Source organism: Uloborus diversus, chromosome 10 (assembly GCF_026930045.1).
Source record: "Uloborus diversus isolate 005 chromosome 10, Udiv.v.3.1, whole genome shotgun sequence".
NCBI lineage: Eukaryota > Metazoa > Arthropoda > Arachnida > Araneae > Uloboridae > Uloborus > Uloborus diversus.
Genome location: NC_072740.1, coordinates 16,386,739 through 16,530,917, shown reverse-complemented (window position 1 = coordinate 16,530,917; position 144,179 = coordinate 16,386,739). Strand labels below are relative to the sequence as shown.

General features: G+C 34.1%; 3 protein-coding genes across 3 annotated transcripts; 1 reads left to right on the top strand and 2 right to left on the bottom strand.

Annotated features, from left to right (window-relative positions):
- Positions 1-8,572: 8,572 nt before the first annotated feature.
- Positions 8,573-33,920, top strand: LOC129231676 (phospholipase A2-like). The gene is made up of 4 exons (XM_054866038.1): positions 8,573-8,630; positions 10,699-11,029; positions 30,140-30,249; positions 33,754-33,920. Exons 1-4 carry the CDS (start codon positions 8,573-8,575, stop codon positions 33,918-33,920), a joined length of 666 nt encoding a protein of 221 aa, XP_054722013.1.
- Positions 33,921-55,856: 21,936 nt separating this feature from the next.
- Positions 55,857-69,518, bottom strand: LOC129231580 (nucleolin-like). Its single transcript, XM_054865938.1, has 4 exons — positions 69,386-69,518; positions 63,836-63,904; positions 62,489-62,579; positions 55,857-56,285 (listed from the first exon to the last, which is right to left on the bottom strand). The coding sequence occupies exons 1-4, from the start codon at positions 69,492-69,494 to the stop codon at positions 55,988-55,990; spliced, it is 567 nt and encodes a 188-aa protein (XP_054721913.1). The 5' UTR covers positions 69,495-69,518; the 3' UTR covers positions 55,857-55,987.
- Positions 69,519-76,184: 6,666 nt separating this feature from the next.
- LOC129231675 (uncharacterized) lies at positions 76,185-140,678 on the bottom strand. The gene is made up of 9 exons (XM_054866037.1): positions 140,641-140,678; positions 112,959-113,113; positions 112,846-112,876; positions 107,120-107,257; positions 99,857-99,994; positions 90,655-90,780; positions 86,637-86,743; positions 80,331-80,373; positions 76,185-76,238 (listed from the first exon to the last, which is right to left on the bottom strand). Exons 2-9 carry the CDS (start codon positions 113,087-113,089, stop codon positions 76,185-76,187), a joined length of 768 nt encoding a protein of 255 aa, XP_054722012.1. The 5' UTR covers positions 113,090-113,113; positions 140,641-140,678.
- Between the last annotated feature and the right edge of the window lie 3,501 nt (positions 140,679-144,179).

Sequence of the window (144,179 nt, the reverse complement as noted above, 5' to 3'; positions counted from 1 at the left end):
ATGAGCATACTGACGTTTTTCGTGGGGAGATTGGTTTCGATTTTCCCTGCATTTCAAAGACTTAAAAATAATGGAGTTAAAACACGCTATTACTTATGAATCAGTATACAAATAGCACCTTTTATGTAGATGATATTGATCTTATTCATTGAGAAGAGATAAAATGGCGGGAGTGAAGATTTTCATTCGTGAAGGAAAGACCATAGGTCATGTGATAGATTTTAATGCGAAGCATGGGATGAAATCAGCTAGCCTCACGCAAAGCGTGTCAACCATTCGTCTTTGTTGAGTCCCGAAACTTGGGGGTCTTTAGCCTCAGCTTTTGCGAAGTCAATGATTGGACTTGCTCCCGCCATTTACTAATTCCTGCTCTAAGGTCTTATTCCTACTTGTATTTCGCTTCATATATAGGGGAACTTGGGGCAAAGTGAAATGGTGAAATATTTACTTTGCTTTCAGCTCCACCTATCTGGTATTATCTTAACTATGTAGTACCATGTGTAGTCTATTCTAATCAGGAAAAAAATACCGCCGAAGATTAATAAAGCATTTGGTTCGATAGGCAATTTCAAAAAAAAGATACTCATATTGTAATATTTTGTTGTAAGTCAAAAATTATTATATAATATTATCAAACGATAAAAACCTTGTTATTAACATTGTAAATATTAGTTGAGACCTTCCAATATTCGGTGCAGTTTTAATTTAGTTATTATTAAGCGTATTTGTGTTTTAAATAAATTGTACAATTAGTCAAGTACATACGGGGGCAAAGTAGATGGGGTGAAGTGAAATAGTTTGTTTCATTTACTCACTCAATCATTTAATATAAGAGACACTTACATTTTCATGTATTAATGAAGTCATTTACATTCCTTCATTAAGTAATTCACTTATATTTATTCATTCATTCACTTATTTTCTTATTCATTCATTCTTTTACTCGCTCATTTACTTTTCTTCATATACGTATTAATTGATTTATTCATTTAATTAGTCCTTTATTTGTTTCATTATCTTTTCATTTATTCATTCAACCTAATATTTAGTTATTATTTTGATCAAAAATATGTTTTATAATCGAATAGAAAATATTTCATTAGAAAAATATTTTATTTTTCACTTTGCCCCACGAAAAAAAAGTGATTTTTTTTTTTTTTTTTTTTTTGAAGACTCAAATTTACTGCCAAAAATAAAATATACTGTTTCAACGCAAGTTTGATTTTTAAATACAGTGTTAATTTTTTATATACTGTAATTTTCAAAACAAATTTCCGATTTGTTCATTTCGAAAAAACTCAGTCACCTTAACCATTTCACTTTGCCCCACATTCACCTATTTTTTGACTTTCTCTGAAGCTATTGATACGTAAACAAATCGTTATAAAGCAGATGATGATGATGATTTATCTTTGTTAAAGAATTTGAAGTTATTATACAGATGAAGTAATTTACTACCTAAATTGAATATTTCAACACAGGTAGACAAGACAGTCTAGCAAATTTGAGTATCATATAGATGTTCTAAAATTCCTCATGGGACAAACTGTCAAATGAAGAAATTAAAGTATTCCAAAATAACTATCCCCATTACGCAATCTACAAATCACCTACAGAAGATGGAATTTTTTTTTTAAACCGTAATGTCATGTTTGGAGAAAAATGAGCAACTGGATGTTAAATGCTTTGAATTTTTGGACACATCTCTGAAACTACTTCAAATAACAGCGAAAAATAAATAAATGAATAAGAAATTTCAAGAAGAGAATTGAATACGACTCATTTAGCTCTCTCTCTCTCTCTCTCTCTCTCTCACGCTCTCACACACATTTCATGTACAATGTTGTAACCACACATTAAAATAAATGAATAAGAAATTTCAAGAAAAAAATTGAATACGATTCATTTAGCTCTCTCTCACACACACACACATTTCATGTACAATGTTGTAACCACACATTAAATTTTATGTAATGTGTTTTATTTATTTTTTTATAAATATTTACATTTCATGTACGTGGTTTTTTCATAAGCGATAATTTGTATTATGGATTTTGCTGATGGTGCGCTTCAGAACTTAGAACCAATTAGTAAGTTCACTCAAAATGTCCCTTTTTTTTATCGTTCACATTACTCCATACGTGACGTAGAAAACAATATCTTGCTAAAATTGTCATCAGAGGAATGGGTTAAAAGAGTTGCGCTTTCAAATATGAGGCAGTGAGAAGCAAAGGGATGTAAGTCGACAGTTTCAAGTTTTTAGTAAAACGCGTTTAAAGATAAGATCCTAGGTAAGCTTTCATTGAAAAGTTTTTCATGCCGTATAACAAATATTCCAGGGCTACTAGTACTAACTCTTGCCCCAAGACAGAGGGGAGGTTCACTTACCATTTGTACTGGTAGTCTCCAAATTTTTAAATTTTCCACTTACATCCCTTTGCTTCTCACTACTTCATATAAGTCATTTATTTTTAAAGTGGAGCAGGTCCATTCTTAGAGAAAAAAAATGATAAGGAAATTTACAGATAAAACCCAATATGATGCTTCTAAACAATTTCAAGGGAAAAAAATCAGAATTCTGACATTTGAAAGATAGAAATTTTAGGTGTTAACAGTATTTTAAATAGGTTTAATTTGAAAGTGGTGCAAATCCATATTAAATGAAATTGTTTAACCGTACGGGAAAATGTAATGTTGGTTAAAGTATGGTTAAAGTAAATAGATGGACTTAACATCATGTTTGAATTGAAGGGTATTTTAATCTGTCTATATGTTTGATATTACTACTCGATAACTACTTTCATAAATAATTATACTTACATCTCATTTTTTAAATTGTATTAAAAAATTTAGTTCTATTCTACCGTGATTGCCTAATATGTTTTCTGCCCGTTCACTGTAAATATTTTAAAATGTTAAAAAATGAGTTACATTCAATGTTCGAATGAAAAAAATTGTTGTTATTACTTGGCAAGTAAAATTTCAATTTTTTGCAAGTGTTTACGAACTTTTAGGACACCCCTAGTGGTATGTAGAGAATTCGCTTTGCCGATAAAACTTAAGAACGTAGCAGCATTAACGCGAAGTTATTCGCTTGCATATTAAATTGTGGAGTGCATACAATTTGTAGTTTAAAAAAAAAAATGTGGCGCAAATAAAAATACAAGGTGCGAACATAGTGGGAAAAGGTGTGTTTTCTTTTTGTTGCAAGAAAGACCGGGACTTGTATGCAAGTCCCGGGACTTGTATGCAAAGGGTTAAACATGCGAATGTGCGATAATTTTGGTATTTTTGGTTTGACAGCTCTGAATCTGTCACATGACCATGTTGTTGACGGGGTACTGTGAGGATGTTTTCTGTGGAATTGACAGCATCGGTTATGAGTGAAACAATTAGTTTTTCGCTTGTGTACATTTATATACCTCTAGGTATTTTCTTCTACGACTAATAATAGAGGAGAAAATTCCCGCAGTTCATTAATATTCAACACCGCTTATCTTTTATCGCAACAAATAAAGTCTTACTCACTGTGGCTGCTCAAATCATATGGAAACTCTACGGTAAAAATTTTGAGGCCATCGGCTCAAATTTAAGTTTGAAGTAGAAGTTGCAAGAAAATAATGAACTATAAAAAAATGAAAGTTATATATTGATTAAAGTGCTTATCAAGGGCGTATCCCGTTTAGATTAGAACGGGGCAGGCCCATCCTTTGCTAGATCAGGGCCCAATTGCCCCCCTCCCCCCTTGGGTTCTGGAAACATAATACAATTATGCATTTGCACATATATTTTGCTTTTCCTTGTAAAATGCATTGAGTTTTTGCACTCCTCCCCCCACACGAAAATATGTAAATGACAGGCATGAGGGGGGCTTTTTTCTGAATTTAAACTTTTTCAGGTTGTATGTATGGGGGAAGGAGGGGGGGGGCACGTGTAATGACACACTTTTGTAAAAGAAGAGCACTTTTTTGTGAGAAATTTGAAAAAGAAAGGTGTTTTTGGCGATGTTATTACCTTGGGTTACGTTAACTGAATAGTAGTACTGAGAAGGTAACTCAACTTAACAATGATAACTTTCCCTTTTCAATGAGCTTCCAAAGAACATACACTTTCTAAATCCAGCACCGAGTTATCAGAGCAGAACTCATCGATAGTTTAGAAATTGAAGAAATTATCCGTTGATCGTTTTTTGAGGCAAGTTTTTTGGTTTTATTTGAATTTTTTTTTCTGTTTTTTGGCAGGTAAGTAGTTGCCTTTCTCCGGATAAGCCCAGTGGGAGATCCATGGGGGGCAGGAGGAGGGATAAGGGAGCTATAACCCCCTCCCTCCCCTACTACAAAACATCGAAACTTCAGAGAATTTTAATGTCGCAATACTTTTGCGAATTTAAGTTTGTATTATATATAAATAAGTATATGCACTATATATAGTGGAGTATTACTGAGAGGGGGCTAGGGGCTGTAGCCCTATCTCTCATTTTGTCAAGCCTTACAACAGATTAAATTATGGTCTACTATGGTATGGAAAATCTTGAAGGAATTAGTTTCGTTCTGCGATCCAGGCTTTTTTACCTGAACTACTTTTTTATTCAATTTCTTCATTTATTATTACTATTTTTTTTTTTAAAGACTGCGAAGGCCTTCTTTTTTTGTGTATTGCTAAAATGTAATTTGAATAGAAGGGTAACACCCTCTGGTGCCCCTTTGAAGACGGCCCTGCAGTACACTCACGGCCGACGAGAGGCCATGTCAGCCTAGTCGGAGACAAGGGTCCCGCCTGGAAATCGCAGTCGTATAAGTTTTAATGAGGATAGGGGACCGGAAAACCAACAGACGGGGAGGAGGGCTTGACTCTCGGCGGCCCTGAGTACACTCAAAAAATGCCTCGTGGGCACTCCTGAGATTAAACTTATATCCCGTGTCTGATTGACTCCCAAGCCTCTATTAAGCATAGGCCTGTCACAGGCGCCACCAAATTTGACAGTCCTTCAAATTTGCATTCATTAAGAGAGTGTTGCGAGTATTAAAAAAAAGGAGTTAAAAGTTTAACTACCAATCGCAACCGACCCCACGACTCACCGGCCCTTCGGGCGATCGCTGGATTGCCCACTCCGGCCATGCAGATGTGTGCTCTTACCAATCAAAAAATGCTTCTAGAATAAAATATTAAAATCCTAAGTTTACTAAACCTTAAAACCATATATGCGCATCGCAGCTCATATTTCAAGAATAAAAATTTGTAGTAATAATTATGTACATATTTGTTATGTTTACAGCTGATAAAAGTGCATTGAACGGAGATGAGTTGATTATCCTGTTTTCTTCCTATCAATTCATTCTTCTAATTTCTTTCTCTTTTCCACTTTCACAGATTGATCTTTTGTTCATGGAAAAAAGCGAAGAGCGTTTCGTACGCTTAAGTATTCCGACGTTTTCGTAATATCACATTGTTGCGAATGATAAATAATGAAGCAGTGATAAAACAAAATTCCAGTATTGGATAAAATGCTTGTAATGAAAAAAAGCGATGAAAATAAAAAATACATTTATCTCATACTTGTTTTTTGTACAATTGTTTTATTTCGAAGAATTTTTCTGATTGAATACAAATCTGTCAAGTTTTATGGAACACCATTCGCAATTTTAGAGAGCTATGTATTAATAATGTACTACAAATAAACAACTAACATGAATAAGAACATAAAGGAAAAATAAAAGTTTTCGGTTCAGGTTTCAAGTGTTTAAAATACATAAACGAAAAATAGGTAGCGGAACTATAGTATAAAAACTACTATCTACTAATGTTAGGAATTTAATGCTAGTCAAGGCTTTAACTCGCGTGGGTAGCTCAGTTCCTGCCCTTTTTCTCAGGTTTTTGTAAATTTTTACATGCTATACGGTTATCAGACTATTTAAGCATGAAAATACGTTCTGAAGTTGTAATTGAAGTCATATAGGAACGTATCAACTAGTCCAGCAATTCTCAACCGGTAGTCCGCGCGGCGGACCGGCACTGGTCCACAGAAAAACTTGATCGGTCCTCAGGTTTTCGTGGTTCGTCCACGTTAAAACTTAGTCTTTAGTCAAACAGAAAACACCATAATCATAAAAATATCCTATAAGACATCTTTTACGTGAATATTGTGATTAACTTTCGTCATTTTTTATGATTTTTCAGAAATGTTTATTACTTCTGTATAATTACAATAATTACTAATCTTATTCTTAACATTTAAATATTTTTTGTAACAATTCTTTAATGTAAAGAAAAGTTTTATTTAAATATTTACTTATTCATTCAGTAATATATTTTGTAAAAAAAAGAAAAAAACCTCAGTCGTTCGCAAATTTTTTTCACGAGTATTTAACGGTCCTCGAATTTTGTTTTGAAAAAAAAAGGAAAAAAAAAGAGGAAAGCCTCACCGGTCTGTAAAAAACATGCTCATATTTTTAACGGTCCGCTAATGCAAATGTTTTTACGCAAAAAAGAAAAACCAGCACCAGTCCGCGAATTTTATTCAAAACCTCTTGCCGGTTCGCTGGGTCAAGAAAGGTTGAGAAACGCTGAACTAGTCTCTCGTAGTGAGTGGTTATTAGTAAGAAATAAATAAAATATAGTAATTCAGTGCCCGTCGTTCAAAATTTCCATAAACAGCTAGGTTGCCTGTAAAATTATACGGGTTCTGGTCAAACCGAATCTTACTCTTTTAAACCTCGTTTGATCAAAATTCATTAACAAGAAGTTCCACAATATCCAGAATCATTTGTAAAAGAAGAGTGTCTTTAAGTTGAAACAGATATTTAATCCAATTGCAATCGTGGAGTGCTTCTTTCTTTTTCTTTCATCATCAGTCAGAAAACTGCTTAAACACTAAGCAATACAAGACCCTATATCCATTCGAGTTTTAAAAATGAAAATAGCCTCTGCCGGGTTTATATAAGTTTCTAGATTAGTATACTGTTAAACATTTTCCGGAAAATTTACGGTAATTGTTACTGGCATCCATGTTGCCAGTAACTATAAACCGTAAAAAATCAAATGCTACAGTAAAATTTTACGGTTTTCTCGGAAGGCTACAGCAACCAATTGGAGCTGGGATCGCTTATTTATCACGTATAAATTGCCGTAAAAATCAGTGATGCTGTAAGTCTACCATTTTACAGTAACAATTACCAGAAAATCTTCTTGAATTTTTAACTGTATGAGTTATGAGAGGTAACAAAGTGTCTCATTTTGTTTAAAGACATCGTCTTATCAAAATGATATGATACTGAAACATTTTCAAGCGCAATCTCATAACTTCCAATTATCTTGGCCATTCAACGGAAACTATTCGTTTACATCAAAAACAAAACATAAGGAAGATCAGATGAAAAAATCTTCACAGTCCTCTCTCTCTCTCTCTTCGTCCTCTCCCAAACGAACGCTCTAATAGTTTTTCAATTGCACATGGACTACTTGTTCCTTACAGGAATAATTGTGGCTGACAGGCTAATAGTTCCTTCGCAGTGGTTGACACGGGTTGAGAGATATTACTTGTTTTTACGCAATGCAATTTTCTGCTTGCCCGTGAAATTCTCTGCGAATCTTCATTGAAGCGGCAATTTTCTAGCTCACGGCGGAATTTCAGAAGGTTATTATGGACGCTCTTGTCGAAAACACCGATATTACCTACTAAGTTGATGAATAGGATATCTGATAATGCATGAAAGTGTTTGAAGTGTTGTCAAAAAAAAAAAAGTGATTTTCAAAGCAAAATTTATTTTCCGCTTTAGTGAGAAGAAAAAATTAGATTTCTAGTGGAATTAAAGCAATAGAGGTGATACTGGAGAAGATTAAGGATGATAGTGGGTGAAGATAGAGGGTAATAGTGGAGGATTATTTCCGTGGTAAAAATTTCAGGGGGAGTAGAGATAGTGAAAGTGAAGAAGATAATAGGTGAAAGAAGATAGGGGGGGAATTAAGGATGATGGAGGAATATTGCCGTGTGCAGATAATGAGCAGCAACTACAAATTTCTTTCTTTTTTTTTTTTTTTTGGTCATCTATTGCACATTGACTTTACTGTACAAGCCTGCTTATTTGGTTTCTGCAATAAAAAAAAATCTCAAAGAAAGCGTCTAACTCCAACATTTCCCAATTTTTAGTATTGGATCCAAAGCGTTTTTCTTCAAATGTCTCGAAAACTCATGTCTGCAGATAGTGCCGTTTACCTGCATACGGCGGAATATAAGTCTGATAACATATTTAAGTGCTTGGGAGTGTTCTCAAAATGATTAGATGGCAAAAATTGTTTTGATTTTACTGAGAAGACAATAGGTTGCACCGATGAAATGTAATATACACATAGGAGATTATTACTTATTGTAATTTGTGTTATTGTATAACAGTTTTTCTACTTTATGTATTCTAATGAATGTAAAAAGTGCATGAAGGAATAAAATTCAGAAGGAATACAAATAATGGAGGAAATGATTTCCGATAGCGAGTGAGAATGGAGGACGGAAGTGCGTGATGGTGCTAGATGATGATGTATAATAATTATAATAATAGATTTTGGATATAGACAGAAGATGGTTGTGAAGGATATCATCCTGGTGGCTCCCACTATTTCAAGTGGAATTTCAATTTGTAAGGGGATGGGATGATAATTGTAGAGGGTGAAAGTTGGTGGATGGTTGTGGGTGGAGAGGGGAGAGATGATTGAGAAAATAGTCCAATAATGCATTAAAAAAAAAATTGCATGATATATTAATTTTAAAAAAAAACTGATTTTCTGCTTTGTTGAAGGGATGTCTGATTGACCTGAATGTAGGGTACATATTGAAGGGGGTTGTCTCACGCAAATGTAATTTTCGTGTTGATATTGTGTATTACAGTAAGCAGTACAATATTCTCATAATAACCATTAAAAAAACAACAAAGTTAAAATATGAGAAGGAGTACGAATAGTAGGGTTTATGAAAATGCTTCCTAGTGCTTTTACTTAATAATTTTTCAGAGTTGTGTAACAAATCTTTGTGTCGGCATTGTTTTAAAACTGACTGTATAAGAATATTAGATGAAGAAACAAAAAACTACAATTCAATTTTGAAAAAAAAATATATATTTTGAATGTTAGTTTTTTTATTCGTACCATTTAGTTACCGGCGTCTAATTCCGTGAATATTTAGTTATAGTAGAGAACAATCATTATAGTTAAGTATGTTACACGCGTGAGCTGAACACAGAAAGCAAAATATAGACATCACTTTAGCACAAATTTTAGATATTACATGTGCTGCATATTAAGTTCCGAATTGAACAGGGTTGTCCCACAAAGTAACAATAAAAATATAGCGCACGATTAAGGGGTTTTGTTTTTGGCTGTGAATACGAAAGTGATTTTGACCTGATCACTACTGTTTGGCGAGCGTAACCCTCTTGCTATCGGCCAAGCGCACAAACTAAGTCAAACGCGTACTTGAAATTTCCCCTCTATTATTTGACCACCACTTTCTCCTCATGTTGACAGCCAGCTTTTTTCCGTGCGGATAAAGGAACACGCACGCCAGTTCATATAAGCTCTATGGGTTATGCTTTGAGGTGCATCTCATGAAAACAAATTCAAAGAACGAAGTATGCCAAAAATGATATTTCATACTTTCGCTTCTGAATGAAAAATATTTTTATTTAGTAGACCTCATAGAATGTTTTGTTATTATTATTCTCATTTTAGTGTTACAGTTACTACAAAATCCTCTGAAAATAAAATTATAATTCATATGACCGATGTTTTGGAAAATATTTTTTGCTGTGTGTTTATCAAGATTATATTACGGATGCAAAACCAGTCTTTTCCAAATGGATTCTTAAAACTTCATTCGGAAAAAAGGGTGGAGTTCCAAAAATTAAAATGTTTCTCGCAGGTTTCTTTCAACGTACATTATCATTTTCAAAGTAGCTTTTCGAACAAGTTTGCTTGAAGGGAAAATCCATATTTAATACATATGCAGGCATTCCACAATATTCGGTTTGACGTACAAAACATTTCACAGCAATTTTTTTTTCCCACTGTAAAAATGCAAACAACGAAATTTTCAATTATTTTAAACTCTTATTTGTGTTTTTACAGTAAAAAAAAAAACGAATTTGACTGTGAAATATCCCGTATGTAACACTGAATGATGGGGAATAACCCCATTGCGTACAGTCAGGGGTATCCCGCTCACAGAGATCACAATGACCTTCTGCAAGTCCCCCATTCGGTAAATATTGCTGACGATTGGCCAAATTTGAAGACAATAATGCAACAAAGAGACTTTTTTTTATTTTTAAAAGTTTTAAAATAGTTTTTAATGATGCCTAATTTCCTTCTCATTAGATGTTATGTATGTTTGATAACGTATTTAAACTGCTTTGATTTCAAAACACATTACTCATGTCCAGCGAGAAATTTTTCTTGAGGGCGGATGCTCCGAAGTCAAAGTTAATGGCCGAAATGCGCAATTTTAGGCCCTTGCATGTATGTTCATACATAAAATTTTGTTCTCTCATTGGGGGAGGGAGGTATGACTCCTTATTCCCCCCTCCTCCTCTTGGCTATGCCACTACTTATGTCATTTGCTTACCAACATTGTTTTTTTTTTTTTTTTTTAACACGATGTCTTGATCGGCAAAGAATTTTTTCAATGAATAATTTCATATTTTTCTTCCACAGGTGTCAGCTCCATCACTTCAGAAGACACAAACCAACAAGACTATGACATGGAGCAAAAAGAGCTTTCTAATTTGAGACACAGTGATACCCAAAGTGCATACTATGCAATTGTAACCAATGTTCCAATCTATTACATAACTCTCATTAGTCAATACAAACATTCAAACAAGACAGAAGTTCCTATTAAAAGGACGCGAAGAACTAAACGACATGTAATGCAAATGGCAAGAATGCTAAAGTGCACGTCAGGATGTAATCCTTTGAGTTACCGTGGATATGGATGTTACTGTGGATACAAGGGCTCTGGTCAGCCGGTTGATGACATTGATCAGTAAGTTGACTTTTAAGTTACTATATGAACTTGATCGTTAAGTAACAAGATGCATTAATTCGTCTCTTGATGAACCTTTTTACAATACAATAAGTTCATGTAATAGACATGCATTAATTAGGAGAGAGAGATGAAAGATACGTAACTTGTTGTACATTGAATGTTACATACCATTTTTTAAAATATATATTTATTTTTTTTTCTTTTAAAAGGCATTTTGAGCCTTAATGACTGAACATTTCTTGAAATTGGAAAATTTTGACCAAATCAGTTGTATCTCTTTCAGTCACTGATAATCTGAGAATGGCTTAAAAATCCCTAATAAGAATAATAACTCATGTTTAAGTATATAAAACAGTAAATTAATCTAAATACTAGTAGTAAAACGGTTGTTAGTTTATTTATTTATTTATTTAACCGTAAACAGTTTGCTTATGCCATTGAAAGTCATAAGAAAAAAGCAGAAAGTAAGGTCCAACTATGACGTTTGAGGACACTGAGTACGAACTTTTTGGTACGTCTCCCCTGACTTATACTATAATTGAAGTAATCAAATATTTTAATACTTGCATATTACCACAACCAAGCCAAATTGGGCAATACCTAATTATTACAATTTTATATGTTTTTATATATTATATTGAAATCTATACGAAAAGTAACAATTATATAAGGGTAATATATAATGATAAATATGCATTAAAATATTAAGAGGTCGCAGTGGCGTACTCTGGCGACCGTTAGGGATGGCGCCTTTAAGGATTTCATTGTAGTTCAATAAAACAAATAACATAAAATAAATAACATTAGCAATTCATTATGAAACATAAATAATCTTCAATCATAAACAAGAGAAAGGGTACATTTTTCCGTTCTGTTTGCAAGAATGGTTTTTTTTGTTTTGTTTTTCAAAAGGTCATTGATTTTCAAAAATTTGTTCACAAATATTAAAAGAATATGTGGAAAAAAAAAAAAAAAAAAAAAAAAAACAATTTACTCACTTGCTAAAAGAAAAAAAATGTAAAGTAAAAATTAAGACACTACAAAGATTCGTTAGGAATTAGAAAACTGAGTATTAAAAGTAAAACTTAGAGTCCTATTCCAGAGCCGTCACGAGAGTAAAACTCTCTGGTGTGGAGGGGGGCCGGGGGGGGGGGGAGCTTGACTGTCCCTTCATCTTTTCAAACACATGTGTACTACGTACTACTATACATAGAGAGATAGAGAGTGGATTTAGCTTTTAGTTTAGGAGAGAGAAGTGAGTTATTTTCCTAGAACTACATCTAAGTAAGCGGGATGATCCTAATCGCAAGTAAAATATTAGAATTAAGGGATCCGGGGGTTTCTCTTTCGGAACATTTCCTAAATTGTAATTATAGAAAAGCAGTATTAGACGATCTTTTATAAAGATAGGGGTTGAGGAAGAAGAGGTTCGTAGGCCGTCCCCCGGAAATTTTTTGAAATGAAACTCTAAAATTGCATTTATAGATTACCTTCGATCATTTTAGGAAAACGGGGCTACGGGTTCTCCCCCAGAAATTTTGCTAAATAATAGTTCGAAAAACAGTTTTAGGCGATTTTAGGTGATGATATGGGAATTAGAAATTCAAGGTCCTCTCCGGAAACCTTTCGAAATTGAAGGTAAAAAACTGTTAACCAAACTTCGACGATGTTTGGCTTAACTGTTTGAAGAAAACGCAGTTTTAGAAAGTCTTTGGTAATGTTTGTGGGAAAAGTTTTCTTCTCTTTTAAAGAGTATATATATATATATATATATATATATATATATATATATATATATATATATATATATATATATATATATATATATATATATATATATATATATATATATATAGCGCCACCCCATTCCCTAAAAAAAAGAGGATCACCCTCCCAGATAGGCCATTGCTTGGAAGAAGTATTAAGCAGACCCAGAAATCGCGCCGTTCTCTGGTTCTGCTAATTTCTTTTCCCCCGAGCCATTGGATTGTGGCTTTCTCTCTTGTAGCTCTATTCTGACTAGTTTTGTACGAAAAAAAATTATTTAAATTTATAACATTTTTTAGAAATGAATTTGGCAAAATTGCGCCTCTCCTGCTATCACGTCACTGGCGGGAGCGACTATTGGTGGTGGGAGCTCAACCCCTAAGCCATTCTATCTATAACTTGCTCGAGACTCTTTCACCCTTACAGTTGAAAACAATGTTTCCATTGTGTTTTTATTTCCTTTTAATATTGCTAAAGATTACACTCGTTTCGGCAAGTTATTCTCCACTGTTTCATTTACGCGTGCTATGTAATCTTACTTACTTTTCTCCGCAGAATTGTTAGACGGAAGTGACTAAACAAATGAAGCATCTAAACTAAACAGTACGTTAGAGCAGTAAGTTACCGTCCCTACGCCAGGGCTAAAGCAGAACTAAATGCAGTATGCCGACAGTCCGGTTATCCAGAGACTGCAGTTTCGTCCTTGTTATGGACTGTAGTCTCTGGATGGGATAACCTGGCAACTGCAGTCTCTGGGTGGGAAAACCGGGCAACTACAGTCTCGGGGTGGGGTAAACGGGTTGTCGGTACATTGTAATACTTTAGAGGTTAAACAACACATCAAAAAACAAAAAAACACGGTGTACAGCGACACTTTTCTTTTTTAATCCTTCAACTACATAAATTTGGCTTTCTAGAATAATTAGCAAATTGTTTATATTAGTAAACTACAGTGAAGTGAGCCATGAATAAACAAAATTTAATGTAAATTGAGATGAGGCCATTTTGTTAAAACTCTTTTGTTATTCAGTGGAGCACGGGTCTATTGAATCAGTGGTTAATTGAATTCGTCGCTTTAATGAATCAAATGTATGTGACTTACCCTTTCCCACAAACACGTGGTGCATCAGAGCAGACCTTTCTCTTTGCCTTCTTTTTATGTTATATTATATATATATATATATATATATATATATATATATATATATATATATATATGTGTGTGTGTGTGTGTGTGTGTAAATAATGGTAAGACGGGAACGAGGAGCCAGGTTCTTGCACACGCACGCAGTTAGTTCGAATTCTGAGAACTATAGATAGTTTTACGAATCAAAAGCAGATACATTTTTTGAAGTAGATACGTTAAATTTAGAATTTTGTTATTGCTTTTTCATATTGTTTTACAATATTTTTTTCCAAATAATCAAAAAATGAATATTATCTGTAAATGGCATAATTTAATGACACTTTAAATTGTTAGATGGGGCCTCCGTGGCTCTGTGGTAGAAGCTTCGTCTTCTAAGCCGGAGTTCGTGGGTTCGATTCTCGCTGGTGCCCTGGGTGTCATTTCCTTCTCTTGTGTATTGCGAGGCTCTGAGAAGTTGAGCTCCGACTCTGACAATGTTTACCTCTGTTTCGGAAAATAGGGAGGGTAATTGCCGCTAAGTTGAGTTGAGAAACTTTCTTAGTAGCTTTTCAAAAACATTCCAACTGAAATCCGAGCCAATAACTCGTCTATTCCTATTCCGAGTCACAACTGACTACAACTGTATTTATGTCGAGGACTGCATACTAAGTGCCTTGCCTCCATTAATTTATATACCGATAGATGGCAGCACCATCACCGGATCGAACAGTTAATGAGAATTTAGAACTAGCCCAGGAGCTAATAGCTACCTGGTGCTAGCACCCCCAGAGGTATTGTTTCACTTGGAGGACATTGAGACCACGAGCATATTTAACGTCGCCCAGTCCCCTTTAATGACGACGGTGGGTCTTCGACCATCGAGGTTCGAACCCAGGACCCTCCGGCCCCGAATCCGACACTCTACCGATCGGGCTACCACGGCCCCAATAACTCGTCTATTGTTCACTAAGCTCCCCTAAAAGAGGTAAACTTAGTCAAGGTCACAGCTCAACTAACCAGAGCTGCACTATAGTAAATCTTTTCTTCATGTGTCCGGAGGCAAGGCGCATGGCACGCAGTTCCCTATGTATGTGAAGCTGTATAGCTTCTAAATAAATAAATAAATTGTTAGACTTAAAATAAACTTAAGTTCTTTTAAATTGTTCGGAGAATTTCACATTTAAAAAGTAATCACACATTTTTTCTTTGTTGAATCAAAATTGCATAAAATCGGATCCATCGGATAGTTAATTAAAAAAAAAAAATCTCTTGTGTTGACTACATTAAATTGCCATGAATTGGAAAATGTGCCCCACCTTTCTCTGTTATTTCGCCCAATTTCCAGATCTTGTTATTCAAGGTCTCGTGACGGGTCAGTTGCGTCTGAAAGCATCTGAAAAAGCCTTTGGGCTATCTGAAGAAAGGGGTTCGCTGTCCTCAAAAACTGCAGAAAAGTGAGGTGAGGTCGGCGAGCTGTCAGTAGAGGCCAGCTATGACGCCCCCTGTGCATCCCCCTGGCCTCTTTTTAGAAAAGGGCAAGGACGTTTGGCGGCACAACGTCGGCCTTCACATTACACACCTCCGGTGAAGGCCAAGGTCGATGACACACTTCCTACCGTGATTCTTCTGTGAGTTTCGATGAAGTTTATTTACGATTTCTTTTGTTTGTCTGTTTAAAAGGTAGAAAGTGGAGCTTACTTAAGGGAATTCTCAGAAGACACTGGTTAGCTTATTTTGACCAGAGAGAAGGGTAAGATATTTCTTTTAAAATATTATCGTCTTTTAACGATAATTTTTGGAATATCTTCAATTTCAAATACTCTTAATATCACTTTCTATTCCGTATTGTTTTGAGTGTTTCGTATCTGGGGCTTTGAAAACTGCACAGTTAAACCTGCTAATTTTCAAAAAGAACTGGTTGACTCACCACTCACTTTAAGAAATCAACAGAAGATGCTCGATTGATAACAACATCGTCTAAGAATTTTTCCATCTTCCAGTTCCTTATTGTGATTTGTTATTTCATCCTCCCCCTCCCCCCGTAGCGCACTCTCATTGTGCTATAAAAACTGAAAACTAAAACTTATTAAATCGGTTTCGAAAAATTCTAGAAATGTTCTGAAACTACTTCACTTCCCCCTAACCCCAACTAAAGCTCACTAAGATGGTTTCGGGAAATTCTTGAAATGCTCTATCCCCGTCCTTATTTCGGGCACAATAGAAGGGTAATAGGTAATAAAACAGACACCCTCGTCTTTTTAGAACAAGATTTTCTTCAATTTTTGATTCTTGATCTTTTTACGCTGATTGTAAGGTTGTAAAAAGCTTCTCTTCCCTACTCTTTCTCTGCGTTTCCTTAAATCGTCTCTTGTTATGCATAATAGCAGGGCACTTTTCCAACTCTCATTCTAATTTCGCCTTTCGCCTCGACTACTGTAAACAATGATTTACTTTTTTTTTTTTAAATACTTTCTGATAAAAGAGCCCATTACTTCTTTAGACTTACAAAAGGGTTTTAATTCTAAACGTTTGTAAGAAATGTAATGCTCGTGCTTAGGTCCTCTTTTCATGACACCTTAACATGATGCGTTGTTTTCAGATCATCGGAGTGGCTGTTGGCGGTCGAAAACTTTAAACCATTATTTTGCTTTAATAAAATTGTAGTGCCCTCGTTACTGTAACGTGTTTTTTTTTTTTTTTTTTTGACTTTTAAACCGGCTCTTTTCGGATAAATACCGGTCTTGTTCTATTTCATGTCACATGCATTCACGACTAGGCTGTTGAGTACTGAGCGCTGGGCGCCACGAACTTAAACTTTTCGCAGAGCGTTAAGTCTGAACTTGCTGAATGGAACGCCAAATTTTGCCAAATGAAGATAGTTTTGCCGAATTTAACTCCAACTTTTGCCGAATAATGATAATTTTGCCGAATAAGGAAATTTTCGGGAGGTCACAGTAACCTCCTGTGACTTCCCATCTCGACACCCTGCCCTGATCACCTCCTGCATCGGTGAAAGGACTCCACTATAACGCTGAAACAGCTACTACTTGCAGCACTTTTTTCACGATTTAGATTTTACTTGCGTTCATTACTAGTGATATTTGATTTTAAAATCACCAAAAGCTGTTTTTGTTTTAGTTAGCAGGAACTTAAACGTAGCTCAGCTCTGTATAACTTCATATTCACAAATAAAATTTTTGATTTTGCATCCAGTGAAGCATTCAACTAGTGAAGATAAACACGTTTGCGCTTTTCCATGTTTTTCTTAGACACTGTCGACGCATTAGATTTTTATTTTATTTTTTCATAGGAATTTTAATGGTGAACGAAACCCTCTAACGCGTGTAAAGTTATATGTTTGGATGTCTCGATAAAAGCCATTTATTGATCATGACGTCATATACCTACGTCTAGGTCACGTGCTATTGCTCAAAGCGGCAAAATATGACGTCACAATCTGTATCAATGTTTAACAGCTACTGACTCTAAGCAATGCATGTTCAAGCTTCCATTTAATATGCAGTACCAAGTCCAGAATCCTAAGGATTTCATCAATTCTGGATTTTGATCCATTTCAAATTTTAGACCATTAACATTTTGCTAGTCAGATATTTATTCTACCCACATCCTGCAAATTTCCTTAACGTGTTATTCACAACTTTCAGTGCTCAAAAGTAAATAGATTATCTTAAATATGTTTAAGTTATCAAAAAAATATATATATTGCAAACCAAACAATTTTTAGTACAAACTGTAATGTGTTTGCACAGACAACTTACAAAGAACATATCCATTACATTGCATCAATTTAGATTTTTCGGCAATACCCCCCCCCCCCCCGGGTTTCTTTATTTTACAACTACCACGGCGTTGTACGGTCTACCTCGAAAATGTAAGCTGTGCCAAGTGACGCATGTTCAACAATTAGGCTTAAATAAAAGGCAAAAATAGTGTATAATTTGCAGTCAACGTGTAGAAAAGAGCAATTTTATGACTCAAAACTTAAATTTAGACCTCTTTGGGTTTTTTCTTTAATTCCAAAAATTCTGTTATTGTTATTAATAGGCGTAAACATTCCGTCTCATGGATTTTCCAGCAAAAATCCCCTTATGTGAATAACTGAGCATCGAAGAACCTTTGTGTCAAATTTGGCAAAGATCCGACGTAAACTTCAGATTTATAAAAGGAACACATGCACACAGCCATTTTCATACGTATATGTAGACTAACTGCGTTGTCCAGCGTTGCACGGTGTACCTCGAAAATAAAAGTTGCGTCAAGTGACACATGTTAAACTATCAAGCTTAGATAAAAGGGGAGGGGGAAATGTAAAATTTCTCGTCAACGTGTAGAAAAGAGCGATTTTATGACCAAAATTTAGATGTCCCACGCTTGAGGTTTTCCGCCTAGATCTGGATTTGATCATCTGGGTTCATATGGAGGGGGGGATGTTTATTTTTCTGGTTTTTATGATTTTTTTTTTTAACTTTAGGGTGAAACTTACTTTTATTCATTGAAATTAAGTACTTTATTAAAGTACTACAATTTATATATATATACATCAGTCTCGCTAAAAACTCCGCGCGAATCGAAATAATGATACAGCAACAGAATGCTAAATACAGTTATCGCTTACAATGGCGAGTCACTGGGGAAAGAAATCTTGCATCCCCATGAAATAAATTGATTATTCCACATTTTTTTCCTCTCGCCTTTTCTTTTTTTTTCGAATTTAAAAAAAGGTAAAATCAAAATTAAAAAAATTGAAATTTGGTATTATTTCTAACTGATGAACAGTTTACCTATTTTTCTGCTCTTCCACCGAGAGATAATTTAAAAAAAATCTTCTCCCAACTCAACAGTATCAAAATAAATCTACCAGTTCACTTAAACCAAAAGCTATACTAGACCGAGTGCCCAGCAGACAATTTAGACTTTAACAAAAACTGCTTTAGAGGAGAAGAGGCACAGTGGGATAGTTTGCATTTGGTTAATTGTAATTGTTTTCAGTTTCGTTTAATGGAAAATTTAAGTACAGGACTTACTTTAAATGGGAAATGTTTGAGGTATTGTGCATTATCCCGTTGTACCCCAAACAACATGCCTCACAACATTTCTGTGCTCGAGTGGTTAATTAATAATGCCTTGTGGTCAATTACTGGCGGAATACTCTATTTGAAACATAAGAAAATTTCCTTTGCCAACCGTTATCCTACGTGAAAACCTAAATCAGAGCATGTGAAAGAAACCATTCAAGAAACATTTATAATATTTATGAAAACTAATTTGAAAAAAAAAAAAAGAAGTCGAAAAATAAATATCAAGGAATGGAATGAACAATCTGGTTGCTATTGATTGGCTGAAAATCCTGCTCGTTAATAATACAATTGCATTGTACAATAAGGAAAAATAACAGAAAGTCTTCAGAAATGATTTTTTCTATAAACTACTACCTAACGTAACTGACAACCCACGTGAGTTGAAAACTAATTTAACTAAACGCGAAATTGGTCTTTAAATCTAAACCTACTCAGTTACGTTAGGAGGCCTCGACTTCAAAAGGTTATTAAAAATTAAGAGATCGTATATAAATAGTTAGGTATTAAAATAATTCATCGTACGGTAATAAAAATCAGTGTTTAATTTATAATTGGGTGTTTAGTTTAGTTGATTTTTGTACAGGAATTGTAAAATAAATTTGATTTATACGTTTGGGTAAAAAATCGTAGTAAGTATGATCCATTATTTTTTACTTTTCAGTTCCTTTTTGTTTTTCGAAGTCGGTTCTTTTTTTATTTGAAAATAATTTATTTTTTGCTTTTTAGTGGTGTAAATATAAAATAAGTACGTAGGGTAGAGTATGTGGTTCACTCTTTACGTACATCTCGAGTGAGAAAGCACAGGAGTCTGAAAACAGCTAAGATGAACAAAATAAAGAAAGAAAAAGAGCACAGCGTCTCAGAGACTTCCGAAGACTGTGAAGAAATGCTTTTTCAAATGAGCAATTATTTACAAAGAAAATTGTCTTCATCATCAGTTTAACTTTATTAAAGTATGCTTTCCGAAAACGATTCACAAGTCACTAAAAGACAACCTAAATCGCTTTGACTTTGCCCACAGAATTTGAAGAGTTTTCTTGATTTTTCAAGGATTCCAGCTTCAGATACTGATTTGATGACCATGGGATCACCTGGGAAGTATATATCTTTTCAAACGAGAGAGAAAAAAAAAGAATTTTCCAAATTGGTCTATGCGTGTTTGAGTTTAAAGGGGACGTACATAAAAAGATTCTGACGAATTGAGAACGTCCTTTTTGAAATCGGTTAAAAAAAGAAAAATTCTTAATAGAGCCATTTAAATGTCAATGATTTTCCTAACTATTTTATATTTCACAATAATACGTGTCACGTAACTCGTGAAAAAAATCACATTTCTCTTTACTAGGCCCCGTTATTGATCAATACCACACTAGAACAATGTGTTCAACAAATATGGTGAAGCAATGGTTTGGGTCTTAAGTTAGATCCCTTCTATGCATTAAACAAAACAAAACAAAAAAAAAACCCATAAAAATCGTTTCTTTAAGTGAGACGCTATGAGTTTACAAACAACAAAGCGCGAGTATGAAATTTATTTTATAATTCCAGTACAAAAATCAACTAAACTAAACACCCAGTTATAAAATAAACACTGATTTTAATTACTATACGATGAATTATTTTAATACCTAACTAATTGTATACGATATCTTAATTTTTTATAACCTTTTGAAGTCGGGGCCTTCTATAAACTACTACATAACGTAACTGACAACCCACCTGAGTTGAACACTAATTCAACTAACGCGAAATTAGTCTTTAAATCTATCCTCTCCCTCGATTTCTCCAGGATCCCTTATACCCGGACTTGAAGACCATTAGACGACAGGGAGAAGTATACCATTTCAAACAGAAAAAGAATTTTCCTAATCTGTACAGGCGTCTTCTAGTAATCGGGGAGCATAATACATAAAAAAATTCCAACTAAGTCTGTAAACTAATATTACTCTAACTGTAAATTAACCTGACCGCGTCATGAAATATTAAATCTGGAATACTAGTCAAACTTCAGAAATCGGACGCCAGTTACGATATATTTATTAAGGAACATAAATTTAATCTTCGGAGGGAGCGACGGAAGGATTTTTGTCTTAAATTCCCCTTGAATTTATCACTAAATATATTTCAAAACTGAAATATTAAAAAAAAAAAGAAAAGACATTGATGACTAAATGAAGTTATTTATTAAAATATAATAAATTAATTAATTCAACTATTTTCGTAGCAAAATGCATTTAATTTACTGATTCGCTACATGAGTAAGAAATACATTAGTAAGACAAAATTAAAATTAGCAGGTGGTGCCGTGAAAATCAAACCCCGATGCGAGAGAATTATATATGTATTGTTCAAAACAAGATACCTCCTTCGAAAAAATGCGCCGTTCACGCCAAAACCACGTGACCTCCTGTGACGTATCGCGCAGTGACGAAGGCTGGTCTACGTAGCCACAACGTGTGAAATTTGAAGTTTCTTAGATTTCTCCGAAACCCCTCAACAGATCCAGACAAAATTAACATGGGACCATCTGGGAAGCATACCATTCCAAACAAAAAAAGAATTTTTCAAATCGGTCCATTATTCTTGAAGTAATGCGAAAACACACATAAAAAGCCGCAAGCCGAAATCATAACCTCCTTTTTTGAAGTCGGTTAAAAATATTATAATCAAGTATAAGAAATATTTCAGTACTTAATATTTTGATCAGTTTATCCCATGTATGGGGCAAAGTAATAATATTCCGCTTTTATTTGAAAGTTCAAATGGGGCAGTGAGAAGCAAAGGGGTGTAAGTGGACATTTTCAAGTTTCGAGTAAAACGCGTTTAAAGATAACGTTCAAGGTAGACTTTCATGGAATTGTTTTTTCTAAATCATGCTGTCCAGCAGCACCTACCAGCAGGGACGTAACTAGGTCATTTTCAAGCAGGGGCAAGACCTCGTTGCGGCGCCCCCCCCCCCCCCCACATCCCATAAAAAATAAATATCAAAAAACATATTATTTTTAAAATATAAATTTAAATTAGGCAGTGATAAGGAGATCGCATGTGTTGATAAGACTATAAATGCGACTTTCATGTAGTTATAAGTTTTTATGCAGTTTTATCACTGGATTGCATTTTGTAAAATTTCGATAGTGGGTAAAAAAATTAAATGATTTATTTATTATTTCACATACGAAGTTTTTCAAGGAAAACTATTTTGTATTTCTACTAGGGAGTAATTAACAACTTGTTGCATTATTTTTTTATCAGGTGACTCTGCCCCCTGCTCGCTGACGCATACCAACCCCCGAAGAATGCTTCGCAACCTTATTTGATTCGCGAAGATTTAAATCATCTGTCAGAAAGAAGCAGATTGAAAAACACGTTACGAGTTCCGTTTCGAACAAATTGAAAATTCCCCTTTCCCACCCATAGAAAATAGAGTTTAAATGAGGAGATAATTTTTTGAACATAATCCCACTCCTACCTGAAAATATAAAAATAATTTGATAGAAATATGCATAAATGAGATGATCTTTCAAAAAAAAAAAAAAATCGCTTTGAACAGCATTTTCCCTCGTTCCAAACCAACTTGAACCAACTTGCACAACTATAGGTGCTGGTGCTAAAGGGGCTCCTGAGCATTGCCACATTTTGCTATTTAGCTCCGGACTGGGAATAGGACTTTTTGCTTAAATAGAAATCCTTATACCTGCTGTTTTAATTTATTGATAAAATTGTTACAAGCTTTATTTGATGCAGAAAAAATCTTTTTGGAACAACATGAAATATTAAGGGATGTGAGAAATCGTTCATCCCTTTAAAGGCAATTTATGTGAAATTTTAGCTTAAAAAATACAATAAAAAAACTAATTAGAAATTTAAAGTAAACAACCCCAGGTTGAAATCCTTGGGGCACGAAGTAATTTTGTACAAAATTTTAAGACTGTAGGTGCTCTGAGGTCTCCTGGACGCAGGCCCACCACAGGCATCTTTTCAGAATTTCTTTGACTTTACTTTTTTAATAAATGTATTGAGATGCGAATTTAAAATTACCACTTCAAATGAAAACAATAAAACAGAAATGTTTTCAATTATTTATTTTTAAGTATTTATATTATACTACTATGAAGAAATTTGTAAGGAAAACAACAGTATTCAACAATATGTCGCAAAAACGTGTGAAATAATTTCAACTCCGATGAAAAATTTAGTGGGCTCTTTGTTTTTGTTTCTCACGTGAAATTAATTGAATATTGCTACTACTTAGTATATAAACTATAATCCGACAACTTACAATAGCTCTAATCGAATAGATTATCTTATTTAAATATTATCTTGAAAATTTTATGTTCATTTTAAATTGTCGCAATCTGTATAGTAAGAATTAATTATTAAAAAAGCTAATTTTTATAAAGGACGCACGTTCCCCAACTCTGGTATTTAGTATACATCTGAAAAACATTTTTTAGAAAAACAGATACCTAATGTGCTTGAAATCAAAACTCTTTCTACTAACCTCTTTTTAAAAACACAAATCTTAAACATATTAACATTACATGTTTTCAGACACAGTAAGTTTCTTTTCAGGTTATTTCCATTTAAAGTACAACCTTATTTATCTGGACTAGCTTGGACCGAAGGCAATTTGAATAAACAGAAATCCGGATAGAACGGATAATAAGCAGTAATTAATTCGCAATCTTTTATTAGCAGCGAAAAACGATCTTTCGCAGCAAAATTACATAAGATTCTAATTCGCAAATACTTGGTCATTAATAGTTCAGCTGCAGTGGTGTCAGGCTGACACTCCAAATACATCACGTAATTCATTAGATGCCTATAATTTATTGCACGACTTATAGCAGTTGTGTATTTAATCAAAATAAGCGAATATTTGGCACATTTATAGTTTTGTTCTTACTGCAATCAATTTAGGAATTATCCTTTTAGTGAATATATTTTTTAACTCTACAAATTTGATCCGGATAAGCCGGAAGTCTGGATAAAAGGGAGCCAGATAAACGAGTTTCTACTGTAAATATAAATATGCATCAAAAGTACCAAAGTAAAATTTGAGAGGTGTAAAAAATAGTTGATTTCTAACACATTAATTGAAGTAAATGATTTAAGCATATTTAAAATATTGTGTGGGTGGCAAAAACATGTCGAAACTAAGTCTAAAATTTATCATTTTAGCTAAATTTATCTCTAAATACCGTAGTATTTTCTAAAGAAAAATGGACAGTCTCTCGCACTTTAAATTGAATCTCCATTATTATAGTACGAGATTTTTCACCAAGAATGAGAAAAATTGTAAACTAAACTAGGCCAATAAAACAGTGTAACGATTTTCCCTTAGGCCAGTGGGGTAGACAAGCTCTCGTCATTGTAAATGAGAGGAAGACATCATGTTGGCAGAGCTTTATGACGTTTAATTGTAGAAAAATGACATTTGAGCATTTCCGCTGTTTTGTACTTCGCATAGCTTTGTTCCTATATTCCTCCTCCGAGAGGCAGGTTCTTTAAATAAGATATAACCAAAGAACAGGTACTAGTCACTCTAAGAAAATACTTTCATGCTGTTTACTGCGCCCTCCTCACTCTTTTTCAGTCTATCTTTACCACCAGTGGCGCACACAGAAATTTTGCAAGGGGAGGGTCCAAATCGAAAGCCTTATTCTCTCATCATACTCCAATACGCCATCAAACATATCGACTTGATTTTATCGATTCCCGAGAACGAAATAAATAACGGGAAAGCAAAATAATTTATGCCTTACTTTTTTCATAATTAAAAAATGGATTCAAAATCATAGAATCCCATTTTAATCTGAAATTACAAAACTATAAACATGGTTAGTACAGAGCATTTATAATACCTTATAGGTAATTCGTTATAGGAAAAGTGTACAATATTTTTAAAAATCTTTTAGCATGATGATTTTATTTTTTTCTCCCATTAGATCTTAAATTATTGTTACCGTTGTTTGAAATTAATCCACGTACAAAATATATAGAATCTTAATCAATCGGGGGAAAAGCAAGACTTATGAGAGGGGTCCGGACCCCCTGGACCCCTGCCTTGTGAGCGCCACTGTTTACCACTCTTTATCCACATTAAACCATGCAAGCTTTCTGCCTCGCTCGCATTGAGTTTTTTTTTTTTTTTTTTACTTCTAATAATTTCTTTTTTTTTTAAATTAATTTGAGCATTTACTTTGTCAGTTTAGCGCCCCTAAAATCTTGCGCCCGGGGCACAAGCCCCGTCTGCCCCTCTCTAGTTACGTCCCTGCCTACCAGGGCTATTAGTACTATCTCTTGCCCCAAGACAGATGAGAGGTTCACCTACCATTTGTACTGGTTATTTCCAAATTTTTAATTTTGCCACTTACATTCCTTTGCTTCTCACTGCCTCAAATTTACTGCCAAAAACGGAGAAGTACAATTGACTAGAAGTAATAATATAATTTTAATTTTTCTCTTTTTATGTGCTGCCATTTTAAAAGTTAAAATATATCCCCTTTTTTTTTTTTTTTTTTTTAATTCGAAGATTATGTCTTCAAGTCAAGCTTGGTTCTCGCTAAAAATTATAAAATAAAAAGTGTATGATTTCTGGGTTTCCCCACCCAATAATTATAGTTAATCTTAAAATTGTCCGATAAAGGTTGATTCAAAAACAGCCAATAAAATTAATACTAAATATTGAGCGAAGAAGAAATATAGATATAGTAAAGCTATTCGCAAAAAGCCGTATTTATATTTTTTTAAAACTCTGAAATTAACTTGGGATGTCACGTGTCAACCAAGTTACAACTTTCAAAAATTGCAAACACACAATTTGATCAACATTTATTTGTCAAACATTGAAAGGGAGCAAACTAATCCTTTTCAATTTCTTAAACATTTGGTTTTTAAGTAATCTTACTTTTAAAATCGTAACTATTGTAAAATTTGATTTTAAAATTGAATTTCTAACGCTATATGCATCTTAAGTTGGCAATATTTCAATCACGGTTCAGAGGTTTTTACTCCTTCTTATGAAGGGGGAAGGAATAGGAAAAATAAAATATAATACACTAATAAATAAAAGCCGGATTTGACGTTGGAGTCTGAGTCGAACGTTTAAAAATTCAGGAATCGGAGTCGGCTATTTTTCTACCGACTCCGCAGCCCTGCTTTGAACTTAATACGGTAACATCCCGTTACAACGAACTTGAACGCACCGTATTTTTCCGTTGTATTGGGGTTCAAGCAATGCAAGGAAAAGTAAATAGAGACTGAAAATTTATTTTGTTGTATAGGTATTTTGTATTGTAGCACCCTCATTTTTCAAGATATTTCAACAATTCTTGAATCAAACGATAGCTTAACATCTCAGCTTTAAATTGCCGTTTGAAATTCTTCGATATATTGAATAGGGAGGGAGGGGGGTCAATTTTTTTTTATAATGTTACCCCATCATCCGGGGTTACTTTGTAACAACGTGTTTTCTCCATCTAAAAAGACTGTTACGGTGGTTTGTAATAAAGTTACCCCATCCAAAATATAGCCTGAGTTTTTTTTAATAACAAAATTCAATTTTTCCACTTTTTTCGGGTTTAAAAAGCTGGCTTTAAATGAAAAATGGTTCTTAAGTCACGTAGAGTGGTTCCTACCACTCTAAGCATGCTCATCTAGCATGAATCAGGTTTGAATCAAACTAAAAAGAGAGAAATTCATAGGAAACTTCTTTTATTAAAAAACATCAGTTGAAAAAAGCTTGAAATCACATCAAGCGTGTTTTTTAAATGTAAAACCACAGCCATCGTAATGTTTTTCTTCATTTCGACAATAAAAAAATATCAAGGTAACTTCACTTGATTAGAATAAAATAGAAATTGAACTAGAACTTGAAAAGAATAGATTCAAAAATTATAAACGCTCGAAAAGAAATTAAGAATAAGGCACAGAAATCACAAACTTTTTAAAATAAATGAGGCACATGAGATCTTTCTCTTATCGTGAAAATTATCCAAGGTGCACTCACAGCAGTCTTTGATCTATGGCTTCAAGTCAACTGAAAACAGTGCATTCTCAGTGTAACCCCATGGCCATGTTCAGAATTCCCCATGTATCAAAGTTACCCCTTCAACTTGTGTTGTTTTATGTTTTAATTCATAGTAAATCGTATAGAATTGAGTTACAGAAATAATAAAAAGACAAAATCATCTTAAATAGTTGTGTAATCAGAAAATAACTCACCCGAATTCAAAAGGTTGCTCAGTTGGTGGCACCAGAAGAGGTTAGGACAACAAACTGAAAACAGCTGATATCACGGATAACACATAAATCAGTATTGCCAAAACCATTTTACTGTTTCAATCAATTGGTGATGTCAGCGCACTCTGAAAAGTGATTCCTGAAACCCTGAGACCACCAGGGGGTCGCCAGTTGTAAAATTAAGCCCTCCAGAACGGTTCAAAAATAAAAAACAGGTTTTTATAAAGTTACCCCGCCAGTCTAAAGTAACTCCGGTTTACGGTACTGCTTTCTGAATAAGAAATTTCATTGAATTCTTGACATTTTAGAGAAATGTTTTCAAAGCGACAGTCTAATATTTGCAGCTATATCCTGTTTGCCTTTTAAGGTGTTCTATTTGGATGCCATCGTTATTTATGCATTTTTTAGTTGTACGTGTACAGTACATATATAGGATCGTGTGTTGTATATTCTTCAATCCATACGCCATTTTTTAGGCATCTGCACTTTATGACTGCAATTTTAAGTTTGGCTTTTAGTTTTTATGTATTTGAATATAAGGAGCCAATAATGGTTGTAAGGAACCAGATTGAGATATAAAGATATGGTTCCGGGGATATAAGGATATGGTTCCTTGTATTCCCGTATTTGGATATAAGGAACCAAATTTGTTCTTTTTACTTTCTTCTATATCTAATATATAGAAGAAAGTATTGGATTCGTGCAAATTTTCGAATTTCGAAGGATTCGAACGTTTTGAGGTGTACTGAGTCCATTTCGACTATTTTTGGAAAATGTCTGTCTGTCTGTGTGTATGTGTGTGTGTCACGTCTGTGTGTGACCAGTTTTTTGTGGCCGCTCTACAGCAAAAACTACCGCATGAAATCGAACGAAATTTGGTACACATATGTGCCGCTATGCGAACTTGTGCCCATTGGTTTTTGGCGCGAATTCCTCCAAGAGGGATGGAGCAATGGTACGTTTTTAGAGTTGCGCGTGCTTGCTATTCCTCACGAAGTAACTGACGGAATCAAACAAAATTTGGTCCATATGTTGCCATTAACAGGAACAAGTGCTGATTCAATTTTGGTGTCAATAACTCAAACGGGGGTTGAGCTATAGAACGTTTTTTGTCCTCAATTGTGACTGCTGTATCTCAAGAAATAATGAACGGAATGAAAGAAAAATTTATCGGCAAGTAGCCCTTAGTGGGTATAAGAGCTGATTTTATTTTGGTGTCAACAGCTAAAAAGGGGGTAGCGCAATCAACCCGTTCTTTTTTTTCATTGTGAGTGCCCGATCTCAAGAAGTAATGCTACGTTCTGGTTGAAATTTGGAATATATGTGAATCCATATGTAAACAGGCTTCGGTTCAATTTTGACGCCAATCGCTCCAAGAGGTGTTGATTTTCCTTTTTTTTTTTTTTTTTGCGAATAAAAATAGCTTTATTAATGCAACAATAAGAAAGATAAATCGTAATAGATTGTCGTCTGCGTATTTCTCGTGATTTTAATTGTATGGAAATGATCGGAAATATTATCTCAATGATTTAAAGTTTTTAACTGTTGCCATCTTATGTTTGTTAACAAATAAAATATTTGTAATTAATTCAAGCAAGGCTTTCAAAATAACTTTCAATTTTCGCTCTTTGCTTTGCTTTTGCAATAATTCAGACATTGGGATGGTCGTCAAGTTTTTGAATGTGTAATTTTGTTTTTGTTGGGAATATTACTTCCTCATCAAGCATGGGGAGGGATCAGAAGAAAAAAAAATATATATATATATAGAAGAAAGTTTCGTGATGGCCACAACATACTAGTTTTGAAAGTGACCGTACTGTCACACCCGCAACACGCACAAATTCTCATTTTTTAAATAAAACTTTTTAGTTAGTTGATATTTCATATTGAGATACATAATGCCTAATTATATTCGAATTATATTACAATTAAAAGGCATTTTGGAAGTCAAGTGCAAATCTATGGGTAAAAGTGTCTCATTTGTGGAAATGGATTGAGCTATATTTGCTATAAAATGGCGGGGGGGGGGGGAATCCTCAGTGTAAAAAAGTTTTAAGATCATTCCGAATGAGGTTGCCTATGGACTCGGACTGCCAATGTCAGCGTTCTCTCTTTATTTTGAACTGCATTCAGTTGTGTTAAATCAAATTTGCAGATGGATTTTTGATTGAGATTAAAATTCCAGAATAATGTATCAGATTGAATATGTAAATTGGATTGGCAATGTTGACTTTAAATATACCATTCAACTCTCGACAGCTCGAAGTCCCAAGGGACCGGCAAAAACCTTCGAATTATTGATAGTTCGAGTTATGGGGGAAGTTTTCGCAGGCTTCTCAGGAATGTACGGTCCAGGAACACTTTGAGATTAAGTATTATTCGAGTTTTTGTTAGTTAATTATATATTACTTTGCATCCGTAGAATACCCAGTTTTCTACTACTCTTAACCATTGAGAAGGAATAAAAGGTGAAGATTGAAGCATTCAAGTCTTGAAGCAAGGATCTCAAGTCATGAGACATAATTTTTAGGGAAAGTATTGGAAGAAATCAGGTTTCTTCATTCGATTCAAGCAAAACGTGTCTCCTATTCGTAGTAGTTGATTCACGTGACTTGAGATCGTTACCTCAGCGTTTCCTAAGATAATGATTAGACTTGCTGCCTCCAGTTACTAACTCCTGCTTTAACCTTGAAGCACTAATTTCCACCTATTGATATTTTGAACATCCTTCAAATGATTTAAAATACATGAATGTAACAAAGAGCTTTTATTCACATGTTTTATTGTGTTAATATTTTTTGCATCATTATCTTGCTATGAAACTATTTTACATATTCAAAGTATGGCTTTAAAAATTCATTTATTTTCTAGGTGCTGTTTGCAACATGACTATTGTTATTCTTTCATTAATTGTCCATCAGTCCTAATTTACTTTGTTCCTTATACATGGCAGTGCATGATTCCTGGAGCTGCACACTGCCGTAAGTACATTTGCATATTGTTTCCTCATATTTTTTTTATTTTCCATCTCTTATTACTCAAGTTCTTCCTTTTTTTTTCTTTTTTGGAGGTGAAAAAGCACACAGCGTTGTACAAAAAGTGCAACTAAACATCCCCTGTATCACGAGAGTATATTTCGACACTATACAACGAGAGAGCATACATTTTAAAAGTAGAACTAGACGGAATCACGACTTTAAATGTTGTTCGTTGGGGGAAAATATTGCTTCTTTAATGTTTTTTATTAAAAAATTAAATTAGTTAATTAATTAATTGATTAAAATTTAAAAAAACAATAAAAGAAGGAAAAACCCACTGTAGTTAATATTTTGTTTCTCACTGTGTCACTGCTAATTATAATTATGAATTAATAAATATCACAGGTTCATATTATAATAATAATCATTTTTACTAGTCATTATTATTGTTATTATCTTTATTATAATTGTTATTATTTTAGCTGGTCAAAATTTAATGACAAGTTGTTCAAAGCAAAAAATTAAATTAGAAATAAAGAAATGTTGAGCAAGAACTTACATAAAAAATTTGTTTGTGCGAATCGGACTATGCTCTATGGGGGGGGGGGGGGCTGAGACCAACGGATAGACCCATATTTCCTCGTCTCAATACTATCCCGATTTTTTTCTTTTTTTTAATTTCAATTTATTACTAAATTTACTTTTGACTTCTTTTCAGCCATAATTTTAAAATGCATTTCAAACATTTATTATTATTATAACTTGTAGTGGGAAAGTAGACTGAAAAACAGAAAGTAAAAAAACAAAAATGATACACGCACTTGAACTGAAGAACTTGCTGTCTAAATATTGGTTATCAATACTTTAAAGAAATCGAAAGTCATATTCGACCAATACTAAGGGTTTCGAATATTATTTAAAATTAAAGAAACAGCAATCGATAAATAAAAGGAAAAATAGCATTGACAAAAAATTAAGAGAAAAACAAAACAAATGAGAAGAATATCAAGTTATTTTAAACTTGCTATTTGTTAAATCGAAACCACTATTGTTAATGCATAAGGGGGGGGGGGGATGGCGAAGTTATATGTCATTTGGTTGCTTGACGCTGAAATAATTGGAAAGAACACCATTTTGGAGGACATTTTTGGGCTTTCTTCGGGAAAAAAAAAACTTTATTTGCAATTCTCTTCAAAACTCATATTTAAATATAAATATATCGAGGAAAAATAACGATCGTAAATTTATCTCCTAAAAGGAAAAAAATCCTGTGTTTTTTCGTTTCGAATAATTTTACGTTTGTGGCAGCTTTGGCGAAAGAGCAATTGTAGTTTAAGCGGGAAAAGCCTTGGCCAACGAGAAAACCATCCCGAGAAAATGTCGGCGATAAAGCAGCGAAACTTTATATGCATGGCATTTGGATGGAAATGTCAACATTGCTTCAATTCATAGCACTAAAAATAACTCTTTCCCCTGTGTTTGATGCTCTGTTCCAATTTGTATTTCACATTTCGCTCTATTTTACACCAGTTAGAAGCTTGACTTATAAATGTACCTTGAAATTAAATGTTCACCACATAAAAGTAAATTTTAACAAGTAAATTATGTAAAAAGTCCTTTAAACTATTTTTCCGTTCTTAGAATATTGCTGTCCCAAAAATCAAAACAATTCTTTTTAGTTTCATTAATACTAGTAAAAGGGGAGATAATAATTTTTAAATATTTACTCTTCCTAAAATCATCTTTCTTACTAGCGAAAGAAAGATGACAAAGTGAAGGATTGAAAAGTGTTGATACAATCATACGGTTACACATTATGTCTGTTTGAATATCAATAAGTTTAATTCACATATGAAGACCACGGTGCAAGCTGGAACCAGCTCCACGCTTTAAAAATTCTCAGGAATCACAAAAAAAAAAAAGACATTTTAAAAACTCGTTTTTTAAGATTTTGACTTCGTACTTAATCTTCCTTTGCAATTTGACCCGATAAAAATCAATTTCATTGACATTTTAATAAAACAACTTATTGCCGATGTGTCACTAACTATTACGTATTGGAGTCGCCCCGTTCTTGCTCCAAATCTGGGACACTCCAATTGGAGGTCACTGTGACCTCCCCAAAAACACTCCTTATTCGCAAATTTTGCTTGCCGACTCGGGAAAATTGGAGTTCTATTCGGCAAAATTATCATCATTTTGGGGAAATTCGGAGTTCCAATCGGAAAAATTTAGAGTGCCATTCGGCAAATTGAGAATTTCGAAACTCCCGAAAATTTAAGTTCGGGGCGCCTCTTCTCCAACTAAAATTTTGATTTTTATCAATCATTCAAATAATATTTAGTTCTAATAAGAAAACAATTCGATTCTTATTACAAAACCACTTTAATTATAAAATAATATAAAAAATAGGCAACGCTTTTTATCACTTTCCGCTGCAATGTAGCCAGTTTACAGCTTCTTTTGTTTGCGTTCCGGGTCACTTTTGAGGTCCTCCGACCTCCCCGCGCAGGTGTTCCTCCTAGGTAGTGGCGCCTATTCGACTTTATTAATACCCGACCCTCTCGACTTCACACAATCCTCTTTTAAGAGGATTTGAGAAAAACAGTATCCTGAGCACAACATCGAGCGTCCAGCCCCTGGCATTAATTTGAATTTGGGCATCTTAAGTTCAAATTAAGTTTTTCGTAATTATGATTGCCACAGGAGCCTTTGCCGCCTGCCTTGTCTAGTGGTCAGAGAAGTCTGACTGCGACAGGAAGGTTCGGGTTTGACTCCTGGCTCGGGCATGGACGTACTTTCTCTCTCATATCCTTGTCCTTTATTTGTGTGAATGTGTTGTTATGCTGTGAATGTGTTGTTATGCTGTGAATGGTTGCCTACCCTATAAACGGGTCCTTATGGCATGTGTGCACTGTAGAAGTTGGACTTCACACCAAATTACGGTACAGTTGGAAAAGTGAAGCAGCGCATCCCAAATTGCCAGCCTAGCTGGCACTCAACAACAACAACATAGGAGCCCCTTGTAGAAACAAGAAACCCAACAAGTAGAGCCCTACCGTAATTCGTGATTACGAAAGACATAATTTGAATTCAAAGCGTCGAAATTCAAACTAATGCCTGGGGCTGGATGCTAGATGTTGTGTACTGAATGCTGTTTTGTTTTTCTTTCCTTCTTTTTCGTTTAACATCTTACAGAATCCTGTCTTAAGGTGTCACGTTCTTGTTTAGAAAGAAAGCTAAAAAATTTCTGCTTATATTTCTATGTAAAACACAAAAGAGACAAAAAGTGGAACTGTCCTTACAACGAGGTCTTCATATGAAATCAGTTATAGAGTTTTATTTCAGCATGTTGAATCATTAAATCAAACACCTTTAAAAAAAACGACTTTTAAAACTCAACAAAAAATCCTTAGTGTTTTAACTTATGTTTCCTTCATCATGAGTTTTAAACAATGTAAAATATAAATAAAATTTCATGTATACTTATATTATGCTTAATTTTAGGTGTGGCATCAACATCCGGGTTATCTCAACAATGTGCTACTCAGCTCTGTGAATGTGATAGAGAATTTGCCAGATGCATCAGTAACTATCCCTGTCCACAAGAAAAGCCTGGTTGTGAAGAAAGTAATTTTATACTGCTCCAAGCAATGAACGATGATAGGTTATAGAGACATTTAAATTATTGAATAAATTATAAAAGTGATAGAGAATTGGCCAGATATGTGAGTAACTATCCATGTTAAAGACAAAAGCCTGGCTGTGAAGAAAGTAATTTTATACTGCTCCCCAAGCAATGAACGATGATAGGTTATGCAGACACTTAAATTATTGAATAAATTATAAAAGTGATAGAGAATTGGCCAGATATGTGAGTAACTATCCATGTTGAAGAGAAAAGCCTGTCTGTGAAGAAAGTAATTTTATATTACTCCCAGCAATAAACGATGATATATTATAGGAAAAGTTTAATTATTTAGATAAACGATAAATAACAATAAATAATATATATCCAGTGATAGGAACGTATGGGGACGCTGTTCCCAGAAATATTTGTTTTTTATTTTTCTGAAAAAATAATGTAAATGAAATGTAAATTGGTTTCAAAAAGGCCCGTTATCTAAACGTTTTCCAGGAGGGGGGCGGTGCAAAGGGCGTGTACTCTATGTAAATGCTGTCGGAAAACACTAAAAATCACGCACACTTTTTGTAAAAACATTAATTTTTCAGCACCAGGGGGTTCAATTGATTCCCCCCCCCCCAATGATGGGCCTGGTTTCAAACTACCTTTTCTTATGGCGAGTCCACCGAGCACCATCGTTTGGCGCAGTATAGCCTATTAAGGCTCTTGTGATATATATATATATATATATATATATATATATATACATATATATATATATATATATATATATATATATATATATATATATATATATATATACATATATATATATATATATATATATATATATATATATATATATATATATATATATATATAACCCAATACAACCAACCAACCAAGGCAAAAAAAAAAAAAAAAACTACAAATTTTCCCAACTACAACACTGTATGTATCCCATTATTTATGAATGCTAATTGTTTTGAGACACCTATTGTTGTACTATTGTTTGATGAACTGGACTATATATACATCACTAATTATGTAATACTTATACGTCTTTAATTAACTATTTCAAAATATCATCAAGTGAACTTTCCAGCATAAATAATGCATGAAATAATTAGCTATAGATGACTTAGACTGCTAACCCGCTAACCCCTGTTATTGTCAAAAACAAAAGTTTTCTTAACTTGGTTATTGTTTCAAGCTGTATCAGTGAAAAAACGAGTAACTCCAAATGTTGCTGCCAAATTTAAAAAATCGTTGTACTACTAAAAACCCCGCTAAACCCACAACCAGGCCCTTCATTTCAAACTTTTCTGGAGGGGGGGGCAGAAGATGTATACTCAATGTAAATTGCACTAAAAAACAGCAGAAGACACTCCTAATTACATGTAAATACATTGATTTCCCAAAGTCCAGGAGGTCAGCAATTGCCATCTCCTGACTCCCCTGAATGACGTGCCTGCCCACAACGTGCCATAAGCCAAACATGTTTTTACTGCCTCCTGCTTACGTATTAGAGGTGCGGCATCGATGGCAAAACATCGATGGCATTGATACATCGACCAAAAAACATTGATGTTAAAACATCAATGTTTCCAAAACATCGACATCGATTTCGCACCCCTATTACGTATCATGGAGTTAGCAGGTTGACAGTCTAAAACCCTTACAAGTTTATATGTACTATTCGTTAAAACTATTAAGAATATTAAGCATAATAAAGCAGCTTTGCGTAACTGCTTAATACATCACTATGCTGTCGCCGATTATAAACCATTAGACATTGAATGTGTCAATAGCATACAGTCTTAGCATTGATTGCTACGACTGTATGCTTTGTTGAAATGCGCAGAAACTGATATGAAGTTGCAAAGCCAGTCAAAAACTTGTCATTGTGGTTTCAGTGTATATGTAAATGCCAAAATGATTTAGTGTAAAATGACGGAAGGATTTGATCATGTTTCCTGGAGAAAATGTTTTAATGAATCCTACTTTTATGTGATATTACCAAAAGAATGCATCAGAAGTCGCAGGCAGAATGCATAAGCGTGTATTAAGAATTAACACAGTGAAGCACCGTTTATACGTTTCTCATAATTTATACTTTTTTAAAATTCTTTGCATGTTTTTTCCCCCTTTGAATTTTCTTGGCTGATCTCAATGGATAGTTACGTTAATTAATGTCATTCATATGGTTTAATTTAATCGTAACTTTCAGTTATACATTTTTCTTCAAGTCAAGAAAAGAGGAAATGCGAACTTCAATCTCACCTCTCGATTATCCAGTCTTTAAAAATGCGCATGGCCGTGTGAAAAGGTTAGTATAAATATGTTAATTTTCAAACAAATGGATGAAAACCAACGCTTAAAGAGAGTGGATTATACCAAAGAATCACTGTTCCCATCTTCTAAGTTAAACACGCTGATTTATAAGCATAAGATCATGGAAAACAGTTACAATTTAAGTAAATTTAATGCTTAAAAAAAGAAACTTCACAGATCAAACTAATCGCTAATTTAGAAAAGTTACTTTTCCAACGGTTTAAACGCTGCAGTAGTGCAAATCTTTTCATCTTGCATTTCATTTTCATGCAATATACTAATTTCTCTGATTTTTTGTTGTTGGTTACAAAAAATTAAAATGTTCGCACTTTTGAAATTTTCATTTATATGCTTCTTCATTTACGCATTTTTTTTCTTCTTCAGCTATTCAAAAAAAAAAAAAAAAAAAAAACGGTGCTTCACTCTATCTTCATTTCATCTGTTATGCCCCAAAAACGTTAGCCGTAGGAAAGTTGTTTATCATTAATTTTACTAAAGATTGTAATTCAGTTTTTAGAAATTCTAGCTCTAATTCATTTTTTACCATAAATCCAACGTTAAACATGAACATGAAATAATCTAAACCAATATTAACCAAAAGTTAATAAATTAAATAAATATAAATAACACTAACATAGAAGATGTAATGAATAAGTTAAAACAAGTGGTTGGAAGTAGCGCACCACAAGTAGAGACGCTACTGTAGTAGCTACATTTTTTTGTAGTTTTTAGTGTAGTGCACTATCTTTTAAAAAAAAGTAGTGTAGTGAGTAGTTCGATACAAAAAAAAAATAGTAGTTTGTAGCGTTAAATAAAAATTTTTGCTCTCCTGCAATATTTAAGTCCCCCACAAAGTACTTAAAGATATGGATTTTTTTTAAGGCTGAATTAAATTTTTCATTTTGTTTATTTGTTTATTTATTTTTTATTCATTTACAAACGTTGATCTGAAAATGTGTTCGCTAATAAATTTTGAACTTGATATTTTCCTTAAAATTATGTAAGTTTTTTAAAAGATAAATAGAAAAAAAATCATTTTTTTTTTTGAAGAAAGTTATAAATTTTACGCCAAGTGTGGGACATCTAAGTGTTTTTTTAATTTGAATAAGTGACTTTGTAGTGTACCTGGGGTGTGCGGCATAGGGGGGGCAACGTTTTATCAACAGAAATTTCGAGTTACCAATAAAAGATCTTTTTTTTTTCCGATTTGGCCTAGCATACAAGTGCTGGCTTACACTTTCTGACGCAAGTCGGCACGGGTTGCCGTAATTCAAATTGAATGGAACTTTTTTTTTTTTCACAATCGTTTTGACCTAAGATGAAAAATATAAGAGGGTATTTGACTTGAAAAATTGATTTTCATTTTTTGTGGGGCACCCTAGTGTGTATGCTTTTTCATTTACTTATTTTTTGAAAAGTAGCGAAGTAGCGACTTAATTTCAAAAATAGTTTGTAGTTGCTACATTTTTAAAAAAGTAGTTGTAGTTGTAGTTAACTACATTTGTAACAAAGTAGTTGTAGTTCGCTACAAAAATAATGTAGTTTTTCCAACCACTGGTTAAAACTTTCAATTATAGCATGCAAAGTACTTCAATAACATATATTTTTATTTTGTAAGTGCATTAAATCACGTTAGTTACATTAGATATGATATTTTTCTTTCATAAAATGTCTGCATATTCATGTTTCATAAATATAAATTATGATATTTCGTGGTGAACAGCTTCATATTATTTCATGTGACGTAAACTTATTGTGAACCATTTAACAATGTATAATAAATTATGTATTATGTTTTGCATTTCACTGTTCAATAATTCTTTACCAACACAAAGAAGAGTCACTCAAATGTTTATAGCATTTTTAAAAACACACGAGCTAAAATTTTTCTTAATTAGGGGAGAGTCAGACGTGTTGGAACATTTTTACTCTTTAGTCTGTAACTCAGTTAATTAAAGAAATTGGTTCCCCCACTTAGACTTATATTATAGCTACAACAGCAAATGTGAGCAAAAACTTAGAATCAAATTTTTTTTTCAAGTTTATATGCAAGCAAATAATGAATGTTAATGTAGCAGTTGACAAAATGACCATGTTGACCATGTTGAAACATTGTGTGGGGCAAATCAGGACACAACTGAACAAGCAATCTTCTTCAACAATAGTTTGATTATTTAAATATATGTAAATGTCTTATATCAATTAAAATTCAGAGAATATGACTACATAACTTCAGATATGGTTAAAATTGTACTTCAAAAGTAAATTAATGTTTCAAGGAACATAAAAAAATTACTTACTTTGCTTTAAATTATAAATATCTATCTTTTCAAAAAGATCAGAGACTTAGTTCCCGCAAAACAACATGGATAAATATCTGCACTTAAGACAGACCAAATAAGCATAAATAGAACTTTCTGCTTTGTTTCACTCAAGTGTTAAAACATTTGTTAGCTTAAATGTTTTATCGTACTCCATGTTACAAAATGCCCCACTATCCTCTACTTTGTCATGATTGTGTAAAGTATGACTATGTAAAAGAAATTCCTTACATCAGTTGTAATGAAAATTATTTCGATATTTTCTCCCGAAAAAAAACCTGTATCTTACTGTCCGACCATCACGAGAAAAGCCACCGCCGAAATGTCTGCGCCTGTCTACTGCTAAAGCAACGAGACGCGTCTTATTTTTCCAAGGGAAGCTTAATGTTGGAAAAACCTGTACGACTGTGCACAAAGGCGAGCAGACGAGTGGCGAAATGGCGCTAAAAAGCCTTCCTGCTAACCCTTACAGAAAATGAACGAAGTCCATTTCTATGGAAGTAGACGGGCTCTGACTTGACGGCGGGAGATTTTCTAGTGACAGTACTAAGATATTCATAAAGAAAGGTTACAATAGACTTATGTGAAAAAATCACATTTAGTACCATCAAAGACACTAAAAACAATCAAAACAAAGAAGTTGAAATATACTATATAAGACATACTAAGTACACACACACATATATACGAGATTTGTAATTTTAGTAATAGCAACATAGGTATAAATCTTTTTTAATTCAACTTACTTGTACAATTGCATTACATTCCTTCATTGTAATCACCAGCAATACTGATTAACTTTTACCAAATGTCGGGAAGTCGTTGGATACAACTTGCAAGATATTGGTGGTTGATGTCAGCGACGGAGCGTCCTATTGCTCGAGGCATATGATGAACAAGACCGATTTCAAAGTATCACTCACCTATGGAAAACATACGGCTCAGGATGTCAATCTGATCTTGAAGAATGGAGAGCCGACTTGCAAGTCGCAAATCTGCAATCTCATTCAAACCCTAAAACTCATCATGTAAGCGTGCTATAAGACTATGCATTTTTGACACAGACTTTCAGTAATCCTTGATACCATTATGATGCTTTCTTGTCTCAGGCAACCTTTATTTTAAGCCACGACCGGAGATTTTTTTTTTATTTATTTATTTATACAGAAGTTAAATAGCTTTACATAAAGGACTGCGTAAAAAGCACCTTGCCTCCGGACAGGTACAGGAAACATTTACAACACAAGAGAAGGAAATAACACCCAGGGCACCGAAGAGAATCGAGCCCATGATCTCCGAAGCTTCAACCACAGAGCCACGGAGGCCCCAATCCCCTTTTAAAAACACGCTTTGGAGCGATGAAAATAAAATTCTTCATTTTAAGGCCACGCAACAACTACTGTTCTAACCAGATGCACTGTTTTTTTTTTTTTTTTTTGCATTATATACATAAAAAACAACTCCCCCTTACCTCTCTTATACCCTTTTCGCACATTTACGCTCTTTTGCGATTTTCTACGTTGGGTTCAACTATTTAATTTAGCCCCTCTCTCTCTCTCTCTCTCTCTCTCTCTCTCTATATATATATATATATATATATATATATATATATATATATATAATATATATATAGGTCATTGGTCAAATGGAACAAGCATTCTCATAAATGCTAACTGTTGAATTTTTGAAGGCTTGTATTCTATCGACTATTTAATGTAAACACAAAAATTATATACTGTTGTAATCTATGACGTAGGGCAATTCATCTGCTTTCAGTAACTTTTTCTAAAAAAGTTATTATATTTAACTTTTAAACGAGTTTTTAAAATTGAAAATAGTTCAGTTTTTTCATAATCAAGCATTTTATTTTTTAATCTCAAGATTTCAGGAATGCATTATCTAGCCTGAAATTAATACTCAATAACGTGCTAGGTGTCATAAAAGAAATACCTTACTTTTGAATTCGTATTTTAATTCCTTTGTCTTCAAAACCAGTTTTAAACTTAGTAACACTTTGTAAAATGATAATTTTTCCCTTCACATAGCACAAAAATTAAATGAGGGAAACTTTAAATAACTTTCAAATTTTGCAAGAATATAGATCAGTATTTCTACTATTTGCTTGAAGAAGCTCGAAATTGGTTTTCGAGTTCCAAGCTTAAAAAAACATTCAGGACAATAGCTTTTTTTTTTTTTTTTTTTGCTCTCCACAAAAGTTCTTTCGATCTGGCTAAAAAATTGTGGCTCAAGTTTTGTAGGAAAATCCAGTTGAAGACATAAAACGTACTTTCATAAATATATTTCAAGTAGTTCCAGACGAGCATTATCTTTAATAGGTCATGTGTACTACAATGACGGTCCATGACGGGATTCACTCATTTAATAAGAAAATCACTTATTTGAAAAAATATAGATGCACAAAATGAATTTGAAAAAAAAAACATTACCTAGCCACAAGTCGTTGCTATATGTGTAACAAACAAATGAAATTATTGATGTTGGATTTAGGCCTGATTTCTAAACTCTATTTCTTCAAACATACAGGTATGCAGGGGTGATTGTGTTCCGGTATTTTACCGAATTTCCGGTATTTTCGGACGTATTTCCGGTATTTTTATGTCCGAAAATACCGGAATTATGTTTTTTTTTTTTTTTTTTTTTTGTTTTTGTTATGCTTTTATCTCCCTACCTCCGCAATCTTTTTAAATTAATATAAATACTCATCAAATATACCTGCAAGAGCCTTAAGATGGACACCCATCCCTTAAGATGGACAAATGTCAAGATACTTGGTATGGTATAACACCAGCTCAAAAGTAACTTTGTAACCCATTAAAAATTTAACCAAATATACACACAATATTTTGACTCAGAACTATTTAATACATTTAATACTATGGCAATGGTGCACTTAAGTAATAGGGGTCAAAGATTACCCCCCCCCCCCCCCCCGTTCTCGCTTTAAAACTTTCAGGTATTTTTTGATGAACTCACAATCACCCCTGAGGTATGCTCCTGTCACTGATGACTGAGATATATGTGAAAGAAGGAAAGTAGGTGTTCAATAGTTAATTGAGATGAAATGATGATAATTTCATATCTCCAGAATAGGTATTGGCACTTCATTAAATTGTTATTGAGTCTAACTTTCAAGATTGATAAGTTTTACTCATGAGACAAAAAATACCCGATATTTGTGATTGTAGCAGGCAGAAGGAGAAACTGTCTTGCAGTTGTAAGTGGATTATTGTATGTCTTATGCAAACTTGTTCTGACTGAGAATAGTTTGATAGTTTCATCTTCATCAATGCCATACTATGCTCTTTTGCCATTGATAGTAGAATAAAAGCCACCTGCTTCTCATTGAAAATTAGATTCATTGTGGCAAATGTTGTTTAACTGGAAAGTTTTATTCTGGAAAGAAAAGCTATAACTAAAATACAGTTGACTTTCGCTACCAAAGGGATCTTTTTCATTTAAAGAACGTCACAGCAGGACGGTTGAAATAAATGGGTGTATTTCGTCAAATATACTTATTCATGGATAAAATATTCTCAAATTCATAGCCCAATCTCAAATGCTATTGAGAATCAGACGAGATGGTCCTTTGTCCTCATCTTTAAACGCAGTATATTCTTTTCGTCCTACTAACATGATAGGTTTTACGGAAACTTTCTTGTTTATTTTTTCTTACATTACGGGGTGGAGAGGAAAATTCAACTTTCAGTAGGGCAATTAAATATAATCATTTATACTGGAACATACTTCACTATAATTAAGTAAACATTTCAGCAAGCACTTCATAAACGAGCTGATGTGTGCATCACATGACTTCCTTTTACTCCAATTTAATGTCATTTCCCCATTGTTGGCAATTTTAATGTGATTCAATTGTTTGCTCTCTAAATATCACCAACAGTGGCCAAACTGAAACCAAATTTTTAAAAAAATCTCCAAATTTGTCGCCAAGTTGGCGACAAAACTTGACTGGCGATATATCGACAAGTGTCCGACAAATTATAACACAACATGAGTTTACATCGAAATTAACAATGATTTCCCCCCAAAAAGGGGTAAAAGACCCCCTTAGGAACATCCGAATGCAACCGAAATTCAAGGTGCACAACTAGACCCCACTAGGAGTCCACGTACCAAATTTCAACTTCCTAGGACATACCGTTTTCGAGTTATGCGAGATACATACACACATACGCACATACGCACATACATACGTACATACGGACGTCACGAGAAAATTCGTTGTAATTAACTCTGGGGTCAACAAAATGGATATTACTTGTGTCTGTACGTTCCTAGGCATATATCCACGTGTGGTCGGGTCGGAAAAAAAAAAACTCAACATTCATTCGGGGGTGAGAAAAATGGAAATTCAGGCCGATTTTTGAGTGAAAATTTTTTCGCGAATACAATACTTCCATTTTTGTAAAAGGAAGTAAAAACACACTTTTGAGAAAATGAAACACGAAAGAAATGGTTAAGCATTGCTAAACTTCAATAAATAGTCATAACTAATGCAATTTCACCTCAGTTCAAGTTACTCTAATGACAAAATCCGCTGAATGCAAGAATTAAAAATTTGTATTATCTAAAGGACATTTCAATATGTTACTTTAAAACGAGCTGATGTGTGCATCACATGACTTCCTTTTACTTCAATTTAATGTCATTTCCCCATTATTGGCAATTTTAATGTGATTCAATTGTTTATTCTCCAAATATCACCAAAAGTGGCCAAATTGAAATCAAATTTATTAAAAAAAAAAAAAAAAATTGCCAAGTTGGCGACAAAACTTGGCGACCAAAAGACTGGCGATATATCGCTAAGTGTCAGTCAAATTATAACACCACTTGAATTTACATCGAAATTAACGATGATTTCCCCCCAAAAAGGGACAAAAGACCCCTTTAGAAACACCCGAATGCAACCAAAAAGGAAGGTGCACAACTAGAACTCACTAGGAGTCTACGTACCAAATTTCAACTTTCTAGGATATACCGTTCTTGAGTTATGCGACATACATACACACATACGCACATACATACGTACATACGGACGTCACGAGAAAATTCGTTGTAATTAACTCGGGGGTGAGAAAAATGGAAATTAATTCTGATTTTTGAGTGAAAATTTTTTCGCGAATACAATACTTCCTTTTCTGTAAAAGGAAGTAAAAATTGAGTAAATTAAGTTGGTTCCCTCATGTGCAAACATCTGAAATCAAGAAAAAAAATAATAAAATTTGAAATCTGAAGTAAATTGACAAGTTTTCAATCATTGTCAATTTCTCAGATTCAAAAAAGCTCCGAATAAATTTTACTCTCCTCTTTTCTAATAGAAATTTGTTTAAAGCATGTGGAAGTATGTATTTTTAAATGTATGTTTATAAATTACGGAGTTTTTGAGTCACAAGCTGGCAGCCATTGGCTCGGAAAATTAAGGCTCAGCGCAAGCATCAACCTCTAATTTCAGTAACAAAGCAACAGGTAGTTTTTACTCAATCATACTTTGCATTCCTTCATAGATATGCAAGACTTACCTAAGGCCCCTATACAGCGTGTTACGTTTTAGCCTGCAAGAACTTTATTTTCGCAACCGTTAGTCCTAGATGTATACTTCCAATTTCAAAAATATTCAAAATCAGATGCAGAGTTAAGATAAGGAAAGTTTGAAGCAAAAATAAAAATGAGTCAAAAAATACAAGATCTAACTTTTTATACGGGCCCTAGGTCCCCTAACTAATATTTAGAGAAATAGTCTCCATTGAAAACTATTACTGACGCAAAAAAAGTGATATTTGTTAGGACTCGACCGATGCATCGGCCTGGCCGATGCATCGACGCCGATGGTTCAACAATTTAGCCATCGGCATCGGCATCGGCGGCCGATGCTAACTTGCAGGAAACATCGGCCCATCGGCCTTAAAAACATCGAAAAGCCGATGGAATTGGCCGATGTTTTTGAAAAAAAAAAGACCTTCGTTTTACTTTTTAATGCAAAGTAAAGGGAGTTATTGTTTTCAAACAAAATTGTTTACTTAAATTTCAATCTGAATTTAAATTTTAGTCACCCCTGAAAGAGAGAGTTTTTAATACTGCATTCAGATACCAAACACGTTAATTATTGCATTGTTTCTTGCGACTGGATGTACGTATGTATCTCTCATAAGTCATAACTAAAAAAGGGTAAGCTGTAGAAGGCTAAATTTTCGCCTGTGGGAAGTGCGCACGTTCCAGTTGTGACTTTCCCTTTTTGTTTTCGATCGGGTGTTCTAAAAAGCCTATTAACTGATTTTTTGTGGCTATTAATTACTTATTTCAATGCAAAACTAATATATCGTCTCAGACTGACGATCATTTGGTGATATATTGCAGAATTGGAGACCATGGAAACAAATATGAGATGGCGAAACCGGTTTTGTTTCATTTTGTTCGATTCCCGTTGAACCGACGGTAATTTTTAATTTTTCGATGTTTGTAATATGAATCACAGTAATGCAGTCTTTTCTGTATCGCTTCGGCGGAGCTACAAGTTTGGGGCCCGTCGAAATACATTTTGGCGCCGTATTTCTCTATCACAAAAGTTGTAAAACATTTATCGAAAGCATTTTTGTAACTCCTACGGCGCCCCTATGGTTATGGGGCCTTCTCGCGCAAATGCAACATTTGCTACATTTTAAATCCGCCACTGCACGTCAAAACAAACTCGGGTGCAAGTTTTAAAAGGGTTTTTCTGCTCAATGTTTATGATTATTTTGAACTCTATTTTTTACGACTATTTTTTGTATTTCCGAGAACACTTGCGTACTCCTCCTCTCACTCCCTCAATTTCTGAAATTAAACTAAAGTTGTACTTCCGAGTTGTTTAAAACTAACACCATTCATAAAATTAGAGATTTTTTTTTTCAAGTTTTATCTATTGTTTAGGAAGAATTTAGAGCATTAATTAGAAATTGATTAAAGACGTTTTGAATGGTGACATAATTCGGAAAACAAAGGGATTTTGAATTTTTTCTTCGGAAGTGCTGAAGTAGATTCAGAAACTCTTCCGAGGCGTTGGTGGTAGCGGTTTTGAACTAAAAAAATTAAGCCGAAGTTGGGGCCGAAGTTTAACATTGTGAGTTACTCCAAAATCAGAGGGTGACCCCCTAATCCACCCTCGTCGTTTCAAGCATTTCTTAAATATTTAGCGATTATTTATTTTGGTCAAGAAATGTCATTTTGCGTATTTTTTATACTTGTTTCACCTATATTTTGTAATGCGCCACCTTTTCTGCATCATTAATAGCGATCGATTTTTTTTCTGTTGTAACTATTTTTATGTATTATATAAAATCAATGAATAAGTTATTTTCGTTTTCATCATATGTTTAATAATATGTTATAGAAAAGTTTCAAGGATTTTCTACAATGCAATTTTTTAAATTTCAGAAAATTATTGTTAAATTGAAAAATTTAATTCGAACGTGATTGTAGTGCTTCATAAAAGATTAATCAATCAAATTGTTCAATATTACGTGTGCAAACATCAAATCAAGTAGTATATATATGTATTCAGTTATTAACTTGGTGTAAATATTGACTTTGTTTATTGTAGCTGCGTTTTAAGAACCTCGCTCATTTCATGGCTATTTCCTTTTTCCGCAAAATTTATGTCACTGTTATACATTTTATGAAAAATGCCAACTTTTCTACTCATAAATTTTAAATAAGTATAAAAATCTTCCTATTATGATTTAATATTATAATTTATCTGTTACCTTTTTTGTTTAACTTGATGACTAAAAATGTCTACGTGCAATCTTTCCACTTTAATAGCGTACTTTGTTGACGGATTCATATTTTTTTTTTTTGAATGATTAAACAACATAATTTAATGCTTTTTAACTATGTTTAGTTTACCTAAATCCAAACATTATTACAATAATACTGAAATCTTAGTTATATGTTCAATTTAAAAAAAAAAAAAAAAATCAATTGGTTAAGACTGTCTCTTTGTTTCCCTTCCATTTTTTTTTTTTTTTTTTTTTTTTGACTGTTGTTCTTTGTCTTCCATCATACAGCAGTCAAAAAAGGAGAAGCATAATTACACCCTATACAGATTGTACGTAGTACGATCCAAAAGTTCGAGGGACAAGCTGTATAAAACCTTACCTAGAATAGTTCACATTACCGAAGCACATCCACCTACAAAAGGTCATCTTGAGGGACTATGTACTTCTGCCAGTGTTCATATAACTTTTGGAAAAACTCCTGGAAGCCATTTTTCGCTACATTCTGTGATGCAGCTTTATCTTCTCCTGACTGAAGAAAGCGGCGTCCATGCAAATGTTTTTTTTTTTTTTTTTTGCTGGGAACAGGTAAAAATCACACGGAGCTAAGTCCGACGAAACGTGATGTTATTGGTTTGTCATATCAGAGTATTGACCAATCGAACCGTGCATCCTCAACATGATAGTCGCCTTCTTCCCCACGATGAAGTCAAAACAGCAGCGAAAGAGGCCTTACAGGAGGTAGCGATAAATGTCTTCCAGGAGTCCTTCTAAAAGCTATACGAGCGGTTTCAGAAGTGCATAGTCGTTCAAGGTGACTATTTTGTAGATAGATTCACGGTAAATTTTTATACAACTTGTCCTCGAACTTTTAGATCATACTACCTACGTATGAGTTTTCAACTTACTATTTCATAACGTTTTTGAGTGACGTAAGTTTACGCGCATGAAAACATCACAAGAGAATTTGCGATAATTAACTAAGGAGACTTTCAAAATGGATATTTCGATCATCTATATGTTCTTAGGTACATATGCATGTACATATGTGCAGAAAAAACTTCTGAAGTTTAAATTGGATGATCGTAAAATAAAAATTTAGGTCGGAATCTGATTTTTTTGGGGGGGGGATTACAATTCCTTATTCGTAGAAAGGAAGTAAAGTGAAATGAATTAATAATCCTTTAAATCCCTGACAATTTTATCAATTTATTTCTGTTAGATTTTATCATTTTTTTTTTTGCCATCGGCCAACAGCATCGGCCATCGGCCATCGGCAATCGGCCATTTGGAGGAAAACAATCGGCCATCGGCCATCGGCCATCTTTGAACAATCGGCCAACAATCGGCATCGGCCAAAAAATGCCATCGGTCGAGCCCTAATATTTGTGAGACAAAACTCAAGGAGATATTCCAGTTTAAAGTTTTAAGGGACCACGGAAGATGAGATTGGAACTTATCGCCCTTTCAGAAGAATGACAGGTCGTCAAAGAAAGAAAAAGTATTTATATTTTTCATTGCTATTCAGAAATAAATGCAAATGTTATGCCTTGATACGCAAAAACACACTACAAAACCTCAAACAATTTGAAAAACCACACTCTATGCACACATATGACTTAAACACTTGTTAACCGCTATATTTCCCCCCAAAAGGTGTTATTGACGGCTAGTGAAAAGTGGTGTAAGTCACAAAACGCTGCGTTTCATATCTCGGTGAATATTGGTCGTACTAATTTCAAACTTTTTGTGTTGGAATCATTTTTTAATGGAAATTATTTCCCTAAATATGAGTTAGGGGACCTAAGGCCGGTATAAAAAGTTAAATTTTGTATTTTTTGACTTATTTTTATTTTCGCTTCGAACTTTCAATATCTTAACTCTCCATCTGATTTTGAACATTTTTGCAATTGGAAGTATACATCTAGGACTAACGGTTGCGAAAATAAAGGTATTGCAGGTTAAAACGAAACACCCTGTATATAACTTATTAAATAGGCTCATTAAATGCATGATTAATGCCCACTGCTTCGAAAAAAATAACAGTTTTGTCATCAAATTATGATAAAAAGTGTACTTTTTAGGGGCTTGTTTTTCAGTGCACTGAGGGTCAGTGTAGAACTTACTGCCTGCATTTCAAACTAGAGTATGTGTATTTTCGCAATCAAGTGTCAGAACTATGGGCAAATTCTTTTCAAGAACACAATACGTATTTCAAAACAGTAAAATGAACTATTTAGTTTTCAATTCAATCAACACATCCGGGTTTAAACTTTCCTCCAGGGACTCCCAAATACTATTTAAAAAACTAGTATGATCAAAAACTTACTATAAAAGAGTTATACACCTGCAAATAGACTGATTATGCTTACTCGCATATATGATAACTGAAAGCAATGTGAAAAAAAAAAACGGTTATTATTGCGGTAGAAACGTAAGTTTTTTGTAACACATTTTGAAGGTGTTTCAGATATATTTTTAAATATTTTAATTAAGATAGCTTTTTTACGTTTGTGCTGTACATTATAGTTCGTTGCCATTCGTTTAGGCTGTACATTATAGTGACGAAGAAAACTTCTTGGATAATAAAATACTATATTTTAAATTATATTGTTTTCGAGTATTTCACAACTTCACAATAAATTCTATTACAGTTTCTTTATTTGATGGATTATTCAATATTTTCATGAAGGGTTTTTTTAAATGTTTTACAGCTTGAGGGCTATTTTAATCTAGCTTTTCACTTTTTATTTAATGACTTTTTTTTCTTAAATCGTGGATTATTTTACGTTTTATGGGATAATTTTAATTGTTTGGTGATTTATCTTTCGTTTGATGAAAGTCTTTGTCTTGTTTAATACCTACTTTTGTTTAAAAGTTCAACAAAAAGGACGAAATAACGCATGTTATCACCAAGCGAAAAAAAAAAAAAAAAAAACCCTAAGCCATTAAATATTTTAAATTTGAATGTGTCAGGTGATTTATACTGTACTCGACGCCAAATCACGGATAGAACAAATTTGCCACAAGCGATTGCGCATGATGCGCGCGGATTTAGCTCATTAAAAGTCTAGCTATAATTAATTGCAAAAAATTCGTCTGTTATGCAAAACACGAATATCCACACGCTTATTTCACATATTTTAAATTCATAATGTGTTAGGTTTGTAAAAAATGCATTAATTTAGAAAATAAGCAAACCAATAAAAAAAAGTGCTATTTTTCGCTTTCAATTATGAAGTTAGATGTATCATACTCATATGCGTATAGTTTCATACATGTCACGCAAAATATTCTAATGGTTTAACCCCAGTTCCGCGCCGACACACACACATATTTAAAATTCCTTTCCCCTTAAATATATCAAAACTGAAAAACAGGGGAATTTGTGACATCCGCGATTTAACGTCTATTGCAACTGTTGGATATGTTTTAGTCTTGATCGAATTTCATTTCCTAAGACAACTTTTGAATAACTGTTAGATCTTAGATCCGTTCTAGCCTTGCAATTGCAGTCAGAGATTAACAAACCCTATGAGCTAAGAGTAACTACATAAGAACTTAGGGGAATACCAAAAATAAACTCCGAGGGTCTTTATGAGGCTGAGATATAGAGAGGTGAAAAACCCAGAAAACCCCAATTCGTTCTGTCGTGTAAACTGTACTTAGTCGCGTTTATTTTCTTTCGTCTTTCTTGGCGGAGGATTTGCTTTTGTTGGCTGCTAACGTTTGGTTTTCTTAGCGGCCGGGACGCTCCCGCGTTCCGTGATAGCTGTTGTGTACTAGAAAAACAGTAGAGCCTTCATTCTTATATCTCACAGGTAGAATGAAAGTTGCGCTACTATAATGGTATTCAAATTCAAAAAATACTCCTTTCATTCTACTTGTGCAATATATATTGCACACTTATCCTTGTACAAATTGAGAGCTCATTGTATATAAGCTAAGAAAAAGCTTCACACGGAAAATTAGTGCAAAGTAATATTTATCTAGGCAGTCCTCTTTTCTACCGGTACCTTTGTAGAGTTTTTAAAAGAGAGTTAAGAGTTTTTTGTGTTTATAAGGCAACTTTAGAGAAGAAGAGATAATCATTTTAAATTAAAATATGAAAATTAAGAGTATTCTGTAACACAGCTAGATCTATCATATCTTGTCAACATATGGGATAAATGCAGCTGCTTTACTTAAAAAAAAGAACTTATTCAGTTGAAGTATAGAATTTGGAAGTATATTATTTTATTTTCTGTGCCTGCATTTAGAGTCAGGATCACTGCACGAATGAACTTATTTCTTCATCTCGTTGTTTTAACATGTATTCAAATATGCTCCTCTAAAAGAACAGACAAAAAAAAAAATGATTGCTTCAAATATTCGGTGGATCATGTTGTCAGTTGTTGAAAAAATTAAAATGATTTAGACTGAAAATGCGTTTTTCCCATTTTGATTTAATGCTCTTAAGCTGCGTGGCAACATGCAAATTGTAAACAGCAGTTTCACGGCAGCTGAAGATAACGTGATCCGTGAGTATGACATCACATGAATAGTACCCCATTGCCAGAGAATCGTTTTCAACGGTTGTAGTTGCCGAGTAAGGGAGGAGAGTTGCAAATCTGCGGCGTGTTACACTTGCATTGGATAGTGGCCGCAGCTCATTCGCAATCCACAACTGCAGGGGGCGTTTCACTTGCATGCCCCTGCAAAACAGCAATGAGATGGCTTGTCAGATGCAGATGTGAATTCGCTCCGTACATTCCATTTTTCAACGAAACTCGCTAAATTTGGCGACTTTCCTTGAAACTTTGGTAGACGTTAAGATCCAATATTTTGATAACGGGGTAACGATGGCACACACACTGGTGTGCAAAAATGAAGGACAAGACGGTTTTTTCAATATAACTTTGTACAAAAGCTTCCCAAATCAACATATTTAATACCGTAAGATCCTCAATACGTAAGGACATGTGTAATGTAAGCAACACTTACTAAAAGAGAAATCAGAGGGATAAAAAGAAGCTTTATTGAAAAAGTAGCAGGGAGCGCAATGCGACTGAAGGCCGAAACATCCCTGTGATGGCAGAGTCCAGATCCAGGCCCTGTCCAGCGACTGCTAGGCAGGTTTCACAGCGTCTGCCCATGCTGAGAATGAGGGTGTCAATGAGTTGTTGAGGCATTGCTGCCCATTTGTCTTGCAGCGCCAATCGAAGCTCCGGAATCGTTACTGGTGATAAGGTACGAGCTGCCAAGCGTCTGCCTAGAAAATCCCATACATGCTCGATGGGATTGAGATCCGGAGATCGTGCCGGCCAATCCATACGTTCAATATTCTCACTCTCTAAGAGCTGTTCGCCAGCTACTGTGCGATGACATGGTGCATTGTCGTCCATGAAAAGGAACTGCGGACCCATAGCGCCTCTAAAAAGACGAACATATGGAAGAAGAATCTCGTTACAATAATGGCTCCCGTTGACTGAACCTGCGTCAAAGATGTGAAGGTCTGTACTACTACCAAGCATGATGCCTCCCCAAACGAGAACACCGCGACCTTAATACCTGTCCCTTTCAATGATGTTCGAGGGATGATTGCGGCTTCCCCGCTCTCTCCAGATGAGTATGCGATGAGAATCGCTACTCAGACTGAATCTGCCCTCAGCTGTAAAGAGTACTCGTCCCCATTCATTGTCTCTCCAATTCCGGTGTTCCCGGCACCACAGAGAATGCCTTCTCCAATGGGCAAGCTTTAGAGGAACAGGGCATCGTGCAAACAGACCACCACCGTGCAGTTTTCTGGCCACGGTAAAACGCGATATCGGTCTTCCAGTCGCCTGTGCCGTGTGTCTAGCGATTTCTCCCACTGTCTGCCGCCTGTTTCTTCTGGCCTGTAAGACAATATACTGGTCATCTGCGGGTGTGGTTCCTCGTGGACGACCACTACTGAACCCCCGGATAGCTGTTCCTGTAGTTTGAAATTGTCTCCAAAGTCGTGAAACGATGCTGTGAGCACAATTGTTGGGCTAAATGCCTTTATTTTTGGTTCTTGAAGGATTTCACCAATATTGTTTAAAAAAAATATTTTGTGACTTACCTTTTGCCATTCCGGGAGAAAACCTTGCGCGGGAAATCCCATCCACCTGCCACCGACACTCAAATGTCCGAGTTTGAATCGGAAGTGTTCGGAAAAACATGTGGCACGCTATGATTGGTTGCCGTCATTCGGCAGACGTCGGTAAACTTCCGACTGAGCACATGTCGGTCACATAAGGAAACCATGTTGAGGTGTTGAGTGCTGAATGTCAAATTAAATAAGAGTTGTGCAGCCTGCAAGCTGTGTGTTTACCGAGTTGTGTTGTTCTGGCAATATGCAAATAATGTTACGTCACATTGTTACGTGCAAGGTCGGATCTGGCTACAAATACTCTGACCTGCCGTAGCTCGATCGCTACTTTTCTTTTACTCGTCTCCTCGTCTTGTGTTGTTGGTGTGCTGTGAATGTGTTTGTCAATGTCATCACAAATTTTTCGCTACTGGTCTTTCCTGAATAATGCACTGTTGATGTCTCCAGTCTGGAAAGCGCGTGTTGTGATGACGTCTATCAAAGTGAAAAGTTATTATTTTCCCTGATGTGGGTCGTTTGTTTTCCGGGGAAAGAGGATCGTGTCCATCTTCGATATGTTTTTTTTCTGATGTGGTGAACTGTTGCTCACGTGGTACGAACTGACCAGCCTGCAATTCTGGTGGAAATTGCTATGCCGTCCATCTACCGGTGAGGTGTCACCATGGAACATCGACAGGACTTTTGATCCATGCATGGACTTATTGTAAGATCTCTTTTTTTAATTTTTCTTCGGAGAACAAATCATTGTGTTGTAATCATTTTCTCAATATATGTTAAATAAATGTTTTTCAGTGTAAAGAATGATTCATGTTTTATTTTCTTCGGGCAGACCACTACCTCAAATTTTTAGTTGGAAATGAGTTGCCTAATTTTCAGCTTAGCTGTAGGCCATTAACCTCAAATTATATCCAACAACAATTCCGAACTCTGCAGCCACACTTGTCACACTGCGGCCTTCCTCCAACTTCCGAATGATTCGACTTTGGGTAAAAGCATCCAGATGTCGTCTAACAGATTGATTATTCGCCATTTCTTGCTGAGGCAGCAACTCGGTGTGATTTTAACTGCTATACGGCATGTAATCTCTTTGCCAGAACTACTGATCTTACACCGACAACATGCTTTATACTGCTCAGACACTCCCCCATTACGTCTGCCTGCATATCTGTGCATGTGCTACCGTACATCACCTTACTTAATCTCCTGATTGGTCTTTCTGTCTGCTCTGCCTCTTCGTTCAGCTGATATGCTAATTTTTCGACTTTGTCCTTAATTTTTGCACACCAGTGTAATTTATGCATCCATGGTAGTTTCCTGGTAAGGTAGGCCACAGCCAAAAAATAGAATTAATTTACTTTTTTTATCCTAAAACGGCGATATTGCCTTGCAGAAATATATCTGCAGTGCAAATGGCTGACTTAGAAGGGATTACCTTGATTGCTTACCATTCTATGCAAGGATTTAACTTTTGAAGTGGAATAGTTCTAATTTGTAGGTAAGAATGTATTTCAATTCTCATAAATTTGAAACCAAGTAAAAGCATTTAGATAGTATTCTGAAAGATTATGTCTTTATCATTAATCACATACACTACTTTGATTCACTTTAACTTCAATAAAGGTAACAGATAAATAGGTGCACGCCGTGCAAATGGTGACCAATACAAGCATGTTCCCAAAGTGGCCACCTTTACGAAAAAAATATGTAAACTAATGCAATAAAGTAATTTTCGGTGCTCCACTATTTCATATTTTTTAATGTACAAATTGTACCCCTATATCAATAATTTAAAAACAAACCCAGAATTAAAGGCATGACAGTGTTGAGTCGAAAAAATCTTTGTTATATATTTTTTAATTCCCTTACAATTAAATATTTTCTTTCAGTTCAATATTGTATTGCTCCACTAGTACTAGTAAAAATTGTTGGCTGGTAATGTTTTTCATATTTTGCAAATGGTTTCCACAACTGAGTCACCCGTGGAACACTACGCTGCATTGAAGGCCCACAAGCTACGAATTTGAAATTGTATAATAAAAATAGTTAAATTTCATCTTACAAAAAGATTTGCACTTCATATATGTAACAGATTAGAGTAAAATCCAACGTAAAGAATTCAGCACAATACACTTAACCAGAAAATAAGGAAAAATTATCAAAATTCAACTATGGCCACCTTTGGTTTACTTATACAGTGCGTCCTTGTTTAATATGCAAAACCTCTATTTTCACAACCATTAATCCTACATGCAAACTTAAATCAGTGGTCGAAAATAGCACGCTACAGTAGTAGCTACATTTTTTAATAGTCTGTAGTGTAGTGCACTACTTTAAAAAAAAAAAAAGTAACAGTAGTGAGTAGTGCACTACAAAAAATTGTAGTTTGTAGCGATTTCTGGCAACTACTGTTAAATAAAGTAAAAATAAAAACAAGGTTCAAATGAATCTGACTGCGGAAAATAATACACAAGTAGTACATCAGCGGATGCAATGAAAAATAGGACTCAACAAATACGAGATGACCTCAAACCTATCATTTTGACGTCGTACGTACTATGTGTTTGACGCCATTAGTTTATTTTGCATTGTAATTTTCATATTTCACAAATATTCATTGAATATAGCATGTCTTAGAAAAAACATAATGAGCAATAACTGCCAATTTAGTAGTATGTATGTGTTTTCTAGCAGTCGAGAATGAATGTCCTGTGGATGAACGTTTTAAGTTTCAATGGGATTATTGTTCCAATATTCATTAAATATGGGAGCTATTGTAAATGTTATGGACGAGAATGATACTAAATTGCCCTGGCCGACTTTCAATAAATATTATTGTTATAGAAAAGTCTGAAAAAGGAAATTGTTCTGTTTCATTAAAACTTGGATGGTTAAGCAAAAAGCTTTTGCTACTCATGTCATTCACAAAAATTGTACAATGAAATTAGTTAAACATTTGTAGTTACGACAGCTAATAATTTTGCACCCAGCGAGTTGACTTTATCATTCCGTTAAAACTGTATGAAAATACCTGACTAAATGATTTTTTTATTATTATTCCCAATTTTCATGAAAATATGAAAAAACTTGCATTAAATACCAATAAGGATATAATATAACGTTAATATAGTTTAACAGTATGATACAAGAAGTTTGGACATCACAATAAAAAATAAGAGGATCAAGGTTGTGGTATAGAATTTTCTTCACTCAGCTTTTTTATGCATAAAATTTCACTTCATAATGTGAGAAATTTTTCTATTCTTTTTTTACTATTTTTAATTATTAGAGAGAGAATATCTATTTCAAGTAGAATATATATTTCACTTTGCACCACATTCACACGATTTTATTCGAATGTCACTTTTTTGTTCGTACACTAATCTCTTACAATACTTATTGAGTTGAAAATACTAAGTGAGAAAACAATGTTTACCAAAAAAATTCATTTATCAAATTCTGCTTTACAAAATACATAAAACAATTATTGACATACACAGCTCAAGTTTTCATCTTTTTCCTTTCTTCAATTTTTTGGCGACTCCTCTTCGGTGTCGCTGGTTTATTTATTCTTCTTTTTGGTGTTGCTGGTTTCTTTATTCTTCTCTTTGGTGTTGCTGGTTTTTTTATTCTTCTCTTTGGTGTCGCTTGTTTCTTTATTCTTCTCTTCGGTGTTGCTTGTTTCTTTATTCTTCTCTTCGTTGTCGCTGGTTTCTGTATTCTTCTCTTCGGTGTCGCTGGTTTCTTTATTCTTCTCTTCGGTGTCGCTGGTTTCCTTATTCTTCTTTGCTTTTGTTGAGCGTTTCTTTGCTGATGTTTTACCAGGTGATGCTGATTTTTTACCAGGTGAAGAGGATTGCCTAAGATTCAAGAAAAGAAAGGGGAAAAAAACGCTCATTAGGTTGCCAATATTTTTCTTTTATGATATTCAATTGGAATTGTTTTATGAGTTGCCACATCTAATTGAATAAAAAAAATTTTTATGTTACAAATAGCCATCCTTCACGCATGCAGTGAAAAATCATTTGCATTAAATGTTCATTTTTTATCAAATTTTCAATATTTCATTTAAATTTTAACATTATATTTCTCTTGTATGTTGTCAAGTTAACTGAAAGATTGGTAAGGTTTGACAAAAAAGTCTGCATATTATGAACCAAAAATGGTATTTTCGAAAAAAATGCTTATACTTCATGGGGTCATACACTGCAGGGTTGCCAACTACTCCGCAAAAATAGCGATACTCCGCAGCTCCACAAAAAGTAACCTTGTTCCACATTTCCTGGCCGAGCATTTTCAAGCATGACTTAGTGTTTAAAGCTGGGCATGTCCATGAAACTAGGGACATCACAGTTTAAAAAAAAAACATTGTATCACTATTTTTTTCCTTTCATATGAGGTAAAAAAGATTGTATTTTTTATAAAACTATGCAAAAAGAGTAATAAACAATTTTTTTTATAAGTTTCAAAGGCAAATTTTGACAACACTACTATATAAGCATTTCTGTTAAAAATAACGATTTTGCTTGCAGGTTTTTTGCTCAAAACACAGAGTATTTTTTCAAACCTTAACAAACGTTCAGAAAAGTTGACAGCATGCAAGAGAAGAATTAAACTAAAATTTTAAACCAAAATTGTGAAAACTTGATGAAATATGAACATTTAAAACAAGTAATTTTAGACTGCCCGTGTAAAATTCCATTTTCAACATCTTAAAAATTAAAAAAGATATCAGCGATCTAATCAGACAAAATTCTATAATTCTTGAATAGGCAACAAATTGTGAGGGGTCACTCATATATAATCTGTTTTCATCATGAATCATACTGAAAGATAGCTGGCAAGTGTTGCAAATTGCTAACGATTTGTTGTTTATCCAAGAATTATTGAAATTCAGCACATTAGATTGCTGATATCTTTTTAAATCTTAAAGATATTGAAATGGAATTTGATTATAAATTTTTGAAATGAATGGTTATATCTTCGTGGGTATAAGAGATACTTTCATAAATATAAAAATTAACTTTACATAGTAAGTCAACTAATTTATGAAATTTATAGCTTAATCCCAGCTATTTACGATGAAAGATGATCACTTCCTCCCTAAATGTATGGGTGGTTTTATTTTTATTGGAAAATGACAGTAGAGCATAGCTTTTGTGTGACAAAAGTTAGAGCAATTAGTCTCTTATTTCTCGAGAAATCCATAAAAATGTGAAGATTTAAAAGTGTCCTAGTACTTTTTGTGATATACTGCAAGTGATAAGTTTCAATTTTTGTTGGAACATGCAGCTAAAGTAACAAAAGTTACAGATACATTAGTCTCTTATTTCACAAGAAATTCAAAATAGGTGAATATTTCAAACTAATTCTTTTATTATGTAGTTTATATTAAGATGGAGCGGAAAAAACGAAAAATATTTTTGCGAGTTGCTATAGCACGGAAAAGTTGCGATTGGTGAAGACTTAGAAAACAAAAAAATAATTTTTGAAATCGGATAATATCTTCCAATCGCCCAAAGAGCCTGAAAATTCGGAAAAATGGAAAATTGTTTTTTTTTCAATGCATTTTTTAAAAATGTTTTGTCTGAAGCCTTGAGAAATTAAAAAGAAATGTTGAAATCGAATAATACTTTCTAATTCAAGAACAAGCTTAAAAAACCATAAAAAGGGGAGAATTTTGGCTTTTTTTTTTTTTTTTTTTGAGATTTAAAAAAAAGTTTTTTTTGGAAATTTTGGGAAAACCCTTTTAAAAAGCACTATATTAAACAAAAACAATTTATTTCTTGATTTCAAAGGTACCTTCTAACCATGCAGAAGTCCCATTCTTTACAGTAATTAGCCATTTTCAGATAATAGAAGCTTATGCAAAATTTCTACCATCCAGCACACAAGTCTTATTGTTTTAAGTGTGACTTGTTGAATGTAATTAATCAGTTTTTTTTCTTGAAAACTCTGGCATAATTGATCTGGATTTTAACGTTGCTCTTATGTAGCCATCTCCTGATTTAAATTTGCAAACTTTAAGCGGAGCCACGAGTCTTCTCCAAGCTTCGGATCAGTCAAACAAATAGTGAATAGCATTGTTTCATATTAGTCCAGTCAATGAACACATAGTAGCGTGCATGGAATATGAGATAATTTTTGACTTCAGAATATTGTTAGGAGTAGTTAGTACGTAAACATAGGCACATCAGGGATTGTGTTTTGAAAACCAACCCTCTTTCTAAGTGCCAGCATGCTTATCAGCCTGGAAGGTCCACTGAGACTGCACTTTATGAGCTGATAACAGCTCTGGATAATGCAGTCAATGGACAAGAAGTAGCTCTCGCTGCTTTCCTTGACATTGGGGGAGCTTTTGATAAGGTCCCTACTGAGACTATTAACGATTCTCTCGCACACAAGGTAATTGATCCCATGATATGTACCTGGGTTAATAGTCTGCTAACAACCCGTATGGCAAAAGCTTGCATGCTGGGCAGAACTATGATGGTGGGTAACTGCAGTGGCTGCTCACAAGGGGGCGTTCTCTCCCCTTTGCTTTGGTGCCTGGTGGTTGATGAACTTCTGGACAGAATTCATCGCAAAGGTCTGCACTGCATTGGCTATGCGGACGACATAACCCTTGTTATTAGGGGTAGGTTCCATGAAACTGTTACAAATCTCATGGGGTCTGCCCTTAAGGAAATTGAAAAGTGGTGTTTGGAGGCAGGTCTTACGGTCAATCCGAATAAGACTTATTTGGTTTCCTTCACTCGTAAACGTCTCGAAGACTTGAAGATAATCAAGTTCTTTGGTTCACCTCTTGCCTACTCTACTGAGGTCAAGTACCTGGGTATGATCTTTGACAAAACTTTGACATGGAATTCTCACCTTAAGCAAATTACCGATAAGGCCAAGAGAATCTTTTGGTCTTGTAGACGAGCAATTGGTATTAATTGGGGCTTTTCCTCCGAAAATCGCACACTGGGTTTATACTAGAGTAATTGTACCTACGGTTACATATGGGGCAATTGCCTGGTGGGGTAAAACCTGTACCATTATGGCTGAGGGTTGCCTCCCCAATGTACAAAGGATGGCTACTATTACTATCACTAGTGCCATGAGAACTACTCCTTCCCATATAGCCTTGATCTCCTTCTTGGCCTTCTTCCGTTGCATAAGCAAGTAGAAATGGAGGTGATTCTGTGTGCATACCGCCTCAAGCTCATGGGTCTCTGGAAGTCCCCTCGTTACCTGTCTCTGTACGATAAACTGTGTGCAAAGACTAGTAAGCATCCTTACTTTATGATGCCTTCTGACTGGATGTTAAAACAATTCAGCTTTAATGCCAATTATAACATTGTGTTTCCGTCCAGAGAGCAATGGAAGGATGTACAGGATATCACTGGCAATGCACAGGAAATCTGGTTTACAGATGGGTCCAAGACTGCGTCTGGAACTGGTTCTGGTGCATATTGCAGCAGCAATAACACTAATCTGTGCTTCTCTTTAGGGAAGATAGCTACTGTCTACTAGGCAGAAACTTTAGCCATATTGGCTTGTGTAAACAACTGCCTAGATCGAGGCCTAAGCGGGAAGGTTATCAGAATATTCTCTGATAGCCAAGCTGTGTTGAAAGCTCTCAATCATAACTGTTTTACTACCAAAACAGTTTGGGAGTGCCATAATGCACTGGTAAGACTAGCTGGCAGTAATAGGGTCTTCCTTTACTGGGCTCCTGGTCACCGTGACATTTTAGGTAACGAATTGGCAGATCAGTTAGCTAAACAGGGCTCCAATGTACCGTTTATGGGACTCGAGCCTGTCCTCTGCCTGCCCTACAATGCAGTAAGGACCACTGCAAAGAACCATCTTTTGGATGAATCTTATGGCCTGTGGCTTCAGTCTGAGTCTCAAAGACAGGCCAAGACTCTGAACCAGCAGCCTCCCTGGCTCAGGTCTAAGGAACTGCTTAACTTGAACAGGAATGAGATCATGAAGTCTGTTGGGTTACTAACTGGACACTGCTCTCTCAATAGGCACCTTAATCTGATGGGTGTTATCGACAACCCTTCGTGTAGAGGATGTCATATGGCTGATGAAAGCTCAACTCATGTGCTGTGTGAATGTGACTTCTACTCTGCACAAAGGTTTGAGCACTTGGGATACCACTATGTAGATCCCTGGGAACTGCCTAGAATTTCGGTTAGGCAACTGCTGAGATTTATTTCTGTTACTGGGCTCCTTTAGTAGTCTAAGAGGGGATAGTACAATAGACCTGTGGTCTCGGTGCTCGCGCTGTTTTCAAGCGCCCCCCCTTTTTCACTTCATACTTCTTCATAGTAAGTAAACATACTGAAAGTCCCCGACCCTGGAGGGTGAGCTAAAGGTTAGAGGGAGGAGGGAAGCAAATTTTGGGATTTTTGAATATATCAAAAATGGTGGAAAAAAATGCGTTCAAAATAAAAATTCAAGCTAAATAAAGTTTCTAGAGAACTGTTTCTATATATATTTGTCAAATTTGCAATAATTTTCAGGGTATATGTTATGAAAAATCAATGATTTTCGGAGAAATTCTCTCTTTTGGTCAAACAGTTGCTTCTAGTGCCTCCCAGGATCAGTATTCATAAAAATTGTCAAAGATAAAGTTGTAGAACTTTAAATTTTCTTTAATTTGATATGCTACTTTTTTACAATTCATTCAATCAATTCAAAATTATAGAATTTCAAACACACACCCTCATGGCAAAAAATGGAACACTTGACATTTACAAACATCAAACTGACTCGAAAGGATCACGCACATCCTCTTTCCTCAATGAATTCAACAGTCCTGATTGATAATGAAGAAGTATTTGCAGGGCTAGATTTAAGTGTAAGTCTGTGAAGCACAGGTTTTGGGCCCGTGTTTGGAGGGCCCCCAAAAAACTTTTTTTTTTCACAGAATGAATGTTTTCCTTTGTTTTGCACAATAAATTTTGCCGACTCTTTATTAACAAGATGTATGAGTTCAGCGGAAAATTCTCCCCCATAGAGTGAAAAAATTATCTGGAGTGACATCTAGAGTAGAACGAGATCACTCAGATGTCATTCCATGTTAGTACGGAGCTCATTATTACTGCTTAAGACATTTACTTTGTTTCTGATGATTTACAATATTTCAAGATGTTTAAATGTTTTGTAATTGTTTATTTATATAAGCTTCAAATTACAAATACATTGAGTCAGAAATGAAATAGCTTCAGTACTTCCTTTCTAAGGATCATTTGGGGGCATTTGAAAACCTTTTTGGGGAGAGATAACAAAAGACAAAAAGATGTGTGATTGAGAATGTTCTTTGGTTCTGCAAGTCAAGGGTTTGCTACAGGTTTGTTGTGCTTACAGTCCTGAAATTTCTAAATCAAGCCCTGAGTATTTGTGAATTACTACAGCACGGCTCATATAGTGCTCCCATCCTCTCCAAATAAAAATAATGGCTATGAAACTGTTGAAATCTGAAAATAAATTGGGGGACGCAATTAAAATGGGACAAGTAGGGGGGGGGGGGAAACAGTGATCATATTTGGATTCAGGGGATCAGTTTACATGTGAATTAGCAAGAATTATGATGAGAAGAATTTTGAAGGTATTTTTTTGCCACACAGTGGTATTTCAATTCAATTTTTATGTTACGATTGACACTGTAATATTGTTAATTACATATTTAAAAATCGTTTCATTTCTACATAAAGAATAAATTTCATCCATCATTATGTAATGCATACTTTACGGAATTGTGTATTAGGCTTAGTGAAATAAAATGCCCTGCCCTCTAAGCAGGCTAAGTGAATCAGCTCCCATCCTGAGGGATTCTTATCTTGTGCTGGCTGATGTCCTGAAAGGGTTAAAAGAATAAATAATAAACTGATAAAATATGTAACTAGTTTGCTAACTTATATGGAGTAAATTTTCAAAAGCTCTTTGATTTATCTAAGCTGGAATGATAAAAGTTTATACAAGCAAAATATTATAAGCCAACGTCAGAATTACAATATATCTAAAAGAGTGACATTTACATAAACTATGCCATTATGTTACCTACTTCGCTACTGGCGTATAAGGAATTGGCGCTTCAAGGAAACGATACTTCATTTTGAACAGTCTCTCTCTTTTCTGCCCACGCTTTCTTGGAGCTGAAAATGTGATAAAAAATCTTCTTAATCAGTCAATATCAACTAAAATCTTGCAACCTATAAAGAAATACAGGGATATGTGTGTGTGGGAGAGGATTTTTTTTCAATAATCAATCTTCAAAGGAGCATTTGAGGATTGAATACTGCAGTTATTCCTAACAAGAATCAAGAGAAATGATTTTCTGTTTTTCTTGTTTAAATCTTCAATTTCCTTAAATTCAACTTTAGTAATCATGGGATTTATTGCATCATTGGCAATTTAGAGTTCTTTGTCACTGTAAAGCTATTGTTTTAAGCAATTATCCCATGTTACTTCTACGTTACAGCTGGATAGATTTTAAAATATTGATTTCAAAATGGTTTTGATTTATTTCTTCTCTCTTTGAGTTTTTTTTAACCCCTTAACGATCGAATAATTTTCAAGAAAACGGTCATAAAAGTGTGTATTTTTTTATTTAAGAAAATTATATAAAAATAGGTGTATGTACAACATGTGCATCTAATTTTTCATTTTCAATAATTTTTACATTGAAATTTTTAAAAAATTTAAATTTTATGAAAAGTCAACAAGCAAGCCCCAGCAAGCAGCGAAAATTTAAGAAATACATCTTTTAAACATCCGACAAAAATTGTCAAAACTAAATTTTTATGCAATAAAAATGTATAAAATAAAACAAAATTATTTTTCGTACTTTATTTTTGTTAGAATGATACTTGTAAACCTAAAATGTTGAAAATGAAGTAGAAAGGTTACACATATCTCGTACAGACATGAAAACCTCAGGCAGTCGAAAAACATGAGATTTTTTTCACCCATGACACATCAGTACATGTGAAAAAAATGCAAAACAATATAAAACTAATTCATTTTTCGTTCAAATTTAACTTTTTTTCCACTTTATTTTGGTTATGTCCAAGTCTGTTCACTGTAAAATTAAATCATGAAAAAAAAAATGAACAAAAACTTTCTAGAAGTTATTTGTACATAAAAATTGTGAAAAGGTATTAAAAAAACATAGGAAGTAATCTTTTTTAAAAAATTCCTAAATTAGTACCATTTTAATGCAGTATTTAAAGAATCATACCACCATAGGCAGTAATAAATTTAGGCTCCCCAATCTATGTGCTTTTTCTCATGTCTTATCATAACCAAAAAATTGCTTCTGGAGCTCAATCATACTCCTTACCCAGAACCTTCAAATCCCAACTAAAAGGTACAACAATTAATACATGGGAAATTTTTAAATGATAGTTACGTTCATCAGGCGCCATCATTTTTTCTAGTTCCGCCACAGTTTTTGGTCGTCCTGGTTTATATGGCTTCCCTAAAAATATTACATTGATCAAAATAGATTAGCATGAAAACAAAACATTGCAATTAAGTTTTACAATCAATTGACATCCACTATTTTTTTTCAAGCATGGAAAGTTTAAGACAGCTTAAATTTGACACATGTTCGTACTTCTTTAAAAACAAAAACTTTAAAGCTAATTTTTTTTTTGTACTTGTCAAATTATCATTTTATAATTCATAACATGAACTTTTAAAAACCATGATGCAGAGAAAAAATTAAGATAATTGCTGATTAATTTGAAAAAAGAAAAAAATCTTTCAAATGAAATACAGAAAAAAAATCTAAGTTGAAGTTTGCATATCCACTAAGAAAAATTTACTAAGAAAGAAAAAAGGAAATTTATATTTTAGCAATGAATAACAAAAAAAAAAAAAAGGATTATTAATCTATTTTTTAAATAATTAGCAACTAACTCTAACTAGCAGTGGCTACCCATGAAAACCAGTGAAGGTACACAAGCTGAACAAAAAATTTAATTTTGAAATTCAATCCTCATAAAATTGTGCATGAAAGAATTTTTAATGAAACATACTTGATGCTAAGTATCTATTAGGTATTTGTTTCAGCAATAATAAATAGTTACAAACAAACACATCAACATAAAATTATATTTTAGTCAAGAAAACTTAGGATAGAGTCTTATATTTTAGAACTGAGAAGTGGATTTTTTTAATTCAACGGACTTCCTTTAAATTCTTAGCACAAGCAACAACGTGCGGGTACTGCTAGTTATGGATAAAAGGCTATTCTATACTTTTTTCAGGAAAATTATAAGCGGAATTTGAAGTCTATTTCGTTCCATTCGTCCATTTCATTTTTCGAAATCCATTTTTGGATAGTGCACAAAAGTTACATAGTGAGCTAATTAGCCCTCACAAAAAATTTCTTAGATATTAAAAAATATCTAACAAGCCCTATTTTACACTGAAAAACCAAAAAAGAGAAAAATGGATTTTGCTCAAAATTTTTTAAAAAAAATAAATTCCAAATATTTTGCTAGAATGCAACGAAAAAATTACATAATGGTCCAGTTTGAGCCCATAAAATGTTTTATTAATTTTAATGAATATTTAACCGCACCTTTCTGACATCAAAAATTGGAGAAAAAAAATATTAGATTTCTTCAAAAACCAATATGAAAATTATTTTTCAAAATTTATCCATAGACTGATTAATTAAATAGCACTATTAATCATAGCAATTATTATCACGCAATAGTATCATACATTTTCTAGCATTACATATTAGAGAGAATAAAATTTTGAAAAACATCTACAAATTTGATTTATAACACCTCATGCATAATGAATATTATCTTTTCGAATAACATTGTCTCTTGCTGTCAAATGATGGAAGTTCTACTTGCTTGCTACCTAGCTTGAAGTTTGGCACGAACATATCCATCTAGTGCAGTTTCACCTCAAACTCTTATTGCAGCTTCCGTTATTAGTCTCAGACAACGATTCACAGCCTGAGTGTGACAGGGAAATTTCTCGAAAGTTAATTCTGTTGGCTATTTTTTGCACATTTCTTTCAAGTCTTGGTATTTTAGATGCATTGTAAGAGGTGTCTCTCTTGCAACACAGTTTGCCCAATCAATTAAATCAGCATAATCAATGGCTTCAAAATTGAGTTTAAGAAGCTTAAAAATTTGTACATTATCCAAGCTCTTTGTCTTTGTATTTCTTAAGTAGAGAATGTGCCTAACTGCCAATTTCCGAATGTATTTTCTAGAGTCAAACAACATTGTCATTGTCAACAGTAGCTGTTCGGGATGAGCGAAATATGCATTGTTTGAGAAAACTTTGAAAATTATCTGCTTAGCTTTGCCTGGAAACTGCCATTCAAGAGAAATCATTTTCCAAAAATGTTGGGTACCATACTGGCAGATCGGATTAATTTTTATTTCAAACCACATTGGAGAATAAAAAAAAACTAGAATTACACACCTTACATGCAGTGTAAGATTTTCTGACGGACTCGGAATGCCTATATACAAGCGTAACAAAGGGTTTGCAGTTGTCAGCCATCATGCATGACTGAGTTTGCCTGGGCTTCTGTCATTCACGCTAGAAGGGCAACTACCGTCTTTTACGGCAGGACAGATTGGATACAAAAACTGTAGTTCAGTACTTAAATTTTGTATATCTTCCATATCTAAAGCCAGAAGACTGCAGTCAATTCTACCAAATTTGACCACTGGATTTTTTTCAATCTCTGAGGAGCTGTATGACAGCTCAGTGGCAACTCATAAGTATGCAGGAGACATATGTTAGGCTGTAAAAGTCTTTTGACGTATGTCTCAAGTAAACGAACTACTTCACCTTTCCATCCATTTTTACAGTTGTTCTGTCGCCGAAGTGCTTCCTTATCTAAAACCCTACTGCTCAAAAATACTCACAGAGCAACTGCTCAAAAAATACCTATACAGCAACTGCTCCAAAATACCCATAAAGCAACTGCTCAAAAATACCCATAAAGCAACTGCGCAAAAATCCTCATAATTAGAAAGTATACACTTTTTATTCAGCATTCCACGACTTATTACACACTAGTTAATTTGAAATTTTAAACTACTGAGCAATAGATGTTTAACAATTTCCTTAATACTTGACTCAAAATAGTTATCTTTCGACTTAATGGAAAGAAGAAAATACTCTGTCATTTGTAGCCTGCTGCATGAGATATGTTTTTAGCTTGCAGGGTGTGTAAAGCATTTAAAAAAGTAACAGTTTTACAGTCAACCCTCGTTTATTGCGGTTAATTCGTTCCAGACTCTACCGCAATAACTGAATTTCCGCGAAGTAGGATTTCTTTATTTATAAACCGAATATTTTCCTTATTAGAACAAATAAAACTTACGACTATTTAAATAGGTTTTCAAGATAGAGCATCCTAGACATAACAGCACCCTTAGCCACCATTAAGTTTGTAGTATTCAATATATTGCACAAAATAACACTAAACTAAAAAAAATATCAACTTTGTTAATTATTGGGAAATAAACTACACACACACTTGTAGTTCTTACACACTACTACTAATCTATGAAAAAAGCTCAACCTGTTTGATGATGAATTAATAGCCAGTTAGTGACCGTATGTACCCCCGTTTTTCCTCAACATTCATCTTCATTAAAGGGATTACGTATAGAACTTTAAAAGCTAGTACATTGTTGAACACCATCTACATTACAGATGTATTTATCCCCTAGCAATAATACAGTGATTTATACTTTTCCGTTAGTGCTTAACGGTTAAAATCAGATAGTGATTTCTTTCACTTTTTTCGAAGATTTTATACCTCCACTCCCTCAACTAGTACAACTACAGCCCCTCAAAAGAGCTCACTTTACTTAAAAGACATACTTTGTTATTTTTTTTGTAGTAAAAAGTTTACACAAGAGCTTTAAAAAAGTTAATTACTATATTAAAAATATAAAAAAATTTTTTTCAAAAATGGATAAAAAAAACCCGCGATGTAGTGAAGCCGCGAAAGTCGAAGCGCGAAGTAGCAAGGGACGACTGTAATGGGAGTTTCATTATCGCTTTCTGCAGCTGAATCACTATTTGTTGGTTGCCCATCGCCCATTAAAAATTGCCGATTCCAAGAAAAGTCTTTTTCTGCTTCAGACAATACGGATATAACATTTGGAAAACAATCCAATACTTCTTAACTCCACTTAACAAAAAAAAAATTTCGGCTGTTGAAATAATTCGTTAATTCAGGGTTTAATGTTCGGTAAATACGGGGTTTTGCCTTCATTTTAGTTGGAGGAAAAGAAAAATTTGCTAAGTGGCGAAATTCGTTAAATAGCGGTTTGTTAAATCGGGGTCCGACTGTACATTAGGGTAGACCTAAAAACTTTTTTTGGATATCTGTTTTTGGGTAGTGTGGAAAAGTTGCTATATGGGTCTGTTATCTCCCTCAAAAAATTTCGCTAAACTTGCTTAATATTTAGCTGGCCCTATTTGACCCTTGAAAAATTGAAAAAAAAAAGGGCAAAAATATGCTTTTTAAAAAATAAACAAGAGTTGCAAAAAATAAATTAATTTGAAACTAGTTCCAGCAAACAGTAGAAGTATCGGTCAGTGAATCAGTTGTAACACTCAAAGATGTATACATTTCCTAGAATACTTAGCTGTGCCTCTTTAAGACAAACATGGAGAAAATGAAAAAAAAAAAAACAAAAAAAAAACAATAGTTAAAAAAGTAGTTTTGAAATAAGTACTAATACTGAAATGTTATGTTACTTGGAATATACATTGTAAATTCAATCAATTTTATGCGACTGTTCACCAATTTTAAAAAATGCACACACTCAAATAAAAATAATTATACAAGATGTTAATTTTCTAATCTGGGGTTCCAATTGTTTCTCCTGGTTGATAAATGGCATTCAACTGCTTTTATTATTCCTAAGATTATTTTACTACTATTTAAGATATAGATCGCTAACAGCTGGTGAAAGTGCAAAAGAAATTTCGCAAGGTATTATAGGCTTTGCGAAAAAGTGCAATATGAACTTTCTCAACTTATTGGTTATTGGATGTCACAGAACTGTAAAAACGGATGGAAAAGGTGAAGTAGTTTGTTTACTTGAGACATATGTCAAAAGACTTTTACAGTGGAACATATGTCTCTTGCATACTTATGAGTTGCCACTGAGGCATTTTTAATTTCTTTTTAAAAATTTCACCCCCCAATATTACGAATAATCCCGAGTTAACATATAAAAATTTCGGTCCCAGTGATTTCATTAAATCAGGGTCCAACTGTAACTAAATGTGACCTTCTAAGGAAGTCACTTGGTCAGAGGTTAAAGAAGTTATGGGTAAAATAGACATTCAATTTTACTATTTTAATATTTTAATCAGTCAATTAATTTAGGTATCTCTAGAATTAATCACCTTATCCTTAACAAATTCCCATTGGTAGCTAAAAAACACAAGAGAGAGAAAAGGTTTTAAATCTTAAACACAAAATTTTAAATTCTGTAGGGCTTTTAGAAAAAATAAAAAAAATTTTCAATTATATATTTCTCTCTTCTTCTGTTGCTTAAAGTGCTCAGCATTTTGTCAAACACTTTGGGACATTCTGAAACCCACACCACAGCACACCCAAAGTTGTGGTAGCTCTACTGTCCAATATTCAAGAAAATGAAGAAAATTGAATAACAAAACAATGCATTTCATCAAGGAACCCCATATAATGTTAACTCTTTTAAAAAGCAAAAGTAAGCATATTCCTTTATTATTATTGTTAAATGAAAGAAGAACTGATATCCAAGCAGTATCTGATGGGCGAAAGGTAAATTAATTCTATTGATCAAATAATATTAGCAATGAGTACTAGACATATCCATAAAAATCAATCAACCAAATGATACAATTCCTGTCAAAAGTTCTCATGAAATATACTTAACATGAAAATTAATCTTTAAAATTTTACCTTTTGAAGCATATCTCCTAGCTTGGGTAATTGTCCTGTTAAATGCAGCAGCTTTTATCAAAGCTCTCCGATTTCCAATCGAAGTCTTGAAAAAGAAAAAATTTAACATTTATGCACTATATTTGCTAACTAATTTTTATAAAATCATAATTTTTAAATGAGTACTTACACTTGAAAAAAAAAGTATGTTAAATTATCAACAAGGAAACATTATAGGAAATTTAAATCATATACTTTGCTCCCAGTAACCACTCAGCATAAGACTTTGAAGAAAACAGTCATTCTTAAAGATACATGCCTAACTAAATGATATATATATACAACCCAAGTTCAAAATAATAGAATATTTCCCACTTTTTGGAAAAAAAAATTATTCTAACCAAATGTAAGTGCGAATTAGGTAGGTATTTAAACAAACGTGCCACCTTTTTTACATTTCATTTCAAATGTACTCAATTAAAAATAATCTTAGACAGAATAATCCAAAAGTTTATAGTGATGAAGATTTACATTGAGTCAAAAAATTAGAATATTCAAATTAAAGGGGGAAAAAACACTTTCAAAAGAAACAATATCAATACTAGAATGAGTCATTTTTTGCTGCATTCAATGCTTTAATCCTTTCTCTCACACGGATTCTACTACCTGTTTTCATTAATCGTTACTGACACTATTTCCATACCCTCTTCAATGCGGCAACAAGCTCAATTTTGTTGGCGGGCACCAGGTCTTGAACTGCTTTCTTTAGATTTGACGGTACCACAAATTCTTGATCGTATTGAGATTGGTCGAGTTGCTTGATTAGTTTATTACCGAAATTCTTCTTTCTGTTTAAAATCTACGAGTCGATTTAGAGATGTGACACAAAGTAGAATCTTGCTGAAAAATAAAATGTGTCACTAAATGTAACTGCTGCGCCTCAGATGAAGTATCCTGCAGCATTATTGATAAACAGCGGAAGTCATGCACTGTTTTATTTTAAGATATAGGCAACTTCCCAATTCCAGCAACCCTCATGCACCCACAAACCAAGAAGGATGTGTCAAAGTGGAGAGAACGTCTTATACAAGATTTCTCATACGCTTTTCATTTCAAACGTCCCACCCGAACACCTTTTTTGTTCACGAATATTTCGAAAATAGATTCATTACTGAATATAATACTTTTCCAACCTTGCTGCCTAGTTGTTCCAGGAGAGTCTAGCACGTTTCTGCTTCATATTTATCTTTGGTATTACTTCGTAGATCCGCAATTAAAACTGCAGTTTATGCAACCTTTTAAGTGTAGTTAGCGTGGATAAGATAACTATACATTCTGTCCAACACTTATGGGCCTAAGAAACATTTTTCAACGATTATTTTCAACAATTTACTTTAATTTGGATCATCTCTGCCAGGTGTTACAATAATTTTCTACCTCGTTTACTTTGGTTACTTTTTAGTTGATCAGTCGTTCTATATTCCTTTGAAATCTTACATACCATAGATTGTAAAACGTTCATTTGAATTGAGTTGGACGGGTTTTTTTTTTTTTTTTTAACTTTAAGAAATGATACAATATGTAACTTTGTTTTTTCCTATTTATTACCTTGACGACCCATTTTGAGAAATGAAAGACTTTTAAAAGAGCATAAAATCATCTGGGCACCAAACTCCATACTTGTGACTAACTATAGGGTAACAGGCATGCAAATATTTTCGCTACTTTTTAAAATTCACATTGAATGAATAAATTATTCTAATTTTTTGATCTATAGAACAAAATCTATCTATTATTCCAATGTGTTAATAATCCATAAATCGTTAAAGCAATATCTGAAAAGTTGTTTAAATTGATTTACCCAGTCATGAATAACGAGTTTAAGTCTTTATAATTTGAATGCATTCATTTTTCCAGGGACAAGTTTTGTTCAAACAGTTCTGATATTCTATTATTTTGAATTTGGGTTGTATATGTAAAACAAATTAAAACCTTTTGCCATCTATTGATAAGGAGCTATTTCTAATCAAGTAGGGGAAAGTGGGTAAAACCGGGAAGTCAGGAGCAAACCAGGTACTCCCTCCCAACCCCTGTAAGCGCTGCAATCGAAGGGATAAGAAAGGAACTACCTTCCACCTTGATGAAAAAGCAGCGGCTATTAAATTAGAATGCAATAGGCTCGCTTCTTTCAGTCCTGTGAAGAAAATTCTGTTTGAATGGTTTTTGCTAAAAATTTTTGAACAAAATTAGACCGATTATACTACTTTCCTGTTTCTGCAACAGTAATGGTATGTAGCTCTCTTTGTACAACATTTAATTACCTTCATTATCATTCTAAGTAATTGTCTGTAGCATTCTGTATAGTCATATGAAGGCATTTTTTATGAAAGCTGTAAGTGCAGGGCAAAGCCAGGTACTAACCAAGGGGCAAAACTGGGTACTACCCCCATACACTGAGAGAAAGACGTAGCCGAAGGAGGACAAGAGAAAAGGAAAAACTCGTTTTGACGGGCTCCCCATACAAGCTATATCTTCAGGCAACATTAGAAGAAAAGAAAAAGAAAAATGATAGAAAGAAGACCAGAGATGGACGGAAGAAAAAAATATGAAGGGAAGATAAACAAATTAAAGAAAAGGCAACATTATAAAGATGCCAAAAAGGAACAGGCAGAAAATAAAGCGTCCAAAAAAAGAAAAACCGAAGAAGCAAATGAGGGATGAGTCCAGTGAAGAGGATGACAATACTGACTGCATTTACTGCAATGAGCTTTATTCGGACTCCAAGGGTGGTGAGGAATGGATCCAATGCTTCCAATGTCGTCGTTGGGCCCATGAAAGCTGCTCTGGGGCCGAAGAGGAAGATAACTATTTTACTTGCGACTGGTGTCAATAGGCCTTATATTACAGCAAAAAATTAAAGGTAAGGAAAATTAAATTTACTGTAAACTCATCAATACGTGTCCTTTTATACTTATTCTTGTATGTTATGACAATAGTTAAATACGTCACTAAATAAAACTAGAATTTTGTGAAAACTTTAAAAATTTATTTTCCCATAGCAATAACATGTCTACCCGGTTTTGCCCCACTAGTGGGGCAAAACCAGGTAAAATGACTTTTTTTTACAAAAAAATTAATAAAAATTAAAAAACAAAACCACTTATGGTTTTGAAACTGTAGATATATTAATAGATAAGTAGTGCAAAATTTTGTTCCTTTATCTTAAAAACTGATTTCTGGAAGCCTGCAAACCTTAGGGTCCCGGTTTTACCCCACTTTCCCCTACTAATGTTTTAATGAATGAATACAACATTTACTATTAAAATTTTTTTAAATATTTATATCATGGACACAAGATAACTCAATTTCAAATGATTTCATTATTCATGTAAAAAATCTCAGATGACATTTATAACAAATAACTTTGAAATGCAAAAAAAGAAAGTAATGACTAAATTTCAAAACCAAAAATTAACATAATATAAAAACAAAGGAATTTTAAAGTCTGAAGACAAAAAAAAAAAAATCTTCCTATAATTTGTCACAGAAGCAGATAATAGGATGGGGAAAAAGAAAAGTTTATTTTGATTTAACATATACAATTTCAGCAACTAAATTAAAAATGTGAAGAAATAATTTTCAAGCCATACTCCAAATTAATCTAAAAAATAAAGATTTGTTCTTGAAATTGTGATTATAATATGCTAATTACTTTAAGACAATGAGTTAAGTGTGGGGAGGTGAAACATTGACAAAGTTAGATTGAAACCCCAATATCATTAGAATGCTTCACAGATCACAAAAATAGTATTCTTTTTCTGTATCATCGAAATTGAGTAAACTCTAACATTTTATTTGTATTGAGTTGCATATCCTTATATTGAGTGAACAGAGAATTTAGCTTCTCATTTTTATATCCAACTTAGGGATGAATCGCCAAGTTGGCAAAAGGAGGTGCACAATAAGACCCTACACAGTCTCTGCAGCTGAAATTTCAATAATCTACAGCATACTGTTTTTGAGCTATGCGATGTACATATATACAAACATACATGCAGACGTCAAGAAGAAACTTATGATAATCAACTGAGTTTTTGTCAAAATGGATATTTGCGGATGCCTACACATTCATCAGTACATATGCACATGTGTATGGGCCGAAAAACTACTTAGCATTGATTAGAGGGTGGGTAAAATGGAAACATAGGTTGAAATTGAAGTGAAAAGATATCTTAAATGCATTACTTCCTGTAGTTTGCACAAGAAATTTAAAACAGGTTAAATCAAGGAAAGCTGTGAAAACCTGGATTGTTTTCAAAGTTTGGCAAGCTTTAAAAGTATTTTTTCAGCATGTTTACGCTAGTGTAAACTTAGCCTTAGAATAAATTTGGTAACTTCATTAACTAATATTCATTTTGGCATTGATTAAAAAGCTTGTACCATCAACTCACCTACCCTAGACAAACAGTTAAAATTGATTTCAGAAATTTGAAAACATGAGCACACATTTTTCAAGTAAAGATGTTTATGTCAAGAAACAATTATGAATAATTCAAAGGTCCTACATGGTTATAAAGTTGAAGGCATTGTTGCAACTGTTGATGGTATTAGAGCTGTTTAAGTAATACAGAAATCCCACCTTGTTATATAGAACATTCAGCTACATTAGAGTTTTTCATCATCAACCAAAAATTATAAGTAAAAAATTATGTTTGAGATCACTAAAAATCTTTTTTTGTAACTAATGAATAAAAATTGGTATGTTTTCCCAATCTGAATTTGTTCAGTTTATGTTGCAACTTTTGATTCTTATTTCATCAAAAAAACAATCAAACTATATTTACATTTTCTTGTATATACGTTAATTATTTTTCATTGTTTTTTTTTCAAGAAAGTTGCTCTAATTTCATGATGAACTTCAATTTTTGGAACATTCAATGAATCATTATTTCTTACAACTTTGGTTATACCGCATTTTTGGATAGATCATGTTTTCTTGTGGTCTCCAGGGGTGCCCATCCCTCCCAAGCTTAATGGTGCAAATCCCCCCCCCCAAAAAAAAAAAAAATTTAATTTCACGCTTTCGAATCTGGTTAAGCATAACATTTTAGAATTTTTAATTTCCAGTCAAATTCACCGAGGGGGGGGGGAGTAACGCTAGTAACTACCATTTGAACTGACATATTGTTGGCTTGTTGACCCGTCTCGCCCTTCCAAAACTTACAATGTGGCCCTTGAGAAAAAAGTTAAGAGACACAAGTTTTGCGACACCTTATTTTTTTTCTTCAAGCATTTGAATAAATGGAGAGAGAGTGGATTCAACTTTCTGGTTTGGGATGGAGTCATTACTAGATGAGTGCAAAATGACCCTTATCAGTAGTAAAATATTCACTGAGATGGGGGGAGGGGGTTCGGAGGTTTCTCTTCTGGAAAATGTTTGAAAGTGCACTTTTAAAAACACAGTTTGAGACAATCATAGGTGAAGCTCCTGGGAGAAAAGGTTCGGTAGCCCCTTCCCGGTAATTTTTGACTTTTGAAACTTAAAAACCCAATGGTAGATAGTTTACTGTTGTTTTAGGGAGAGGGGATGGTTTAGGGGGCTCTTCTCTGATAAGTTTTCAAAGTTGTAGTGCTAAAAATGCAGTTTTAGACTAGCTGTGGTAATGTGAGGGGAAGAAGAGATTAAGGGGTACGTCACTCATAAATTTTCGAGATTAAAGACTTAAAAACCCTATTGTACACTATCTATGGTTAGGGGACAGACAGTTTTCTGAAATTGAAGCTCTAAAATTAGGGATTAGGAGTTTTTGAATGCTCTGTCATCTGTAGAGTGTCCTCTCTACAGATGATTTCATGTTGATTTCATGGCAGGAAAATGCTCTTTGGCAACACTCTTGCCTTTTTGGCTATATGAACTGGTGCGGAGTCGAACTGAAACATCCAGTCCACATTGATGAAGTGCTCTGAAGCTCACAGAAATAAAACAGCTTCTAAAATGTTAATCTGGTGCACTTTTTGTTTAATTTCACCACCCTCATCCACAAAAAACAGAGATTTTTGGCGCTTGTGCTAACTCCATCCCAGATCAGGCCTGACTTTGGATTTTGGCATTATTCAATATTTGATAAGTTGCTTGGAGTGTCTACAGACTAAATCCTATCATTCCGGGAGTTATGACTTGGTTGAACGGTAAAGAGCTGCTCTTCAGTAAAAGGTATTTCTTTCAGCGTAGACTTGCGGCCTGTCTCACATTTCTGGCATCTTTGGAGTCATAGGAATTTGTTTCCTTCAGCAAAAGGATGAGCTTTTCGGAATGTGTAAAGTTTCAGTCCAAACTGTTTTTGCCCTTACCAGAAAATCGCATGATCAAGGAAATTTGAAAAAAGCACTTGGAAGAGCATCGTAAAATATTTTTATGGCACAAAAACTATGGGCCCCCATGGGCCCGTTATCGAATATGAGGTCTTAAAGTCTGCTGAAATTCTAAGTAAAGTCGCCAAATTTAGGGAGTACCGTTCAGAAATGGAATGCACGAGGCGAATTCAACACCTGCACCTGACAAGATATCTCTTTGCCATTTTTGGTCTTTACCAAAATGTGTTATAGTGTTTCAAATAAATACTTTTCTCGATTGTAACTACCGGGGAGGGGGTGGAGACGTGGCACAGACTGCTCCATTAAAATGTTTAGGGGGTTGTTTTTAGGGATATTTTTTTGTCTGGGGGTGCCTTTTTTGTGGGGCCTTCCAGTTATTGGGGGGGTGGCACTACCGCTCTTGGAGGAAATAGGCATACCCTTGCTTTAGATGTGTATGTTGAAGTTAAGAACCACTATCAAGCTCATCAAGTGGAATGTTTTTCAAGAGATACGATATCTTTAAAATAAGATTAAATTTAAGTTTTATCTTATTATTTGTGATGAAAGCAGGCCCACAACTTAAGGGGGTCAGGAAGTGGCAGTTGACCCTCTTGATATTCAAATAAGAAGTATTTACATGTACTTGCAAAAGTGTATTATGGTTGCAGAGGAGGACACAAAGGAATGCCGTCAACTGAAGTTTTTTTTTCATTGTTAAAACAATGCAAATATGATGAAAATTCATTCCAAATTTTATGAACCATTTTATTTCAGCATCAATGACTATCCATTTTATTATCAATATAGGGTAGACCAGGGCACGTTTACGCGGTTACTTTCATTTAGTAAAAATTATTGTCAAGTATTGCTTTCTTTAAAAGTTTGGAGATAACATTTACACGTCTTTAAAATGAACAAAGCGAAAACAACATGAACTGAGCAACTGAGAAGATGATAAACGGTCCAGAAATCATTCCCCTAGTTGCCCGCCGCAACATTCCCTTTGACTGGATCCCGATGAAGTCATGCGATATATCACTGAGGGACGTCATATTCTTCCCTCACGTCTTCTCGTGCGATTCTCCTACCGCAACCTGTCCTTGGCCTAAAATGTAGTGCCGCATTCCATAAAAGTATCGCTAGTGCCAAAATTGGCGAGATATAATTTTTTTCTCACAAAAAATGAAAAATCCAGAAGATTTTGCTCAGAACCGGAAAAACGGAAAAGGACATGAAAATCCATAAAACTTCCGGGAAATCTGGAAGGGTTGGCAGGTATAACAATGTTTCAAATAAGCACAGTTTTAAATTATGCATTAGCAGAAATGAAATAGCTTTTTTTTCCATCGATTAAACGATCCGTCCGATGCTACAAAGTCTTTTCTGCCCATTTTAAAAGCAAGATCTTCTGTTCCTTTTCCTTGACATTCGTAAACCACAGTTTCAAAGCAGGTTTAACTTCACAATCTTTTCCAGCACCATTTCACTTATTGGTTAAATTTTCATTTAGCTCCACTTTGTCTTCAATCTCGTGGCGATTTTTTTAGTAACCTACAAAGTGATGGTAGAGAAATGTTTATTTGTTCTGCAGCATTTCTTTGACTCATCTTGGTTAAATTGTCAAAGTGTTTGAAAGAGTCAATTTTTTCCTTGACAGTGAAATCATTGGCTTTTTCTCCATGGCTATGTATGTTGGACCTTTTAGAGTGAAGTTTTTAGTGTAACCTGACAGAATGAAAAATTCTGCTTTACTGATAAGAAGGGAACTTGTTTTCGGGGAAGCTACTTGTTAGGGTTTACCTCTGAATTTTTTCTTTTGACTGAGGAGCAAAAAAAGAGAATTAAATTGAAATTTTATGATAAAGTGATAACAATAAAAGAAGATCCTGATTTCAATGTCTGACTTTATAAACACATGTTAATGAACAAGTGTTTCGGGACTTAGTGATTTTGATAATATTAGGCGAATGATAACATTAACCGTGATCATATTAAGCGTTGTCTACTGTAATGCTAAAATGCAAAATTATTAATGTCCAAGACCCTAGAGGTGGAAATACATAGTACAGAAAAAAAGCGAGTTTTATAGAAGCGGATGCAATCAGATTTTAAAATGCATAAAAATCGGCACTGATACATAAAAGTGCACAAAACAGCTAAGATGCATTAATTTTACACCTAATTTGCGGACCCGAAGTCCATGACCAATTTTCAGTTTATATGATTTTTGAGCATTTTTTGTTGAAAATCATGACTTTCCATGAGCATTTTTGATCATGATCAAAAGCCGTAACTTCCCAGGTGCCCCATTACCCTGAAGATCATGAAATTTGGAGTGATGTTTAGCCCTTTTTATACCATAGAACCCAAACTAACTCTTCTGTTACTCTTTTGCATTTCGTTATAAATAATGAAACTCAATGTACTAACATTCTAACTGCTAAGAATCTATAACAACGAAATTTTTACTAAGGATTCAGTTCAAATTAGAAATAACAATAATTGTGAGTTATGCTAGGTGTTTATACACAAGGCTGCAGAAAGCCAAGGCGGGCCCCTAGTCAGTTTGCTCAACGGCCCTCCCTCCCCTAATGAAACTTAATACTACTCTGATGCCAAGCCAAGTTCCTAGTTCCTGAATAGGCTTATAGGGCCTCTCGTCAAGCTTATTCATATATAAATATATATATATAATGCTTATAGTGAAATAAGTGTGTGTGAATTGTTTGTACAGATGAATGACTTGTGCAAAACGATGAAACATTTAGCTGCCAATAATGGAGAGCAGGGCCGTCCGAAGCTCTGACGGCGCCCCGGGGCGAAAGTTTCCTGGTGCCCCCTCCCCATACACACAGAAACATCAAGTTAGCTATAACATCAGTGCATAATACATACTTGAATTTCTTACACATTAATGAACAGAACAATCAGAGGGCTATGGATAATACAAATTAAAAGACAAGCAATGAACATGTTTCTAATCTTTGTGAAACATTAATGCCCCCAAAAACTTTTCAAAAAATGGAAATGTTAAAAAATCCAAATATTTATCTAGTAAAATGTTATCGCACTTGATAAAAAACTAACAATTAAAACTGAATTGGTTATTCATATTGATCAAACTAAGAACACAAATAAATAAGTTGCTGATTATAAATAGAAAATGTAATTTATCGAAGTTAATTACATCAAAATTAGATTTTGATCTGGACTCATCCAATGATTCTTTTCAAGAGTTCTTTTGTGGTTTTACCTTGTACCAACTTAATACCAACTTTCATATGTGTTATAAACAAAGATGTTATTCTTTTGCATCAAATATTTGTAAGTTTTAGGGAGAAGCCCACAAATACTCAACAACATCGAAAATCGATCAGAATTGCGTTTTGGAGCTCTAATTTCGAAAAACTACTGGCCCTCATACTACAAAATATGGCCTTACAAATTGCGATTTAAGACTTAAGTTTCAGAAAATATTCGTGCAAGGGTCCCCATGCCGCTTTTCTTTCATATCACGAAAAATGTGTTTTTTAAATAACACTTACAAAAATTTAAGTGGAATTGCCCCTGAATGCAAAACATGGCTTAAAGTTTTTGAACCATAATTTTAAACAATTTTCCTGGGAAATGCTCCAGATTCTCCCGTCTATAAAATCTTCAAAGTTCGTCTAAAGTTGCGTTTTTGAAACTTCAATTTCGAAAACTTGCAGGGGGGAGAAGGAATTGATTTCAATCTATTTTAAAAAATAATCGATCGGAAACAGTTTCTGAGCTCCTTCCATAACGTCAATAAACATAACCTGTAGTCGCGTTTTTAATGCTAAAATTCATTTTCAAAACTAGAAGTTTTAAACTTTGACTGGACACCTTTTGACCTTTTTTCCCCTATCAGATCAAAAATTATATATATGTTTTTTGTTTTTTTCAATGCGCGCCCTTAAAACTTTTTCTGGTTGCGTCACTGCACGCAGGGGCAGAATTCAAGCAAATTTGGTGAGAACTAGACGAAGGAGAAGTGCCTTTTGTTTCATTCTAAACAGTTATATTCTCAGAAACTGTATCTGCATCAATGATACAAAGGAAACTAAATGTTTTTGAGACAGAGAGAGGAATATTTTCGTGCCCTAGGAAGAAAATAGAGTATCATTGCAATGATTCTGCATTTTGTGTTTTTGACTGTGTATCTATGATACATGAAATGAGGGGGGCGCCGCAAGGCGCCCCTAATTTTATGAAATCGGGGCATTTTCTACGATGAGGGGCGCCTTGCTGCGCCCCTCATTTCGTATGAATGTCGTCATGTTCCGTTAAAATGAGGGGCACCTTGCGGCGCCCCCCTCAATCCGTGGCGATTGCCCCGCTCGCCCCCCTCTTGGGATGGCCCTGATGGAAAGCATCAAATTAGTTCAGTTAGTTTAAAAATTTAAGGCTAAAACAAACTTGGATCTTCAACAGCACTCTAAATTCATCAAATAATTGGTTGGTAAATTCATCCAACTGCAAGTAAGTTTTTTAGCATGTACTGCAGTTATTATAAAACTGAGTAATTAAACAAATTGCAATAACTCTAAACAATTTCAAAAACACAAACATGTAAGAGGCACAGTACCTGATCTCGATTACTGGAACCAGGTGTATACGGTTCAAGAACACTGAAAAATACAAATAACCAACTTATTACAAACACTAGTGTTAGTAATTTTAGCATATTTTTTGAAGATATGTAAGGGTAGACTGAAATGTAGCAGATTGAAAAAAAAAACACAAAAAGTCACTTAAAACATAAGCTTTAATATGTAATTGAAGACAATTGTTTTGAAGCTAACAAATACAAACACAAATAAAAGACGACCAGCTACAGGCTCTGGGCCCAGCTTGAGGCTGGTCCTAGTCAATTTATCAGTATCCAATGAAGATCAATTGCCCTCTTAAAGTAATCCACCCCCTTGCTCATTACCTGATCTTCTGATAGGCTGTTCCAAGTGCCTACAACCCTACTAAAGTAATAATTTTTCCTAATTTCCTGGTTAGATCGAGATTTGAATAGCTTAAAACAATGACCCCACCTCTTACTTTCAGTGCAAAAAAATTAATCCGTTAACATGTTTCATTTTGATAAATTTAAACAACTGAATCATGTACCCTCTGCCCCTCTTTTGCTCAAGGCTATACATATTAAGCTTATTAAGTCTGGTATCATAATCTAAATCTGAAAGTCCCCTTACTAGTCTAGTTACCCTTCTTTCAACCCCTTCCAATAAAAAAACTCTTTCTTTAGATACAGGCAACCTAAACTGAACAGCATATTCCAAATGAGGTCTTGCTAAACTACTATATAAAGGCAGAAGAACCTTCTTAGATTTGTTTCAGATAGATCTATTGATAAATCCAAAGCATTCTATTGGCTTTGTTACTTGCAATGCTGCACTGTAGATTAAACTTGAAAAATCAACGTTGAAACAATGGCATAAAAATTGTTTAAAATGCACTTTTTTTTTAATTCATCTTTGTTTCTTTATGTAACAATCATTTCTATGCATTAAAAAAGTGGATTCCAGATAGCCTTATGGGTGAGGGGGGGGGGGGGGTGAGAGAGAGATACTGTCTATTTGATATTTTTTAAATATCTTGAGCATCAAAAAAGCTGCAATTAGAGCAAGCCACATTTAAACTACTTCGTCAGGATATGGAAGAGAAATCCCTTAAATGAAATATTACTAGAAGATGCATACACAAAAAAGCAACTGATTAGAAAAACTAAATCAAAAGCCTTGAGGTTTTTAGGAATGCAAGGAGGGGGGGGGGGGATATTATATTTTAAATATCTCAGAATATCAATTCATGGAGTTCATAAACCATACATATTTAAATCTTGCAAAAAATGTCACTGGCTGTCAAGTAACACTTTCTTCAAAATCCCCTTTGAACTACACACTTAATGATACTATACTAGGTTCTACCTCAAGTTAGCAGTAGTAGTCGGGGGGGCTACGGGGGAAGAAACTGCAAATTGTGATAAAATTATGAAACTCGGCATGCATGTAGACATTGTATAAATAAAAATTTTAGAAAGGGGAGGCATTCCAAAATTCCCCCCAAAACCCCCCTGGCGGTCATTTTTGGTCCAAAACCAAAACCGGCGTTTCTTTTTAAATTTTCGTTGTTATAATTTTTTAAATCATTGGTTGTGTCATTCCATGGATGTTTATTACATTTTTTACTATTTAAAAATCCAAAAAAGTCTAATTTCAAAAATAACTTCACAAAAAGTGGTTTTTTTTAAAAAAAAATCAATATTTTTAAATTGTGAGTTCCCTGAAGTGATCCCCCCCCCCCCCCCCCATAACAGAATTACAGGTTTCTAAATTTGAAGATACATTACATTAGTGTTATATCAAAGTAGGGTTCCAGTTATCCGAACTCTAATTGCCCGAACTGTCCAATTATCCGGTCATGATATCCCGCCTCGTTTTAAATGATTGAGCACGCATAATTGAAACTATTTGCGAAGGGTATAATAAAATAAGAACTTGAAGAAAAAAGAGAGAAATCAATTTCATTACTATTCTAATAACATAATTCTAATAGAAAGAAATTTAAAGTTGAATTTTAAATTTCTGTTTGTTATTATTATTACTATTGTTGCCTGTTGTTAATTCTCCGTCACCCGATTGATCATCAGTAAACTTTTTCTCATTTTATAAAAAAAAAAAAAAAAAAAACAAATATATATATAAAAACAAATTCAAGTTTTGGAGCACCGTATTAAAGCTGGTGCTTTTAAAATTCAAGTTTATTAGATCATAGATTTCAACCAATTTTAGTATCTTTACTGAAACCTTGAAGGAGTTGATTTTGTTTGTGTGTGTGTGTTTTTTTTCCTTTTATTGCTATAAGCTATACATATACTTTGGTAACTATACTGGATGGTTACCAAGTTTTGTTCAAGATCTTTTTCTTTAACCAACAAACCTTCCAGATGTACACAAAGCCTTTGAAAAAGGAACGTTTGTTGTAAAAAAGACAATAAACGTGTTTTCTGTAATTGGATCGGACCATGCTTAGCAAAACAATGCGATAGTGAAAGGAGATGGTGGGGCTATTGGTCTTTCACAGATCCAACTGCGTTAAGAAGATGGATGTTGACTGGTCTTCAAAATATCGATTTAATTACACAGTTTGAAAAAGTTACCTTTGCTGATTTAAAGAAACGCTGTATATGCGCAATGAAGAAATGTTAAGTTTCCAAAGCATGTTTTCAAGAAAGGTCTTAAAGAGAAATAGCTAAACATGAGATCCATTTTTAGAGTCATCGAAAGAATTGTTCTCATTGGAGACGAAGAATATGTGGAGCAACTGATGAAGATGGGGCAAGTTGAGGAAAAAAAACAGTGCAACAAATTTATAGAGAAAAGTTGTGACTCAAAAGTCACTTTATGTTCACGGGTAGAAAAACAATAACTTTTTAGCATTTCATTTTTCCAGAAAAATCAGAAAGTCTGCTCCTTTACTGAAAAGATTAAAATCCGATACAGATTCGTTTTCAAAGCTTTTCATTATTTGCAATACCGTAAATTTCAACCTAGTTGAATTTCTCCTCTATGAAAATCAACCTCACCCTCCATCGATTTCAATAAATGGAGCTCTTTGAACGGGAAATAAGTCTGGTCAATAACATTCCTGCTCAATGATTTAAATTATAGTATTCCTACTGATGAAAACAACTCGAGAGAAGAAGAAAACGAGTTAAGATGGGATGATGAAGATGCAAATGATGAATGCTAATTTTAAAATAAGTGCAATGGAGATACATTGTGACGCCATTGTCTATGATGGTTCTTTCATCGTTCATATAAAACGACCTAGGACAGAAAATGTTTCGGTGGAGTATCTGCATTCTTTTCAGGATACAATAAGTAAGACATAAGAGGAATAAGAGAAAGATATCATTTTAGAGAACATGGTTTGCTTTCTAAGAACTGGTTCAGTTTCTACGAAACATAGGCAAGACAGAATTGTTTTCCATGATTGCACTAGCTATGTGATCTGTTTGCTCTTAATGATGTTACGGTGAGTTTCATCGAATAAGACATCTCTAGTACCATAAAATCACAAGGAAACTAATTTCTGGATCTTCGTTCATGTTTTGCATGCTGCAATAAGAGGACACATGAGCATATTCGTTGGAACTGTTGACAACGATGCTTCCATCAGCTGTACAAAAAGGGGATAAAGAAGATTTTGGAGCTGGAAAACACTTTCGACTTATACTAGTCCAACACTTAGCGTACAAATTCGGTCAGCAAAAATCAGTTGTTCTAAGAGAATTCCACTCATTCTCAGCAAAACTCTCATGGTTACCTCTTTTCTTGCAGGTTGGAAAAAAGTGACGATGTGGAAATGATGAAAAGACGATCCTGAGGTTATTGGTGTATTTTCATATACATATCTTAACCTAAAAAAAATGCACACCTAATTAAAATTTTCAAATATCTTAGCGATTCCTTAATCTTTGCTACTACTCATCTGCATGCAACTTGCCGTTCGTAAATGAAGCTGGAAACTGTTTTTCCACCAGCGAACAATGATCAATGAATAACTTACCATCACCCACAGCTGAAGCCCTAAGGCAAGTTATTTAGTGCTTATCAAGGTGGACATCAGTGGGGCAGTATGTCTAAAAATTTAGCCTTAACTTTATTTTATGATTGGGGTTTTACAGTAACTGATGAAAAGCACATTCTTATTTGTTTGAGTTTGCCCAAAGTTTCAAGTTCTTGCTGAAAGCGAATTTACGTCATGCAAGTGTAAAAAAAAAAACTGCTCTCAAATAACTTGTGGGTGCTTCAAAAATGGACTTATCTAAACACCTATGTGTAAATGCTGCAATGGAAAATGTTATGTACTTGTGTAAATTACTTGTAAATTCAACGTTTTAAATTGCCTTCTATATAATCGTTGTATGCATCACTTAATCAGATTTGTATTGCAATTTAGTTGTAGTTTTTGTAACAGTGAATTATATTTCAATAAATAACAATTTTATTAATAGTAAAAATATTGCTAGCTTTATTAACATAGCACTAAACTTCTTATTGTAGTAATTAAATATTTCTTCCTCTTACATCGTTTAAAACATAGAACAAACGCCTCAAATTGTCTAATGAGAAAAAACTTGAAACTAGTTTTAAAGCGTTTAATAATAATTAAGATTCGAGTTCTGTAAAAACAACGTCCGTGCCCCCTCCCCCTTATTTCAAGTGCACATATGACTGATAAAACTGCAGAATGTGAGTGAAACTTCCAAAAAATTGCGTACTTCTTTTCCAAGTGTTTGAAGGATTTTTTTTTTTTTTCACTGATAATGAAAATTGATTTCCTTTTAACTAATCAAAGTGCTGTATTTATTTTTAAACAACAATTCAAATGCTTGTTTCAAGTTTTGAAAAATTACTAGCTTAGTTTATAGTTTTTAATTTCTAGTTTTATTCTTAGTTTTGTAATCAATTTTTAATAGTAAACTTTAAAACATAGGTTCGAATTTTCTGATGTTTCGGATTTCTAGGGTTCGGATTATTGGGTTCTACTGTAAATGAATTGATTTTCCTTAACAAAGTGCCTTAAAATGCATAAAAAAACATTTCTCAAACGACCCCTCAAGAAATGTTAAAGACTTGATTAGTTAATGTTTTGTTCAAAAAAAATCAACTTTTTAAAATTAACTTTAAAATTAGGAGGTTTAAAGATATTTTGATGACTTTTTACGCTTTAGTAAGCATAATAGAACTCCCAAAAGAAGATACAGTGGCATTTTTCAAAAAATTAAAAAAGAAAAGTAGTTTTGGATTTTTGACCAAAAATGGCTGCCAGGGGGGTTTGGGGGGAGGATTTTGAATTGCCTCCCCTTCCAAAAATGTTTGTTAGTACATTGTCTACATGCATGCCAAGTTTCATGATTTTATCACAAAATGCAGTTTCCGGCTATTTTTTCTACCATAGCTCCTCTACTATAGGCAAAAAGCTATAAAAGAAAAGTGCAACCAGTGTCATTAAAACACTGGTTACTCTAAATCTAAGGATTTTCAATAAACAAACACTACTTACGGACTTGGAGGGGAAAATAAGGGTATATGCTTATTTTCTGAAATATTATTGGAAAATAAATCTAGAAATTTTATATTATATGTAGATAATTCTAGACTAAACAAAGCAATTTAAATTGTCAAAAACGATATTGCACTTTATTTTATAAAATAACCTGCTGATGTGTGTCTCACATGACTTACTTTTACAGCAATTTAAGGATAATAGAACCTTAGAGTAAGCAAGGAAGCACTTTGAATATTTTCCTCCCTAGTTTGTTGCGAACTGAAGTAAAAAGCATTTTACAGAAATTAATTTTCCCAGGATAGGAATTTGGATAGTGTGTTGCACACACTACCCAAACAACATTCAAAGTGCATAATTCTTCAATATCATAAATTAGAGTGAAGCACCATTTATACTTTTCACTATTATACTTTCTTATCATTTACACATTTTTTAATTGGTCCCAGCAGAGTCCAATACATACTGATGTGTGTATTCCTACTATACATATTTTTATAAAGTCCCGTCAAAATGTATAAACAGTCACAGAGCATTTTTATTGGGTTCATGTTGGGATTAAAATATAAATTAAAACTTCCATATCACAAAACTTGTATTTCTAGATTTTTTCCTCCCTTGACATTCAAGTTCAACTGTAATTTGTAAAGGCATTTTAAAAAAACTGAAAACATAAAAAAAGAACAAGATCTTTATATGCATAGCAATTTTTACCAAAACATAACTTTCTCCTAATGTATGAAATAGATTTATTCTATGAAACTAACACTTGAAAATTGATGAAGATGCAATTTTTACAAATACATACTCTATCAAAGCTTGAAACGGGATATTATTTTTAATCGCATATGGAGTACCCTTTACATTAGCTTTTCTCAAATCTTTCTCATATTCTGTCTTTATTATTTTCAGCTCCTAAAAAATATATAATTACAATAAATGAATACATAATTTCTAAAAATATACCATAAAATGTTTCATCAACCATTTCTTTTTTGCAGTAGCTAAAACATTAGCAGGAAAAACTAGTCACTGCATAACTAATATTTTTTAAAAAGGTTCGTTATTTAAAAAGCACAAGGGGATACATAGCTTTAAGACTGCTATAGATTTTCAATGGGGATGGATAAGTTTAATAGGACCAGTCAAGTTGGGCTCCGAGTCTATTGCTGAATGGACACTTTTGCTTTTGTGTTTGTTTCTTCACAGGGGTGCCCACTGGGGGGGGGGGATTATGGTGCAAGTTGCACCATCAAAATGTTTGTGGGGATTTTAAAAGTTAATTATTTATTTATTTAGTTAAATTCATTTATTGAAATATTTAAAGTTTTGTATTGATTTATTTTTTATTTAAATTATTTGTTTCATTTTATTTTGTTTATATTTTAATTCATTCATTTATTTAGTTTGTGCGTACTGTGTATATGTTTTTGGCATAGCACACAAATTTTGTTTTTAAATAATATAAATAAAAGTAAATAAACAAATTAAAAAAAAATCATTAATAAATTTAAAAGAAAAAATTAATAAATTTAAAAAACTAATTCATAAAAAATATTTTAAAAATAAACTTAAAAAAATAAACAAAAAAATAAGAAAGGGAAAGAGGGTTGAGAAAACTTTTTTTTTTGGGGGGGGGGGGATTTGCACAATTGAATTTTGGGGGGATCTGTTTCTTCACAGAAAATAAAACACTAGAGGGTATTATTGAGATGCATGCTAAGTGAAAGGTCTTAGAAGCATAGACGATGCATGTTGTTGTTTTGCAACAACATGCATCGTCTACGCTTCCAAGTTAAAGTGGTTGTTTAAAAACTCATCAATGAGTGGAGTGCACACAGAGTAGAAGAAATGATCTTTAACTGTAAACATCCTCTTCTATATCTCTTAGGACACTGATGCAAGGTTGGAAGCTGACATCATCAAGATCCTCCCATCCACATGCAAAATGAAATAATAAAGTTGCCAAGCACAAGAAAAATCTGCATAAACATCTAATACGGGCAGCACCCTCTGATGAGGGAAAACATGGGATGGCTGTTAAAGCAATGCAATACAACTGAGCAAGGTACTGAGCAATTGTAGACTGACTGCCTTTGATGATGTTTTGAAAGGAGGGCTCTTCCCTAGAAGTTTTTAGAAATTGTATTTTTAAAAACTTAATTTTAGATTATCTGGTAATAAATCAGAAGAATGCAGGCTTGAGACTCCTCCTTAGAAAAAATGAAATCAAAGCATATGTAAATACTTATCAAATGATCACGGAATTGATTGCATAGAATTCTAGAGATCAAACACTCATTTCTCATATGTACCCATTTGGTAAAAATAATATTACTGAAGTATTTTTCAATTTCTGTGCCATCTACTCCAGTTCAACGACTGTCAGAATTGCTGGCATTTTTTTTCGTGTTTCAAAGAATGAAAAAGAAAACAAGACAGCTTTGTAGCATTAGTTTTGCTGAAATGCACTGCTAAAATTTTTTTTTTCATTTTCAAACATTTAGTTTTGTTTCTTCTATTTACACTATCAGCATATTTTATTACAGTGTGGTTATTCTGCATAAAGAACCATACGAGGTTCCCTTTTTTTAATAGTTGCAATTATTTAACTGATGTTATACCAAATAATTGAGAAAACAATGTAGAAATATTAGGAGCAGTCAATAAATAACAAGACAGAGTGTTAAAACAATTACGGTCAGAATTTTTGTAGAATATCCAATAGAATCTGTTTTATAGACTCTTTTTCAATATTTATTGACTGATCCTATAATACCACACAATTTTCAGAAATTCAAAACTCTAAAATGTTGGTTGTATGAATACTGAACAATTAAATCAAATACAATAGGCACTGGGTATATATTTGGATAAAGGTTTGCCAAGAATATGTAAATAGCTTATTAAATGATCATGAAATTGATTGTGTAGAATTCTAGGGATAAAACACTCATATCCTGTATACAATATACAGACCTAGGAATAAGACACACACACAAAACAGGAGAAAATATACTTTAAACCATAAAAAAGAGACAAAAGTAGACAAGCTGAGGTCTTTTTTGTAGTAGCCCTGGGGCATGTGCCTTCCATCCTTTCAGGTAGTATAAATTTGACTACTCCATTAAATAATTTTTTGATAGCATGAAAAAAAAAATTGTTAAAAGTACTGTATCAAAAACATACTATATTTGAAAAAAAAGTTTGTTCAACAATTGTAGCCGAGGCATTGACTGTGCTATGGTGTGTTATATGCCAAAGAAGTGATATTTGAATCTGTACAAAAGAATACATTTTACTTTTATAATTAGTTTGCTTCAGATTCAAGGCTCATTTTATTAATTTTATATTTTAATTCGTTCATGGACATTTCTCTGATAAGATCAGTAAGATGACAAGGTGAGTGTGTGTATGCCTGGGTGCTTAGCATTTATTTCAGGACGCAAAATTGAATTGAAGACTGCTTTCTCAACTTATAACAAAGAAAGGAAAGAAACATGTCATATAAACGGCAAAATTATAACATAATGAGTGTTTAAGAATTAAGCTCTGCTAGTCATGGAAAAACATTTACTGGTATTACTTTATGCAGGGGTGATTGTGACTCCATGAAAAAATACCTGAACTTTTTTTCCAAAAAGGAAAAGTCTTTTGATGGTCATATATATATGCACATTACGTGTATGTACACATTTTTTATATACATAATTATTTGTTAGGGCTAAAACTCGAAGTTTTAACTGGACTTAATACGTCCATGTGCATGGAGGGAATTAAATTCTTTTAATTTTTCTCATTTCTTAAAATTTTTCAAAGAATGTTTTATTTTCCTCCACTGTATCTGAACCCTTACCATTAATAACATTCATTTACTAAAAGTGTATAAAGATTTCAGAATTAAAAAAGTTTGGGGAAAAAGGGGCAGTATGTATTATGATCACTGTGCAATAGGGCTGGGCGATATCAGAATTTTAATACCACGATATATCGCCCTCCAAATATCGATATTTTCGATATATATAGGTCGTTAAATTCAACATTTTATGGGGGAGGGGGACTGCAAAGCCTATTACATAAGCATCTGCAACAGAGAAAAGCTATAGGCCATCTTGGTGAATGAATATTTTAGCAATTTATTCTAATAATATAGCTACAGCAAGGATTTTCATGTGTTTGTCGGAGGGGGGGGGGATCATGAGGCAGATTATACCACAAACTTTTGAAAAAATTAATTTAGAATAATTTAAGTCTTTTTATTAGCGGGTGGCAATTCTTGAGGGAAAAGGGGGTTTGGTAAAATTGAGGGTTGCCATCTCAGTCGGGGGAATGGGCACCCCTAGTTACATCATCTGCATATTAAGATATGCAACAGAGAAACGCTACTAGACATCTTGAAAAGAAAATATTAAGGGGGAAAATATCAAGAAATATCCTTCCTCTTCTTATCTAGCCTTTATTCCATCTCCCACATCAGCTGTTCTTCAATAAATACCATAGAAATCGCAAAACATGATGGTAGCTTACGCTTTATACCAAACGAAATGTCTTCAATTTGGACTTTCGGAGTTTCATTAAACATCTACCTAAATTTTACAAAAGTGGGTTTTTCTGAAAATATAGGAGTTCCGGTATTTTGGAAGAAGGAGATACCGGAAATCAAGATGAAAATACCGGAAATCCGGTAAAATACCGGAACACAATCACCCCTGTTTATGTGATTCATAAAGCTTTAGCCAAACCTGCACAGGCTATATTGGATAATTGGTTTTTAAATTAAAGTCTCTTTTATAAAGCAAGATTTTTCACTAAAGTTTCTAAATTACCTGGAAGCATGTCTCTATATCTTCTTGGAACTTACAAGCCATTTCAGTGGAGTCGTCTATTTCTTTTGGTGGTGGTTCTGTAGATAAATCAACATTTGTGGCACTAGCGGAAAGAGAAGGACCCATCTGCAACATAATAAGATTTTGAAATTTCCAGGAGTTTTGTTGAAGATCGTGATTCAAAATAAGATAAAATTTGTAGCTGTTATGAAATGAACTTAACCAGGGTGGATATTCATTCCTTGAAATCTCACTGAATAAACTTTTGAAAATTTACAGCCTCCTCCTTTTTTTCCCTCTCTCCAAGAAGGTAAAAGGATTTTCTCAAAAGCTGTTTAAAGCTCTGGTGAGGCATCCATTTTGTAGGACACATTAAAAATAGTGAGATTAATTCAGACCGAAATTTTTGCTAAAGCATTTTTTAGTGAGACACAACATAAACAAAGACTATGTACCAAGGGCGCCCATATAGGGGGCGAGGGGGGGCTCGAGCCCCTCCCCCCCTTTGGAAATTAGAACTTCCTTTCTTTTAATACTTTTTCTTTGCAAAAATATAAAAATATTTCTTCTCCAGCCATTAATGAATAAATAATTAAAAATGTCAAATTTTAAAGACTCTAATCTGTCCTGAAATCTGCCTCCATGGGGAAAATATCATGCTAAACCACTGTTAAAATTTTTAAGCCTACCACTTACAATTTTGCATATGGGCGCTTATGCTATGTGCATGTATTTTTAAATACAGTCAATCCCCAATTTAATGCCACCCTTTAAAGTGACAGTCTCGTCACACTGCCATAATTGTGTCTAAACAAATCTTCCATATAGGATTTTTAATGCAATCTATCGGTTAAGGCACCAACTCGTTATATTGCCAACCAATATCATGCCTCAGGAAAATATTTTTACAAAAATTTCTATCCTGTTTTAGCTAGCAACAACTTAGAATTTTTTAACTATAAATTTTATTGATTTTCCTCTTCATTATCTACGAATGTAATAAGCATTGCCGGTTATTCAGAGGTACTATTAAATTTTCTAGGCAAAAATGCATTGGGTAAAGTTTGTTAGCAATAAACTTGTTGTCTACTCCACCAAGAAACACAATCAGCAATTGAACAGAAAAGAGAGCCTCTTGCTATGCTAATATGCAACAGCTTATTTCAGATACCCATTTCAATGCCTTTAGCTGAATGTGTTTATGAGATTATATTACACCAGAAGCTATTGTCAATTGTCGGAGGTAAGTGAGTAGCTGAAGATGAAAAACATTGTGTGCAAAGTAATGTAGGAATGAAAGAAATTTAAAATAAATATTAACAAATTAACTGCTTTGCAACATCCTATTACAGTAAATGAATACACTGATACCAACAAATTAGTTTGAACTTTTAAAGATATGACTCATTAATTTATTAAGTTACCAATTCCTGAATGAAATTCTGATTCTTACATAGACCATTTATTTATCTGAAGATGAACCTGAGAATATCAAGTCTAAAGAAGCAAAAGATTTCAACCAGAAATGAAGAATCTTGGAGAAAAATGTGACTGATCGACAAAAGATGAACAATCTTTTCTTAAATGAACACGGAAAGAGTTATTTCAGATTTTAAAAAGGCACACTAGCTTTTCTTTTTTTGCAATGCTTTGTACTTGAGAGTACTAATAAATAATTCTGGTGCTTTGAAATCTCTTTATTTTTTACTTTTGGACTTCTAGAGGTAAGTACTTTCTTAAATTTGATTTTACTCTGTAACATTACTATTCTACATACCATGTGTAATCTTACACGTTTTATCGAAAAATCGCTAAACCCTGATGTAACTCCACCACACAATTAGATCCAACAGTTAGTTTATATCAGAGTTTGTGTCAAAGGTGCCCACCCTTCCTAAAAGCAAGGGTGCACCCCTCCTAAATAACCCCCCCCCCCAAGGAAAAAATATCCCTTAAAAATTTCAATGGCACAGTCTGCATCATGATGCTCTTAGGTGGACACAACTGTTTTGACTGTACATGCAAAAGTGACTTATGAATTGAGCAGCAGCTTAGGAGTTCTCAACAAAGCTCCTTTTTGTATCCATCTATCTTTGTCCTCCATGAAAAATTCCTACCGACCCCAGCCAAACAAAGACTTGGTTGGTCAGAGGTTGAGACATCATGGACATACCCTTAAAGAGCATAGAGTGAGGCTGTTCACAACATAAATAAAAGCTTTTTAAGAAGTCCCCAAAAGGAATTAAACATTAAACTAAGCAAAGTTTACTAACACAATACAACTTTAAGTTATCTTGAATAAAATACTCAACAGTCAAACTCCAATACATTCAATTGAAATGCCAATTTTGAATAAATTCTTTTCTGGCGATGTATTGAATTTGAAGGTATAGTGAACAATAAAGTATAAGATTAAATCTGTCACAAGACAACCTGACTGTTGAATTCAGAATTTACACTCTAAGTTAGTTTCTAGAATTCAGTGTTCAACACTAAAAATGTAAAATTGATAAAATAGAGAGCTATCTAAAATCAAAAGTTTTTAGTTTTCTTAATAAATGAAAATTGTTAAACAGCAACCTTTTTTAGGGTTTCCAACTGCAATAGATTAATAATTTATGTTAGAGAATAGAAGGTCATAGACATGATTGCAAGTCCTGAAATCAATCCACAATTAAAATTATTTTAACTATACATTTGCCTCCTGCATCAGATGTACCATTCAAAAACATAAGTCTAAAAATACTATTTCTGAAACTTCATTTGGCAAGTTTACTGGGTCGGTTTGCTTCATTCCAATTTTATAAAGAGGAGTAATTAGGCACTGATCATACCTCACAACTGGCCATGGGATGCTTTCACGAGGCTCAGATTATTATTTTTTTAATTTATAATTCAAGTTAAGTGATTTAGAACAAAAAATTACGAATTGACCAAAAATCAAGGCTGAAATTTAAGGTACTTTCAGAGAAATCATAGATACCTGGATGAAAAAAAGTGCAAAATTAAGTGAACATTTCATTGAACCTTGTCTTCTAAACTTCGACCTCAGTTTGGGATAGAAAATCTCACTACATAAAACCAAAACAGAGTTCAAGAAATTTAAATTCTGGGAAGATAAATGCCCAAAATCAGTCTCTGGTAGATCCACCCTTTTCTGTTTCTGTCCATGCTCATTTTGCTGGGAATAATGAAGAACTTCATGAAAACTTTGAACAAAGATGGTTTTACAATACCTTAGAGGGAAATTTCCAGATATATTGAAACTAAGGTTTAGCAAAGAATTCTTAACAGCCCTTTAAATATGCACGATTAGGAAAATCAGTGTCTGAAGAAAAATTTGTGAAGGGAGAAAAAACACCTAGGAAGCCTTTAAGATTGTATTACAAGTATTTCTAAGCAGCAGAGAAATGAGAACTAAAAACAGTTGGTCGAACAATCCCTACGGAAGTTCTGTGACCATTGATGAATGATGTCTCTGAAACTCCATTTTGTTCACTTCTTCCAGGATATTTTGTTTAAAAACTAAAGCTGTGAGCAGTGAGCACGAGGAAAAATTTCACTATGATATCTTTACAGTGGAACACAGGTATCAGGGCCATTTAGCTGAGTTAATGTTCACCAAATACTGCTGAACTATTACAAGAGATGGTCCTTCTTTGATGTACAAAATCAATCAAAAATGAAGCGTTTACAGCAATAAGCCAAAAGCAACCACTGCTTTCTGAAAAAGAAGCATAGTTAAATAGAACATGTCCTATTTAATAACATTTATTGCCTAGGATTTTTTTTCCCCTTTTAGCATTACCTTTAAATCAATGTGTGGTTGCTGTGCATCTTTCTCGGGTGGGCTTTTATGTATCTTGAAAACAATAGCTAAAAAAAAATCTGCTACCATATAAGTTTTTCTCAAACAAAAATTAATAGGAATTGACTATCTAAAATCAGGATGCAGACAAAAAGTTACTTTTTGTTGACTAGTGTTAATGGCATGGATGAGGACAAAAATCCAACGAGAACAATGATAGTGAATAATTTCATGCTTGCTTCAGGGAAGCCATCATTAAAAATTTTTACTATGCTTACTATTAATATTACTGTTATAAGGAAATGAATTTTTATAATGATGGGTTTTCTATTTAAGCATTTGATGGGGAAATTACATGAAATTTACGGTTTTCCACCCTAACCAAAAATACTAATTTTGTTTCAGACTTTTTTTTTTTTGTGTGTGTGTGTGTGTGTGTGTGTAAAGTTGTACTTTAAAATTAAACCCTTTAGTGAAATCCCAAAGACACTAAGTGGTCTAGTTGCTGGGATATAAGCAAAAGCAGTCCTCAGAATTTCCGTGAAAAACATGCCAAATATAATAGAAGTACTTAAAAAACATGAAGGCAGAAAAAACTTTTTTTCCCAATAGTTATTTCAATTTAATTTTTTTATCATGTCCGATTTTGGAAATGATGAGCGGTCTTTATGATGTCACAAGTGATGCACTTTGGTGCATTACTCCATTGGTGCATTACTCCACGTTTTTAAAAAAAATTGCCATTAAAAAGCAGCAGTATTAATAGCAGGTGAATTCCAGGGAAAAGGACACATGACACATGAATTTTAAAACTTAATATTCTGTCACTTGCTTTATACCATTCTCTTCAGAAATAAATGAATTTCTTAAATTTTAACCTGTTCTTCCCAAATAATTTGATGACTTCCAGAAAATAAAGGGAAAAACCAAGTTTTCTCTTTGTATTTTTAGAGCAAAAAATCTCTTTTTGTTACACACTGTATTTTAATAAACTTGTTATCAGCATATAATATTTAGGTTAACTTTTATCTTTTGAATGTCTAGTTAAACTTTTTGGTAAGTAATTTAAAATTTATGTTTTTTCAACCATGGAAGAGGTACATTACTAAGGTGAGAATTTGATTTCTTTTCATTACCAAAATACTAAATCTCAGTAAGTTCACCAAGAACCTATTGGGTATATAAACTAATGTCTTTTAGGCAAAGCAGAATTATGTCCCTCGTCAAGAAGGCATAGTTATAATTTTACTGGATATTTAATTTATATAGTTTTTAATGGTACCAGAAAGACAAAAAAAATATGGTAACGAAAGGACATTTAACTATAAGCAGATACAAGGTAAAATTTTTGAATGCTAGTATAAAACAAACTATTGTTTTACGTTAGTAGTCACATTTAAAATATATTAGTAATATTTGTACAAAAATCATGTGCACTTCATGGGCAGATCCAGGGAGGGAAAATTTCAAGAAGAGTTAAAATCCTCCATTTTTGAGCAAAAATGCAAAACATTTCCCTTACAATGGATACGAAGTCTAACAATAAGGAAAACAATGAGAGGGGAGCCTTGGCCACCCTGAGAAAGTTCCAGCGAATCCAGTTATAACAACAAAGCGCTTTCAGACATGCTGGCGAAATGCATTCCTCCAGGGTTGCCAAGCAAAAATTTAGGAATGTAGCAAAACCGTTGAGTGAAATTGGTGAAAAAAACCAACCCGCACGAAAGCTCCCCTCGCATTTATATAAAGATATTATTAAAAGAATTGTAATTAAAACATTTCAATCAAGGGCTCATTTGACTATAATGAATAACCAAAGATCAGCTAGGCTGATAACAAATATTTTCTGTGTGATAAAAAATAGCCAAAATGTCGAGTATTGGCCACACCTGGTAGCCCTATTCTTCTCTTCTGCTAGCTGAACACTGCTAAGCATGTGCGACCAGGGAAAGGAAACGCTTGCGGAGGCACGCTGGCAAATTGGGAAATGCGCCGGTCGGAACTGAATCAACATGCTGCGGCGTCCTTCCACTGGCGTTGGCGAAAGGGGACTTGAGAGATTTCGGGTGTGCAGAAGTCCATCGGCGGCTGGTGGTCCCACAGACCACTGATTATTTTTTTTATGGTGGTCCGAGGCAGGTTTCACTGGTCAGGGACCAGTGAAACCTGCAGTAATTTTGAACGCTGACTAATATAGTTGCAAATTATACTATCTAAACTGCATGACTGTTATTGACTAAAACCTCTATATAAACTGTAAACCTGCTTGGAAATAAACAACTATTAGCTCATGATATTGGCAAGACGCAAGCAGGCCTTGAACAAACAAGTTCGAATGCCGACGAAGCAACTGCCTACAAAAGATAAGCAAAGAGATTGAACGTAAACCACAAGCGGTTTAAAAACCCCCAAGGTCATTAGCATATCTGAGTCACACAAACAGACACACGTCACTGCTATCGCTGAATACAAGTGTCATCAGATTCAACTAGAAGCTTCTATGTGAAGTCATCCACTACACGGAGTTCTGCCGAAGTGAATGAAAGTGAAACAAACATTCAGTCGATTTGACCAATGAGAATGAGTGCTGATAAGTGTTTTTCCCCATTCATTAGGAATGATTGGTAATACATTGTAAGTACCGTATATACTCGCGTATAGGTCGATCTCGCGTATAAGTCGACCCCTCCTTTTTCAGAGAAAAAATCCAGAAAAAATCTAAAACCTGCGTATAAGTCGACCCCCATACTTTCCAAAAACATCGCAAATTATTTTCAAAGAAATTTCAAAATAATGAACACATTTATTTACAAATAAAATAGGAATTAAGTAGGAGAACATTTCTAAAAGCCTTCAAACTCGGATTCCGAGTCGGACGCAAAAAAATAGTTTATTAAAGTCCGCTTCCGTCATCACCGCGTCATCGTATACATCGGCGGCTGCGGAATCATCAATGATATCAGAGGTTGCGTTTGACGAACCTCACCGGTCAACCGGTAAGTAACCAGTTACTAACCGCGGCGTTCTATGATCAACCGGTTACCGCGGCGGTTACCATTCTAAGCATTTGATTGGTTGATTTGAGCACGTGATCATTAGCTGTCACGTGATTAACTAACTGGTCGCTCCCGGTCGTGCTTGTCGAACGCACTCTCAGTCTGAATGGCGTGACTGTTGACGATAAATATTTTCATACGTTTCACGATATTTGTTAATTGCTGATTTGATCCTTAATAAAGAAGAATAAAATTACCTTTATTTATGTGTATTATTTAGGTTTTTTTAGTTATTATTTTTGAATAAGTTTACTTTTTCACACGATCAACTTATCAGCAACTACCTGTAACCGCACATCGGCATTTCTCGTAGCTTCCCAGCTCTCGTTGATCGGAAAAAAAAATTCGGAAAATTTGACCCGCGTATAAGCCCCTTCCTTTGATCTCATTTTTTAGACAAAATTTCTCGACTTATACGCGAGTATATATGGTAAAGAAAAACATCCTATTTTACTATTGTTTTTGTGAGGTGATGAGATATTAAATATTTAATGTTGTGGTTAACAGGCATTTATGCCTAACAAATGGCATTTTATCACTTGTGATATCATGAGCTGAAGCACAAAAGGAAATTGAATCTGCATATAGATTAAAATTATTTTTCAAAAATACTAAACTTTGTCAAATTATTTAAGAAATGGTTAAAACCAATGTTTTTAAACATAATCTTTCAGAAAAAAAATACTTTTAAAATTGTGGAAACAACCCAATTCAAAAAGAAAAGAAATTCGACATAGAAATTTACACTTCAAAACCAAATTTTCATACATTGAAACTATGCATATGCACAATATTGAACTTATTTCAAGGCCACCTTCCTTCCTTTATGATTTGCAAAATGATTGATAAGTTCATCTAAGTTCTAGTTTCTTGAAAGCTTGCTCTCCAGTGCTAAAAGTCTGAGACTAGTTGCCCATTGTAATTTACTTTAGGAGCGCTATTTGACAATCTTAAAATAAGAGTGTTTAATTGGATGAACAGGTAGTATTTTACCAAAATTAATCTTAGTTTATCATGTAAGATGAAAAACTTAGCTTCAAAATAAAATGTCTTTGTTCAATGCTACGTCTAATGTCTGAAGACAATCCATTGAAGAAACTTCTACCTTGCTTTCTTTTATTAATGATAAAAGTTGTGAAAAGCTTACTGCAGTTTTAGAGTGATAGACAGGGAGATGGGCAAAAATACATTCAGACAGGCCTCCAATAGTGCAAATAAGCCCGACGATAGTAATATTATTTGCAATTTTCAATTCAACACTCTCGTGATTTCTTATGATCGTTCTTTTTTGGCAAGGGGGGGGGGCGAATACATTAAACGAGGGGTTTTTTTTCAAGGTCCGATCGATCGCGGAATTGAGACCACAAAGTCAATGAAAACTCTTTTATTTGCAATATATACATTGACCTTCCAACTACTTCTCGACGTAGTAGCCATTCTGACTAAGACATTTGTCGTACTGTGGTACCAATTTTTCGATACCCTCGTCATAGAAGGCAGCCGCCTGTGCTTTCAGCCAATTCTGTACTCTGGTCTGCATCTCAATGTCTGAGTCAAACGTGTCCTCCTTGCCAGCGTTTCAAGTAACCAAACAGATGGCAGTCGGAAGGTGCCAAGTCTGGGCTGTGCTGAAGATGGTCAAACACTGTCCAGCAAAACTGCTGTAGGAGAATTTTTGCTAAAGCAGCAGTGTGTGGGTGTGCATTGTCATGCAGAAGGACAATGGAGTTGGACCGTACACATTACTAATTTGTCTAGGGCCCGGGGTTCAAGTTTCCGACTAGGCTGGCATGGCCTCTCATCGGGCCTGACTAAGCTAAGCAGATCCAAATCGGCAGAATCCAAAATTGTCAAAGGCAGGGCACAAATTCAGGCAATTCGCCATTGTGGCAGAAAATGACACAAGAACCGCATTTTGAATATGGTACATATGGAACAGTAGATACACTTCTGGACATGATGAACTAAATTTCTCTCTCTCACTTTTAAATTCTAAAAATGTGGTATTTTTGCAAATCACCATTTTTAGCTCTAGAGCCTAAACATTATGATAAATAAAATTGTTAGATTTATCATGATGATAAAAAAGCATTTAACGAAACATAAAAAACACAGAAGCACATACACAAATGAAAATAAAGAATGAGTAAATTAATAATAACATGAAATTATTTAAAATGATGGTTCCTAGTTTGCAATTTTTTAACAAACATTTCACCTAAAATCCGTAACTTAGTATATCATACATGCAGGCAGGTTTTTGAATAAAATGTTTGGCATAACACAAACAAGAATTGACACTAAAATAAAGAAAAAAATGGATATAAAGAATACTAACCAGTGTTGGGGCGCAAACGAAGTCAAAACCATTGTGAATCAAATATCTAATGGCATAGAGCGCACCTACAATTTTGTTTTCTTCTGCCTCATCACGTAATTTTTCAATTACTTCAAAATGCTCCAAAGTAACACGAATCTGAAAATATAAAGATTCAACATAAGACATAATACAACCATGGATGAAAGTATCATTTCGAATTAATAAAATGGATACATTTTTAAACTCAACTCCTCTCAATTTTCCAGCACACTGAAAATTTTTCCAGTTTGGAAAAAAGTAACTTCTTAAAATTTTGGTATTAGATGTCACAGACCCACTAAGAAAACTTTAGGTCTGGATCTTACACTCCCCACAAAGCAGAATACTACTAGATTTGTGAAGTATGTCGCAGAACAGATGCCTGAACTGCAGAATAATTCTGTTCAAATGTGAGAGGAAAACTGAAAAATTTTCTGCGGAAATTCTTCAAATTTGTAGCAACAACTGAAAATCTGCAGAAACTATAATTTCTGCAAGAAATCTGCAGATTTTCAGCATATATCTTCCAACTAAAAATATAATTTTGCAGAAATCCTGCACATTTCTTCTAGTAAGAAGAAAATCGGAAATTCTTGCTAATTACGCTTAAATGACGGAAAGCTCACACAAAATGTTGGGATTTTATGTGTCATTTGCAGGAACTTGACTTTGAACTTAAAGAAATCTGCAAAATTAAGGTAGTATTTGCAGAAATTCTGCAGATTTTTGCAGAAAATAGTCTCTGACTGCCTGCACCTATTTTATGCTCTTAAGTTCCATATGGGATGAGATTTTTCGGCTTTTTCCAGAATTACAGCTTGCTGTGTTCATTTTGTAAAGTTTTCTTCCTTGTTTCATGTCTTGGTATCAGACCAATTTTCTACTTACAAATCTGAAAAGATTCCGATTTTTCTAGCATTTTTCGTTCCTTTCTTCCCCCCATTTCATCTTCGTCCACCCCAATTTCCGCCGTACAGTTATGTTTTGAAAACATGCCAACATTGAAACATGTGCCTCACCGACAATTACGGGTCTTGTTTGAGATTTCCATTTTGTTGCATCCTGAAAATATTTCAATTATTTTTAATTGTATATTTGATGTTTAGCCAAAGTGAAGGGAATACTGTTCTTGGTACTGAAGGGGGGATTAAATTTGCCCAAAAGAAAGAAGTATTCAGTAAGGAGGATATGGTTACTTTGTGGGTGGGAACTAATAATGTAGGCGCAAGTAATAGTTTTTGAAGGAATGGAAGTCCCTGTTGGATTAAGCTACCAACTTTTTGACCAATGTCCAAGTGGTTGGTTTGTTTCCTAGGTATGGAGTGCATAGGAGTTGGTTAAATCAATGGGCTAGGTGTTATCTACTTAAGACAATTTGCAAAAAGCGCAATATCAGGTTTGTTGATGTACGGAGTTCTTGAAACGGGATTGGATTGTTAGGGATGGCCTGCATCTGAACTCTACAGGGATCAAAATGGTTAGTCGTTTGATTTAAAAGACTTCAATGTCAAAAAACTTAGTATGAATGGGGGGCATGGTTCAAATGGTTTAAGGATCAAGCATCCAAAGGACAATAATTATTTGGGTATGACTAGAAATGGAAATAGGGTGTCTAATAAGAGTAGTAACTTTAACAATTGTGATTTAAGAAAGTTCAGAGTGACATAAAAGTTATTTGGGCAAGCTTCAAGTTTTCTACACCAATGCTCACAGTATTAGGAATAAGATACAAGAATTGAAAAACTTGATAATAGATGAGAAGGTGGAAGTTGTTGGAATTACCGAAACATGTCCTACCGAATATGATACAGATATATTAGGCATTGCTATGCATAATTTGTCTAGACAAGATAGAGTAGATGTGGGGGGGGGGGGGTAGTGGGGGGTATATGTAGTAGGATAATGTAGTAGGGGGTAATGTGGTAGAAGGTGGGGTTTTATTTTGTTAAAGATATTTTCATTTGCAATGATCAATGAATTGGTCATAAATAATAAACCCAATGATATCAGTATGGTTTGGACGGAATTGATGAGCAATATGGGCAAAAAAAAATGCGCTTTGAGAATATTTATAAGCCACCTGATAGCCACAAAATGTCTATTTGAGAGATATTCTCACCAATTCATTTTAAAAGCTAAGTGTAAACTAGATGTAACAGCTCTTACTCACTTGTTTTTCTTTATAAATGAAATAAGCAGTTAATCTTGTCCCTTTAAAGGATGCTTGTTTCAAATCGCGTATCGGAAAGCAATGTGTAAACAACGGATCGACTCGGAACGAAGTGTTCGTCAGGAAGAAGGATGTGACGTCAGAGCACGAGCGGATGTATGACGTAATCTCCCAATGACTCTGAAGCAAATCTATTGTTCTGGAAGGATCCAGATGGCTCTAACATAAGAATATCCGGAGTGACGTGCCGCATAGTGCTGGGATACGATATAAGCGGGAGGAAATGAGAAGGAAATCACTTCTGCTCGTGTTTCTCATTTTCGACTGACGACAGTCGTTTTTTGTTAGAGGATCGTTCGCTATTGAAGCGATGTCCTGAACTTAGGAGATGGCTGTTAGGATTTCACCATGAGAGTTAAGGACATTTAGAATAATTATCATTAGCATGTCAAATATTTTTTTAGAAAGATGTTCTTTTGGAACATTGAGATTTATTCGAGTATTGTTGAAATCCCTCATACTTGTTTAGACCATTTATAGAAGTTTTTATGTTTTACAGTTGTTAATTATTAGATTCATAAATAAAAATGATTTAGCTTTTCAATTTGAGTTCTGGCATTTCATTCACTAGATAGCTACAGAAATGTGAAACAGAAAGGCATCTGCTAAACCTTAGGTGTTTACCTTTGTTACAGAAGTTAGACACGAATTGTTAGGTCAACACCACCTTATTTAAACTAGGAACAAGATGAACAGATACACTGTGTTGTTAGTGACATGTCCAGTAAGGGATCCATCATCATAATGGGGGATTTCAATATTCCAGGTGCAATGATTGGAATAATTTTTACCCCAGTAATGGCAGAGAAGAGGAGTATTTAAAAGTAATTAGTGACTGTTTCTTAGATCAAATTGAAACTCAGGGCACTCCGCAAGATGCAATTTTGGATCTAGTTTTCTGTGATGTGGGTAGTTGGGTTCAAGGGTTCTGTGTATGGATCATATTGGACATAATGACCACAACAGTATTAGGTTCAGCATTAAATTTGATGTGTACAAAGATATTAAATAAATAAAATTCGATTTAAACAAAGGACAAGTAACAAAATACTTAAACTACTAAGTACATATTCATCTCATGTTTATGTCCATGATTGCTGGAAGGGTTGTACCCCTGGTTTTCAAAATTAAAATTTAATTAATTTGATAAGGAAAAGCTACAAAATAAATCACAAAAATTATTAAGATCATGTTTATGTCCAGTACCCTTACCGGCGCTTTAGTACACCTCCCTTGCAGCACCGGTAAGGTATGGCAAGTTAGGCACTTTCATCTCATAGATTTTCAAAATAAATTTTAAAAAGCAATATTAATCTAATACTTTTTTACATTAATATTATTTTTAATCTTTTAATAAATAATTATCTTGAATGAGTAAGATTGGATTTATTTTAACCAAAGGTCAAATTACAAAAAATCAAAAATATTGGGATCTGAGAAATATGTAAAGCTTATAAATAAAATAATTTTAACAAAGATGAAAATACATTTCACTATTCGCTTTAAAATAAATGAAACAAAACTTAGTGATTATTTACATGCGGGTCCAGCCTTATCCAAATAATTGTTCCTGCGCCCATGGACCAGATTCAAAATTTTTATGATATAGGAAACAAAGAAAAAAATCTAACTCTTACAATTTTTATTTTCTTTAGATTATTGATAACTTGTTACATTTTCTTTACATTACAACATGAGCCGTAATGAAAAACAAGTAATAATCTCTGAGTAGCAATGGAACATTTTTTGAATAAAAAAAATTATCTTGTAACTATATATGTGCACACACACATGTACAAGCACACATAACAGTGGTGCAGGTAGAAAATAGTTTTTAGGGTGGGTTCACATTGGGGAACATGGAAGTTTGTAGAAATTGAAGCCTTGAAATATGGTTCTAGGCCATATTTAATGACGTTATGGAAAAAGATGGAGCCCAGGGAATCTCCCGGATCTCTTTTTTTTTTTTTTTTAAATAAATAGAAATCAATTCCTTCCTCCCCCCCCCCCCCTCCAACTTTTCAAAATTGCAGTTCCAAAAAGGCAATACTAAGTAAAAGCCTTTGTACGCAAATGGTAACTAGTTTTTAAATTGAGTTGAAGGGTTCAAGCTTATTCAAATTTAGAACTTTGAATGGTAACAAACACGACTTTTTGCAATAACCTTTATAATTGGAGAAAAAAGGAAGGGGGGGGGGGGGGGTCTTGTTGACTAGTTTCTTGTTTAAAGATGCATTTTTTAAAACATATTTCAGAAAAAATATGTATAACTCTAATATTTATTTTTGCTTTCATACAATACATAAATGTATAGTAAAAAATGTATTTACTGCTTCTTAGACTTGAGCCATATCAGAATCAAATTTAAATACAGGGAGGGGGGGATTAATTATTGAAATGTGTTTTACTTTGAAAATGAATAAAAAATAAGTGATATTGATTTAAAATTAGTATTTTCTCAAAAACAATACAGGAACTAACAATTTACAAACCAAAAAAAAAATGAAATATTTGCTAAAGTAAGAAGTATAGTAAGCCAACTGAAAGTACTAGAGGTCAAATAACTTCCAACTATCAAAATAATTAAAATATTTACAAGATACAAAAGGACAAACTTCAAACATAACAAACAGTTTTTGGCGAAGCTTGTGTTTGATTTTGGCATAGAAACATAAGGTTACTTATAAGAGATTGAAATACACGAAATTCAATTTAAACATTAAGGATCCTTCTGAAAAAAAAATTGTACAAATTGTTTTACAGTAAAACCTCTCTGAGCGGCCAATCCTCCGTTCCGTGAAAATGTGGCCGCATAGTGGGGTTGGCCGCTCTAAAAAGGTTTTCATTATTGAACTCGAAATGCGCTATTAACGATATAATTCAACAATTTAAAATGATTTTTTAAAGAAAATAAATACATTTTTATTCCATAATTTCTTCTTCGTAGGCAAAAACTATTCAATTTGTATTTGTTTATAGTTTTACAGAAACTACATTTTCTTTTCAAATTTATTTTAACCATGTTAAAGCAAATTCCGAATTGAGTCATCAGCTATGGCTGACGAATTAGCGATGATATCAAATTACCTCCAGCATTTACCGTTTTGAAAACTTTACTTTTGCTTATTGCAACAAATATTACAAGATTCACCATCTAAATTCAAAATAAAGCCTAAAAGTCTTTTTTTTTTTTACAATCATCAATCAATGAATGAAAAAAATCAAAATTTGAATATTTTCCCAAAAACTAAAATTATTGTTTCATCTAAGGAAAAATATCAATCCTCCTAGATAACCCAAAGCAGCCAAGAGGAGAAACGATAGTTCCCACCTACATGAGCCTATTGCTCGAAATGCCATCTCCCCCCCCCCCCCCCCTACACAGCAAAACGCTGCGACACAAAAACACTTACAGAACTCCTGGCAGTTCTCTTAACGAAAAGGTACAGGTAAAAAAACGAAGTGAAAGAGTATACGCCAGTCTATTTCGAACTCCAGACTGGCAACTACCCCGACGCTCAGAGGGGTTTGAGTGGTCGCTCTTAAGGGTTGATTCAACATTATGCGAATAGGCCAAAAATGTCCTGCTGTGGGAAATAGGTCGTTAACAGGGGTGGCCGCATCGAGAGGTTTCACTGTAATCTTCAAAATTGATCAAAATTTTGTTGATCATTTCAAAACTTTTGCATGACTCTATGCTGATAACATAGAAAACTAACTTATTTTCAGAATTTTTCTTCTAAAAAGTATGAAAATTATTATTCAGGGAAATAGTGGTACCAATGTTTAGCTATTAAGTTGTTCTTTCATCTACTATATAAAATATGGAAGGTTTATTCATGTTAAGTAATTATCTACAATTTTTTAAAATTAAAAAAAAAAAAAATTGAAATAATTTTTTTTTTTTTTTTTTTGTATTCCAAAAAAATCATACTTTGCCAACAATAGATGTTACACATGTATTAAAACACATAAAGAAGTTAAAACAAAAAATATGGAAAATATGGAATGTTTATTCATGTCAAGTAATTATCTACAATTTTTTTAAATTAAAAAAAAGGATTTAAATGAAAAAAGTCCATTTTTTTTTTTTTAAATGTAATCCAAAAAAAAAAATCATACTTTACCAACAATAGATGTTACACATGTATTAAAACACATAAAGAAGTTGAAACAAAAATAAATTTCAGCCATCGATTTCAAACTTAACTTTCTGACATTCTTAAGAGCATGAATTTCGTTAAAAACTTTTCAGTTTAATGATTTTAATAAAAATACACATGAGTTTAGTTTATTTGCCTCTTCACAGGGCATAGTAAGCATCATAAGTGTAAATAATCTTACACCCATTGCAGATGCAGAGAGATTGCGATTTTCAAAATAAACATGTTAAAAGGACAAAGAAGGGCACATAAAAGAATTTATTTAAGTAACTTATTTTAGAATTGCAATTTAGAATTCTACACTAAACGTATTAACTATAACAATCGACATAATTGAAGGAAAAATCAAGTTAAACCAGCAATTTAGATTTTAATTTTGTGATTTTCATAGGAATAAAAAGAAATTTCATTAATTTGCCCTCCAAAAAAGCATAAGCATAAAAAATCAGGGAAATTCGATTCTCATATCGGATGCAAAGAGATTGCTTTAATCAAAATGAAAGCATCAAAAAATATTTTTGAAAATAAAATAGAATATACTTCAAAATTGCTCTAAAAAGTGAAAAATAATTTTATTCTTAAAACACCATCTATAACACTTTTAAACATAACTTTTGACTTTGGCGCAAAAATAAAGTAAAATCCGGTGTAACCATGCTTTGTTCATATTTTTCCTGAAAATCATCCTAAGTTAAGAACATATATTAGTTAGGAATATATATATATATATATATATATATGTTTTTTAAATACTTATTGAATTGAAAGTAAAAACAGAAAAACAAATTCATTTCAGGGTTTTAAAGAACATCATGAAATTTAAAGTAAATTAACACAAATTTAACTTGCCTTCATACGTGGTTTTATTATTGGTGGTTGGCATCGAACAAGTCCAAGAAGCACATACAGGTATCCCACATGCTCATATTTATTTTCGGTGTACTTGCAAAATAATTCCAGAGCTGCACGAAAGGTGTGTCTCATAAACTTCAAGAGAAAACAAAATTATTAAAAGAATTCTGTATCAAAGAGAAAATTTCTATTTTTTAAGCAAGTATGTTTTTAGTAGTAAATCATATTTTAAAACTCTAAAGTTTCCTGTGATAAAACAGAGCCAAAATATTTCTTTTTTAATTTATTTCGTCATTTAGTTAATTGAATAGTAATTAAATATTAAGATATTAGCTTACATTTTAATCAGTTTCAGCTACTTCAATTATTTATATTGTAAACAAGCAAATCAAAAAAATCAATCATTGCATAACTATACTATTCAATAAATAGCATAGTAAATTTTGGCAAAAAACAGGGTTGATGCATCACAAATTTATGATTAGCTGATTTTTCAGGATTAATTGCTGAACATGTGTAGAATGAATCTTGAAAATTCCCATAATTTTCCATGGAGGCTTCTATCCAAAATGGCGAATCAAAGATGGTGATCAAGCGCTTTTATTGTAGTTTATATTTTCCTTCATATTTTAGTCAATAGTTGTTACTTTTTGATTCTGAAAAAAGCAATGTACTCTTATTGAATTTCCGCTTCTGTTTTACTTACATTTATCCATAAAAATCTGAGCATTATTATCTGAGAATCTAGTTTTTTTGTCCGAAATGCAAAATTTTTCTTCTGAAAATTCAATCTGGTCGGTGACTTAAAACTACCCATAAATTGCTGGGGGGTACCACGTTGTAAACCCGCGCACCGAGTAGCAACCCCCTCCATAGGTGGGAGGGGAGAATTGCTATGAGGTTTTTTAACAAATAAACATTCAAACTGTTTTTTTTTTTTTGCAACTTAAACGGTCATGTGTAAGTTCGAATAGTACTCGACTTGGACCAAATAAAGAGAAACAAAAAAAAATATTTTTTGACAAATTGACCCATAGTTACTGGGGGGGGGGGAATTTTTTTTGGCAATCAAAATAATGAAACTAATACCCAGTTAAATTCCCCCCCACGAAAGTGATCATTTTTTTTTAAGTTCCACAATCGATACTTGATCCCTGGGGGGGGGGGCACCACATTCGCCCCATCATAGCTTGGGGGGGGGGGAATTCGCTACGTGTTTCTTCTTATTAATTTAATGTTATTATATAAGTTTTAGCCATTTAACTCATCACTTTAATATTGTTCTTTTTTTTTGACTTTCATCCACCCACGCAGCCATTGGCCCAAAATTAGTGGGGGGGGGATTAGAGTCAAAGTTTTTTAATTAAATTTTTCAATTATTTTAACCGGCCACCTGCCATAAAAGAGATAAATCGTATTTTGGGGGCTCAGCTCTTGGTCTATAATGAATGAGTAGTTTATCTTGTCCCGTTACGGACGCTTGTTACGAATCGCGGATCAAAAAGCTATGATGTGTAAACATCGGTGAAGGAATGATTAAAAGGAAATGACATCAGTGCATGAGCGGATGGATGACGTAATCTCCCAATGACTCAGGGCAGATAGAATGTTCCAGAGGCTTCCAGGCGGTTTTTAGGTACACATTTCCGGCATGACGTGCTGCATCGTGCGGTGTAGGGTATAACCAGAAGGAATTGAGAGGAAAATGGCTTCTGTTCGCGTTTTCTCATACCTTCGGCTGAGGATAGTTGTTCTTTTGAGGATTGCTCGCTTATTGAAGCGGCGTCCCAAACTCAGCATAGGAGATGGCTGTTAGCTTTTCGCCATGAGTGTTAGGGACTTAAATTTTTTGAAACATATTTAGAACATGAGTGTTAGGGAATTAAATTTTTTTAAAACATGTTAAGGAAACTTTATAGTTAGTTGAATGCTGTTGAAACATATTATGATTATTTTACTATTTACAGAAGTTATGATTTAGAGTTGTTTTTTATTATATAGTTCAATAAATTGAAGTTAGTTTAAGTGACTTCTGTTACTTCAATCTTCGAAGAAACTTTGAGACATGACACAAACACATCTGCTAACCTATGGAGTTTACTCTATTTTTTAGAGTTACAAAAGTTAAGCTCGCGTGTCAGGCTAACACAATGAGCTAAATCCACACGCAAGTGCAGTCGCTGTGGCAAATTTGTGATATCCACAATTTAACGTCTAGTTGCAACTGTTGGATCTATTTTAGTCTTGATTGAATTTCATTTCCCAAGACAACTCTTGAATAACTGTTAGATCTGTTCTAACCTTGTAATTGTAGTCATTGATTAACAAACAGTATGAACTGAGAGTAAGTGCATAAGAATTTAGGAGAAATTAGCGACTTTCAAACTTGAATTACTCCGGCCCATGATGTCTCTGGGGGTTGAATTTTTGTATATGTACCCAATGCCCTCCCCCCAAAATATGTATACAAAAAAATCATTACTATAGCCCCCCAGGAGGGCTGTGACAAAACCCCGGAAAGGTACAATTTGGGGGTAAAAACGAGGGGGGAGGGAGAGGGGGTCAAATGGCACATCAGTAAGGCACAAGGTATGTGGTCACGAAATTTCAGCTTGATTCCTCTTTTCGTCTGGGCTTTAGCCCTGTCAAAGAAAGCGAAAACTTTTTTGAACAGCAATTTTCTAACTGAAATTCCTCCTCCCCCTGATGGTCCAGGGGATCGTATTTTGGTTTATGTCATCAGGGGCCACTAGAGATTGAGTATACCAAAAATCAACGCTGAGGGTCTTCCTGGGGCTGAAATACAGAGTGGTGAAAAACTCAGAAAACCCCAACTTGTTCTGTTGTGTAAACTGCACTTTGTGGCGTTTATTTTCTTTCGTTTTTTTTGGCGGTGGATTTGCTTTTATTGGCAGCTGACGTTTGGTTTCCTTGGCGGTAGGCATTTGGTTTTCTCGGCGGCCGGGACTCTCCCGCGTCCCGTGATATTTGAATAAATCTCAGGAATATTCACTTATCAAGATGTCCAATGGCGTTTCCCTGTTGCAGATCTTAATATGCAGATGATGTAACTAGGGGTGCCCATTTCCCTCAACTGCAATGGCACCCCTCAATTTTATTCAATTTTCCCTAAAAATTGCGACACACTAAAAAGGAAAACTTAAATTCTGCTGAAGTATTTTCTTCAAAATTGTCTGTGGTATAATCTGCCTCAACATAATCCCCCCTCTCCCCCCCCCCCCACACACATGAGCATCCTTGCAGTAGCTATTACTATAAGAATAAATCACGAAAATATTTATTCACCAAGCTGGCCTATGGCTCTTCTCTGTTGCAGATACTAACTTATGTAATAGGCATTGCATTTTGTACATGCTTTGCAGTCCCCCCCCCCCATAAAATGTTGAATTTAATGACCTAAATACATTGATATATTGGAAATATCCATATTTGAAGAGTGATATATCACAGTATTAAAATTCTGATATCGCCCAGCCATAGTGTAAAACGTTTTTTTCATTTTGCCAAAAAAATAAAAATTGGATATAATCTGTTTTGAAAGTAAACTCAATTACACTGCTCAAAACAATTAGGGGAGCAAGCAAAAACGTGAAGAAAACCGGGCGAGACAGCTATGTATTGGCATACAATGGATAGTACACGCGTAACAATGCGCAATACAGAAAAAAAGACGTAAAAAAAATTGGAATTAAGTTTTAATGCTTTGAAAGTATGGAAAAAACGTAAAAAGATGATTTAGTGCAAGAATTTGGTTACATGTAAATGATGAAAAAAGATACTGTTTAGGTATGATTCATAAGTTTTAATAGGGCGTGTGGGCTCCTCGAACACCTAAGGCTGCTGCACACCTGTTTGCCATGAATGCGATGAGGTTATCTATCTGACTTTGGGGAATACTGTTCCACTCCCCAAGAAGTGCAATTTCCAAGTCTCGAACAGTAACAGGCGACCTTGATCGCGCAGCAATGCGTCGTCCGAGCATGTCCCAAACATGCTCGACTAGATTCAGGTCAGGAGAGCACGCTGGTCATTCCATACGCTGTATTGTTTCAGCTTCAAGCATGTTCTCTACCAGACGAGCTCTATGCGGTCGGGCAATATCATTCTGGAAAACAACGGAATCGCCAATGGCTCCAGAGTAAGGGATGACATGAGGTCGCAGTATCTCGTATGCATACCTTCGGCCAGTCAAAGTGCCATTCCGAATGATATGCAGGTCCGTACGTCCGCCTATGCTGATTCCACCCCATACCATCCAACCAACTCATCTGTATTGTGACTTTTTACGAATGAATGCGAGGTTATTTCGAGTGCCCCTGTCCCTCCATGCCAGAAAGCGTCGGATGTCACACTCTAGGCTGATTTGGGACTCATCTGTAAACAACACTTGGCTCCAGTCATGTTGCTCCCAATCTCGATGTTCAACATCCCATCATCTTCGGGTAGCACGGTGGCGTGGGGTCAACGGAATGAGGACCATTGGCCTACGTGCATAGAGCTCTCCCTCATGAAGCCGATTACGTACTGTTTGGCTGGACATCCTTCGTCCTGTTGCCAAGAGTAATTGTCTTTGCAGCTGCGTAGCATTCTTTGTTCTGTTTCGACGGGCTATTAACAGTATATACTGGTTATCAGTTGCTTCAGTGGCATGTGGCCGACCTTGCCCTGGTCGACGTCTAACATTTCCTGTCTCTTGGAATTGATTCCAAAGCCTTGCAACAACACTTCTGGAGACTCCAACAGCGTCCGCGGCACTACGTTATGTTTGCGCGGATTCCAGTCTGTCTATCAGATGTCATGTCATGGATTCCGGTAAATCACTCTGTTGAGACATTCTCAAGTAACCTTGTCTCAAGAAAAAATACTGTGCAATCGAATTCCACAGTTACGGAAATAAAACGGACGTTTCTGCAACATCTCGATTTCTGCTCTTATCTCCTTTTACTGGTTTTTGACGTCATGAACACTGATTGGCATATAAAGTTTTCTTCTTCCGTTTCCTGGTAGGCTTAAAATTATGGATGTTTATATGTACATACATTTTATGTTACTTATTAGTATGCATCTTTGCGTAATTTTGTTAAAACCATGTGCTCCCCTAATTGTTTTGAGCAGTGTATTTAAAAAAAATTCGGTGTTAGCTAGCAATTAAGCCTTTGCCCCAGCTATAAAGGCAGTAATTAGTAACTTTAGACATAATTGAAGCTTAAATAATGTTTTCAGATGTTTAAACTGTTCACTTTAATTATTTCAAAGTATTTATTATATTCTTCAGTATACTAAATAAGTTTATTTCATAAGTAAAAATCCCAATATGTATTTAAAGTCTTAACTTCTTCAGGAGAGGGACCACCCCATTCAGAAAAAAATTCACAACACATTTCATTTTCAAACAGGGGTGTCTGTTCCTCTTACAGGGACGCCCCCCCCCCTTTTCCCAAGAAAGAGAGTCCCCACAAAAATGAAGAAAAAGACCCTCTAAAACAGTGACACCCTACATAGACCTAGTTAACCCCCCCCCCCCCCTTTCGAGTTCTAGCTCGGCCACTGGTTACCAGCAAACTCAAATGAAAGATGTTCAGTTTTACATGGATAAAAAATTAATTTTCAACTGTTTCAATTGTGGTTAAAATTGTAATCATTAAACAAAATAAGTAATAGGTGTGTATAAATAAGTAAATAAACAAAAAAACAATACTTACTTCTAACAATTCTTTTTCATTAGGTCGTCCACTGAAGGAAAAAACTTTGAATTATACCAATGAAAAAATTTATAAAGGAAAAGAACATGAATAGTAAAAAAACTTATTCTTACAGGAATATCAAAGAAAACTTTTGCTTGTTCCAAATTTCAGAAAAATCTTTCAGATCGAAGCTTTCTTTTTCTGCAAAGGTCTTTACTAGCTTTACTGTATCTGGTACAAAACCACAAGCGACTTTACTCATGTTGGATGTTATAAACAGTGCTCTCTGGAAAGGAATGTAAATTTAATTTAATTAATGTATGCAACATTGCTTCTTTGAGTACATTCAAGAATTTTTAAATTGTAATTTACTTTTCAAGATGGAAGACTCTTAAAACAAAATGCAAGTAAATTCACAAAACAAAAAGTTTTGATTCATCAAGTACCAATTACTGAAAAGAAAACTGAACAAATAAGTAGAGTCGTCCCTTGGTACTTAGCACTTAGAGGCCTCATTCAACTGCGGGTTTTTTCAAGTATTCATCATCCTTTTCTCATGAGTTGTGTTGACTTTTTAAAAGAGTAAAATGAAATATTCTTTATAAGTAAGGTCAATTCTTTTGAGGGGCGGATAGTAGAACTAGAGACAGGGTTGTCTGGTTTTGTCCACCCACGAACAAATCTAATTTTCCAAACAATATTCTTGTGCAGGATATTTTGTTTCTGCCTGGGGTAGCTCAGGCCTTGATGTTTCTTTTTTTGATGTTGTTCGTCTTTTTGGGTGCTTGACGTCTTAGGGGGTGTATCTCTTTCGGTTTGCTTTCAGACTTTTTTTTTCTTTTGTTTTTCTTGCCATGATCTTTACTTTGGTGTTTTGCATGCCTTTTATCGGTAATGGACTGCTCTGTTTAATTTGAAGACAGCTATATTTTATGCACAATCCTTTTTACACATGCACACCTTTTTCTGCCCTAGATGATTTTGGAAGAAAAGATACTTAGTGGAGATATTTTGTGTACGGGGTGTATTTCGTGTAGCACTATCCATTAGCAGCAGACGAATAATCAAGGCTTGCAAGTATATTACGATACATTTATTAACACGTACACACACACGCGGCTGAAGTCGTTCGAACTTTCTGAGGACTGACTAACCACAGTGAACAAGTTACGGTTACAGTCACACATACAAATACGATTATGATTACAAACATAAATACATAACAAGATACATCTCATCAAGGAAGCAAAGGTAAGGCATAGAGAATTTGCAGTCCTCTCTTAACGAAGGAGTCCCAGGACTTGGGATCAAATCAAATCCTGGCACATAGTATTTTAATCTAATATTTGTTAAAATTATAATATTTTTTAAAAAAGCTTTATTTACATTCATCATGATCTTTATGTTTACTCTACTTAATGGCATAATGCATATTAATACTAAGAATTTTTTCAGGTAGGGAGTGGGGAATAGTAATAATGTTCTTACATTGAAATTCAAAGGATTTTGAAATGCCTGGAGGTTTTACTCTCAGAATAGTAGTCAAAATTATGATCTGAAAGGATGTTGAAAAACACCTAAAGCCAAATTTCAGCATTAGCTAAATACTCCTAGGAGTAGGGAAAATGCGCTTATTTTATTAGTTGGTATTTTGTTGGAAATTAGGCATTGGATTTTTTCAACTTTATCTCTTCAGGTTTTAACTCAACTAGTCTAATTTAAAATTCATACAATTTAAAAGAAAAAAAGCTCAAAAAGTATTTTAAAGTAAGGGACTATTCTAGGCAGTGAGTTGAGCAAGGCATTTTTAAATTCTTTTATCAAAAGAAATCTTTCTTGTGATGATTTGACATTTATTCATAGATTATAACACTTAATGATATACTTTATCAACTAAACTAGAAATAGAGCTAGATTTTAAAAAACAATTTAAGGTGCATAAATAAATATCCAATTACTGAAGGCGCAAAAGATGAAAAATAATTTGCTTCATTTAACAGGACACAACAGTCTTGCAACATGTAACTTGCTGTTTTATCTGCTTTTCTAAATGTAGGGCAGGGTTCGAAAATATTATGACATTTTGACACATATCCAATATTTTCAATCAGACAAACTAAGGTCTTCAAAATAGTAAATGTATCCTCAAATAACTCTTTATTTTCTTACATTATTGTTACAATATGAAAATATAAAATTAAGGTTCCTTTCATTATTTATATCTAAAAATTTCATTTTACATTTTTATCAATTTTAATGGAGTTAATTTAGCATTAGCTGTTTTACTCATTTTCTTCTGTTAGCTTTTTTACACAGTTATATCATTCAGAAATAAAAAATATGAATTAGTTAGTGTATAGTCATAAGTCTGTTTTTTTTTTCTGACCAACATTTAATATTTAATCAGGCACTTTTAATATGAATTAAAACTGTTACATTACTAATAATTTTATGAACTTAAATAATTTTAAAAAGGAATATTATATTAATTTCTTATATTAATGATGTATTAATACATCATAAAAATATAGTACAGTCTGACCTCCGTACATTGAAGTAGCAAATTGCCGGAAAAAAATTCAATATATAGAAATTTCGATATATAGAAACAATCTTATTTCATCCTAAAAATCTCCTAAAACATTAAAATTAAAGCTAATTTTCATGTATTAAACCCAATTTCTAATTTATACAAGCATCAAAAAAATGCATCATTGAATAAATGAAAGTTAATCATTAAAAAAATAACAGAAATTACATTTTTGCGCCTTTATACATCTTCATTCTTCGGCAATTCAACTTGATCCGCGACTGTAGGGGATTTTCGTTTTGACAATGTAATCGAGAGAAAAGTAAAAAATAAATCTACTTAACTTGAATGATTTTTACTGCAGCTAAAAAGACTAAAAATGATAATCAACAAACAAAAGGGATAACTTGTAACTGATTTTACAATGTTACTGGTTACAACTAAGATTTGAAATAAACTTGAGGGAATTTAAGAACTCCAGAACGAAACAACGACCTTTCTACTCACCCCTCAACCCCAGATTCCTTATGAGTTTCGTAGAAACCTTTAGTGAACATATATTTATCCCCTAACCTTCATTTTTCATGAGACAAAGTCTAAAGTGGAAAAAAAAAATCGACAATGTCTCAAAAAAAAAAAATTCCGATATATAGGGATTTTTTCGATATATAGAAACACTTTTCTATGAACATATAAATTTGCTGGGATTTTGATATCTAGAAAATTTTAATATGTGGAAGTTTGATATATGGAAGTTTGACTGTACGTAACTTTTTTTTAAAATAATAAATGAACAATATTACTATGATTAATGTACTTTTTATACTGAAAATACCCTAGTTGAGAAAATATAGAAAATATCAAAATATCATGATATTTTCAAAATAAATATCTGATATATATCGTGTAATATATCATGATATATATTGATGAACCCTTCTAAAGGCAATAAATAAAATTTGGTTTACGTTTCATTTTCAAAAAAATACTGCAGAATCATAATGTTCAGACTCGGATCTATGTATGTATCTGCAGACCCTGCAGTGCGGGAAAGGGGGGACAGCTCTGAGGGACTCACAGCCCAAGAAACCAAAAAATTAAAACAAAGAATTTTTTTAAAAAGTTAAGCAATCCATACTCAAATTTTGAAGGTTGCAGGCCCGGGATCTGCGTACCCACAGACCCCACAGTGTGGGGGGAGGGGCACATCCTTATAGGGCCCAACGACCCAAGAAATTGAAGAAAAAGTTTTTTAAAAAAACTAGCACTAAGACTTATTGATATTACAAATATACACAGCTTGTCTCTGTTGAGAAGCCCTACAGATTTTGTTGCAGGAGAGCCCAAAATTTATAGATCCGGGCCTGGAATGTTGAAAATATGTTTAATGTTGTAGTAAAAATGTGAGAAAAATTAGAAACTCAATACTTAAGAACAACAGTGAATCTTAATTAGCAGAAATAACTTACTAGGAGTTGGAATGCTTTTTTAACTTGGATTGAAATTACAAGATTGGTTGAATCACAGGGGAAGGGACCAGTGTAAACTTATGAGTTGTTTCCTTGCTAACATAACTTATAAATAAAATAAGTTTTCAAAAATCAGGATTAAAAACCCACTAACTAGAAGCGTTTATAATTTAAAGCATTAATAATATTTAAACAGATTCAAAACGTGAATAGAAATAATGAAGCAGTTTAAAACATACAAAAATCACTCGTTAAAAAAACTTTTTTTTTTTGGGGGGGGGGGCAGAGCAATCAAGTGAACAGTTAGGGGCCCTGCTGATTCTTTTGCAGTGGGGGGGGGGGACTTCATAGATCCGGGCCGGGTGTTGTTTATCACTTTTTAAGATGATCTCGTAACATTTTTCACTAAGAACTAAGATTATTAAGCAAAAAAAAAAATACTAAGCGTGAAATTATGCTTTACTTTTAACGATGAAGTTAAATATTTTGCGAAGATTCGGCGAGTATGGGAACGGATTACTTACCCGTTTTCCACCTGGTTTAACCGCTGAATGTTTCAAGAAATTGCTGTCTAAAACCTTTCGAGTTTGTTGAATAATGCACAAAAACTTTACATGCCTTAGTTTGTCAGGTAATTATGAGACCTTGGATAATGAGACTGACCGACAAAGTCAATTATTACCTGACTTTCATCAGGTAATAATTGACCACATGCTGCCGCAGCTGCGCAGCTAAACAATAACAAAGAATCTCGTCGGTCAAAGCAGGAGCAATCTTAGGTTTATGGTTACTATATTGGCGACTTCATCTATTTCATAGCCAGTTCTTTATTTATGCTGCCATCTGGTGACAGGTAGGCTTACCAGATTTCTGAAATGTTCAACCGGGACACCGGAATCGCAGTGGCGCCGACTCCATGGGGCTTGAGGGGGCCCGAGCCCCCTCAAAAATGTTTTGGGGGGCTGAGCCCCCCCAATAATTTAAGAAAATTATTAGCTATTTAATGCTTTCTAAACTCAAATTTGTCTTAGTATTTTTTATTTTCCTTGTTTGAAGATAGTTACCTTGTAAAATACATTCCATAAGTTAAAACAAATAATTATTATACGGTAAAAAGCAGGTTAACTGAAAACGAGTGGTGTGGATAATGTTATGGTGCTAATTAACTGCATACAGAATGTTAGAGTTAAAATTTCGAAACATTAGTACTATTTTATTACCGTATTACTATAGTACTGCATTAGTTATTTTCAAATACTTAAATATTTTTAGGATAAAGCCCCTATAAAAACCAGCTATTTACATACTACATTAACTTTAGTAACTAATATTAAACAAATTAACTTTGGAATATTATTTTTATTTAATGAATTCTGAGCCTTATTCAAAGCAAGTTTAAATTAGCTATTTCACTTATTAATCAAAGTGCGACAGCAATGTTTTTTGTTTTTTTTTAATGATTATTTAAGATTTATTTAAATATAATTTCAATCTGTTTATAGATATATATTCACTGTTCTGTAATAGTCTGAAAACAAAATTATTATACTATAAATTAAATTAACTTTTTACAAAAATACCGTACAAGTGCTTTTTTTTTTCTTTGCCGTTTTTCAAAGCAAAACATGTGTCGAGTTAGCGAGAGTAGAGTTTTCGGGATTCTAATGTTGATAATATATTGCTCTAAAATGCTTAAAAAACTGTAAAACGTACTTTTTCCATCTCCAATTTAGAAAATTTCCTGGGGTTACCCCCGCGGTATGTCCCCAACCCTACCAATATTTTTGGTGGGTTGGCGCCACTGGGATGCAAGTCAAGTGCCCTTCCATGCAAGTCAAGTGCCCTACTTTATATCAATGCCTAGCCACGGCACTGCACGACGACTTTCTCCAAAACAGAAGTGTAAAAATGTCCCTCATGGAAGACAAGCGACATGATCTAATTGAACCAGAAAATTTGTGTACCAATTCTTAGATTGTCTTTGAAAACGCCAAGCCACATATGTTGTTTGTTTGTATAAATCAGAAAATATGTAAATTGGCATTTTCAAGGTTCAAAAATCTTGAACTTTCATTTTTTTTGGAAAAAGTGGGGGGGGGGGGGGGGGCTCCGTGGGATTACATATCCCCTGGATCACCGGTGACGTTTAGCCCCCCCCCCCCCGATAATTTTTGCAAGTCGGCGCCCCTGCCGGAATGTCTCCTCTCCCCTCAGCGTCGCTGGTATAAGGGTACACACCTATGGCCGATTTTTGAAACGTTTTATAGGGCACTTTATTCTCATGCTATGAACAAATGGTTACTACATGAAATACACCAGCTCAGTCAATTCCAGCCGAGGACTGCAGTTTCGTGCTTATTAGCACTCATCAGCCCGGCTATTGCCCCGGCTTTCGCCCTGGCTATTGGGCGGTAATTTACTGAAATGGTTATTAATTATGAACCTAAAACAGGGGGTAATAAAAAATGACATAAGTAGATAAAATTTTAAAAATTTCACTTTTAGATGAAAACAAAATTGTAGTTAGAAGAAACACTTTGAATGATGAATAAAAAAGTGAACAATATAAAATATACTTTTCATTTTAAAGGACTTTTTCTTTTGAGCGGGGGTAGGGGGGGGATTTAACTTCTTGTAAAAATTCTCACAAGTTAATCCGGTATTAATTTTACAAGTTAATGTTGCTTATTATAAAGTTATTATTCTGAATAACCCTTCACAGTTTATTATTTTTAGACCTTTTTGGTCATTTGTAATCAAATTTATCTTTTCCCGGGACATGAAGTAAACCGGCCGGGACACTGGGATTTCGTCTGAAAACCGGGACGTCTGGCAAGCCTAGTGATTGATAGGTTAACCAAGGGCACCCATATGCAAAATTATAAGGTGGGGGGGGGGTCAAAAAATTTCCCCATGGTTTAGCAGAATATTTTCTCCGTGAAAACCGATTTCAGTACAGATTAGACATATTAAAATTTGACATTTTAAATAACTTTTTTCATTAATGGCTCGAAAAGGATTTTTTATACATTTTTGCAAAGAAAAAATCATTAAAAGCAAGGAAGTTCTCATTAAGGAGGGGGGGCTTGAGCCCCTCCTTGCCCCCTATATGGGCGCCCTTGAGGGTAACTAGTTAACTTCTATTTCATTACAGTTGATTACAAAATTAACGAAAAAAATATTGACTGAAATTTTGATACAACTGTTTCGAATACGAAAATAGTTTAATAAGGAAGAAAGCAGAGACCCCGCAGCAATGAGGGGGCCTACGTCCTAGAGCCGCAACGGTCCAAGAAATTGAGAAAAAAGACATGAAAAAAACTAGCCCTAAGACGTATTAACGTTGCAAATGTGCACTGTTGTCCTCGGAGGAGTGCCCAACAGATTTTGCTGCAGGGGTACCCAAAATTTATAGATGGAAAGGCTTGGACTAAAGTTTTTTTTCCCCCAGAGAAAGGAGGAGGGAGATTGTATTTAAATTCACCAAATTTGTTAGCTGTATAAGTTATAGTTGGAGATTTTTATAAGTAAAAAATGCGTAATAACAATAAGTAATTTTTATATAAAATAAAGCTTAGAATCCAAATTTCGCTGCGTTCAGCGAGGAGGAGGGGGGGGGGGTGTTGACAAGCAAAATTAAAAAGTAACTTCAAAATAACTTTCGGAAAATAAATGAAAATATTCGACTTTTTTTTTTTTTTTTTCCTTTTCAATTACTTTTTTATTAGCAATTGTAGAAAAATGGCACACGAAGAAAATACATGCATACATAAATGAATAGGGTGCCCTATAGGGTGGTTCAAAAATACATGTAAAAAAAAGTTTCTCCTAAATAACAGGACACCCCTCAATATTTTTCGACTTGTGGATAGTAATATGCTGGAAGACTTTTAGCTTCTTATTGCAACTGAAAGAAGGTGCTCAACCCCCTCCCCCAAACTCAGAGGCGTAGGAACTTTGTAGAAGTAGGGGGAGCTGAGACACAGTATAAGAAGTGTCTGGAATCTAAGGGGCAGAAGCAGAGGCGCAACCAGAAAATAATTTTTGGGGGGCGGGAGGCTTTTAAACGTTTTTCCCCTTAAAAAATTGGCTTCGAAACTTCCATCTCTTATTGAATATTGTATATATACAATAGGGAAGTTGCAACCTATTAAATGTTCATATTTTGGCTATTGAATATTGTTAATTGACCCTCAAAACTAAAAAATTCACCATCGCCGAATTTTAAAACACCGTGATTGATTTTTAATGAATTTTTAAAAATTCACGCGCAAAAGTGCGCTCTTCTGAAACGTCACAAGTTTACGTCAGAGGGCACAGATGGACAGTCTTCCACTGAAGATCCCTTGTTTTCGCTAGGGACATTTTGAGCGCGCTGATATTTTTATTTTTTAGAAGTTCAATAATCCTTTTGAACACACTATGGAGGCCGGATTCGTTGAAGCACAATCTAAATAATCTTCCTCAAGTAACATCAATGATGATATTTGAATATGTCCGAGAGGATGAGAGGTTTAATGTTCCAGAAACGAGAGGAGTTAAATGCGAGGAGATAAGCCTTTTACGTTTCTTCTTCGAAGTCGAATGCACGTCCTTCGGCTTCTCCCCTATCGGAAGAGCGCATGACGTCACTTCCTATGCCATTTGACGTCACAAGCGCTTGAACTTTAAAAATTAATTTAAAAAAAATACTTATCGTATCGCAAAATTTTTTTCACCTATGACGTTCATACATGTTACTCTATCATATAAAAATAAAATTGAAAAATCGAAAACTTCCCTATTGTTTATGGAGAGAATGAGGTGATTAAACTTCTGGTTTTGAAAAGGAGTCGGTTAGTACTCGAAGATGAGCACGTAGAAATAGAGATGTTTTGGGGTCTCTCCCGGAAATTTTTCAAAATTCTTGTTCTAAAACCGGACTTATAGGTGATCTTTGATAATGTTAAGGGGAGAAAAGGTTCGAATACCCTCCCTGAAAAATTTTCGAAATTAATGTCTTAAAACGCGATTGTATACAATATTTGTTTCCTTTAGTGAAAATATGACTCGAAGGATTGTCCTCGATCGAATTTTCGAAAGATTTACATCTCCGTCCCAATATTTCGAATTGGAAGTCCTAAAAACGTAATTGTAGACAACCTTCAATGATGGCAGGGGAAAAGGCTGCACTAGGGCTCTACTCTGGAAATTTTTCAAAATTGAAGTCCTAATAGAGAGCGTTTTTCAATGATGTAATCAGAAAAGGTTCAGAGGTTTCTTCTTCTTAATTTTTTCGAAATTGTAGTTGCTGAAAAACGCGACTGTGGATCATATTTGTTGGCGTTATGGGTCCAGCAATTTTTTTGAAATTGAAGTCCCAAAAACGGAATATTACATAATCTCCCATGTTGTTGGAGGGCAAGGCATTCAAAGGACTCTCTTCCGGAAATTTTCAGGGAATTGAGCCTTGAAAACAAAATTTGAGGCGCTCTGTAATAATTTTGGAGGAAAGGGGATACTTCGACAGCGTAGCATTTAGAAGACTTTCTTATTTTCTGAGAACTAGAAAATGGGCAATAGATGAAACAGGGGGGCGGAAAAACAGAACGTTGGATATGTGTTAAAATGAATTGTTCACTATATATTATATTGTTCAGAAAAATTTTTAGTTTAAAGTCTTTGAGTCTTTGATAGAAACTATAAAATATTGTTGGCTTTTTTTCTGCAATAATAGATGAAAGGTAACAATTTTGGCATAAAAATATATCTGTAAGTGATGAAAAAATCGTAATTTTGAGAAAGCAAAAAAAAAAAAAAAAATTAATTTGAATTTTGACATCTGGAATTCAAATTATGTTTTTCTCAATCACGAGTGTGTGTGTGTATGTACGCGTGTGTGTTTGTGTCTGTGTGCAGGTATGAGTGTGTGGGTAGTTGTGTGTATGAGTGTTTGTGGTAGGGGGAATGTGTATGTGTGTGTAGGAATATGTGTTTGTGTCTGTGTGCAGGCATGAGTGTGTGGGTAGTTGTGTGTTGGTGTGTGTGTGTATATGTCCGTATGTATGCGTGTGTGTATGTGTTTGTGTATGTGTGTAGGTGTATGTATGTGTGTGTATGTGTTTGTTTGTACGTGCGTGTATGTATGCGTGTAAGTGTAGGATATTGACGCAACCTGGAGATGGTTTTCGCTAGAGGAGCAGCATCGTGAGGCCGGTCGACGGTGGTGCTGCAGAGGGTGCTGGCGGGAAAATAAAATGATAGCACATCAAAACAGTCAAATGAGAGCAATAAGTAATCGTGATTGCTCAAAAACAAGAATAACTGTAACTTCGTAAAGTATAATCTGAGGGGTCAGATAACTTAAAATGAGATACAGTGGCTCCTAAAAGTGTTCGTACACCTTGAAATTTTGTAGCAAAATCAAAATAACGCGAAACTGAATTCGAATATGCAGTCCATTTTTTTTCACACCATTCCTATGCCATTATGAATAAAACCCAGTATTTTTTTTTTTTCAAAATATTACCAGATTTTATTTTCGAAATTTGTCAAAAGACGAAGGGTCAGAGAAAAAAATACGCCCACAAAAGTCATCGCACACTGAAATATTTTCAAATAAATTCATGATTAAAATTATCATAAGTTGTTTTTTTATAATTTTTGCATTGTGATGACACACTGTAAAGTCATTTGGCTTTAATTTTTTGTTTATTTATGCCCTAATATTCTGCTTATTATTTTAAAATGGCAGCTATGTGCATAAACCAAAAACACAATTCGAAATTTGATGTTTTTTCTCTCTCAGTAGCCGTAAATTGGTTTGAAATGTCTCTAAATTAGTTGATTTATACCATTCTATAGTGAAGTGCTTGATAAAATGCTTTAAAGACAAGAATCGGATCGAAAACAAGGTATAAGAAAATGTCAAATGCAAAGTTAACAAAGCGTAATCGGAGATTTACAGTTAAAAAAATGATGAAAAATACACCTTTGAGTGATGAAAATTTTTTTGCAGAATTGAATAAAACATTTTCGTTTAATTTTCCCCTAAAATTATTCGCCAAATTCTCTGATTACCTGGATTAAATGGGACCTCTTCCTGCAGAAATTTTCTTGTTCGTGCGAAAAACAGAAAGCTTACGTTTTCCGCCGTAAAATCAATGATAAATAAGCTCAAAACATTTTGGAACAACGTCTTACTTAAAGATAAAAATAAATTCAACATTTTGGGTTAAATTGTTGCATAATTGTAAATAGAAAAAAAAATGAGAAATTAAATCTAAAGAACTTAGTTGGGATCAGTTAATCAGGACGGTGAAGGTGTTCTTGTGTGAGGGATGAGGGTGCAGGACTTGGAAGTTTGAAATTTTTCGATGAATCAAGCTGTTCAGTGAAATATTTTTAAAAACAATTTTAAATTATCATCCCAAAATTTGGCAATCGGAAACAACTTCGTTTTTTTTAATCAAGATAACGATAAGAAGCACACGTTTGCGTTTGGTGCCTCAAATATTGTCATTAACCTTAGAAATATCTCCTCAATCGCCAGATTTAAACTTAATAGAACATATTTGGAGATATCTGGTGGATATATTACGAAAATACACTATTGAAACGGAAAACGAATTAGAAACTGTAAGACTCGAAGTTCGGCTGAACACTTACTCAGAAATTGTTCAAAAAAAAAAAAAAAAGAAAGAAAGAAAAAAAAAATGAAATCTTTTCCCAGACGTTTAAAAGCTGTTGCTGATACTGCATGATATTCTACTAAATAATAACTTAGTAAAAAATTAGATTATTTACTAGTTTTTTGACATTTTTTTAAAGTGTACGAAGACTTTTGTGAGATCAAGTTTCTAGCACTTTTTGATTATTGATTTCTTAAAAATCAAGTTTTATTATGTTATTAACAATTTTCATGTAGTTTTGTTAAAAAATAAATCATAGATCCTATAATTAAATACCCGTTCCAAAATATTAATTTTAACGAATCGATAATGGCGTATTTCATTGAAAATCGTAAGTGTACGAATACTTTTGGGAGCCACTGTAAATTTTTGGAAAGTTGAAATTATTTGAACATGTTCAACATTATTTGAACAAGTACAAACAACCTTAGTAACCTTTTTTCAGTCATGTCTGGAGCACCTTCCATGTTATTCATATTTAAATGCCAAACTGGCTCATTATTATCTCTTTTTGTGATCATTGGACTAATGGCGAATCAAGGGGGGAGGGGGCTATGAGGTAGCAGCCACCCCCATACCAGAAATAAATTCTTTCACCCTCTATCTATGCATTTTAATGTTAAAAATATATATATATATAATTTCCTACATCCATTCTATCTTTATCATTTAATTTGTTTTCGCTCTTCTTAAGGTTGATACACAAATTTGCGATAGTAACAGGAGTGTTAGTTTTCCGAAATTTCCCTTCAAATTTCTGAACTTTTCCCTACCTGTTCCAAATATTTATACATTTACTCACTGAAAGAAGGAAAGGAGAAAAAAGTGTAGATATAATAGCGTTATACGTTACGATATTTACATGTTTGAAAGTAATACCTCTTAGCAAAACTTATTTTTTTATTTACATTTTAGGCATTCTCATTTCGGTGTGTTATGATTTCTATTATTTATTTTCGATACTGAGGAGTTATTTTCCTTCACTTTGAGCTCACCAATGGTTTAGTGGAAAATAACGACTATATATAAAATGTACTTTTTTTTCCCTACTAAAAAATTGAAAAAACTGGCTGACACGCGTTTTGGAGTCACAGGAAACTCTTTTTTCAATGCAGAAAAAAATGTGAGCTTGTTTACACGTAGGTAAAAAATAAAAATCGAAGACTGTTCAAATCCCTACGAGAATTACGTAGCTCTGGCGAAACGACTTCCGTGGAAGGTCGCAGTCACGTAGTCTCCCCCGCGAAGATTCCTGCTTCAACAACCACTCCCAATTGCCGTATCTATGTCTCAATGATCTAAGAAAGGAGGGGGGGGGGGGCACAAACTCTTAATTTCTTTTTAAAAAATCTCTAAATGTAAACTTTTCAACAGCTGCAGATTATTGGTTAGCTAATTGTATGCCCCCCTCCCTTCCTCCGTCCTCTTTCTTTCATTCCCCTACCCCCTATTTTGTAGCTTGTCTGAAGATAGGAAAATCTTCAAAATGTTATTCCTCTGAAGCTCTCTCTCCCCAAAGAAGATCTTTATGGAGCATCTTAAATTTCATTTTCTCGGCATCAATTTTTAAAAATTTTCAGGAAAGAGCGCCCAAACACATAAAACATCAAAAATCGATTAATGTTGCGTTTTTGGAGCTTCCATTTCAAAACATTGAACGGCCCCTAAAAATGCCAAATATGGTCTTAGACCAGGGGTGCCCCCCCCCCTAAAAATCACAAAGATTCCCCAAAAGCAAGAGCCTCCCCCAAAAAAGGAAAAAATACCCCTCAAAACACCCTTTCCACTAAAAATTTCAATGGCGCCATGACCCCCCTGGGGGGCACCCCTGCTTAGACTCACATTTTAAGAATTTCAATTCCGGAAAACATTCGGACAAGGGACCTCCGAACCCCTTTTTCTTTCTGCATCATCAATCGTCAAAATCGGGTTTTGAAACTACAATTTCAAAAAATTTTAGCGGGAGCCTCTGAGCAGGGGCGGACTGGCCCTAAAATTTTTTTGTGGAAATACATTTTTGCCGGCTCTACCCAAAAAATTTCGGCTGTATTTTTCCGAACCCCAAAAGTTTCTAGTGGGTTTTTTCATTTTGCAAAACAGAACAAGTTTTTTCGAAGACTACATATCGCCCCCCCCCCCCCCTTTGTTTTGTAGCATGGGCAACTTTTCTCTGGCTGCAAAATAGGCCATATTTAGTTCTGTTTAAAGTCATGCTTTTACTTTTTTCTTCATTTTTAATGTGTGTTGCCCCTGTAAGTAGGGTATAGAATATTCTCAATTTTAGTAGGTCGGGGGGCTTCTTCCCCAGAGGAAATTTTGAAAAAAGGTGTAAAATTCTGCATTTTGAAGCCTCATAAGGGGTAATTGAAAGGAAAAAATATCAGGAAAGTAAGAGGCGAACAAAACTTTGTTTTAAGTTTCTTTTACAAATTAAGATAAAAAAAACTTGCTTTTTGTTCCACAAATCAATAACAGCAGTCGACAGACAGAAAAAGTGGGGGAGGAGAAAAGATAATGCACACACTGTTACTTGCTCACATCGGGTTTCGGTACAATGAGTGTTAGGTCACCCCTCAAATCCACCAACAAATACAACAATGAATTAAATACAAATCGATCAATAGTGAAAAATGCTTTATTAGAAATGGTGTACAGATTTTGAATAAAAAAATTTGAAGAAAAAAATAGAACCGACTTCAAAATTGCTCTAAAAGGTGAAAAATAATTTTATTCTTTAAACTCCATCGATAATACTTTTAAGTATAATTTTTGAAGTTGGCGCAAAAACAAAAAGTAAAATCCAGTGTAATCATATGCTTTGTTCATATTTTTTTTTCAGAAAACATCCAAAGTTAGGGAAAGAAACATTTATATCGTTACTAAAATATGCTGTTATCAACAGGGCCGATCCTAGCAGGTGTGCAGAGTGTGCGCCGCACAAGGGCGGCCAAAACAAGGGGCGGCCGCAGGCCGCATCATATAATTCTTATAATCAAGTAAAATTCCTCAAGAAATTCTCACAAGATAACTTATAATAAATAGAATAAATATGCTGATTTTTAAATGTTCAATTGTCAAAATATATGTCAATTTCCCGACAGCATAGCATAGTTTAAGAAAAATAGAATGTTAGGGAACATTGTATTTGTTCATTGTCCATTAATATCTACTCTTAACACACATGCTTCATTTGGTTGCATGAAGCATGACAGTTTGCATGAAGCATTGCAAAGTTTGTGACAGAACCGGTAATCAGGCACGGATACAGGGGAGGGGAAAGGCCCCCTTCTGAAGCATGAAAGGGTGCCGTCTAAAAGGAGCACCGAGGGTGGCCACTAATGTTTACCCCCCCCCCCCCCCAAGCTTTAATAGACCTAAACAATGAAGACACATTTTATTTATTTAAAAAAACTATACTGATTAGATACCCTCGCAAGCATTTCAAACAACAAACTATGTAATAAACTCTGTTTAACAATCGTGGATGCGTGGAGAGAAAGTGGAAAATTGCGACTCCCTTGAGAGTAACATATATGAATGACGAACTAAAATGTATTTTTCCCCCTTTACGACAGTTTTTCTGATTAAAATCTTAAATAAACTGCCCGGTTTCAGATCAGGTAGGAGGACAGGACCCTTGCCCCGGGAAGCAAATTTAAATGTAGCTCAAAAACGAAGATCCAAAAGGATGCCATGACCTCCTTGACGAAACTAAAGAAGGCTTAAAATTGCGTTTCTAGGACTTTACTTTCGGAAAACTTCGCTGGTTGAACCACCGATCTTAAAGACCCAATTAAGTCTCTGATTCACCTCTTCCACAATAACTTAATCAAACGTAGCCTAAAAAGATTAGCTCCAAAATCCAAAACGTGTTTCCAGACGACAGCCCTTCCTATCATCAAACGTCATATAAAATTGCTTTGACATTTTTCAAAATCTCTGCAGTGGAGGACCCCGAAATCCATTCGCAAACATTACTACCAAAGACAGTCTCAATTAGCGTCTTTAGAGATGCCCCTAACTCCACCCCCTCTCACTTAACGTGTTGAAAAACAAACTAAAATTGCGTTTTTCAAACATCAGTTTCAAGAACTTTTGGGGAAAGGTCCCGGATCCCCCTTTTCTATCACTATACCAGAAAACTTCGTTTTTAGACGGTTCCGTGGAGCCACAGCTTCCTGCCTAAACTAGCCTGAAATTGACTTCAGTTTCAGAAAACAGTTCGTGAAGGCACACTAAACCCCCGCCCGCTCTTAGTCCCATCGTTATCAAACAATGCTTAAAATACGATTTTGGGACTTATATTTCTAAAGAATTCCGGAGGAGAACTGCCAGGCTTTTACTGTAACTTTTTACGGCGCTGGGGCATATCCATCAAACGTCGAGGTGAGGTGGACAAAAGTCTATAGTTATATTTTTCAGATATTAATGTTGAAAAACATCCGAAAGATCCGTAGAAGCTTCCCAATTTTGTTAACGTCACCAAAGATAATATAAAATTGCGATTTTAGAAATGTCCGCTTAAGAGCTCCAAAATAATTTCTTCCCAAAAATAGCCTATAATGGATTTCAGTTTCGAAAAATATTTTGGTTCGCAATATTTTCACGTTTCCCCTATTGTTTTCAAATTTAGCCAAAAACGGGTTTTTGAAAAAATAGTGCCGTGAAATTACCGGAGGATAGCCGCCAGATCCCCTACCATCATCAAAGACGGCCTAAATTTGCGTTTAAAACTTATATTTCGGAATCTTTCGATGGGAGACGATTGAATCTCCCTCCCTCTTGCAACGTCAACAAAGGTAACCCAAAATTGCGGGTTTAAAAATTTCAGTTGCGGAGATTTTTCGGGAAGAACGCCGATCCTTCCTAAGCTACGGTCTTAAAAAAATAGCTTCAAATTGATTTCAATTTTGAAAGAATCTTAGGAAAGAACTGCAACATTACTTTCACCTAAAGTCTCGAAAAAGTTCCTAAAATTGCTATATTTGACGTCAATTACGAAAATTTCTCCATGCACCTTGAATATACTTGACTCTTTTGTCCTTGCAACCAAACACAACTAAAGATTAACTAAACATATTTTTCATACGCCGATTTCGATAATTTTCTTGGAGCAATCCTCCTCCCCTGAACCCCTGACACCTCCCCCACGCTTCCCCTTCCTCCGTCCCTTTTCTGATGTCACCGAAGAAAGACTATAAAATGCGAAAAGTAACAACGTATAAAAAGCACAAATTCGCAGATGGTAATCTGCGAATTTGTGCTTTTTATACGTTGTTACTTTTCGTTTCTTTACAACAGCACAAAGGTATTTATTTATCTTACTATAAAATGCGTTTTCAAGACTAGTAAATTTTGGTATCTATCACTTTCTTCAAATATACAAATTGTACCTAAGGAGTTTCTTACTATAAAAATTTCTTCATTTTTATAAGATCATTCTTCTGTCCCCCCCCCTTTTTTTTTAAATTCGAACTTGGCATAGAAATTTAAAGAAAGATTTATATAGACGTTGAAGATTAGTCAAAATATGCGAATTGCTCTTAATGGGCGGCACATAAGGTCTTTGCACACGGGCGGCCGACACCCTAGGATCGGCCCTGGTTATCAATGCATTATGTATAAGGTAGAGAAAAAACTGGGCCTGTTTAAATTTATAGTTGTAGCTGAGTTATGGTTGTGAATGATTTTGTCTATCGTTTTTGCGCCAAATTCAAAAATTATGTTTAAAAATATTATTGATGGTGTTTAAAGAATGAAATTGTTTTTCATTGTTTTGTAGTGTAAATATTTCAGAAATAGTAAGAGTTACCATCACGAACTTCACCTTATTTTTTTTAAATAAAATGCTCCGTACTATTACTTATGAACAGTTAAAATGAAAAGTTTTTCACTTTTTCTTTTAAAGGAACTAAAAGACAAGCTATCTCTATATTGAAAGAACTAGCAGCAAAGAACTTTTGCAGCGAACTAGTTCGCTGCAAAAAACAGTTTAAGATGCGAAGAAAAAAAAAATAATTTGAATTTTTGGCATCTTGAATTCAAATTTTCTTTTTTTGCAATCACGAGCGTGTGTGTGTATGTATGCGCGTGTGTGTTTGTGTAGGCGCATGTGTGTGGGTACGTGCGTGTTTGTGTATGTAAGCATGTGAGTGCATGTTGTGTACGCAGTGCTGTGTGTGTACGCGCGTGTGTGCAGGCGTTCTTGTGTGTGTGTATGTAGGAGCGTGTGTATGTGTGTGTGAGTTTGTATGCGTGTGTGTGTGTGTAGGATATGGACGCAACCTGGAAACGGTTTTCGCTATAGGAGCAACATCGTGAGAAGCCGGTCGACGGTGGTGCTGACAGAGGGTGCTAGTTGGAAAATAAAATGATAGCACGCCAAAACACAGTCAAATGAGAACAATAAGCAATCGTGATTGCTCAAAAAAAAACACTTTTTCGTCTCCCCTCAAATGTTTGCTTTTACTTTTGGCGCTAAAGAAAAAGGATATGGAATTGTTGGTTCGAAACTACCGTTCTAAGAATCAGAAAGCATTCATTAAAAAAATCGTCGAACTGAAAATGTCTACGGCGGACGCGGCGCCGGCGGTTTTTCAGTTCTTTCATCTTATGCACGATTTTTCCTTCCCTTTTCCTTCGTCTTCTTTCCGCAGTCCCGGCCATTGAAATGCGAAAATAATAACAGCTCTTACTCCGTTTGCATAATCTTCAGTAAAATGCATCCCTTGCTTACGCGTCGCATTTTCTTTTTCTTTTTTCATTTCAAAATCTAGATCTGTCTTTGTTCTGCTTCTCGGAATACATTCCCTATCATTTCTCTTATTCCAAATCCAAACCACAGTTCGTTAACTAATAACAGGGTTGAGCGCGGGAGCTCTAATAACGCGGGGGATCTGACCCCCCCCCCCCCTTTACTGCAGCCTGAGAAAGGTTAGTATGGTACGTACTCGATGATGTTGATTACTAAAAGAAAAAAACTGTCTAGACTTGCAGGGTTTCAGTTTTGATTGCATGGCCGCGCCCAAATCTACCTTTTCTTGTTGTTCCAAAACTTGAAGAAAAGAGTTTCAGGGAGCAATTTAAAGTCCCAGACCCAGCATTGAGAGCCATGTTATTAAACTCAGGAGGGGGAAATAAGTTGGATATGGGTACTATTCAAAAAGGGAATCCAGTCAAATAAAAATAGTAGAAAAGTTTTGTTGCTATGATTTTAAGATTCTCGTCCCTCGGGCATTCCTGTTAAAAATGAGCTTCTAAGAAAAGACCGTAAAATAGTCAAATTCCTTTGAAATGGAAAATTTTATTATTCACAAGAATTAAAAAAAAATAACAAAAGAAGTGTTGCTTGGCAACTCATGTCTCCAGGGCCTGTTTACAGCACAGGCCTACTAGGCCTGGGCCTCCTTTTCCTAAGGGGCCCAAATTATTACAGAATTAGGCATAGCATTACCACAATACGAAAAATACACACATTTTTAAAATAATACATTATACTCCCGATTATCCGTGCTAATCACCGGGCGGCGTAGCACGGACAATCGAAAAACACGGATAATCCGAAAAATCATTTAAGGAATATGCAGGGTAACTATTTAAGAGGAAATTAGAACAAACGAAATAATATATATATATATACTCACACAAACCAGGAAATTTTCTTTGAAATTTATTGCTTAAAATAATCGGTGATACATTTTTGTTTTGTTTGTTTGTTTAAATTTATGCGTATGTCCGTACGAATTTTTCTTACTACAATTATTTCTCCGTAATCGTAATAATCGTAACCTCTTTCACTCATGTAATCCAATAAATGTTCCGCAGCAGAATATGTAATTGTATTTTCTTCATATTCTTTATCTTCGTTTTCGGTATCATCACTTGCGCCTGAAAGAAGCTTTAAAAAAGTGTGATTCCGAAATAATGCACGGATAATCCGCACACGGATAATCGGGAGTATACTGTAGTTCAAAAATATTGGTTTGTTAATGGGAAAAAAACTTTCTTTTTGGAGAATTTTCAATTCATTCTGTCAATTGCGTATTTACCATGTTACAATTAAGAGATGCTTCTGAAGTAGATTCATTAATGCACATGACAAATGATTTGCATCGACAAAGGAGCCCCCAAACATGTAAGTCAACCACTGTATTCCGCTATAGAGAACTTCAGAGGGGCCTCTAAATTATTGCAGGACTAGGGCCTCACTTTTAGTTAATCGGGCCTTGCATGTCTCTTCATGCGAAAGTCGATGAAGGTACTGTTGAACAATGGAAAGAAGATTTGGCTCCTTTTGTGAAAGGAATAGAGGACTTCAATCCCTGCTCGCTTAGCTCGCCAACTCCAGTGGCTCAATGTAGGTGACAATTGATTGTCTTAACATGTTTTACCTCTGGATGTCGAGCCCCTTATCTGCGACGAGACAGGGCGGAATGTTTTGCCATTATAAAAATAGTGATTAAGTAAAATTTCATTTATTTATTTTTCAACATCATTTAATCCAGCGTTTCTCAACCTTTTTTGGACCGGCAAAACCTTTTGAAAAAAATCTTGGACGGGTGAGGGTTTTTTTTTTTTTTTTTCTTTCGTTCCTTTTTTTTTTTTTTTGAGAAACCATTGACTTGTAGAACGTCAAAAATTTATGAAAAAAAATCGGAAAGTAATGTCCCCCCCCCCCCCGTTTCTTCTTTATTATTAGTGTTATTATTATTTTTATAATTATTATTATTGTGTTTTTTTAATCAAAAATATAAATTTTAAATAAGTAGTTGGGTAAATAAAATTTCTCCTTGCGAACAGAAATGGAAAATGTTAACGTGACAGTGAAGGTTTTTCGCCCTTTTTTACAAAGTACGTAAATAAAAAAATACATAAATAAGTAAAACCTTACTTGGTATTAAAAAACTGTCACAAAACGTTAAATGTAAAGATAGTAGCTAATTATTGTAATAGGTATGCATGTAAAAGTGAGCTTTTGAGAAAAATCATTGATAATTTTCAAAATTAATCGCAAAATTCATACAAAGAATGTCCTTGTTTATTATGGATATTTTTAAACTTTTTTTTTAAAATATTTTTCAGGAGTAAGATTTTTTTTTTTTTTTTTTTTTTTTTTTGTGGGTGAGCAAAAATTATTGGGGATCGGTACCGGTCCGCCAAACCACCGGTTGAGAATCGCTGATTTAACCTGAGTTCAGTGAAAGAGGGAAGTGTTATTGGCGCTGAGTTCAGTTAGAATACCTTCGCAGAAGCATACTACTGAAGTAACGTAACTCAACTGAGCAGCCCCCCCCCCCCCCGCCAAAAAAAAAATACACTGAAAACGAGTTAACATTGTCAATGTTGGAGCTCAACTAATCAGAGCTGTACTATAGCTAAAGTTTAAGTTGAGTAATAAAAAAAAATATACATAAGCGTAAAATTTTCAGACTATAAAGCCTAGTTTTGACTACATTATAATAAATTCAAAGCGAAAAAAAATAGTGTAATACCCAATAGGACTCGACCGATGCATCGGCGCCAATGGTTCAACAATTTAGCCATCGGCATCGGCATCGGCGGCAGATGCTAACTTGCAGAAAACATCGGCCCATCGGCCTTAAAAAACATCGAAAAGACGATGGAACTGGCCGATGTTTTGGACCTTTGTTGTTTTAATTTTTAATACGAAGTAAAGGGAGTTATTGTTTTCATATAAAATTGTTTGCTTAAATTTCAGTATGAATTTCTATTTTAGTCAGCCTTGAAAGAGTTTTTAATACTGCATTCAGATACCAAACAAGTTAATTATTGCGTTGTTTCTTCCTGCTGGATGTATGTATGTATGTATCTCTCTAGGTCATAACTCAAAAATGGTAAGCTGTAGAAGGCTAAATTTTCGCATGTGGGGTGTGTGTACGTTCCAGTTGTGCACTTCCCTTTTTGTTTTCGATCGGGTGTTCTAAAAAGCCGATTTAATCATTTTTTGTGGCTATTAATTACTTATTTCAACGGAAAACTAATATAGCGTCTCAGACTGACGATCACTTGGTGATATATTGCTGAATTGGAGACTATGGAAACAAATATGAGATGGCGGAACCGATTTTGTTTCATTTTGTTAGATTCCCGTTGAATCGATGGTAATTCTTAATTTTTCGATATTTGTAATATGAATCACAGTAATGCAGTCTTTTCTGTATCGCTTCGGCGGAGCTACAAGTTTAGGGCCCGTCGAAATACATTTTGGGGCCCTATTTCTCTATCACAGAAGTAATTTATCTGTTACCTTTTTTGTTTAATTTGAGGACTAAAAAATGTCTGCGTGCAATCTTTCCATTTTAATTGCGTAATTGGTTGACGGTTCCATAGTTTTATTCTTATTTTTTTTGAATGATTAAACAACATAATTTAATGTTTTTTAACTATGTTTAGTGCAACTAAATCCATACATTATTACAATATTACTGAAATCTTAGTTATATGTTCAATTTAAAAAGCAAATCAATTTGTTATTAAACAGTCTCTTTGTGTTTCTTCCTTTTTTCTTCCTGTCTTTCTTTCTTTCTTTTTCTTTTCTTTTTTTTTTTTTTTTGTCTGTTGTTGTTTGTCTTTCATCATACAGCAGTCAAAAAAGGAGAAGCATAGCTACACCCTATACAGATTGTACGTAGTACGATCCAAAAATTCGGGGGACAAGCTGTATGAAACCTTACCCAGAATAGTTCACATTAATGAAGCACATCCACCTTCAAAAGTTCACCTTGAGGGACTATGTACTACTTCTGCCAGTGTTCATACAACTTTTGGAAATACTCCTGGAAGCCATTTTTTGCTACCTTCTGTGATGCAGCTTTATCTTCTCCTGACGGAAGAAAGCGGCGTCCATGCAAATGTTTTTTTGCTGGGAACTGGTAAAAGTCACACGGAGCTAAGTCCGACGAAACGTTATGTTATTTGTTTGTCATATCAGAGTATTGACCAATCGAACCGTGCATCCTTAACATGAAAGTTGCCTTGCTCCCCACGATGAAATTAAAGCAGCAGCGCAAGAGGCCTTACAGGAGGTTGCGATAAATGTCTTCCAGGAGTTCTTCTAAAAGCTATATGAACGTTGGCAGAAGTGCATAGTCGTTCAAGGTGACTATTTGGTAGATAGATGCACTTCGGTAATGTGAACTATTCAGGGTAAGGTTTTATACAACTTGTCCTCGAACTTTTAGATCATACTACGTACGTATGAGTTTTTATAACGTTTTTCAGTGACGCAAGTTTACGCGCATGAAGACATCACAAGAGAATTTGCAATAATTAACTAAGTTGGAGTTCAAAATGGATATTTCGATCATCTATATGTTCTTAGGTACATATGCATGTACAGATGTGCCGAAAAAACTTGTGACGTTTAAATTGGGTGATCGTAAAATACAAATTTAGGTCGAAATCTGATTCTTTTTTTTTATTACAATTCCTTATTCGTAGAAAGGAAACAAAGTGAATTGAATCAATGATCCTTTAAATCCCTGACAATCTTATCAATTTATTTCTGTTAGATTTTTCTGAGCAATCACGATTGCTTATTGTTCTCATTTGACTGTCCTTGACGTTACGCTGATTTTATCCCCCCCCCCCCCTCGCCTCTCTCTGCAGCACTCTCGTTCATCGTCCTCTGCAGGCGAGGTTCCTCCGGTCCTGAGCAATGTCCCCCCCAAATCTGCTTCTCCTGGTCGGAGACGTCCATTTCCTACACACGCTCATACTCTCTCACACACACACACGCCTATGTGCATAATAAGTCTATGCACACACAAGCCTACACATGCACAAGCACCTACACACAGAGAGACACACTCCTACGTGTATGCACAGGTCTACGCACACGCAAGCCTACACATGCATGCGCGCCTACACACACACAACTATACACACGAAACAGCCCAAGAGAAGGGCAGGTTTGGGGGGACAGGAAGTTTCTAGAAACAATAACTCCAATGAGTACGGTCCTGTCGCAACTCGATTGCGAAAAACATAATTTGAGTTAAAAATATCAGAATTCAAATTAATTTTTTTTAACTTTTTTTTTTGCCATCGGCCAACGGCATCGGCCATCGGCAATCGGCCATTTTGAGGAAAACAATCGGCCATCGGCCATCTTTGAACAATCGGCCAACAATCGGCATCGGCCCATTGGCCAAAAAATGCCATCGGTCGAGCCCTAATACCCAATTAGCTGTTTCATTTATATTTGACATGCTAATTCATATGTAATGAAGCAATAAAAACAAATATCAAAGTGTTTTTAAAGCTAATTGACAGATCATATTTATTACAATACATAAATTTACAGTTACTTGTGGCTTGTAAAACTGTTAACCAGAAAAAATATTCAACAAAAACATATTGTTATGGCTAAGTTCAAGTCCACCCTACTAAGTCGATGCCTACTAAGTAGGAATAAAAGTCATGAATTTTGCATAGAAAAATTGCAAGAGGTGAAAAGTTCTTTACTAATGTTCTGTGATTTCGTGTAATTTCCACGATATGTACGAGTAGTTAAGAACACATTGGCCCCCTACATTATTCAGACACATCATAAACTAAAGAATTTGTAATAATTACTATGGCAGAAAATTAGTTCTGAAAAGCAAAAATTGTTTCTATGAGTAGGGAAAAGGGGAGGGGCACATGTGAGCCATTTTATTTCTTAATTTCTCAAAAAATATTATCAATTGCTCAGAGCAAAAGCGTCCCCATGATTGAATAGTCTTTTCTTTGTGCCCTGGATTTTTTTGAAAAATTCTTTACTTTATGGAATTTTTAATATATATATATATATATATATATATATATACATATATATATATACCGCAGCTCACTGCCAAAATTAAAGGTTTCGTAGCATGTTCTGATCACTGGATCGACAAGAAAAATCTTATACGACTAAACAATACAAAGAATATTTCATAATGGAAAGTTTATTCATGTTATATAGTGCGTTTAAACTTAATACAGAATATGATGACGAATTTTAAAATTTTAAACTCCAGTTTTTAGTTAAAGTAAAACATTTCGCCTTCCCCCTGTAAATATTATGTAACAGTAAATTCTTGGAGAACTATTTAAGTAACAGAAGAATGAAAAAAAAAATGATAAAATAAATTAATATTTCATAATAATGTAATAAAAAGTGAAGATAAAAAACCCCCTCAGAAGGTATTTCTGATCAAAAAACCCCTCCAGAAGATATTTCTGGCTGCGCTTGTGTCCTAGTAAAACATACCAAGTTCACATGTGCCCCGTGCTCACATCTGGCTCCCTTTAAAATCATACTCTATTCTTATTCCAGATATTTTTTCTGTAGATCAGCAATATTTATTAAAAAATAATAATAAATTAACAAGCGATAGACGATTAGAAAAATTCAGACCTGATTCAATGAACACACAACTTTTGCATTTCGGTGAGTGCGAAATGAAACGTTGAACGAATTTACATACAGCAAAGAATAATTTGAGAAGTACAGTCGACTCCCGCTACCACGCGATCCGACTTACGCGAAATGGCTATAACGCGATTTTTTCACCAGTAAAGAATTTTAGAATTAACGCAAATTCCTGGTGCAACACGAAAATTTATAAAAATAAATAAAAGGGAATCGTAAGTATCGGCTTTGTTATTGGCTACTAAATTTTTCTTTTCCTTCATCTCTCTAGCATCACTGAGAGCGGAATTTCCCACACCGTTGCTTATAAAAAGAACTACTCCTAATTTTCCATTTATTTTTTCATTCAAAATGTGAAAGTTGATAAAATATAATGACATCTAAGAGCGCTGTTTCATCTAAAGTTTGTAAAGATAGAAAGTAAGGGGGTATAAGGGAGGGATAGTATAAGGGAGGGGCTGAGGGGGGCGGGCCCCCTCCAAAATCTGGAAAATTTTTTACTAAAGGTAGTTATTATTTAGTTTCAGTTTGCTCACTCATAATTTACAAACTACTACTACTACAACAACAACAATAATTAAATAAATTAATTAATGAAAAAAATAATGATAGTGCTAATAATACTTATAATACGTTAGTTTAATGTTTGAATAAAATCAATCAGCTACAAAAATTATTATTATTTTTTTAATATACTTGAAACGATAACTTATAGTAAGATATATTTTGATTTTATGAATGTTATAATTAACTTTTCAAACTTACTGCTTTAGTTTCAATGAGCCGTCAAACGCTTCGTAAGATGTATAGAACCAATTGAGAACTAGCAATTCAAATTTTAAAGTTTTTTTGTTTCTGAATTCGCATATATATGTTACAGTAAATGAGATAAATTGGTGCTTGCATATAAATACCGATGATTATACACAATCACCAATAAACTTAGTAAATGTGATCAATTATTCAATATTTATGACATTTGACCGGTCTATTTATATACAATTCCCGAATCGTGATGGGGAATGTAATAAATTTGAATAATTCTGTATAGTAATGAGGGTTTAATTCTAAAAAAGTAATATTTACAACACTAAAAATTACTTTTACAATTAAAAAGTTTTGCTATCTATCAAAGCTTACACAAAAAATTCAATCAAAAAAAATTTAAATTAGTTCTTCTTTACTTTAATTAAGTATCCTAGAAGAGAAATTAGATGATATCATAAATAATGTAATTGGTCGCGTCACTACGGGAGGGGACGGCGAAAGCGGTAGAAAAAACCAAGTAGCTGCGCAAACTGAACGAATTTTGGCTAAATTTTGACCTTTATTACGTTCCCCATGACGAATCGGGGATTATATAAATTCACCGGCAAATGTGATAAATAAGGCAAAATATTCAATAATTTATCACATTTACTAATTTCAGTGGGGATTGTGAATAAACACCGGGGATTGTACAAAATCACCGGATTTATCACATTTACCATAACATATACATCGTCAAAATAAATGAAAAATGACGTCAAATATATACATCAAAACTACACCTTATAAATTGACACAATACATGTTTTTTAAAGCTCTAAACAAGAAATTTTTAAGAATAGGTATACTGTTACTGGCTACCAAAATAACCAAAAATGATAGCCGCTTTTGCACTTTTGGTAGCCAATTTAAAAGAAAAAGTATGCACACAGCGCACTAAGTAAATCACCTATTCGCTAATAGTAATTTTCACAACAAATTAAAAGATTATGATACTCTACAAAAATAGCAAACAAAATTTCACTGAATATATTTTTTACCATAAAGATATGTGAGAAAACAAAAGGAAATGTTTTACACACACATTTTCAAATACACAGTCAAGTCTCGGAAATCCTAGGGGCTCACGCTACCTCGGATTGCTGAAAACTCGGATTATCCGGAGTATTCTTTTAGCGATTGAAACTTAACACTTTTTGGGCGACATAACGACGGAAAGCAATGTAATAATTTTAATATTAAATGTAAATAATATTAAGTAATTTTTCGTATCTAAAAAAAGCATCTTAATTTCATCTTTAGAAGTGAATGAATATTTCGTGACACTTGGCGAGTGTTGTTTACACCAATCTCAGAATACTTTTTTTATTACTGTCAATAAAACGCCACGAATTAACCGGAACATCGGGCTTTCAAGACTCTGATTTTCGAGACTCTACTGTGATACAAATGTAGGCAGTTCAACTAAATAAAAGCAAATGTGAGAACTCATACAAGCTTTGGTTTATTTATTAGTCAGAAAAATTCTGTCGCATGATTCCCGATTATTTTCTAGGGAATTTGGAATTGTAAACGGTCGCAATTGCGAAAACAATACCTATATCAAAAAAGAAACAAAAATTACGATAGTAAAAAACTGACTATTTTTAAATGTGAGTAGATGTAAAAACGTCAGGAATCATTAATTTTAGTACTAATAATTGAAAATTTTCGGTCTGAAATGAACGACAAAAAATTATGTGTACGAATTCAAGATAACGCTTCCTAGAGGCTCAAGAGAAGCTCTGAAATAGGACTGGAAGCGTCTTATTACTTTTCTTACTGCGCGATATTACTTTAATCAACAAAAAAAAAAGACATAACATCACTTTTGGCGACTGGGGACTTGATTCTTTGGGAGCCATTTTCAATGAAATGAAACTTTAGTGTTTTTTAATTAATATAAGATTTACTTACCCTATTTCTCGAGGTATACGCACGTTCGAACCGTAGCTGTTGAGTCACGAACACGAATGCAGAAGAGTGAACAGTGTGAAGATCAAGAGGAAGGAAAATTCAATTCTAGCTCCGCCTTCTCCAGTCTCAGCCAATAGCCACGAGACAACCTACTCTTCCATGACCCTTTATTGCGAATTTTTCGGCAAGTAAGAGCATTTATTAAGTTTAGATTTTGAATCAATTAGAACATTTCTTCAAAATTTTCAGATGTGTATTTTCTGTTCCCTGGGCGCAACATACATAATTTGATATTGAAATACAATTTTTTTATCAGTTAAAGAAAATAAATCAGTCACATGTCAGGTGAATTTTTTTTTTTTTTTTTTTTTCACTGTGCATCAGAGGGCCGTAACCAGACTTTTGTTTCGAAGGGGGTTTTACCAAACACATTCTTTGAAACATTTATATGGTCTATCAAATTTGGTTTCATGTGTATTCCACTGATTTTCGTTACAATAGATTATCTAATTGGAAGGAGGGGATGTTCTTACAAAACGCCATATTGTTACATAATAAATGAATTTCTCAATATCTACTATAAACACATAATGAGTTTGTACAATTTTTCGGTCACACTAATTTCATTTCACAAATGAAATTGAAATAATAATAATAATAACAACAATATTATTTTTGTCACAAAAAAATAAAATAAATAATGGAAAGCATTTCTTTGGATGAAAAATTTCGGAGGGGGTTTGAACCCTATAAACCACCCCCTTGCATATGGCCCTGAATCATATTAATATCGGTAAAATTATTATTACCACTTTATTAAATTTTAATTAAAACTAATAGGCTAGCGGGCTATCCTGGAATCAGGCATGCACATGGGCGTAGCAAGTGAGGGTAGGGAGCGGCAGCTGTGTATTCCTAGGTATTACATTCATTTTAATTCACTCTTACCCCAGTTTTTTTTTTTCAAACTCAAATTTTCATTTTTCATAGAAATACACTTTGTATTCATTTATTTGGGCCTTTACTCGATCTTATATTATTTCACCAAACTTATTGAGCAATAAAAGGTAATTCAGCATACTGTAGAGTTACATTGAAGGATTAATTTCCATTACATGAAAACTGCCTCACGCAACAACTTAACCTCCTTCCCAAAAATTTACAAAATTTTAAATTTTACGTTCTTTTTTTTTTAGTACGACTTCAAAAATTTGAGTGTACATACTCAATTTTTACGGTTCAAATTGAAGCTATTCTCATTTTATTATTATGCCATAACAAACTATGACTTGCTTTATTTAAAATAAAAATTTTACTTTGAAATATTCCGGGATGGGAATAGTTTATAGGGGGGGGGGGGCAGTCCCCGTCAACAAGGGTAATAATTAGAGAGATTGTTTGTGTGCACAGATAAACTTCATCAACAATAACTACATATTTGTTTGCGTGCATTCAAAATAATTACTGCTTTGGAAAACACCAAATGTTGAAAATACATTGAGATTGAAAAGTAATTAATTGACTTATCATGTGACATCGCTCTGTAAGTCGGTTCAGGGGTGTGGAGTCAGATTCGAAGTCAGACTGATTTTGAAATAAAGAAGTCGGTGTCGTTGGTAAACATGCAGACTCCGACCTTCTTTTTTTCTTTAATTTCCACCGACTCTCTTTGCATTTTTTTTTTTTTAATAAAAATGACTACCAATTGGTTCGATTACAGATATAAAGACCTACTAATAAGAAAATAACTGTCATTGGCAACCAGCCGGTTTGACTGTGTATCGAACCTTCTGTTAATAGCTACCTACGCAATCCCCAAGTTTGCTTGTTTTTTAACTTTCTTTAACTAAAGCAACTGTCAGTAAACGGTTTTGTTGCTGAACATTTTCTAAGTAATCACTTTCAAACAAAAATAATAATATATTTTTTACTTCGATCTCAATTATAAAATAGTAAAAGGAGTGAGAAAGAACAAGTCGGGACCCGTAGCTCGGGAGGAAACTTCTGGGGGTGTTCGGTAAATTCAAATAAGTGTTATCGCGAATCCAAAAGATCCGATAAAATATATCTGTTTTTTTTTTTTTTTTTTTTTTTTAAATCTAAAAACTATAACTAGCTTGGATCTCACCAAAAAGTATGAAATAAAATAAGTATATAATTTTTTGGTTACAACACTCAATAATTGCAGTTAATCTTTAAATCTGCATAGGGTAAGTGCTCCAGGAGTCGGCCACAGGGATATAAAACTGCTTATAAATAGAATATGTTTTTCAAAAATCGGATATGATGCATTCTCACATTCCTTTACTTATCCCCAATTGTCATCCAACAACATTGAAGTTGTAATTACTTTTCATTAAGTAGCAACGGGTCATTTTATTTTAAATGGTGTGCCCGTCATCCAAGTTTGCGATTCTGCTTATTTTTTTGTTAAGACACATCATCTTTAAATGTTAAGTACCCTTCTTTTTTTCGTTCTACCGTAAATTTGCTTTTACTTACGTTTTAATGGATTGTATAACGTAACGTTTCAATTAAAAAATAAACTCCTTCTTTGACTCAATTATTTTTAGAGGGGTGGCCGACCACTGGGGTACTGAATTCTTATGCATTTCCAATAGTCGGCCATGGAAGATTGACCACTGGTTCTATACTGTTTGGTTGATGTGCCCAATAGTCGACTACGTACTTAAAATGGATTTTCTACAATTCATAAAATAGTAATTAATATAAAGTATTGACACAGTGGCATTTTGGCTGTTTTGAGTAAAAATTCCCTTTCTAACGTTATTTCTTCAAAAGAAAACGTTTAAATTTTGCGCCTTAACTTTTTCTGACAGAGTTGTTTCATCATTTTACTGCTTCTAATGTTGGTTTTAGTGAAGAATTCTTAAAAACAGGGTTGAAAACATGTTGTAAATTCAGTCCGTCGCTACGTTAAGAATATAAGTTCTAATATTCAACTTGTCATGACCAAATGGTAATTTACGGGTTTTCTTTTTTTTTTTTTCAAATTATTATCGAATCATGTTGCGTTGATGAAAGTGATAAAACAAATGATCAGACTGCAATTAATATTTAATCAGCAATAAATAAACAGTCCCATTGTAAGGAATTAAGAGGCAATACTTCAATAGTTACGTTAGCTCAAATTGTTTCAAAGAGCGTTAAACCCGTGATTCTTCTTTCTATTGCTCATTTTGCTAAACTATTTGCTTCACCAAAAGTTCAAGAAACCTCTACTATATTTAGACTAATTATTCCAAATATTGGTACCATTTCTTATAACTGCTTTGAACCAAATATTTAATTCATTAGGTTTTCTCCACAAGGAAATCAAAATTTACTTCTTGTTTAAAAGTATGCCGAATTTGTTTTAAAATAACGAGGTTTCAAAGTTGCATTACGTTGCTACCCATTCCATTTTAGTTTATTCATTGTTTACTAATGTTCTTGTTGAAAGCTGTAACGGTATCTTTATGACATCCCCCATTTCTCATTTTCCATTTACCCACATACAGTCCCGTCATCTGGGCAAT

Excerpts from the sequence above, each read along its gene's own strand:
- LOC129231675 (XM_054866037.1), bottom strand. The coding sequence starts at position 113,089 with ATGAGTAAAGTCGCTTGTGGTTTTGTACCAGATACAGTAAAGCTAGTA. Across the intron at positions 99,995-107,119 it reads TAATAAAACCACGTATGAAG|ATTCGTGTTACTTTGGAGCA; the intron begins GCAAGTTAAATT and ends TTATATTTTCAG. Across the intron at positions 80,374-86,636 it reads CCGTTTCAAGCTTTGATAGA|TGTTCTTGAACCGTATACAC; the intron begins GTATGTATTTGT and ends TGTATTTTTCAG.
- LOC129231676 (XM_054866038.1), top strand. The coding sequence starts at position 8,573 with ATGGTTGTGAAGGATATCATCCTGGTGGCTCCCACTATTTCAAGTGGA. Across the intron at positions 8,631-10,698 it reads TTCAAGTGGAATTTCAATTT|GTGTCAGCTCCATCACTTCA; the intron begins GTAAGGGGATGG and ends TTTCTTCCACAG. Across the intron at positions 11,030-30,139 it reads CCGGTTGATGACATTGATCA|GTGCTGTTTGCAACATGACT; the intron begins GTAAGTTGACTT and ends TTTATTTTCTAG.
- LOC129231580 (XM_054865938.1), bottom strand. The coding sequence starts at position 69,494 with ATGTTAAATTTTTTCTTTTTCAAGACTTCGATTGGAAATCGGAGAGCT. Across the intron at positions 62,580-63,835 it reads AATGATGGCGCCTGATGAAC|CTCCAAGAAAGCGTGGGCAG; the intron begins GTAACTATCATT and ends TCACATTTTCAG. Across the intron at positions 56,286-62,488 it reads CCTTATACGCCAGTAGCGAA|GCAATCCTCTTCACCTGGTA; the intron begins GTAGGTAACATA and ends CTTGAATCTTAG.